The sequence below is a fragment of the Vipera berus genome, assembly GCF_964194415.1.
Source record: "Vipera berus genome assembly, chromosome: 4".
Taxonomy (NCBI): Eukaryota; Metazoa; Chordata; class Lepidosauria; order Squamata; family Viperidae; genus Vipera; species Vipera berus.
Genome location: NC_138206.1, coordinates 55811348 through 55955526, shown reverse-complemented (window position 1 = coordinate 55955526; position 144179 = coordinate 55811348). Strand labels below are relative to the sequence as shown.

The window sequence follows — 144179 nt, the reverse complement described above, 5'->3', positions numbered from 1 at the left end:
TACACATGAGCTCTTACAATTTATTAGTATGGTTTTGTTTGGAAATCAGAATAATTCAACTTGGTAACATTTTCTTGTTATCTCTTTCAGGATGGGACATAAAGCGGTTGTAAATATTTAATTCAATTTCAAGGCACATGATAGTCTAAGCCAGGGGTAGGCAACCTCGGCTTTTTTATGACTCATGGACTTCAACTCCCAGAATTCCTGAGTCAGCTATGATGACTCAGGAATTCTGGGAGTTGAAGTCCATGAGTCATAAAAGAGCCGAGGTTGCCTACCCCTGGTCTAAGCTAAAAATTAGTCAGTGTGTACATTTAATCCATTTTTTAAAAAAAAATACAAAACAAAGCAATTCTATAACACAATTCATGTTTTATACATGTTGCACTGGATCGTTTCCCAAGGCCCTAAATCTTCTGGATTTCATTTTGCACAGTGGCAATTTAGTGTCTTTTAAGGCTTCCCTAGAAAGCTGCAGGAGAAAAAAAGGTTCCTTCTCCCTTAGATATTTTTTTCCTATCCCCCCCTCCCAATAATGGGAGGAGGAATAAAAATAAATGGTATCTATATAAATAATTATGCATTTTTTTTTCTCAGAATCTTTCCATCCTGATTACTGAGAGAAGTTGATAGTCATGCACTTGGTAAGCTTTTTTTGGATTTCAATCCAGGAATCCAACATCTGGAAGTTGCAACAGACAGCAAGCAAGGCCTGTATCAGTGCCAGGATTTCAAATTCCTTTGGCATTTTGATAGCTTCTCTAGCTGTATGCTTTATGCTTGCAGTTCTAGATGCAGCAATTAAGGCTTCTGTAAGTTCTTGTGTTCTTAGTTCTTTGATAGGCTTTGTAATACAAGCATACGTCCACCACTTTTCATTCTTTTTGGCCGTTGGGTGTTTGTATGAAATGTTTCCTTTCTGTTTAATACCTTTGCCTGAAAGTTTTCAATCAGCACTTTCCCATTTGTTCTCTAAAACAGTAGTTCTCATCCTTTGCTCATGGTTTACCAATCATTCTGTCAAAAACACCTGCATCCCACATCATATGATAGAAACTAAGAATCTACTTTTCCTGGCAGGATATTTATATCCTCCTCAGGCATTTTGTTATCCTTGATAGCAAGTTTTAAAACCTTAAGCGTGCAATGACTTCATCTATGCATCATTTAGGTTATTTCCAATGCATATTTGAAAATTGAAAATTCTTGCTCCAAAATCTTGAAGAGAAGGGTTTTCTATTTAGAGTGGACTCCAAGAAGCAGTAAATAATAATAGATGGCCCCTTATACTTTTTCCATTCAGCTGAGTAGAACTTTATCTTTAAAATATTGATATCTATCTATCTATCTATCTATCTATCTTTCTTTCTTTCTTTCTTTCTTTCTTTCTTTCTTTCTTTCTTTCTTCATCATCATCATCATCATCATCATCATCATCATCATCATCATCATCATCTCTGTATGGTCTTATTACTTGAAAAAATATTTCAAAGATTTTTATTTAAAAGAAGCTTCACTTGATCTTCTGTTTCAGTTTATGCAGCAGAAGCCAATACAGCCAGATAGGAAGGAAGGTTCTGCAGCCAGGCCAACTTCTTAGCTTCTTTTTGGCTAAGACTGGGGATGGGTGAGGGCACATCCCAGAGGGAGCAGGCACACCTACCTTTGCTTGTGGACTTTAGTTGGCCTTGTGCTGCCTTCTTTCCCCATCCCACTCTTTTCTGCCACGTGACTAGGAAGGAGAGAAACTACTCCAGAAAGCAAACAGAAACTTTTGCCTAACCCCAAAAGAATTTATTTTCTAAAAGAAAATTGGCTCATTTTCTAAATAAGCTTGAAAGTGTCAAGTAAGCAAGCCCTGGCTATTACGGAGCTTTTAATGAATCAAAAGGCCTGAAAATAAAAGCCAATACTTTAGCATTCAACAAGATTTGCCCAGCACAGGCCATCTGTTAGAAAGAATTGGCAGGAGAGTGCTCAGCTAGCTTATGAGGAACAAATGGCTGGTTAAGAAAGATGCTTATTGGAGATATTGTAAAGAAAAAAAGCTACCAGTTTCTGAATTAGAAAAAAGTTTGAAAAAGGTTCCTGGTGGTTTAGACTTCTCCTTGAATTAAGTCTTATCTTTTGTGCATTCCTACAAGAGCGGCAACCTTGACCTGTTGTGGCACATTGTTTAATCATTGGAATAGATCAGTTCTTCATTACAACTGCTGAAAAGGGAGGAAGGGGAGTTTTGGTACATACTGGAGAATGGACCCGGTGGCTCAGTGGGTTAGGATGCTGAGCTTGTTGATCAGAAGGTCAGCAGTTTGGCGGGTCAAATCCCGAGTGCCGCGTAACAGAGTGAGCGCCTGTTACTCGTCCCAGCTTCTGCCAACCTAGCAGATCGAAAACACATAAAAATGCACGTAGAAAAATAGGCACCACTACGGTGGGAAGGTAACAGCGTTCCGTGCACCTTTGGCGTCTAGTCATGCCGGCCACATGACCATGGAGACGTCATCGGACAAGCGCTGGCTCTTTGGCTTTGAAACGGAGATGAGCACCGGCCCCTAGAGTTGGAAACGACTAGCACGCATGTGCGGGGGAACCTTTACCTTTACCTTTTACCTAGAGATCATTTGTTGTCTAAAATTAATGTATCTTTATTTACAACAGATAATTCCCATACAAAGACATTAAACCTCTTCCTAGGGCACACTCCAACAGTTGCTGCCTGCTTCTTTGCTCTCTCTCCCCACCATACTTTCTTTTGCCCTATTCTTTTGTCAGCATGAGTATATCTAAAATAATATATTATAGTAACTAAAATAAATAGATATATTTTATATATTCAAAGAACAGAGTTAACTATTTTGTTATAACATTGACATACTGACATTACTGTCAATACTACGGACAATATAGGGTTTAAGTGTGATCTTATCCTGCTCATCTAATAAAAAGGGAGACAAGAGTGAGAAAAGAAAATTCCACCATTAAAACTCTGATATTTTTAATTTCTCTACTCTTATGGTAACCCTATTCTTAACATTTTTTTTCATTCTTTACTTGAAATTATGCTTCTCAGGTATGCTGGCATTTCCATCTGTTTTCCATTATTTCTTGCTTCTTTTCTCTTGAACTGGTAGTTTAAATTAACATTTATTCTGAGGTTAATTCCTTTGCTCTTTTCCTCAGTCATGATATTGGAAAACCTCACATCTTATGTTTCCAAAATAGATTTTATCTAAAGGTTTTGATAATCTAGTCTGCCACATTTTTCTTCCAGGGTATTCTACATTGTTAAAGAAAATACAATGGGAACCACTTCCTGTAATATAATTTGCTCAAGACCTTTACTTGAAAACATACTGCTTTTTTATTGTCCCTTGCTTGATGAAGATTCAGTGGGTAAAAACAAGGAAACACTCTTCTAAAAGGTCATTAAAATCTTCTTTTCCCCCTTCTGTCGGCATTTGAAACATGGTTTTCTTCCTATTTTTTTATGCTCTCCTTTATGCATTTTTTGGTTACATTTCTTGAATGTTATTCCACCGTCTTCTCTGTATTTACGATATTTAAGATATCGTAAATAAATTTTAATGAAAAGGGGGAATGAAACATTTATCATAGATGTATATCATTTGGGGGGAATCATATATGAATGTATGTACATTACCTAAGCATTTCCATTCTTTCTTTTTTTTAGAAAGAATGTTTGTTAAGTTTCAAAATAAAAAGTTAAAATACAAAATTGCAATGAAAAGGGAAAAGTGGGGAAGGGGACAATGCCCCCCCCAAGTAATATAGAAAGAAAAAAATGTTATTCCCCACTCTCTTCAATACTGATACAATGATAAGATAAAATACATTCTTTAGTTTAACAAAAAAAAGATACAAAGCTAAAAAATCAAAGCGATACATACCAAACAATCTAATCACCACAACCAAGCTTTTCCATTCTAGACTGGAATGGCTGATTCAACTTGTGATCTAAACTAAATTCACGGAGGCCAATGGGGCCACAATAATCTCCTATTTTTGCTCTTAGGTTAGGATTGTAAAATGTGGGAGAAGAATGATTAACTGTGGAAATGCAAACATAAGATTCAATGATCACAGTATTTTGAATATTTATATATTATTCATATTTAAATTCTACATGGTGATTGAAAAATCCTATACGTGAATAACAAAGAAAATGATCACCATCAACACATGGAGGCATAATTTAGTAAAAAAAAGAAGAAGAATACCATACATCAGCAAAGGAACTGAACTATAGTAAAAGCAGAAGGTGTTTGTGTGGGGGAAGTCTAGTCTCTTTTTCATACATGACAGAACCCTTGTAAAATGATGAAGGAAAGGCCTTGGTCAAGGATCCCAAAAGCATAGCCTGGAGGCAGTATGTAGACCATCAGTCTCTCTTTTTGGATCCCAGAAACAGTTTTCTGAAGCGATGCGGCTTAAAATGCTCTTCTTCTTACATTGTGGGATTTGGGGGATGGGATTTTGATTTTCTACAGGTGTCTTAAGCCTTGCAGCTAAATAAGGCAACTATTTCTCCCCCTAAAAATCCTGTAAATGTCTTCCAGTGTGACACTGTTTCATCATCTTTTGCCAGGCCTCAAAATCCTGTTGCAGCATCAAGTCAATCCTAAGGAGATGCAAGTGGTCCAGTGCTGAAAAGACTACTGTACTCTGATATGTCTCCTTCTATTTTCCCAAATAAAAGTTCTTTATCAGAAATCTATTGTTCAGATATAAACAAGATTGATGACTAAAGAATTTATTTCTAGTAGCTTTCCAATACATTCAGTTTGCAAAGGTATGACGAGTGGTACATTTTCCAATACTTAATATGACTGACTGTCCTCTACACCAGTGGTTCCCAAATGTTTTTCCTGCCCCCTTCTTGCCTCCCAGACCACATCCATAGTGCTGTCTGGTTTGGCTGCTTTGTGCAGTGTGTCCAGTCCAGACCAAGTTACCAAAACAAACTTTCCAACTTTAATTCCAACTTTTGACCACAAAATAAAATAACACTCTATTTTCATGGAGAAATTTTTCATTTTATTCTCTGGATCATTTATGTGTCATTTAAGTGTTTATTGTTCATGTTTTTTGTGCACAGATTCTTGTCATATACAGTAGATGTTGTGAAAAGTACTTTTTTTCACTCCCTTGGTTCTGATGCCCCCATGCTGCCCCTCCTGGATCTTCTACCACTTACAGGATGGCAGTACTAGCCACGCTGGCAAACCCTGCTCTACAGTGTCGTTGCTTATTCAGATTTGTGCAGGTATATCTTTCCCTACCCTACAGTTGTAACCTTAATTGGCTTCCAAAATTTAAGACAACAGTAGTTTTTAGAAAAAGCCAGAGTGCTTGTTTTTTAGGACATACTGTACTAAGTCAAAAATGAATGGAACTCTTGACAGTTTGTTAGTTTCAAACTTGTAGAGGGGTTAGTGGGTACAATTGTGATCATTTATGGCCTATGATTCCTTAAAATTACTATCTAAAAGTGTTATTTTGAAAAGGAAACAGCTAATTTTATGCTGGATAGAATAAAATTCCAAGTTAAAGCATGATAATAATTGTTTGAATTTATTTTGTCTATTATCTTTTTTAAAATTACTTTGCTCCTTGGAGTTTTAATGTTTGTGTAATAATAACACAGTTATAATATTGTTGTATAGCTTATATACAACACAACAAACAATATTTTGTAAAATAAGTGTTTTAAAAAGCCTTGTCTAATTGAATTGAATTATCTCAGAATGTTTAAAACATTAGAACTTGTCATCAATATTTTAGACCTGGTTGTACAATGTACCAGAAACCTAAAGAAAAAGGTAAGAATTGCATTAGGTAAAGGCAGCATTGTTAGGTCTAAGCAGAGGGCATCTATGGCATACACAATACCATACTCAGGCATGCATGTAAAACCCTCTCCCCAAAAAACCCAGGAACATTGAAGTTACACAAATCTTTATCCTATTTCTGTACATGTACAGAAATTCTGTACATATGCATATATACCAACCACTCCTCCACACATAAGGATACTCAGTTCCTCCCAGTGTCCTACATACCATCTTATGTTTCTTTTCCCCCTTAGCACTCCGTCTCCCCAAAAATTGATACTCTGTGAAAAGAAAAGAGCTGCCTCTTTCTCCTCTCAGGAAACCAGTTAAAAACAGAAAATACATTATGTGGAACTGCAATACTGAACTCAAGGTTGTACACCATCAAGAGATGCTAGTTCTGTGTTTGCAGGGAAGCTGATCTGTAGTACATACATGGTCAGCTCTTCCAACACATCAAAATTATGTGTAGATCCTGTTCTAGATACATTGGGCAAGGGGGAAAGATTGGCATAGGTCTTTGTCATTTGTAGATGTATTTAAAGGTAGTACACCAACAGGGACCTAAGACTTTAGAGGTAGATAAGCTATTATGCTGACCCATCTTGGAGACAATGGCTCCTGGAAAAGTTTCCTCTTGATCTCACCTTACATACTAAAGGACATATAGGGAATGTATTTGACCACTACCAGATGCCTTTTCTTCTCAAATAATCTGATTTTCTAAAATGATGTATTTGATAACACATGACTAGATGACAAATAGCAACAAATGACTTCTTAATAATAATAATAATAATAATAATAATAATAATAATAATAATAATAATAATAATAATAATAATAATAATAATAAATCTATACTTCAATTTAGGTCCTCTTGTAATTTGTACTACAAATCTGTAATGCTACTCAATCTGCCACAATGCTGAAATGTGGCTCAGTGGGTTAGGATGCTGAGCTTGTCGATCAGAAAGTCGGCAGTTTGGCGGGTCGAATCCCGAGTGCTGCGTAACAGAGTGAGCGCCTGTTACTCGTCCTAGCAGTTCAAAAGCATGTAAAAATGCAAGTAGAAAAATAGGGACCACTACGGTGGGAAGGTAACAGCGTTCTGTGCGCCTTTGGCGTCTAGTCATGCCGGCCACATGACCATGGAGACGTCCTCGGACAAGCGCTGGCTCTTCGGCTTTGAAACGGAAATGAGCACCAGCCCCTAGAGTCGGAAATGACTAGCACGCATGTGTGGGGGAACCTTTACCTTTACCTTTATTTAACACCAAGGAAGACACAGAACAGGAGGCAATAAATTGCCATACTCAGAGAGAAAATTCCTGGCTGAAGCATTCTCAAATTGAGGGTGCAATATTTCAGTTTCCTTATAGTCAGAAGACAAGTCTGTACTAACATTTTGGAGAATTGAGGTTTCTGATCTTTACGGAATATTAGCTAAGCTAACTCTCTGCAATAGAGATTGATTAGAGTATTTTACAGCTTATTTGACTAAACTGGCTCTTTCAATCAAATTAGAATCCTCTCTAATGGTTGATGAGGGGGAAAATGGATCCCCCAGTTGTGCCTCCTGGTTAGAAAGAGTAAAGGTCAAACTATTCAATCATATAAACATTCCTCCTTTGTGAACATGTCTCCGCTGGATTTTTTGAAATGTTACCTTTTTTAAATTAATTTTTTATTCTATCATGTAATGTTCATTTATAAATGACTAAACAATTGTAATAAAGGAAGTTAATTTTTTGTGTAGCATATTAATATTCTTAGATTTAGAAATGTTTTATTAAGTTCTCCAGCAAAGGATGATATTTGCTGCTTGTCAACTCTACAAATGAGCATGGCTGCAGCCATTTTTCCTACTCATTTTTGGTTGCCACATAGAGTGGAGGGAGGGAGGGAGGTTGCCCAGTCTAAATAATCTTTTGCCCTGTGGGAACCAAGGTCATCGGCTGCTCCCCACTGATTGTTTGTGAATATCATGTTGCTTTCTATATATTAATGTAATCAATGGATAACAAAGGTTTAAATTAGCAGTTCTGCCCTACTTTTTGTTGTCAAATTGTAAACCTTCTTGATGCTGGATTTATGAGTAGTGTAGACTAAAGTCTATTGGTATGGTAATCATTTTCCATTATGTATCTAAAATGGAATCTTTTACTTCCTCATTAGCGTATACTTACTATGCCAGCACTATTTATTTTGATATTGAACTAGTTTGGAAGCCATAAAATCAAGGCAAGAAATTTATGCTCTGAAAACTTGCAGAATAAGAAGCAGACGTTATCCTGCAGTGTCTTTCATAACTGAATCAATAGTGTTTAAGACAGTGGATTGCTTCAAATTTCAGTTCTTACATCCACAGTGAACAACCACTCCATCTTTAAAATATCCAAAATTATGAAATTTACAAGGCCTTCTTAAAAAAACTATAAATGAAGCAATGAAATCTCCAGATTGGAGGGTTTAAATCTTTAAAGATTGCTTTATAGAGTTTCAAAAGAAAGAGGGGATTATACTTAGCATGTGTGGCAGCCCATACAGGGTATTTCATTGAGAGACTGACTGACGTTATGCAGCAACAAATACTAAAATTAATATAAAACATCTTCTGAAGAGACTTTTTCTTCCTTCCTTTTATTTATTTTTTTATATGGATGCTTGATAATGATAACTGTTTAGGGGTAAAATCTTGATATAGAAATATTCTACAGAGCATTTGGGGTGCAAAGCACCTAGCATTGAGAATGTTATCATTTGAAGACTCTTTAAATATGATAGCTAAGCAAAATGGAGTGGAACTAAAAGTGCCTTCAGAAAGATATTTGGAAGATATTAACAAATAATATTTTTGTTTAGGCTTTATTTTTTCCATCTTTAAGTTATTATTGGGAGATGACACTAATAGGCAAAGTCATTCTACAGTCTTCTTTTATTAGATGAAAGGGGCATATCTTTCCTTACTATAGATATGGATGAGCCATGACTAAGAAGAATGGAAATAGAAACCCGATGATTTGGTGATAGCGTCTAAAGTCCTAAAAGTTATAGAGATAGTATTATTGCACATCTTTGTGGATACTTTAGGACCTCTTCCTTCATCATAGTCAGTTCCTGTTGTTTTTAACAAAATAATAGTTGTTAAACTGAACTTGAAAATATCCCATAATCCTCATAAAAATAAAAAAGAAACCCTCAAGTTGATTTTGATTCTTCTGTTTTACTTTAAATCAATGTCTGTTTGTCTGTTTGTCTCTGTCTGTCTATCTATCTATCTATCTATCTATCTATCTATCTATCTATCTATCTATCTATCTGTCATCATCTCTCATTTCTCATCTATCTGTCATTGGAAATAATCAGAGTTCCAGTTTTCTGCAGTATTTTGAAAGCCAGGCAGGCATATGAAAATGCATTTTATAATAATTTTCTTATCTCTTTACCACTTATCATTGTATCACTGAAAATGACAATTCAATTGCCCTATTTGTAACCCAATACCAAGAATATGTGCTCGACATTGATTCTGTTAGATGAATGAGATCCCTTAATGTCTCAAAATCTCATGGTTAAGGAAATATTTATCAAGGCACAAAACTTTCACAACTAATAATAATAATAAATAATAATAAACCTTTATTGTCAAAGTACAACATGTGTACATTGAGATTAGCTGAGCCTCTCCCCGTGCTCCCTCCCCCCAACACACAGTGACAACAAACTCTCCATCCTACCACACCATGTGAACCAACTACACCACACACCGGCCTCCCAAGTCAATTCTGCATAAGTTCACAGAAATTATATCCCGTTCAAAAGCCTAACAGCCCACGGATAAAAGCTGTTTTTCAGCCTGTTGGTACGGCTAGCTATACTCCTATATCTCCTACCCGATGGTAGGAGAGTAAAGAGATACCGTCCAGGGTGTGAGTCATCCCTGAGAATTTTCCTCACTCTTCCAAGGCAACGAGCCCTGGCAATGTCATCCAGTGGTGTCAGGGGACAGCCCACAATGGCTTGTGCTGTGCTCACTACCCTCTGTAATACTTTCCTGTCCACGGCTGTCAGACCCGCATACCAAACCACAATACCATACGAGAAGACGGTCTCTATAGTAGACCGGTAAAAGAGGGTCATTAGCCGTTGTTCTACCCTGTTCTTCCGCAAGACCCTGAGAAAGTGAAGCCTCTGTTGGGCCTTTCTAGCTACCTGGGTTGTGTTAACTTTTCAGGTCAGATCTTCACAGAGGTAGACTCCCAGAAATTTAAAGGAGGAAACTCTCTCCACACAGTCCTCCCTGATGTAAAGTGGGCCCGCTGTTGGCCTCGATGCGAGCCAGTGTCTCTCTGGAGATTATAGACACTGCCGCTCCCGAATCTACCTCCATTTTGCAGGGGGTGTCCTGTAACTGGACCTCAACTTGTAGTTTGGGCCTAAGCACTTGGTTGATGGCCCCTGGCCCCCCCGGACCTGTGTGTGTGTGCGTGGCCTAAGGGGCCCTTTGCCACCCTTTCGGGGGGTTACCTTACCTGCGGCCCAGGTGTCGATGTCGTTCAGGTTCTCCCGCGGCTTGCTCCTGCAGATGCTCTGCAGTCATCCAGGGTTTACAGTTCCCGTAAACTCTAATGCATTGGATATAAAACATGTGAAATGAATAACCAGTTTTGTGTCAAAGGGATTAGTTATCTGTAGAGACAGTAGAAAAGTGAATCTCTTGGTTCTGATGTAAGATAATGGAAATTGATGCTTTTGCCTGCACATCTGATATGTTTAATAGTTTGCCTTAATTTTTGCCTTCATTCTTATATCCACTCTGGCTGCAACAATTTAATGTTGATGGAATCCTTCCTGTCCTGCTCTCTATTTACTTTATATGTGGAAATGACCACCTAGACTGACATTAGTGACCTGGACTGACAGGCATTTTAATTATATTTACAATTTTTAATTTATTTTTAGTTTTTAATTTTAATTTATTGCACAGATGATTTTAATTTTATTTTTATCTTAATTTCTGTACTTATTATATGTTTTGTTGTTAGCCGCCCTGAGTCCTTAGGGAGATAGGGCGGGATATAAATCCCATTAATAAATAATAAATAAATAAATAAATCTTTATGCCAATTTGGTGTGGAAAATATTGAGAAAGCAATAAAGAAATACAATGCATAAAATCTGAATGTAAAATTTGCAAAATCCAGGTTTTATGCAAGTAGATCTGAACTGCTTGAAAGAGTGTGTAAATTAAAACCCAAAGTAAAATCAAATACCGCATTTTCTGGCGTATAAAACGACTTTTAAACCCATGAAAATCACCTCAAAAGTTGGGGGGTCGTCTTATACGCCCAGTCATCTTATATGCCGGAAAATCAGTGGGTGGCGTCTGGCGGGAGCCGGCAGGGCAGTCCTGCGCACGCGCGCACTCCCCGGCTGCTCCTTAGCAGCTGGGGAGTGCGCGCGTGTGCAGGACTGCCCTGCTGGCTCCCGCCCGACGCTCTTCCCTCTTGAGGCAGCATCGCTCCCCGGCTCCTAAGGAGTCCTCGGGGATGCTGCCTCAAGAGGGAAGAGCGTCGGACGGGAGGCGGCAGGGAAGTCCTGCACACACGCGCGCACACAGGACTTCCCTGCCGCCTCCCGTCCGACGCTCTTCCCTCTTGCGGCAGCTGCTGTCTCAAGAGGGAAGAGCCGCCTCCCGTCCGACGCTCTTCCCTCTTGTGACTTCCCTGCCGGCTCCCGTCCGACGCTCTTCCCTCTTGAGGCAGCTGCTGCCTCAAGAGGGAAGAGCCGGCTCCCGTCCGACGCTCTTCCCTCTTGTGGCAGCAGCTGCCTCAAGAGGGAAGAGCGTCGGACGGGAGCCGGCAGGGAAGTCCTGCTCCTGTCCGATGCTGCGCTTCCGCCGGGCGGTGCTGGCCGAGATGAGCCAGCAGGCAGCCGCCGTGAGCGTGGCGCTGAGGGGCAGCGGCAGGACAGCCCAGCACCTGCAGGACGGCCAGCAGCCCCACGCGCAGCAGCAGCCGCCGGCTCAGCAACAGGTCCGAGCGCAGGAGCCGCACCGCCAGGCTGCCCAGGAAAAGCAGCCACACCGAGAGGCTGCACGCCCAGTCCAGCTCCATGAGGGGCAGGGCGGGAAGCCAGCCGGGAAGAGGGACCGGGAGCCCGGGCCGAGCGCGCCTCGGCCGACGGTGAGAGGGAAGCGGCACATGAAAAAGAGGCTGCGGGTGGAACTGCCCTGCCCTGTGCCAAATGGGAGAAGTTCAAGGACTGGGGGGGAAGCAGGAAGGGCGCCGGACGTGGCGGGGTGGTGGCTGCCCTCTGGCGCTGCCTGCCGCCCGGGAAACGCTGCGCCTCGGGGGCCGGCAGAAGCGCGGGAGAAGCGGGAGGGCCGGCGGGGCCAGTCGGGCCTTCGCCTCCTCTGCGACGGACTGGGGGGGCAGGGCATGTAAGTATTTTCCGGCGTATAAGACAAAAAACCTTGAAAAACCTCTTAAAAGTAGGGGGTCATCTTATACGCCGGGTCGTCTTATACGCCGGAAAATACAGTAATTGAAGAAAGTAAAAAAAAAACCTTAACATTCTCCAGATTGTAGTGAATATTTAGCCCACTTAAAAGAGAAAGAAATTTAATAAATTTCAAGTAGAAAGTAGGATCGTGTAGCTAGGATTTATTCTATCTCCTTACATGTCAGTCCTTCAACACAGGTCAGGTCAGAAAACAGATAATTGGAATTCCAAGATTCTGTTATTATATTCCATTTCAATATAATAGATGTAGGATATAATAACAGAATCTTAAATGCCTGTCCAATTTCTCTTTGCCTCCTCTTATACCACATGGAATCAAGATAAGATTATCTTGACTTTCTTTCTCACCCGCTTTTCTTAACAGGGCTGACGTTTACTTAATGATTCATGTATTCCATATTTATTGATTAAGTAAATAAATATTTGTTTAATTTATTTAATCTAATTAAATAAATATTTAATTTATACAAGCACCCATGACCTGGTGACTAACAATAAATAAAAGTAAGATAAAAACATCAGAACAAAATAATAAATAACATACAGCAGCCAAGATTAAAGAACCCAATCTATACAATTTATATAACACTGATAAATGCTCAACCACACACCCAAGGTCCTAGGCTCAGCAGCCAAAAGTTCAAGGCTTCTCCTCTACATCATGTCTCATTGCTCCATCAACTAATGTAGTGGTCAGAGTACAGCAGGAGATGAAGAACCAACAGCTCTTTGATGGAAGATTCATTCGTATTTAAAAAAAGTTATTTAAGGATTGCTGTTACTGGATGCAAAGCATTTTAACTTATAGAACCCATCAAGAAATGAGAGGTTCTTTCAGCTAATAGCTGTGATAACACAAGGTACATTAGATTTCCATCCAGGTTTTGGTAACATGGTAAGTTGAAAATAGAGAAACTCTACAAATTTTGCGCCACAGCAGTACTTAAGAAGGACTTTTCTCAATATTGCCAATGCAAAAACATAGTTCAGGAGCCTGTTACAGGTGTCTCAGATCCATTCTTCAGCACAATAAAAAGCTCATGCCCCCTCCCCCAAATTAAAAAGGAGTATATTTATGGTTTCTTTCTTTATAGAACATGTTATTGTCCAGTACTGTCAACTGCTGTCCTTAGCATTAGATCTGGTTCACAGAGTGTCTAAAATCCATATTAATAGACCTGCTGTATTCCCTATCCACCCACCCCTTAGAAACAGGAAATGAAGCCCCGAAGGTTTTTGAACTGAATAAAGAGAAAAGGGGCATATAGTTATCCCCCTGACCTAGACTTGGGGGTCTCTGTGTGTGCATAGTTTTTTTTTTAATCTCATTTTTCCCCCTGTTATTTTGGCAGACTTTTGGAATGTCTGGGAGCTAAGAGCTTTGCTTCATGGAGCAGAATTCTGAAGCAAGAAAAAGAGAAAGTTATAGACTAAACCACAGAAATGTAAACACGTCTGCAGCTAAAATAACTCTACTTTCATTGAAAACACTCCTTGCTCACAATCAGACTTCTGTGCGCTATGCTCAAGAAAAGTGCATTAATAGCAACCAATTAATACGTTATATAAATGTGTTGCTTTCACCCCCAGAAAAAGTGCTGGCGCTTTTAGTCATCATCATCATCATCATCATCATCATTTTCTTTTTTTAAATAAAGTAGTCAAGTTTCTCCTTGGCAGGGCCTCTATCTCAGTAGGAAATTTGGGATCTCAGAGCTGAAAAGTGGGGGGGGGGGAGTGGTTTTCAGCCCAGGACTGAGAGCAGCAGCAAACCAATAGGACTTATTGAACAAGAAAGTGTTCTGCCAAGAAAGTTCAATGGAAACCAACGTGGGACAAGACGGAGCACGGTAACCCACCCACCCCACCCGGGCTTTCTAAATACTATCTTTTTTATTTTATTTTATTTTATTTTTGGATCGGTGGCTGTTCAAAATTGTCCGATTCCGGGTTTTCACACCGCCGAAATCCGTACTTTACAAACCGAGCTTCTTCTACACGCTGCCTATTTCGTTCGGTGTTTTAAAATTCTGATCGGGGAGAGCAAACGGGATCTCTTTTCTGCGCCTCAGCTCGTTCACGAACATTATCCGGATTTGACCCGTGTACCGTCAGCGGGCTCCGAAGCCGTCAGCCCTAAGACTGGGCGTCCGCTAGGGGTTAGTTTTTTTCCCCCGTCACTGCGAATTAGCACCCAACGCTGATGCGCGGTCCAGCCTCATCCTCCGCAGTCTCGCTCGCAGTCCTTCCTTTTTTTCGACCGGTCCTGCTCCGCGATCGAAAGCGGAGGGGGCTCGACGCCTGGGTGTGCGGCGTCGTCTGAAACTTCTCGAGACTCCTCCTTTCATCGCTCCAGACTTGGTTAGCCGTCGAAGAGCCGGAGAACTCACTTGCTCTTCTGATAAAAAGGGATTTTTCGAAGGCAATCCGCTCCACCGGTTTTCTTTTGTTTTTGTTTGTTGTTTGTTCGTTTGAACGGGGGCGTTCGTTTTCACGTTCCCGGAACTCATTAATTAGGAGCCGTACCTTAAAAAAAGAAAAAGACGATTTCTTGCCTGCCAGCGCTGCGCGCTCGAGCCCCCTTCCCCTTTCCAGCCACAGGAATGGTGGTGACTGTGAGGCCGTCAGCTTCTGGGTGCACCAGGCGCCTCCCACTGAAGCCAATGGCCAAACTTTCGTGGATTTGAATGGAGCCGGCTCGCACCCACCCGCAGCCTCCGCTGGGTAAACACACGCGTGGGGCGTGCCGGCACCTTCTTCGCCTCTGGATGCCTGACCGGGCGCCCCTGTTGGAGAGCTGGACTTCGGCGTTAAGGGGGGGCGCGGAGTTGCGCTGGTCAGCCATGCTTAGAGGCGGGAAGAGGCCCTTGGGGACCGGAGCCCCCGCCGTCCGCAGCTAAACCTTGATGTAAGGGAGTCGTCGTAGTCGGCGAGAGACGGCCACGGACCCACCGGCAGCCCTCTTTCGTCCCCGGGCTGACACCAGATCTTGGCCGGGGCAGCGCGCTCCCTCCGCTGGAGGAGGTAAGTTCCCAGAGGCAGCTGTCTGGGGGAAGGGGAGGTAACTGGGGCAGGTCGGCCGGCAGGTGGGTGTGGGTCTCCTCGGGGCTCGAGGGCTCGCAGCCTCCCGAGTGGGTCGCGCTTCTCCGGCCGTGAGGACGGACGGTCCTGCGAAGTGGTTCTCCCGCCCTCACGGGAGCGGGGCTTTTGGGGTCACAGGACACTGAGGCTCGCCTGATCTGAGTGCCTGGGCATCCGTCGAGTTATGGCACACTTCAGCCGTTCGTGGGTGTGTGAGGATGTGTGTGTGTGGGGGGGGGCGCCTGCCTGGACTTCCAGCAATCAGCTTTTTTTCGACAGAAGAGCTCCGCGGCCGTGTGAATTATTCCTATTCCGCCAAACTGGATTCTCAGAATACAGGCCGGCGAGCTACAGCTCTGAAAAGCGCTGCTCTGAAAACCGAGCAGTTGGAATAAGACGAGCCACTTTTCTGCGCAAGTGGTGGAGAACAGCCATTTTTTTTCCAATGGTGTTGACTGAAAGAAAAAAAGTGAATATTTAGAAAGAAATAGGAAAAAAAAACAACCCATAGGTAGACTACGGTGAAATAGCTGGTGGTCCATTGATTATGAAAGCTGAGCAAAGGAAGGCTTTATGTTATTTGCACCAGAGTATTCCACCACAGTCAGCTTGTCTGGTATTCTTCTGTAATACAAAGGCTATACTCTTCACTAACCTAGACGTCTTTTAATCAGATTGCCTGTTCCTTGTTTTTCTTGGCAATATGACTTGCTCAAATGCTTTCTGGAAGCTACCTGCAAAATGTTTTTTTTTTGGGGGGGTTTTCTAAATTCATCTGTTGTGAAAACAAGAAATGTCTATGGTTGTATCATACTGAAAGAAGGAAAATACACATATTTTTATACATTTAATTTGCTACCCAGCAGTTCTGAAGTTTTTACCAGGACTCTCTCGTTAATTTCCATGCTGCCCCACCCCCTTCTTTTCTTCAGCCACGCATCTTTATTGACTTGTAGTTAACCTTTTGAAAACTCACTCTTAAGTTATCCAGTAATCCAGTATGGATATTTACATTCACTTGTCACAGTTTCATTTGACTTTTTCCTTTGATTTTCACACTTTTTGGTCATTTGTTTTTATAATGCATTTTACTTCAACTATTAAACTGTTTTCATTTGCCACTTAAATTTCATCTATTCAGTCCTATCAAATACATTTATTTAGCACCTGTGCAGACATATATCTTATATGTACAGACATATATTCAAAGCACACATTTCAATAATTTGGTACAGATTTTGTTCACTATCCAGGGTTTTAGTTTAGTCTTTTAGCCAAAGTATTTGAAATAATACAATGGATAAGACACAGCTTTAGATTGATAGATGTACAAATGTCATTTTCTGAGTCAGAAAATTAATTTATGAGAGCAGCAAATTATCTAGCGTAAAGCATCCATTTATTAGATAACTTTCAGAATATAAGTATGTAACTAACACCAGCAAAAGCCTATTTCTAACTGTGTTCACTACAGGTCTACAACACACTTGCAGTAATTGCTATTTTTAAAATAATAATAAAAATATCTTGGTATAAATAGCACTCCATGAAATTAACACAACTTTTGAGAGCCAGGAGAGTAGTTTGTGGGCTGCTTTGTTTTCATGTAGGTTAGAGTCCCAGTAGGGAAAGAAGAAAAGTTAGGAATATAGACTGCACATGGAGAACTGTCACATTCCTTAGTTTTAACCCTATAAGTACGTAGTTCTGGCTTGTTTGAAGCAAAGGGAACAAAGAGTGCTTTGAGTTCAAATAAAGAGCCAACCAAACGTTCCATTAAAATGTTTTTATCTGGTATGAGAATATACTGTTATTGGTTTAAGATGGATACTGCAGAAATATATTTGTTTTATCCCTAGAAAGAAAATCTATCTTTTCTCAGTGTTAGAGCATTAAAATGGGAAATTCTAAGAAAGCAAAACAGCTGTTCTGAACTAATTCAGTGTATATTAACTAAGCTCTATTGACTTCAGTAGAATATGTATCCATGTGTGTAACCTAAAACCTTGTTAAATAAGTAATGGCCAGCAAACTAGATGTTTGGGGGTACTTCAGACTTTCAGTGTAGGGAAAAAAATCTTTTCATGGAGCAAAAGTTCAACAAGCTTTTAAGAAATTATACTTGCATAACTTCCATTCCAAAGTGAAACAGATTTTTGTAGTACTACATATGATTAGATATGGAAATGATTAATGATCTGTTATTGTTAAGTCTTTCTGTAATTTTTTATCTGATAGTTTGATTATTTTTTGCGATTTTAATTTTTTTTGTCTTGATGTATTGAATCAAACTTATAGGATACATCAACTGAGGTGGCAACTCTGGGAGATTTAATCACTTAGAATTTCAGAGCTTCACAACTGGACTACTTTGAAAAGAGATTGTGTTTACTTTTTTGATGGTTAACTAAAGTGCACTACAAAGAGGGATATAAAACAAAACCCAATTTGTAAAAAAGTCATTTATTTATATTACGATTGAAAACTTTATGTTTTCTTGTTTTATGTTAAAGGCTGAAAAGATTAATAAATGCAGCAGGCTAATGTGCCGAATTATTATTATTATTATTATTATTATTATTGTTGTTGTTGTTGTTGTTGTTGTTGTTGTTTAAACTTGTATAGCGCCCTATTCCTGTAGGACTCAGGGCGGTTTACAGGGAAAAATTAAAAATACATACATACAAAGTTAAAATCGATTAAAACTAAAATTAAATTAAGTCCCTGAATTTAAACTAAAACCCCATTAATAAATAATTAAAACCCCTCAGTCTGGGCCAGACAGCTCAAAAAGCCAAGTTTTCAAATCCCTGCGAAATGAGCGAAGGTCAGGGGCAGTCCTAAGCTCCGTGGGAAGATGGTTCCAAAGGGCCGGCGCGCCCACAGAGAACGCCCTTCCCCTGGGGATAACCCGCCGGCATTCCTTGACCGGCGGTACCCTAAGAAGGCCCTCCCTGTGGGAGCGCACGGGACGATGGGAAGTTGATGCCGGCAGCAGGTGTTCCCTTAGATAATCCGGACCCAAGCAATTGAGAGCTTTATAGGTCATTAACAGCACCTTGAATTTCACCCGGTTCATAATTTGATTTGTGAACTAAATTAATAAATTTATTTAATTTATTTTTAATGATGATATTGGCTTTAAGTAAGCCACCTGTATTTAATTTATAGAACACACCTCAGATTATTTTCTAAATAATTACCTTTCTTGCTTAGTTTCACCAAAAATGTCACCTTGTTAAAAGATTTTGTTTATTTTTCAAAAGTCTTAATTTGTGGTGATATGAACACTAAGGCAGAAATGCAATATAGCCATTCTAAAATGAGATTGCTATGAACGTTTCTCTTTCTATAGAAATAGTTGATATTACCTGATTTTGAAAACCTTATATATAGTGATACTTAAAGTTTGTGAACCCCTTTGAATTTTCATTATGTCCACAGAAATACGGTCTAAAACCTGAGCTGTTCTTCACTAAGCCCTAAAATTAGATAAAGAAAAGCCAATTGAGGAAATGAGTCAAAGACATTTTACTTGTTCATTTATTTATTGAGGAAAATGGTCCAAAGCCACATGTGTGGCAAAAGTATGTGAACCTTTGCTTTTAGTATCTGGTGTGCCTTCCTTGGGCAGCATAAAACTGCAACTAAACATTTCTAATAGCAGTTGATCAGTCCTGCACATTGCCTTTGAGGAGTTTTAATCTACTCCTTCCTACAGAACAGCTTTAACTCAGGGATGTGGTGGGCTTCCTCATTGGAGCTGTCTGCTACAGGTCCATTCATAGCCCTTCTATAGGATTAAGGTTAGGACTTTGACATGGCCATTCCAAAACATTAAGTTTGTTCTATTTTCTTTGGTCATTGTGACTTGTGTGTTTTGGGTCATTGTCTTGCTGCATGACCCATGTTCAGCTTCAGTCCATTCCTGAACAGACACCCTGACATTTTTTCAATAGAATTTGTTGGTACAATTCAAAATTCATAGATGCATCAAGAATGGCAAGTTGTCCTGGCAGCAACCATCATGTTTCACACAAGGGGTAAAGTTTGTATGGTGGAATGCAGTGTTTTCGCCAAATATAATACTTTTCATTCAAGTAAAAAAGTTCTATTTTGGTCTCCTCCATCCAAAGAACATTCTTCCAATAGCATTCTGGCTTATCCAGATGTCTTTCACAAATTGTAGATAGGCAGCAACATTCTTTCTGGGGAGTAGTAGCTTTCTCTTTACAACCCCGCCATGCATATCATTGTTGCTCAGTCTTCTCCTGCTGATGGTCTCATGAACAATGACATTCACCAATGTAAGAGTGGTCTTAAACATGAGTTTAAAATTCTTTGAGACTTCCCAGAATATTATACACCTTGTCCTTGATATATCTTGGTCGGTTCACCACTCATAGGGAAAGTAATAATGGTGTTTGTTTTGCCTTGTTTTGCACAGAAGACTGGTGGAAGACCAGCTTGGCAAGCATCATCCACTGTTTTTCAAAGGTCCTCAGAAATCTCCTTTGTTGAAGCCATAACACACTTCCACATACCTCTATTGTGAAAATCAAACTTTAATAGCGAACACACATAATTCTGTTCTTTAAATAAGGTAGACCTGCCACACAAATATCTGATTATCACCTCATTGATTGAAGCACTTGATTCTAATTTCTCTTTTAAATGAACCAATAATTTTAGAGTTTCACATATTCTTGCCACACAGAAATATGTAGCTTTGGATCATTTCCCTCAATAAATAAATTAACAAGTACAGAGGTACCTTGATACTCAACTGCTCCAAAACTCATTGAACTCTGTACTCGACACATTTTGATGCAAAAATTTTGTCCCAATACTTAGCGTTTGTTTGGTATTGAATGCACAAGCTAGAATTTGTCGGTGTCAGCTGCCTTGTGACTCACTATATTATTCCTTATGGGAAAAATTTGTTTGGTACTCATCAGTTTTGGTACTCATTGAACCTCCCCACCCCAGAATCAATTAACAATGAGTACTAAGGTACCACTGTATAATATTTTTGACTTATTTGTTGAATTGTGTTCTCTTTATTGGGAGGTATGGAAAAGATGTCATTTTAGGCCATATTTATGCAGAAATACTGAAAATTCAAAAATATTCACATCTTTGTGCTTGCAATCAACATAAATGAACTAAAATTATATAAGTAGCTTCTTTCTATATATTTTAAAATAAATTTGAGCATTTGATAGTTATTACTCAAAATACATCAACTGACCAGTTATTTAAACAAATCTTCCAATCTTAAATTTTCACCAAATTCAATACCAAAAAAAAAGCACTTGAAAATCCCTCATTTTGTTGCCAAGATGTGGTGAAGTATTTCAGGGATTTTTTCTCCCAATACAAATTAAATGGAAAGAGCCTTAATTGAAGCTAAAGAGAGAGTTGTTCTTGTCAGAAGCTGTTGGTTACTGCCTACTATCTAGGGAAAAATTGTATACTAGTCATCAACTAATTTGAAGAATTCATGCTGTCAAAAATTTGGCAGCATCATAGGAAAGTAAGATGAGATTTGCTCTCATCTTCTTGGTTTTTAGCCTACAGATTTAAAATCAAGGTAATATGTCCTATTTGAGAATTTTGAGTCAGCGCTATTTTTAAAAAAATATTATAATATTTGAACACCTTTTGTTATTTACATGTTAAAGTAACACATACTAGTTATTTTAAATTCTATAATATGAACTGTTTGAATTGGTTAATTTAAAGAACTACAGTTTTTAGTTAAAAATTCTTTACTAAAACATGTTTCAGAAACATTTCAATATAAATTCAATATATATAGTAACAATATTATCATACACACAAAAATCACATTCTATATTATGAAACAACTCAATCAATGACTCCAGGATGGGTACAGCAAAAGTAAACAATTGCAAAACTGTATGACATTAAAAAAGAAAACCTAGTCTATAAAACATAAAATGTAATATGGCAAGCAGGCAGGGTAATTGCACAACCGAAAAGGGACCACTCAACTGATCCCAATGACAAGGGCAGTGTGTGTGTGTGTGTGGGGAGCCAGATCTTAATGGCTTTTCTAAAGGCAAGCAGTGTTCAGGGCCTGTCATATATTAAGATGTAGGGAGGGGGGGAGGAGATTCTTCCAGAACAGCCACTAAAAAGGCATACTTTCTAGACCCTATAACAGTGATGGAGAACCTTTTAGAGACCGAGTGCCCAAACTGCAACCCAAAATGAGGACCCAGATTGTTGGGGGCAATAAGCTGACTTTGTAATGATGCCGCTTGGGGGGGGCGCGCGAAAGCCCTAATAAGCAGGCATATACATAGAATGAAGGCTATTGCTAAGCACATTGGTTTGTGCTTAAAATTGTAAGCCGCCCTGAGTCTTCGAAGAAGGGCGGGATATAAATGGGATTAAAATAAATAAAAAATAAATAAAAAAACCCCACTTATGTATGGTCGGGTGCTGGGTGGGCGTGGCCCATTGGGTGTGTGTGGCCCATTGGGTGGGCATGGCTGCGGTGGTAACGGCAGACTGGATGGGACTAAAAAGTTCCATCAATCAGTTCCAACTTTGCAAGATCTTTTTTTTCCGGCGAGGTTGAAATTGATTGATTGAACCTTTTTTTTTTTTGCACATGGCAGTGGAGGCCTAAAGCGAAAAGGTTTTACAAAACCCAGCTGAAGGCTTAGGACTGGGGTGACAGCACGTGTGCCCACAGAGAGGGCTCTGCGTGCCACCTGTGGCACATGTGCCATAGGTTCGCCACCACGGCTCTATAAGATGGCAGTGTTTTTCTGACAGTGAGTAGAGTAGACAGATGTTCGCACTGATAACCCAGTCCTATGTCATATAGATCTGTAAAAATGATAACTAACATCTTGAATTGTACCTGGAAGCCTATTGGGAGCCAGTGCAGCATGTGGAGTAGGAATGCCCCATGGGCATAACAAGCTGCATGCATAATTATCCAAACTGCTACATTCTGCACCAACTGAAAGTTCTAAATGGTATTCAGGATCAGTCCATGCAGAGTGCACTGTAATAGTCCAGTTGAAAGTTGTCTGAGGTAAGAGTAACCATGAGCAAGCCCCCTCAGTCCATGAATGGGTACAGCTGATACACAAGATGCAGTTGTGTGAAGGCCCCACTCCTTCCCACAGCTGCAACCTACTTTTTAAGCAAGAGTTTTGAGTCCAAGAAGACGTCCAGATTGTGCATCACATCTGAACAAGGTAGTGTCACCTGATCTGGAACCAAAGATCCTGCTTCCTGGATCTGGAGGAATTTAAATCCATAGCCACTGTCTCTTGATGGAATTGAGCTGCAGTCTATTCTCTCTCATACAGTCTCTCAACTTTTGTTTATTCAGTAAGGCTGGTTCTATACCTTTATGTGAGGGAATTAAATAGTATCAGCACTGCGGAGCCATATTGCAGAGTCCAGAGTCTTGCAACTCTAATTACGTACTCCTAACAGAGTCAGAACACTTAGTAATATAGAATAGAGTTAATTGGACATTTCATTGGACATTTGATTTGGCATTCTGTTAATATACAAATTTGGATAGCAAAGAAATGTTAATGTGCTTATTCGTAGCATAGTAAATCTGTTGTAAAAAGCGCCAGCAGCTTAACGTTATTTGGCTGTATATAAACGTAAATTAAGAATTAGGTTAGCTATTTTTGAAATAGTATACAGCTAAACAGAATGCTTGGATGGTTTATTGTAAGCCTTATTTTCTTCTGTTTATAAATTTATAATGATTTGTGTATATTCTGAAAAATCGGAATACATAAAACAGTAATATAATACTGAAAGTCAAATGTTTTTATTTCAGTACACAAGTACATTCAAGAATTTAATTTTCATGTATACATACATATAATGAAAAATAAAGTATCTCTGTATTTTTCACATTGACCAAAGAATTTTTTAAAAATGACCTAAAATAAATGCTATGTGACTTTGCCAAATTTTTAGAACCCACATTTGAATGAAAGCAAAAATTCTCATTAATATTAGAGGAATTTTCAATGTTTGGTATTGTACCCTAAAGGCCTTCCCCCCCAATGGGACACAAATTTCTTTGCTAGTTGTGTTTTTTTTACTGGAGTCTTTTTTCTGGAAATATATTTGCTTATAAATTCTGCTTGCCTCAGAGGAAAGTTTTCCATGTAATTTGATTTTAAAACGAGAACTATGCTTCAAGACTATGGCACTAATCCAGAGGGCCACATGGTAAATTCTGCAAGCACATAGAAATTTTAAGTTTGCTCTTCCTAAACAGGTATATATCCCTCCATGCTACCTAATAAGTTGCTCCTGAAATTAGTTGTACTTCAAGAATGACCTCCAAAAGAAAGCAAGAACTGCTGTCAATGGGAAAATAGTGACAAACTCCATTGTACTCCTTTAAACTCTCTTCCAAATGTGTTCATTATATTAAACAGAAGAGAAGAATAGAATAGAACATGGGTGTTAAACTCAACATGTCACGTGATGTGTTGCGACGTATTGCGACTTTTTTTGCATTGCTGGGGTGGGCTCAGCCTCCATATGATGCAACTGGCCCGCAGGCTGGCAGTTTGACACCCCTGGAATAGAATAATAACTTTATTGCACTTTAAATGTACACTAATCAGCATACATTAACATGAGATTTTGTTGCATACAGCTCTCAAAGGGTAATCACCTCCAATATACACTGCATAAACATGACAAAATACATAAATAATATGATAATACATATTTCTGTAATTATTAGATATTAGAGAGTAACATATTCTTTGATGGTAAGAATATTATTTCAAATACTCCAGTAAGTAACAAATACGTTGCTGAGGTTCTGTAAGTAAGGCTTGAATTCTAAAGGTCTTCAGAAAGGACAAATCTTGGTAGTTAGAAATTAGTAGACCTCTTTCCAAGTAAACATGAACTGAATTGCACTTTTAAATTTAACATTGGGGATTGATGTGCAGAACAAATCTGAAGTTTCTACCAGTTCCAAAACTTGGATTCATATCTTTTTGATGATGTCATATCATAAATCATAATTTGCTCAATGAGTTTACAAATCCAGTTCTGTTATTATAAATCTGAAGAAAGGTTGCTTGTTTCAAATTTTAAAATTGTTTTTGAATATTTGCTTATGAATTTTGATGAAGTAATATGGGGATTGCAACACATCATATTCTGATTGGCTTTTATCCCATGCATGTTGTTTACCATAGCTGCTTGACAGGGAGAAAGAAGTGGGTCCAAGTGCCCCTTCTTTTTTCTTTAAGATCACGGGGAAGGTCTTGGCAATTTTTTGCTTCTATTATAAAAGATGTCAAGCTAACAGCATTGCTAAAAATATTCTGTATATTTGTGCATTTTGAGTGGGATTTTTACCATTTTGTTTGGAAAATTAGATACAGAAATAAATAAAATCTGAATAGCTGTAAAAATAGTAGAACAAGACAATACAGAGTTTTCAAGGGGCTTTTTGCCTCTCTTCAAGGGCAAAATGTGATTCAGAGCACAAAGTGTGAATCAGGTAAGCTTAGAGCAAATGTTGAGAACCTTTTAAAGTGGCTGCATCTTTTCATGGCTTTCCATCACTGTCCCTCAAAGATATCATGCACACTCCCCCAAACACTTCAAATTACATTGTGTGCTTCAAATTTGAATCTTTATGTAATTCTTAAGCAAAATAAATAACAAATGGTTAGCTCAACCCTGATCTGCATCACGAATGCATTAAAACTTTGCTGGAATTAAATCTGAATTTTGTAGGCATTGAAACATTATAAACTTTGCTGTATTTGACTTGAAAGCAGAATAATTTTGAGATTTGGTGGAGTTACTAATATTGTCTTAACCTATCAAAAAAAAATCTGCATTTCTACTTAGTAGGCTGTTAGTATAAATACTCAAATCTGGATTTATATAAATGCTTAAATCTGGATTTAATAAATTTTTTTGCCCAATAGAACATAATCTTCTCTGCCCCCATTCTTCAGCTGGGTGCTCTGTTCGTGAATGCTATTATCAGAATTTCCTTCAAAAATACAAGTGGCTAGTTTGTTGGCTTTTTCAGATGTTGTCTATTTTAGCAATTGTCTCATTTGTCAGTAGGAATAACAGCTGTTTATCACTTTGTCTTTGTATATTTGTGTGCACTCATAATATAATACAAAGTTTCTTCTTGCGGTTTCAATATATGACAGGCCAGTATTATGTCCATCTTTATATCCTTTTTGTTATGTTCAATATGTGGAGAGAAAAAATCATGAATTTAATTTTTATAAGTGGAGAAAGGAGTCTCTTAAAGTTAAAGTAACTCCCTCTAATCAGCTGGGTTACCCAACCCGTTTCTCCTTTGAAGGCAAAGATAAAATCATAGAGAGACTCCTCCTCCTCCTCCCCCCCCTAGTGGATTATGGTTGAGAGCAGATAGAATTTTGAGTCAGGTTTTCAGCCAGGAAATTGACATAGGAAAAAGGATTAAGTCCAGATCCATTGATGTTGCATTCCTTTTCTGAACGATTATCTTCCAATTTGAAGACAGTCCTGATTCTCATGATGTTTTATCTAATTTTACAATGACTTCAAGAGACCGATTTTTTCAAAAGTCTAAAACACTTAATTTAATATGTGCTAAGTCTATATATGTGTGTTATTTTGTCATTTTTCAATGGCACTTAAGGAATATGATTTTTGCTTCAGTTGCTTATTGCAATCTTTTTTAAATGGTTAGCTTATAAACTAATTTTGTCAAATTCCCAAACAGATGGTATATTTTTTTTTCAGCATTTTAGGTATTAACAGTAAATGGTAAAATAAAATAACAAATATCAGAGATTTCAGTATGCTGTATAACATATAAAACAATTAATATAAATACATGAGAAAATATAATAAAAATACAACTCAAGATGCCTGTGGTAAATCTTGCTGGATTCACAAGGGATCTGTGGTCCAGCTATAGTAACTACTGTTACTTTGGGAGATCTATTTATCTCTATACACAGAACCTCTTACTTCAGTCACTATTGGGCTGGGGATGTATTGGTGAAAAATGCCTGTCGTGAGAACCTTGTATGAGGGGCTTGTAGAATGGTTTCTCTAAAGCATGGGTGTCAAACTCAATTTCATTGAGGGCTGCATCAGCATTGCGGTTGCCCTCAGGGGGCCGGGTGGGTATGGCCAGGGTGGGCGTAGCCTACTGGGTGGGTGTGGCTAGAGTGCGTATGGCCTACTGGGTGGGCATGGCCAGCTCTACATTGTTCGCATCAAGGGTGCCTATGGGGGCCTGGGCAGGAGTGTGACAGATCTGAGGGTCTCTGGCAGAAGGAGGGTCTCTGGGCCAGGGCCAAGGCAGTGGGGGGCGTTCCCTCACTGTTTCCAGGATGGCTTCGTGGGCCACATGAAACCACTTCGTGGGCCGGATCCGGCCCCTGGGACTTGTGTTTGACATGTCTGCTCTAAAGTCTAGAAAAAGACAAAGTTTAGGAAAATTGCATTGTAATAGCTGCCTGGTAACCAATTCCATAGATAAAGAATGAGAAGATTTATCACATTAGTAATTCAGTTCACTACTGAAGCCTTTACAAAATACCCTGTTTTAATAAATATCAAAAAATACGCACAAGTTATGAAACACTTTTTCTTAAGACCTAACTAAAACCAATAAAACTAATTAGTTAAAGTAGAATCTTAGAATATTTTTATTTTTTATTTATTTTAATCCCATTTATATCCCACCCTTCTCCGAAGACTCAGGGTGGCTTACAATCTAAGCACAAATCAAATGTGCTTAGCAATAGCCTTCATTCTATGTATATTTATTTATTTATTTATTTAATTTTTATACCGCCCTTCTCCCGAAGGACTCAGGGCGGTGTACAGGGCAATAAATATAAAAACGAAGTACAAAAGTTAAAAAACAATTAAATATTATTGCTTAGACTAGAAATCCTGTGCAAGGAAAAGAGTAATTGTTTTGTGAAACATTTCTGTTCTAGGATTATTTCCACATCTATTTTCTAGCTAATTATCCAAGACTATCAAATTTTGCTTTGTGCCTCACCAATTAGGGCTTTCGCCCCCCCCAAGCGGCATTATTACAAAGTCAGCTTATTGCCCCCAACAATATTTAATATAATGTCAAGTGCTAGGAAAATCAAGAGCTCCAGACAGTTCAAATGGATATAAAGATTTATTGTAAGCTGGAGCTCTCTACAAGAATCTGAACTACTATCAGCCAAAGGAAATTAGTAAGAGATAAGAGAAGAAGAAATTCAAGGTGGGCTGGATTTAGATCTCTTGTGGGCATGAAGGGACTCATGACTGATGACGTTCAACGCCTCCCTCAGGTTCAGCCTGGTCATCTACAGATATATGAAGTATGTTTTGAGTTCAGATAAATAGTGAGCTCTGAACCTCTTAAAATCTTAAAAAGGATCTGTAGGTAGGACTGCATTGTCATTCTATTAACATTTGTGTTAATAGTCTTCTCTTCTCAAAATCCTTCTACATGATTAGATCTTTCAAGAATCCAGTGTCTCATCAGGATGCCAACCTATTTTTTACAAGGTTTTTTTTAATCTTCCATAAGAGTCTTTGGAACATTTCCTTATATAAAGTGAATTCCTGTTTTGAAGTCACCTGGATTATTTGAATGCTCATTAGCAGAAAGCTCACTTCTTATAAACAACATACTCTAGGCAACCAAAGCTGAAAGAGCTGAGGGACTCCACTACATGATACACTACACATCAGACTAGATGAAAAGTAAATTTTGATCATTTATCTTTTACTCGCTTAGAAAAATCTAAACAGAAAATAAGGAATTTATAATCCTAATATGCATTTTATATTGGAATTTCATAATGGATTATGAACTATGCATGCAAGAATTCAGCCAATCCACGATTCTGTGTTTTAAGCATAATAAATTGGTCGTGCATACTTTATACAGATTGCATGCAATTACTGGTTTAGCTAATTTAAAAATGGACTTTGTTTTAATCCTTTTATTTTTATTGTCTTTTAGGATTGGAGGTTTTATAGTTATTTTTTTTAAAAAAATATATTTTAATTCATTTGTACCCTGCTTTAAGCTCTAGAGCACGGGTGTCAAACATGTCATGTGACATGTCGTGATGTACCGTGACTCTTTTTGCATTGCTGGCAATGGGGTGGGCACGGCTTCGGTATGATGAAACCGGCCCACGAGCCGGCAGTTTGGCACCCCTGCTCTAGAGCGTTGTTATGTGTATGTGTCTCAGTAGTGCTTAGACTAGGCCAGGGTAGGCAACCTTGGCTGTTTTATGACTCGTGGACTTCAATTCCCAGAATTCCTGAGCCAGCCATGCTGAGGAGAAATGGAGAGTTTCCATACTGAGCCATGCTGGCTCAGGAATTCTGGGAGTTGCATGAGTCATAAAAGAGCCAAGGTTGCCTACCCCTGGACTAGGCTGACGTGGTCTAAACCTGGACACTAAGCAGATCTGGGCCTGAATAATAATTGGGGAGGATCTTATGTAGAAAGGATCATACCAAAATGAAGGACTTAGATTGTGTAACTTTATTTTATCTAAGTTTGTTGTACTCCCCAGGTCTTACTCTTGTGCAAAAGTACCATTTTTGTACAATTTGTACTTACTATCAGGCAATGTTTCCAAATTAAGCTATAACTATATGGTTTGATTAATGATTAGACATAGCCCACATATATACTTTAAAAAAAAATAACTACAGTCATTATTACCAGATATATTATTGCACTTGATGCTATAGTTGTATTGCTTTGTACATGTTCGGTTTTTATGTAATTAATGCTGAGCCACTATGCATTCTTTTGAAAGAGGAAAATACCTAAAATGCAAAGTGCAAATAAATGTGAATACATGTAAATACAGAATGGACATTTAAAATAAGGTGAAAGAGACCACATAAACCTAAAGTATACACCCATTTTGCTGTGATGTGATATATTGAGAAAACCTTAATTTCTCTGTAATAAAATAATTGCCTAGATCTTTTTCATAAAAGGGTTGTTTATTCATTGAACAATCCTTTGGGAAACTGAATGCTGATTGCTGTGGGTTTTTGTAGCTGTTATAGCCTCATCAGGAGGAAAGATTCTGAAGCAGCCACTTGGCTAAGAAGTCTCTCGATGATGCATGAAACTGAGTAGATTCCACCTGGCTCTTTCATTCCTGTTTTGATGCTGAAGAACCAGAACGGAATGAAGAGTAATAAAGGCTTATTTTGAGCACTGAAATAAGCAGACATGACTCAAAATACTTGTAGTGAATCAAGTGGTGAAATAGAAAGATGCTATTTTGATGTCATTTTTTTACCACAATGGATTTTTAAACATTTACTAAAATGGCACATGTCTAAGATACTTTTCTTGGAAGACTGAAAAAAGGAGAAAAAAAACCCTTGCACAATTTGAGCACCTTATTTCTGGAAAAAGCCATATGATATCATTTTTGAAGGATCTCCAATTTATGTGAAGTGAGTCATTTAGACTTAGTCAGAATTAGTATTTTCTTTACATCTGTTTTGAGCAAACTGCAGTTGTAAATCAAATGTAGATTGACTTCAAATTAGTCATTGAACTCCAGCCACCAAACACTAAAGAGGGAGGGCACAACTGCCATGATGTGAAATTGAAAATATGCAAAATGACTTGTCTAAACTCAATGTTAATTAGAAACTCCTGCAACAAAAGCCACACGCTTACAGATTTTAACAAAATGCCACCTTCAGTGGATTTAAACATTTCACAGGTCCATAGGGATTTAAATGAGATATTATGCCTATTCTGAAGTAGGTTTTTCAGAGACAGTTACTTTAGAGCAGATAGTTGTAGGATTTCTTGTACATAACAGTCTTCTATCAATTAAATCAGGAGCATGCAACTGAGGAACAAACTAGATCTTATTTTAAAGTTATACGGTAGCCAGCAACTTCTTCTTGCCCCTTTTTATCTAAACATAAAGTAGAAGGATTTCATCTAATTTAGGAATCTCCTTTCCACCTCTTCCCATCATAATAGGGATCAGTTCCTATAAAGAAGCCAATTATTACTAAAAGGGGCCTAAGCAGCATGTTCTTCCATCAACACCTGGGCATTTGCAATTTCTAGACCATTTTCAAAGAAAGTACTGTACTAAGAGGAAACTGAATGCAAACTATCTTTTGCAAGGGAGACAGAGATGAAATAAATCATTGAAGAATCAGCAATTGAAGCAGTGGATATGAGTATAATAATGTGTGAGTAGTATGATAAAGGATATATAAATGAAAGTTTAACCATTTTCCCACAAATATGTAACATAAACTTTGAAAAAGTATGCATTGAATATAATTATATTACAGGTGGTCTTTGTCTTAGAACAGTTGAGACTAGATTTTTAATTGTTAAGCAAGATGCTTGTTAAGTGAGTCACACATGATTTTTTTACCACAGTTGTTAAGTGAACCACTGCAGTTGTTAAGTGAATCATGCAGCCATTAAACAAATTCAGCTTCCCTCATTGACTTTGCTTGTGAGAAGCTGGCTGGGAGGTCACCAGTGGTGATCACATGACCCTGGGTGTTGCAACCATTGTAAATACACATCAGTTGGCAAGCATTTGCATTTTGGTCACATGACTGTGAGGCTGCTATGACGGTTGTAAGTGCAAGGACTGAGTGTAAGTCACTTTTTCAGTGCCACTGTAGCTTTGAACAGTCGCTTAATGAATGTTTGTGAGTTAAGGATTATCTGTAGTTCTAAACATACCATCATCATTTTATACTGTTGCATCTCATAGAAATATGTAACTCAAATACTACAAACAACTAAGTGTTTCTATTTCTTTTGTGGCAAAATAGTTATGAATTTGAGAATGGAGAGTACCGTAGAGGCATCTATTCATATAAATATTCCAATTAGGTCTTTTATTATTTAACTGAGTACAGTACAGTGCAGGTAGTCCTCGACTTACAATGGCCCTCAAAATTTCTGTTGCTAAGTGAGATTGCTGTTAAGTTGTTAAGTGTTTATGACCTTTCTTGTCACAATTGTTAAATGAATCAGTGCAGTTGTTAAGTTAGTAACAAGGTTGTTAAGTGAATCTGGCTTTCCCATTGACTTTGCTCGTTAGAAGGTCACAAAAGGTGATCACATGACCCAGGGACACTGCAACCGTCATAATATGAGCCAGCACAAGTGTTGAAATTTTGATCATGTGACTATGAGGATGCTGCAATGGTCACAAGTGTGAAAAACAGTCATGTCCCCTTTTTCACTGCCGCTGTAAGGTTGAACAGTTACTAAATGAATGATTGTAAGTCGAGGACTACCTGCATACTATTTCTCCTGTTATAAACACATGCACTATGGGCAAGCTAACCAGACTGTAGATCACTTGAATGCATGGCAAGTGAGTTCACATAATGCCTGCAACACTGCTGAGTGCCTGAACCTGGATAGCTCCTAATGTACATAGTCAGCTAAAAAGCAATGCTCCATGACAGGGGTTGCCAACCCCCAGACCGTGGACCAGTACCAGGCCGCACTATGCCAGCAACTGGTCCACACAAACAAGCAAAGCCCCATCCGCAGGATGCAGGCAGCACACAAAACCATGCATCCTCCAGTCCACAAAAAAACCTTTCTCCATCTAACCGGTTCCTGGTGCCCAAAAGTTTGGGGACCTCTGCTCCATGAGTTCAATTCTCAATAGATGATTTGAATGTCATTGAATATGATCCCTGTTACCTGGCATTCTTTTTTTTTCCTTTTTGTAAGCAACCCACCTGCCCAGCCATTTTTCTTCCCTTTCCAATTGTCACAGCCAAAAAAATGGTACTTTTTGCTGTTTTTAGCTTCCCTTCTCATGCTGAGTTCCTTTTGTGTATATATTTTTTTCTAATTCTTAGCAGTAGAATGCTACTTATATATCTGAAACATTTTTCAAAGCTGCTCCTCCATTTTTCTCCATTGTACAGTGTTGCACAATTGTACATATGGTATCTTATTTCTCAGAAGTTCTCAGTCCTCCTCTGGTTCCTTTGAGGATTGTCATCCATGAGGAACCACTTAATATTTCTGTAAGCTTGTTGAAATTTGTAATCTTGATATTTGATGTGTGTATCTGTCTGTATTCCCAATGTTTTTTTAAGTAGTAGCCTGAAGTCAACATGGTCACTTCTTGCCAAAATGCACACTGCTTTTACCTCTTTCTAAGCAGTTTTCTGTTAGGATTTTAATATATATGCATTCATATGCCCCCTTCTAAAAATGCTCTTCCATCCTTTTGTCTGGTTTGTTTCTTTTGAGTAAGTTATATCCTTCATTTTTGCATTCCATGCATGAATTTCAGTTTTAGTAATTCCATGTTTCCCCAAAAATAAGACCTAGCCCCAAAATACTATAAGCCCTAGCTTGATTTTTATGTGTGCGCCTAATATAAAGCCCTACCTCCAAAATAGGTCCTAGTTTTGGGGTGAGGCTCCATACCTGCTTACCTTAGGACCACTGGAACCAGGCCTCCCATGCCCCAACACCTGTCACGCCACTGTGTGAGTTCTGTGGCCGCTTGAGGCCAGATGCCACATAGCGTTTTACTCTGGTACTGCTGCCAACAACAGGATGCCTTGTGGTGCATCTCGTCGTTGCTGCTGCTTACGGAAGGGAGGTTGCATGGTGCATTGCACTGGTGCCACTGCTTGTGTGTGCCACAGCACAATGCAGCACATGGCTTCCTGCCATGAGCGGTGTCAGCAGCATGACAAGCCATACAAGCAGTATCCTGCCATGAGTGACAGCACTGGCACAATGCACCATGTGGCATCCGGCCGTGAGCAGCAACACTGGCACAACAAGCCACGCAGCCTTCTGCCATGAGCAGCGGCACTGGTGCAATGTGCCACATGGTGTCCAGCCACAAGTGGCCACAAGCAGCTGCAGAAGAACACAGGCAGTGGCATGACAGGTGTCGGGGCACAGGAGGCCTGGCTGCAGTGGTCCTAAGTTAAGCGGGTAAGACATCCTCTGAAAATAAGACCTGGTGCCTCTTTTGGAGGCAAAAAACTATAAGATTGGGTCTTATTTTGGGGAAAACATGGTATCTGTGTTAAGAATTCTATTTTAGATTGTTCTAGTGCAAAGAGAGAGTTTTTTCAAAGAGCCAGTCCACTATGAATAATATAATTCGGGGCTTGCTTTCCCAAAGTAGAAGTACCACTGCAGTTAAAAATGTTCATATGTGTCAGCAGTCAAGTACTATTGTGGAGATGAAAGCCCTACATGGCTTGGGGCCAGGCTGTTAGAAGGACCACTTCTCTACAGAATATTAACGAAACTAGAAGATCAGGCAAAAGGTTTAAAATTAATCTGGGAAACAGATTTAGGAGAAATAAGCGATAAAGATTGGAAAAATATTTGGAATAGAAGAATATATAAGAATACATCCATTAGAGTTAAGGAAAATGGATATAAAGTCATATGGAGGTGGTACCTAACACCACATAAATTAAATCAAATAGATGTTAAATATACAAATATTTGCTAGAGGTGCAAGAAAGAGATTGGAACATATAGACATATGTGGTGAGATTGTGATAGTGCACAAAAGATATGGGACATGATGTTTAGGGAAATTAGAGAACTTTTGAAGATAAATTTAGATATGTCACCGAGGACTGCATTACTTTTACTGGTGGAAAAACAAGATATAACAACAACAACAACTTTATTATCACTTTGAATGTACACCAGTCAGCATACATCAAAATGAAATTTTGTTGCATACAGCTCTCAAAGGTTCACCAACTCTGATATACACTCCTGGTTCATGGTCAGCTCAAGTTATAGATCTTCCATTTTAGTTTCTAGGGAGCGAATGATGGTAAACAGGACAGATGGAAACGGAGCTTCATGTGGATTAGCCCTCAAATTAGCTTGTATTCCTTCACGACAACCTTGCCTCCTTTTCTTTTTCTGATCCTGTCTCTTTCACCTTTTCCTTAAAGAGGCCTTGATTCTTTTTGCCCCTGGAGCACGTTGCCACCAATAACAACTCCTCCAAAAGCTTCTCTCCCATCCTCTGTGCCTGCCGACAGCCTCATCCAGTTCCTTCGCTCCATAAGCCTCGGGACCTCTCCTCCTCTGCCTCCTTCGGAAACAGCCCTGATTTGCAATAGAATCCGTCACTGGGCCAGCAGTCAGATCTTGCTGCCTTCGAGAGCCAATGCAGCCGCAGCCGATCCAGGCACCGCCATCTTAGAACTCTAAGAAGCAAAAAAGGAACTGATTGTAAATCTGATAATGCAGCTAGATTTGTGATGGTTAAATATTGGAGATGGAATTGGGTTTGTCAAAGAACTGAGTGATATAATGAAATATGGAATATGGCAACAAATGATAAATTAATAACTGAAATTAAATTTTAAAAAGGGATGATTAAAGTAAATAATTATAATGAAATATGGGAGGATTTTATAAAAACAGTCGGTGGAAGGCAAAGGGAATAAACCTACTCAAGAATATATGCTGTTTTGGAGGGGATAAAGGCACAATTGAAATATATTGTATATTGTTAGTTGTTATATGAGAAGAAATATAGGTAATAAAAATGGTCTCCAGGGGGGTGGGTGCACTGTAACATTTTTATTTTTATACTGTTTTTATTTAGACTTATCTGTTTTATTTTGTATTATTTGTATTTGAATATTTATTTATTTATTTAAGGACCATTTCTCCCCTAATTTACATGTACTTGGCCCATCAGGTCAGGAAGGCAGGATAAGTTACAGCTCCCATTGATTAGAGATTGTCATGTGGTGCAATCATGAAAAATAGCATCTTCAGTGGTGGCCCCTTCTTTACGGAACATCATCCTGCCCCAGGTTATGGTTGGCCTCCACCCTGCTGCTTTTCTGAAAGGTCTATGAAGGGAGACGGAGCCAAGCAAATGTTTAATTTGACAATGTTGTTGCTGCCACGTGTGGGTGGAGTTTTTTTATGGTTTTTATTATATCTTGGATTTTTTAAATTCATTTTTAGAGTCACCTCTGTGTGAATAATAGTTATTTTTTTTCATAACGGTTGAGAACTTAGATTGGTTTGTTTAAAGACTACAAGTTTCTTCTCTGAATGCAGTGCATTATATTAATGAAAAAATTCTTCATAATTTCTCAATGATTATCAACATTATGAAAACTTCTAGTAGCGGATAACTTCTTGCAAATAATACTTTAAAATATTTTAAAAGAGCTTAGCAGAAATAATAAAGTATACTACTTGTTATTTGCTGAATTCAATTTGTCATTTATAAAATGTTAAGTTTCATGGTTTATATCACGAAAGTATTGGATTAAATTGCAGCCTTTTTCTATTCACAAGCTATTTGTTAATCAGCATGTTCCAAATAGAGCCAATTAATTACAGTTAACAATCCTAACAAGAAAAATGGAAAAACAGTTTAGTTCCTTTTGCATTTTTAAATTGATTTTGAGAAGTATTTACATTTAGGTTTACAGACTGTATTGAGATATGCTATATGTATGTATGTATGTTTGTGTGTGTGTGTGTGTGTGTTCTGTTCTCCTGTTTTTTATCCGAAGACTGCCAATTAAATTATCCCATAAATCCTCCATTATAGGTAGTAAAACCTAATTTTAGATTTCCTGCCCTCTTCGTTGTCTTGCCTGATTGCTACCAGTTGGCTAAAAGTGCAACCTGTTAAGAGAGTAATTGTAGAGAATTGCCTGTTTCTTTCTTTGCCACATGTGGAAAAAAAACCCTTTAAAAAACCCTTTAATTTGCTCCTAACTTTCAATGGCTAAATTTCATTTTCCCTTCTAAAATATTTGTAGTTCATCGGCTTGGATATCTGTAGTAATTTTAGTAGAAAATATTTTATGGGAAAAATATTAAAATTTAGGCTGTAATGTATTTTTAAAAACGATACATACAGATACAATATATACACTAAGTCTGAAAGAAGTTAGTCTGGTACTATTTGTTTCTGAGAAATCCATGCTGAGCCTATTGATTGTAGCATACCCAACAAAATCCTCACAAACATGCTGTTTGGTAATCTGCTTTAAGACTTTGTCCACTAGAGACACCAAACTTCCAATTTTCTAGTTCTTTGGGTCCTCCTGCTTCCCCTTTTGAAAATGGGAATTAAATTTGTTCTCCAATTTCCTAGAATCTGTAAGTTCTCTAGGAGTTCTTCAAGGAGTACAGAGAGTTATTCTGCTATTAGTTCAGTATCATTACTTCAGTATGTCAGAATATAATCCATCTGACCTTGAAGATTTGAACATGTTTAAACTAGTTACATATTCTCTTACCCTCTCCTTATATTTCTGCTGTTCCCTCAGTTTGGGTTTCATTTCCTTTTTGAGAGAAGTCAGACACAAAATAAAAGTTAAGAAGAGTGCACTTTTGTCATCACCAGCACCTTGAATCTCACCCGGAGGGCAACCGGAAGCCAATGCAGCTCGCGGAGAAGAGGTGTTACATGGGAGTATCGGGAGACTCCCATTACAACTCGCGCGGCTGCATTCTGCACCACCTGAAGCCTCCGAGTGGTCCTCAGGGGCAGCCCCATGTAGAGAGCATTGCAGTAGTCTAGCCGGGTAGTAGTAGATATAGTAGTCTATATATCTATATCTATATCTATATCTATATCTATATCTATATCTATATCTATATCTATATCTATATCTATATCTATATCTATATCTATATCTATATCTATATCTATATCTATATCTCTCTATCTCTCTATCTCTATCTCTATCTCTATCTCTATCTCTATCTCTATCTCTATCTCTATCTCTATCTATCATCTATCTATCTATCTATCTATCTATCTATCTATCTATCTATCTATCTATCTATCTATCTATCACTAATAGGTGAAGACTTTTGGAAATTCTAGGGCACATTGCAAAATATGTTAAATATAACAGAGAAAAGATGTAGTGCCATTAACTTACAATTTAATGTACAAGGCGGAGAAAATGTTGGAAACTGGAAGCAGAGGAAGATTTTAGTTGAGAAAATGAATGAATGAATGAATGAATGAATAAATTGCCAACACCTGCTAAATGGTGACTTTACATATGGACATTATTGTATGGCAGGGGTTCCCAATCAGGGATGATATTCCAGGTGGTGCGAAAACTTTGGCTTTTCAAAATTATAGTGTATATGCATAATTTGTTGCTGTTATTTTGAACTTTTCTAAGGGGTGCGAGTTCTAGGAGTGCAGGATAATAGTTGGGAGCCACTGTTGTATGGGTAATATTAAAATCAAATTACATTCATAATAAGAAACAGATAATGGAGAAATGCAATCCAGGACACTTCAAGGTGCAGAATGGGAAGCAGATTATGAATTATGGATGTGAGTCAGATAGATAGAGCCTTGGTGGAGCAGTGGGCTAATGCCTCCTTAAGTAACAGCAGCTGCCTGCAATTAGTGCAGGTTCGCATCCCACCAGGCTCAAGGTTGACTCAGCCTTCCATCCTTCCGAGGTAGGTAAAATGAGGACCCAGATTGTTGGGGGCAATTAAGCTGACTTTGTAATAATGCCGCTTGGGGGTGTGTGTGAAAGCCCTAATAAGCAGGCATATACATAGAATGAAGGCTACTGCTAAGTTTGTAAGCCGCCCTGAGTCTTCGGAGAAGGGCGGGATATAAATGGAATTAAAATAAAATAATAAAATAAAAATATAGGTTAGCCATAGAAATTAACACGAGTGAGCATGTCAGCAAGATGTGATCTTAAGAACATGGAGTCATAATATCAGTATGTGGGTTTAATATACATAATTCATATGAAGAAGGCTCTGAGAATTTATGTAAAGGGAGAAAAGATACTGGAAAGTAGAAAAAAGAGTATTCCCAAAATTTAAAACACAAACTCTTAATATAGCAGAGCAACATGTTTTGGAACCTTGAGCAATAAGACTTTTACACAATAATTGAATACAGACTTCCAGTTTCAAACATGAAAGATCAAAGGTAGTTATCTTAATCAGGGATGTTAACAATTAGAGGAAAATATTAAGAGGAAAATGAGAAATATTTTAAAGAAGATCAGACAAATCACAGGAAAACGTAAGGAAATGCAAAAATACTCAGAAGTAATCACAACAATACTTCTGAGTAATAATAGCAATTTGTTTTTCATATAACAAACCTTGGAATTGTGACTTCAGAGGCCTTGACTGTTCAGCACATCACCACTACTGATTATATATAAAGTATGCTGATGTGTAGATAGAAATTAGGGATTTATTATGTGTCTTTTCTTTGCTTCTCATTGTGCTGCTCTGGTTTGGAGATTGCAATTCTGCTTTTTTTCTGCCTTTGTTCCCAAGAGACAGATACAGATGCATAGAGGTCCCCCATCCCACCCCTCCCCTGGTACACAAACACACACTTTGGTTTTTTTTGTCTTGCTTTCGCTGATAATCTGCTTGATAGGATGTAGCTATTTACAAACTGCATTTTGTATACACACTTTGTGTGTGTTTCTTAAATAAACCTTTCTGTTAAAATAATAATTCTGCTTCACTATAGGAACACTCATATATGTACATACATGCACGCGCACACACACAAGCACAGGTGCTCATTCCCTTTCTCCAACATTTACTATAACTATAGATTTTTGTGGCACCCTGAAATGTAATCCTTCCCAAACTGCTCCATATGCTTTCTACATTGTCAAGGCTTTGTTCTGGGTATAGTGTAATTTCCCAATCATATAAGTAAATTTATTACAGAAAATTAGGAAGCCATATCTATAAGGAGTTCTTCATCTAGCAACATCCAGGGATCTTTTCTTTTATATATGCTAATTTCAATATTTGAAAGCAGGGTACTTTTCTCCTACCTCTTTGAGTTAATGGCCTTGTTTCTTCTAACTTCCTGGCCTTGTAGATTTCTGGCCTCCATTTTCTGGCAATATAGCTTTCTCTTCTATGAGAATAAGAGATTTCTGCCTCCAGCATCAAGACTTGTGTACATCCTCTTTCCATACATTTGCTTTCCATTCATTCTGTCTTCTACTACTTTTTATACTTCTTCTCTCCAGTTACGCTTCTTTCACTTTTGATCTTTTCCTTATTTCCCATTTTTACTCCAATACCCATTGTTGGCATTACAAAACATCTTTCTCACGTTTAGTGTCCTTCATTCCCTTTATATATTTATTTATTAATTTAATTCTTAATTTTAAACAATTAAAACAGTTATACTTCTAGAGTTATTCCTTTGCAATGCATGTAGAGACTCATGCTTTAACCATGTATGTGAAATACAGATAATTTTCTAAATTGATACTCATTAATCATCGTTCTCATTCATTTTCGGATCCCCAAATGGCCCCCTCATTTTTTCTATGCATCTTTTTCTCATTTCCATTCATCCATTTGTTTTGTGTCATAGAATTATTTTCCCTTCCTGAATTTACATTTCATTTTGAATGCTGGGTTACTTATTTTTTTCAATTAATTTATATGGCCACCTTCTCTCAATAGTGACACAGGGTAGCTAACATAGGATTAAAATTCAAATACAGTCAGACAATAAATACTCACAATGGCAGTTGAAGACAACAGTCACCATGAAATTACATCTGTCTTGTGGGTCCAAATCACACTCACACGCATAAGAAAATGATTGTATTTTCAAGGATTTACAAAATGCCAGAAGCCCTCGGCCCAATGGGTTCCTTGGGGGAGGAGGGAGGGCCTTACAATGTTCCAGAGGACAGACAGTGCAATGGGGAAGGCAGAGTACAGACATTTTTTCCCCCCAAAATTCATCCTTTGTTCTCAATGTACCAGTCTTTGGAAAGCATTATCATTTTTAACCTATGGATTTTTATATACAACCAAATAACACTCATATTTTAGTCTTTTGATCTTAATTAATCCTATATCTTCACCTCTCCACCTGTAGCCCCACTATACAAAACTAGATTACTTTAATTCACAACCTAGCAACAGCATTTATGATGACAGTATATGCTTTTATTTATACAGTAAACATAAGAATGTTAGACTCAGAAGATATAAAAGATGAAATTAAAATTGGAGGTTGAAACAATGTATGATATGAAGATGATACTAACCTTTTAACTGAACATTTAAAACAAAACCTTAGAGACAGTCCTCAGTGAACAACCAGTTGAAGTTACGATGGATTCAAAACAAGTCATGATGGCGCATTCTTGAAATTATGATTGTAGCGTGCGCGCGCGCACTCACACACACACACACACACACACACAAACATGATTGCATTTTGGTTGCCTAGCAATCAGCTTGCAACATAATTACAACAGTTACAAAGTCCCATATGACTATCATTTCTGACTTATTTGCTTTTTCTGGAAGAAAATGGTAAATATTTCATAGGATACTTTACTTTATGACCATTGCTACAATAGTCGTAAAATTGAGTCAGGTCACATGGTGATCTGCTTAAATGACTGGAACAACTTATGACCAATATTGTAGACCTAATTGTGGTTGTTAAGCAAGGTTTACCTGTATTATGGAAAAAATTGGGTTATCATTATCATTATCATCTTCTTATCAGTATAAGAAGACATTGTCAACCTGCATGATAAATGAATTTGACTGACAAGAAGATAACAGAAAGTATTAATCATATGGAAGAAGGTAATAACAATTCAGACAAAATCATGAAAGATAAGCACAGTTCAGTGACAACAAATATCAGTTGTTGTGACTGAAGTAATGGTCTTCTGTGGAAGATGGACACTGAAAAAAACCTAGATTAAAAATGGATTCCTTCATTCCTTCAGATTATGAATTTGGGAATGATTATGGAAATATTTTGGACTTCAAAAAGAACCATGCAATCATTCCTAGATGAAGTAAAGACTGCTGCTGCTCCCTTGGAATAATCAACCTTGAAATTCATATAATTTGGGTATGTAATGTGAGTGGATGGTGGAATATCAAAAAACAATTGTGTATAGCAATGGTCAGGGAAATGGAAGAGGAAGCTAATGTTTAAGATGAATATGAACATAGAGACGACTGGAATGTCCTTGGAAAAGCTACAAGTAATTACAGTTGAAGATGATGGGCATTTTAGGACATCTGCTTGAGCCATTTAATTATTAGATTATAATTTAAAAACTACTGGCATGTGTTTTTGGTAATTCAATGCCAAAATATATAAAAATATGGCCAGATTTGTTTTTTGTACTTTTTTGTTAGATTTATATATCAGCAAACCAAACCAAGGAATTGTCTGACTGTTCACAATTTATTCTTAGCCCTGCAAACATTTTAACATACATTAAAAATTACATAAAGGGACTTCCGGTTTTGGTAGCTGTTGTGATTCAGTGTCAGCTTGTGCTCCCAGCAGCTGAGTCTGAGGAATCTGAGGAGGAGGAGGAGGGGTTTGGAGAGCCTTTGGTGTCGAAGGGACGCTCTGATGCACTGCAGGACTCTCAGCCTGGCCCCTCCAGTCGTGTTCCTTATGAGGCTCAGCTGTGTGAGGAGGAGGTGTCAGACTCAGAGGAGACACAGCTGAATCTGTTCAGAGATGCTAGAAGCAGAAGGCAATCCAGCAGAGTAGAGCAGAGAAAATCAATGAGGCAACTCAGTGAAAGGAGGAGAAGGCATTGAAAAGCTACGCCTTGGGACTGATAATAAAAGGGGAAGATGTGGGCAGTGCTGGTTGCTGAAGGCAACTGTTTTAATCCTAGTGGAAAAAAAATCACAAGAATTGGAAAAAACAACTTCGCCCTTAAGGCTACAAAATAAATTTGAGGACAAGAAAACAGATTGGATAAAATGGACTGTAGGATGTCAGGAACATCGCAGAGAAAGGAAATGATAAGAGAAGTGGAGAGAAAGAAAAAGAAAAAGATTTTCAACAAACATGAAAAGGCAGAAGCCCCGTACAAAGACACTTCACCTGATTTACTTTTTATATCTACTGCAACATTTACAAACATACGGAAAAACTTTTTGATTCAGCATCTATATGAAGCCGCTGGGTGAGGTCATTCGTGGTTTCGGGGTGGGGTATCATCAGTATGCTGATGATACCCAACTTTTTCTCTCCACCCCGAACCAACCCAGCGATGCCCTCGCCGTGATGTCCCGTTGCCTGGAGGCGGTCCAGGTCTGGATGGGGAGAAACAGGCTTCGTCTCAATCCTGCCAAGACTGAGTGGCTGTGCATATCGGCATCTCGGGCTAACCAAACTATTCCACCTTTAATGATGGGGGGTGAGGTGCTACCCCCCGTTGATAGGGCTCGCAACTTGGGCGTCCTCCTGGACTCACAGCTCAACTTTGAAGATCATATAGGAGCTGTGACCAGGGGAGCTTTTGCCCAGGTTCGCCTGGTGCGCCAGTTGCGACCCTACCTGGACCAGGATACCCTATGCACAGTCACTCATGCGCTCGTGACCTCCCGTTTAGACTACTGCAACGCTCTCTACATGGGGCTGCCCTTGAGGACCACTCAGAGGCTTCAACTGGTGCAGAATGCGGCTGCACGAGCTGTGATGGGGGTTTCCCGATACTCCCATGTAACACCTCTACTCCGTGAGCTGCATTGGCTTCCGGTTGCCCTCCGGGTGAGATTCAAGGTGCTGGTAATGACCTATAAAGCCCTAAATGGCTTGGGTCCGGAATATTTAAGGGAACACCTGCTACCAGCATCAAGCTCCCTTCGTCCAGTGCGCTCGCAGAGAGAGGGTCTTCTCAGGGTGCCGCTGGTAAAAGATTGCTGGCAGATAACACCCAGGGGGATGGCCTTTTCTGTGGGTGCGCCTACCATCTGGAACCAGCTGCCCGTGGAGCTCAGGATTGCCCCTGACCTACGCTCATTCCGCCGGGACCTGAAGAGTTGGCTCTTTGAGCTCTCTGACCCAGGCTGAGAATTTTAACTGGGTTTTATTTTCAGGGATAATTTAATCTTTTATTTGTCTTTTAACTTTGTATTTTGTATTGGTATGATTTTAAAATGCCCTGTAAACCGCCCTGAGTCCTTCGGGAAAGGGCGGTATATAAATCTAATAAAATCTAAATCTAAAATACATTGATTAAGAAAGATACTGGACAAAGGAAAAAGACTAAAGTGGAAACTAAGAAAATAGATGATGGGACTTACCAGAGAGAATACTTAAAAAAGAAACATTTGTTTGAATATGGTTAAAGAAATAGAAAGGTTTTGGAATGTATATGTCATTCTAAGAGGGATGAATTCCCTAAATAATATAATATGCTTTTTCCCCTTTTTTGTTCTCTTTCTTGATATGAGTAATATTAAAAAGTTGAAATGACTTAGATACTTAAATGTGATTGAATTTAAGGAAATTATAATGGATAAAAATGTTTTGAATAAGAGTTAAAGGACTAAATGACTAGATGTATTAAATGGAATGTTTAAAGATTAAACATATTTTTAATTATGGTTAAAAAGAATAAGAAATTTAGGAAATAAATATATATTAGCTTAGGAGGGATATATATTTTAAGTAGTATGTTATTTTCTTTTTTTCATTGTTCTATCTATTCCTTAAGAAATGTAAAAGTGTGAGATAGTTCATACAGAAAAATAGAGTTAAATTTTTAAATGTAATTAATTTTTGAGAAAATCTTAACCAATAAGAATACCTAGAATTAAAATAAGGACTGTAATAGGATCTATGAATGAATTAACCTTTATTATCAAAGTACAAAATGTGTACAGTGAGATTGCTTGAAACTCCCTTCGTGTCCTCCCACCACAACTCACAGTGACAACAAACCCACCATCTTGTTACACCATATGAGCTAATTGCACAATGCGCCAGCCCCACAAGTCAATCATACATAAAGTTATTTCCCAGTTCAGGAGCCTGATAGCCCATGGATAGAAGCTGTTCTTCAGCCTGTTGGTACGGCTGGCTATACTACTATATCTCCTACCCAATGGTAGGAGAGTAAAGAGATACCGACCAGGGGGTAAGTCATCCCTGAGAATTTTCCTCACTATTCCAAGGCAGCGAGCCCTGGCGATGTCATCCAATGGTGTCGGGGGACAGCCCACGATGTTTTGTGCTGTGCTCACCACCCTCTGTAGTATCTTCCTATCCACGGCTGTCAAGCCAGCATACTAAACCACAATACAGTGTGAGTGGATGCTTTCTATTGTAGACCGGTAAAAGAAGGTCATCAGTCGTTGTTCTACCCTGTTCTTCCACTAGACCCTGAGGAAGTGGAGTCTCTGTTGGGCCTTTCTGTCCACCTGGGATGTATTGACTTTCCAGGTAAGATCTTCACAGGGGTAGACTCCCAGGAATTTAAAGGAGGAAACTCTCTCCACACAGCCCCCCCTGATGTAAAGTGGGGCAGGTTCCTCTCTTTTCTTTCAGAAGTCTAGCACCATCTCATTTGTCTTGCCGATGTTCAGGTGTAAGTTGTTTTCTAGACGCTATAAGGATAGTTTTTGTACCTCCCCCCTGTACACTGTTTCGTCTCCACCTGTAATAAAATGCACTATGGTGGTATCATCTGCGAACTTAATGATCACAGTGGATGGGTCGCAATCATATGTTTACAGTGAATACAGGTAGGGACTGAGCACGCAGCCTTCTGGTGAGCCAGTGCAAAGCTTCAGGGAGGTGGATGAAATAGACCCGACCCTCACTGTTTGTAGCTGGCCCCTCAGAAAGTCTTTAATACAATCACAGATGGAGGGGGGGGGGAAATTCAAGTCAGTCAGCTTTTCAATAAGGATGCTCGGTAGAATAGTGTTGAAAGGCAACCAGAATGATTGGATAGAAAAGAAATCTTATACTGATGTGACTATTATTTTTAGGAATATTGGGGAAAATTATATATTTAATTATTATCTATCAAAACAATAAGAATTGTATTAACTCAATGTTTGCAAAAGAGGATCTTTTGGGAAAAGAGGAAATCAACTAAAACCATTATGTGGATTATGGATTATAAAAATCAATTGTTAATGATTGTTTTACAAATGTAACCCAAACAACACACTGTTCACCAATTATTGTGATTTAGGTTTTTTAAAAAAACAATAAAATATATTTTAAAAAAATAACAAATACATAAAGGAGCTACAGTATTTTATTTATTTACTACATTAATTTATATGCTACCTTTTCCATTACTTTAGGCCATGTTCAGTAAAATCCAACATATTCAAAACAGTCTAACAGCCAAGACAGCCAAAAGCCAATACCTGTAATTCATCTGCTTTCATTAAATCTCACTCTCTGCTCACTCTCTGCTCAAAAAGCCCACTGGAACAGCATGACCTTATGTGTCTTTCAAATGGATAACAGGGAGGAAGCTTTAGAGTATTTTCCGAGGATCAGTGGTGGGATTCAGCCAGTTCACACCAGTTTGGCAGAACTGGTAGCTAATTTTTTGTTGCCCAGGCCCAGAATGGACTTCCAGAATTGGCATCCACACAGAGAACAGGTTGTTCACATATTTGAATCCCACTACTGCTGAGGATGCTGTCAAGGGCTGCTTCTTCTACCCACTTCTTTGACTTTTCATGGGAGAGGGATCCTTTCTGCCAATGTCAAGGAGAAGTCTAGATGCTACTTAGGCTGGATTCTCCTGGAAGTAAAGAGAGCCTAAGCCGTGAGGGGATCAAAAGTAATAACAAGCCTCTTAATTTGGAGTAAGAAGCAAATTGGAGATCAAGTGCACTTCCCATAACATTGAGGTTATTTTAATGTACTGATATTGGCCAGGTAGTAAGTCCTGACCTGGCCAATTTAATCAGGCAAAAGGGTAAAATGTTGAGCAAATAAGAGAAAGCTGTATCCTTGAGATGTACAACCTCTAAAAATAATCCATAAGAATGCGACAACCATTTTCCAAGGTATTGCCCTGTAATCCTGTAATCCAAGCCAGGATTGTGTTAATTTTATGTAAAATAGTTTAAGGGATCTCCAATCAATTGCTATTTTAAAACTCAGGTTATCCCATAACATTAACTATTAATAGGTAGAATTTCCAGATAATTTAAACATAACTTATTGTGCAGTATTAAGGTAGAAAAAAGTTCATGATAAATCACAACAAGATGGAATTATTTGTCCAGAAACATTCTGGCTCTGACATAGTACTGGTGTTAATCTAGGTGGGATCAGTCTTTCCATGAAAGACCCCTTGGCAGTTATCTTGAATTCATGGCAGCCTGTTTGCATTTCCAATCTATTCAATAAAATTACTGACAAAAGAATTGACAGAACTGGACATGAACATTCCATTAAAGCTTGATCTTGCGAAATGGGAATATATTTGCAAATGATGGGGGACGAAGATGAATGTTTTGATCTTCAAAAAGCTGTGTTGTAAATTTACTGTAGCTTAAATATTTACAGAATTTCTTCCATAAAATCTATCTCTGTCATTTGTTATTTTTGACAGAACTTTGCGAAGGATAATTTTGTTGACTAGTGCTGTTTTGATTGCATCATTTTAAAGATGGTCAGTGAACTTGCCCAATTTCCCCTTTCTGGTCTTTGGGGGGGATGTAGCTTTTATTTTCCCTATATGCAAGTCAGTGGAATACATAATGCTATTTCATTTCACTGAGAAAAAGTCTATGTCCCCAAAAGAATTGGGACAGAGCTTACTTTGCCCCCCCCCAAAAGTCCTTACTGGTGGCTTTTTTCAAGGGGTACAGAACCATTTTCTTCTTTTGACAATAACCCCTATTGCAATTTTTTATAGGCTGAAGATGACTACATTGAGGACTATATCAAATCTGATTCTTGGCAAGCCATTTGTTTTAATTAGAATCGTTACTATAGAGCAGATATAATTAATAAAGGATGTGAATATCTTCTATCTACATAATTATCCTATATAGATTCATACTATCATATGCATTTGTTCACCAGATTTAAATGGGAATGAACATTACTTTTGGGATCTCTGAAGCCATGACTGGAGCCAATTTAGTAGCACTGAATATTTTTTTAACCTTGAATTATTAGGGTAACCATTAATCCCATTTACCATGACAGTTAGGCACTTGGAATTTGAACTTTGTATCATTTCAAAATAAAATCCTCACCTTCAATGCCACACAAGCAATTTGGAATCACACTCTAATCAAATTGAAAATTGGTGGTCTCATTAAAAAAATCTCCATATATTAAATCAACACTCAGTAACACTGGGTTCAGGAGACCTTAATTCATAATAAGCATGCTTAAGTTTGATCTGAGATACTTTTTGAAACTGGAATGTTAACTTAAAGACAAATTGAGAAACTCTTAGTACAAATCGCAAGGACGTTCTTGAAATTCTTTTGCATGACCAATGTGAATTTGAAAAAAAAGGAAAACACTTAATAATGTTGACTTATAATAAATTTGGCTGAATATATCCACAGAGGAAAACTTTCTGTGCTATAACTTATTTTTTTTAAAAAAATAGTATTTGTTGAAAATTAGAATATCAGCCTGAAGTTTTATGAAGAAGCATATACTAAATATATAGTCTCCCAACAGACAGTCTTCTGAAGCAGCCCCATTGCCGTTAAAGCTAAAAGCCAGTGATCTCCATGATTTTCATGAAATGTTCCAACTGTTTTTGGAAGCCAGATAGGCTAGTAGCCAGAATACATATTGTGGTAGTGAATTTCAAAGTTGAATTATGCATTGTGTAAAAAAATAAATCCTTTTATCTTCTTCTAAGATTCAATTTCACTGGATGACTTCTGTCTAGCTCTGGTATTTTGGAATTTGGAAAATAGCTTCTCCTTCTCCATTTTATTTACACCATGCATAATTCTGTACACCTCAAAGTTGGTGCATTCAAAAATATAGACATATATTATATAGTAGATTAAAACAATAGGCTTTTTTATCAAGTTAAGTTGGTTCGTCCAACTTTATGCAATCTTAACACTGCTAAATTGAATATCATTTTATTTAATGTGAAGGCTCCAACTGAATTTGGAGTAAGAAGTTAGATAGAAAGTTTGGGTCACACAAGTTGTCCATATATGCTGTGGATGAAAACTATCTGTGATGTTCAAGTTCTATACTATGACTTTAATGGCCAGCCTAATTATATCTCCTTTCTAGAGCTAGATCTAGATCTGGTATATCTTCTTTGAGATGTGATGACTAGAATTTCACTTAATATTTCAGATGTGGTCTCATTATAGATGGATAGATAGACACTGTAGATAGATAGATAGATAGATAGATAGATAGATAGATAGATAGATAGATATTGGAATGTGTATTTTCAATACTGTTTTTATTATCCCTAAATATAATTTATCCATGCCCCTTAATTGAATAGGAAACATATTTAAGAATTAAATCTAAACTGAAGTATTTTTCTATTATGAATTTAGGCTATATCAATCACATTACTTTAATTTAATAAAGAATATTTTTGAAAAGATTCTAGGAAATGGCAAGCAATGACTAAAAAAGCCATTTATCCCACATGACTTTCAAGGACGAAGGGTGACATGATAGCAGTGTTCCAATATCTAAGGAGTTGCCACAAAGAAGAGGGGTGAAACTATTTTCTAAACCACCTGAAGACATGACAAGAAACAATGAATGGAAAGTAATCAAGGAGAGAACCAACTTACAACTAAGGAGAAATTTCCTAATAATTAGAACAACTAATCAGTGGAACAACTTGCCTCCAGAAATTGTGGGTGCTCCAACACTGGAGGTTTTTAAGAAGAGATTGGACAACTATTTGTCTGAAATGGTATAGGGTTTCTTGCTTAAGCAGGGGTTGGACTAGAAGACCTCCAAAGTCCCTTCCAACTCTTTTAGACTGTAATTCTGAAATAGTACTCAAATCATTAGAGAAATGTGTGTTCAGACAATATATAAATGACCCATTTGTTTATTGTCCATCTACAGCACTAATTGGAAATTATCCTGGAAAATCAGACATATAGTAGGAAGACTTACAATCTGTGGTAACTTAGAGTATAACAAGTTATTAGTAATATGAATGTAAAACTTAAAAGAGTCATTAATTAAAATGTAGAAAAGAGGTTTAGGAAGCTTCCTTTAGAGAATTAGCATATTTATGCAGCACATGCAGTTACTGCATGCAGAAGTGAATATATTATTTGTTAATCTGATAGTAGAGTTCTAGAAAAAAAATTATGAGAGCTGGAGAGAAGTAATTATAACTTATTCCAATATTTTTCTCAAGTTACTTGATTGTATTAAGTTGTTTCACTTATATAAATTTTAAACTGTGTCAAATTTTGTATGTATAGAAATGTATAGTTGCCCAGTTACTTGCTAACACCTGCTCAAAGAGCAAACAAATTAAATCAGTATTTCATTTCATAGCTTTTATTTCATAAAAAAGAACCACTGTCCCAAAGGTACTATTAAAAAAACCAACTAGTTTTTTTCCTTGAAAATGTTTCACTTCTCATCCAAGAAGCTTCTTCAGTTCACAAATTTCACCTGAATGACTGAGAATCTCCATAGACAAAAAGTGCCATTATCATTTGTTTCAAATCATCACATCTATTCCTTTTCAGTTGAATGGAAATACATATTGCAAATGTTAGCATATCCTTCACTATAATTAAATTATTCATTTACACATATGAAAATCATAATCTTGAACTCGAGTTTGTATGTCAAAAAGAGATATTTCATTGTTTGGATATGAAACAAGCATAAGCTTTAGATTCTGGCAAATATAATTGGCTAGAGATCAAAATTATGCATCTCATTACTTGATGTATTTGAAATCAAATTAAAACAGAGGAAAAGTCAGAAATAATTAAGCAATGTTGGAGATGATACTTTTTTCCTAATAGATATAGTTTAAGGATGCATATATTTTTTATCTGGGGATTATTTCACTAATCTGAAACATCTTTATAAAAATAAGGAAATAAGCATTGATACTATTCCATAAATCTACTATAATCAGAGATAATCAGTGTAAATAGTTGTGTACAAAGGAGGAAAGTGTAATCTTTATAGGCAAATTTTACATTAATATATTTGGATATCTGTATGGGAACCTGTAACTAGGCTTGGAGAGTGATGTTCATGTTAGTTTCTTATGTGTACTGATTCAATATAAGAACTTCAATGCTATAAAAATTATACATGGTCTACAAGGAAAATGTATTCACACAAAAAAGGACTAGAAAAAATGGATGTGTATCTTAAATTACTCTAGACCTCTAATTGTTATATAAATATGCAATAAAAGTACATCAGATAAATTCAATGAAATGTATTTTCCAAGGAGCCACACACGCACGGACACACTCAAGACACTAGTTGCAAGATTGATTTTATATAGGAAGTCTATCTGTATATGCTCAGATCCATGGTCATGTATACATATTTTAGGCTTTGAGATTTCCAGGTAGAAAATTATTGATATACTTTCATTGGAATCGTATGCATGTATAGTATATATGTATCCTGTTATAGGAAAAGCATTGAATCATTATCAGATACTTTAGCATTCTATTAAATCAAAGAGAAATTCAGGAATACAGAAAAGTGGTTGTTAGATGTTACTTCAGCTCCTTTTTTCCTTTCTGCTTCCTTTAATATCATATTGATTGCAATTCTAAGTGACCAAGACTGAAGGAAAATATTTGGGAAATTCCAAATTACTTAAAGTAATTTGAATAGATCCAGGAATAGCTGCATTGCATTCCATGTGGATGCATAAACCCTGTCTTTTAATTCTGTTGTGGTATTTTGGGAAAAAAGATGAAAGGATCTAATAATAACTTTGGACAGGTTATTGCCTAAAGCTCCTACAGTAGAAGAACTGACTTTAGTATCATTTCCTCTCTTAAGATGTCAGGTTTAGAATTTAAATAAGGCAACAGTTTTATCTAAGTTGTAGTGTATAAATGTGACTTCTCTACATATATCCATATTCTAAACAGGCATTTACAGAGCAGCTGTTGCACAGATGTAGCTGGTCAATAAATCCTAGAAATAAGGCAAATCTGGTAAAAGTTCTTGCATAGCTGCATAAGAATTAATTCAACAAAAATATTATTTTGTGGCAATTGGAAACTTACGTGACTTTTCAGGAAGAAATTCTGGGTTAAGGTTATTGTGTGATGATCAGAATGTAATGTTGACTCATAAAATGGGGTTTTGAATTCTAGTAGCTTTCTTTTGGGCAGGAGTTATTTCTCACATTAATATATTTCCGAAAGTGTAGTGATTTCTATAAATAATGTAGATTATGTTATTTTTATCAAAAGTTCAAAAGGCAATAGGTGGACCAAAAAAGGATACTGTATGCTTATATAATGACCAAAAATAAATAATACTTCAATATTAGCTTGCCAATGCTACACACACACACACATCTCCTATTCAGTAAGTAAGACATGAATTTATATGTAAGAGTAGTTTTGATTAATATCTGAGATTTGTAAGTATTTTTCCTCTTGCCACAATTATTAAATGAATCACTGCAGTTGTTAAGATAGCAACACAGTTGTTAACTGAATCTGGCTTCCCCACTAACTTTATTTGACAGAAGGTTGCAAAAGTTGATCACATGACCTTAGGACACTGCAACTGTCATAAATACATGCCAGTTTCCCGGCATCCAAAGTTTGATCATGTGTTCATGGCGATGCTGCAATGGTTGTAAGTATGAAAAAGGTCCATTTTCCCAGTGCCATTGTAACTCCAAACACACACTAAATGAATGGTTGTAAGCCGAGGACTATGTACAGTATATAATAAAATATATTTTTAATGAAATAAAAACTAGTTATTTTTCGGAAGAAAGAACTGAAGTTGTCTGAAAGCAGAGCTCAGAGCATCATGGATACTCTAATAAGCAGTATTTATTCTATTGTATTATTGTGTGGAATTTTAGTTTATTAAAACAGTGGTGAAGTAGAAATTGTGACAATTCCCATACTAGAAATATGTGGCATATGTGACAATTGATAGCATAAGTAATACTGGAATAATTTCATTTATTTATGCCTCAGAACTTTATTACTACTGAGTACTGCTCAGATATTTCTTTGTTATGCAGTGAATAAAGTTATATTTATACACATGTAAGAACAAGTGGTGTGAGAATAACCTGAAGGAACAGGAGGAACGCCTTCAACCAAGCCAACAGTTGGATAAGAGAAATCTGAGCTGAAACAGGAATGTAATATGAGGAAATGTCTCAGAGCTGACTCTTCCTAGTTCTCTTGAATGTAAAGGAGGGAAGAGAGAGAGAGAGACATATTCAGATTTGCAAGATTCTGTTATCATAACAAATAAAAGTAGTATTAGCATTCCTAACTTTAAAAGGTTGTCAATTTATGTTTCCTTAATGCATTATAGATGGAACCATTGCAGATTAAATCCTATTGTGGACTATCTGGAAATAATGCATGGGATATTTAAATATATTTAAATACATTTGTTTAGTCATCTTCCTATGTGACCTTATTTTTTTCTGGTTTTGCATTGTGGGATTCCATCTAGTTTCGTTCGCTTATGAATCACTCTGGAGGAATAAAGAATATTAAATAAGATCACTTTTCTATTGAAACAAACAATTGCTTTTGTTTGCTAATTTATTTATTTTACTGTTTTTAGCTGTGCAATGTTATGTTGGGACCCAGGCATACTAAAAGAATGGAAGGCAAACCATGTAATTTTTGTTTCCATAATATAAATGAATTATAGGAAATTCATTACAGGAAAATAGATGTCCTCAGTATTGTGAACAGCTGCCTTAACTCTAAAATAATATAATAGTTGGTGTTATCTGTTTGTGAAAATTAAATCTAAGTTATTTCCTTTCTTTGGAGTTACTTTTTTCAAAATGTATTTGTGGCAGGCACAAATAAGGATCCACTATATTACATATGCTTTAATTTTGCCCTTCTTTTCAAAGGCTATTTCCTTCTCTTGTTCTCAACAAAATATAACTATATAGATTACAATCAGATACACATTTACCAAGCTTGATTTGATAAAGATGCACTTTATTTAAATAAATATCTGTAGGATTTTAGATTTACTTTTCCATTCCTAGATATAGATTGTTTATTTACCATATTATCTTCAAGTCCTTAACATAGTTGCAAGCGTTTAATTACTCTTAATATGCTTTTGTTTAAAAAGAAACTTTGAATTTTGAAATTCTGCTATAGCTAACTCTGAAAAAGTTATTTAGTTCCAGTATTCCCCACTAAGGAGAATTGTTGGTTTGCAACAATTGGTAATTGTAATTGGTGATTACAAGTTTCAGACAGATGGGTGCTTAAGCAAAAACAAGCCAGTGAACATAAACTGAGACTAATAAAGTGCAAATTTTATATCCCATCCTTGGCATGTATAACAACCATGGACGTGAGCCTCAATGTCCTTGTCAAGGCCAGGCCACCAAAGGTAGCTTCTTGCTAAAGCTTTCATTCTGACAATGCCTGGATGGCCCTCATGTAATGACTGTAAAACCCTGTATCTCAGTGAAGAGGGGATTATGACTCTGTTTCCCCATAGGATGCACCCCTTGTGAGCTGATAGCTCATGTCTTCTGACAAAATAACTCTGAAACTCAGAGCCTGGGCTTTTATCTAACCACCCCATGTGTACCCATGAAAGCACTCTACTAAGTGTTCTATCTGTAGCTGTTTCTGCAGCAATGTCCCCAGCATGGAGGGGAAATTCTGGCAGGTCCTGAATGGACAGAATTCTGGCCGCAGGGGCCAGGCCTGGTTCCATTAGTGGCAGTGGGAGTCTGCTGAGGCCATCAGCATGGCCTATTTCTTTACCAGGTTTGTGAACTAATTTAAAAGTGTATGCAGATAAGAAAATAGACCATCTCAACATTCTTGGAGAAAGTATGTGGGGGGTTTGTTTGTCTGTTGTGAAGAGTCCCAACAGTGGTTTGTGGTCTGTAAAGACTGTGAAGTCCCTGCCATATAAATAGTCATGGAATTTTTTTATTCCAGCAACAATGGCTAGGGCCTGTTTGTCAATTTGAGGGTAGTTATGCTCATCAGAGGACAGTGTCCTAGAATAAAATGCAATAGAGACTTGTGTTTCATTCTTTTCTAAATGACTCAAGACTGCTCCCACCCCATAAGGAGATGAATCACATGCTAAACAGACTGGTTTAGACTCCCTAAAATGAGTTACAGTGGATTAAACTGAAAACAGTGCCTTTAAGTCCTGGAAGCTTTTTTCATGAATGCTGGTCCATTTCCACGGAGCTTTCTTATCTAAGAGCCTGTGAAGAGGCTCTGCTAATGCGGCCTTGTTAGGTAGAAAGGCATGGTAGAAGTTGATGAGGCCCAAGAATGCTTAAAGCTCTCCTTTGGATTTAGGACTAGGAGCCATTTTAATGGCCTTCACTTTGGATTCAGCAGGGTGAATACCGTTAGCATCAATTCAAAATCCCAGAAATTCTGTTGAAGGGACCCCAATACTACATTTACTCTTTTTTAGTTTGAGGCCTGCTTCGCGAAGCCTCTGTAGGACAGCTTTGAGCCTGTTGGCTAACACTTCTGTAGATTCCCCAGCAATAAGAATATCATCAAAATAAGGGCAGATGCCCTGAATGCTTTAAGTGTGTGCTCCATGATTCCCTGGAAAATGCCTGGAGCTACACTGACTCCAAATTGTAAATGCTTAACCTTGAAAGCCCCCCTGTGAGTCACAATCATCTGAGCCTCAGCTGTGGCCTCATCAACCGGCAATTGCTGATAGGCCTGTGCTAAATCTAATTTAGCAAAAATAGTACCCCCTTGCAAGGAAGCTAAAATGTGGTTCACCACGGGGACAGGGTAAGCGTTTTTGCTTAAGGGCTTTATTAATTGTACATTTGTAGTCTGCACATATCCTAATTTCCCCATTGGCCTTAAGCGGGGTGACTGTAGGAGTTTCCCACTCCCCACCATCAACTGGTTGTAAAACGCTCTGTTCTACAAGCTTGTCTATTTCTGTGTCAATTTTATGTTTGAGGGCAAAAGGGACCCTTCGAGGCTTAACCCTAATAGGAACTACATTGGGATCTAGCTTGAATGAGATAGGCGGGCCTATGTATGTTCCTAGGGCTGAATCAAAAACATCTGCAAATTCCTTGCAAACTGATGGAAGGTTTGCAGCTTGTGACCAGTTGATACCAGTTATTTGAATGCCTAAAGCATCAAACCAATCAAGTCCTATGACGCCTTGTAGCTCTACCTGCAGTTTGAGTTTAGGTTTGAGGGGGTGACGGGCCCCTGTGCGGCATACATTTCTACGGCTTCTACAAAACCCCACACTGAATGGACCCTGGGCCCCGGTACCTTTCCTGGTTGGATTTTCCGACTGGTGTTTGGGCGGCCAGTCCCTCTGGCGAGCTCTGCAGACTGCTACAATGTGGCCTGTTTTGCCACAGGCCCTGCACGTGGCTGACTGGAATCTGCAATCAGCATGAAAATGGTTGCCGCTGCATCCTTTACATCTAGGTAAGAGAACTGCCTTGTAAGTGTTCTCTTGATGTTTGCTGCTGTGTTGCTGCGCATCAGTTTGCTTGTGAAGCTTGTTGACTTCAGGATCTTCTTCCTCCGAAGATTCCTCTAAGTGTTTGGCGTCCTTGTGGTGGACTGTTTCTTCATGTTTTGTCATTTTGGCGGGCTGGACTGTTTGGACTGCACCCCCGGAGGCCTTGTCTGCCATAACTTCATCTTGAGCTTCTGAAAATGTTAATTTTGGTCTGGCAAAAAGTCTTTGTTGGAGCATTTGGTTCCGCAGGCTGCAGACGAGCCGGTCTCGCAGTCGCTCTTCAAGGTTCTAAGGCCGCGATGAATTCTGATGCTGTTTCACCAGGTTGCTGCACTTGCTGATCAAACATGAAGTGCCAGGCAATCTCTGACATCTTTGGCTGAAAATGCTCTCCCAGCTTCTTCTTGACATCCGCGTAGGAAATCAATTCTAGCGGTGTCGGAGCAAAGAGGTTTTCGGCCAGATCGAAAGTGGCTGGGCCGCACATGCATAGCAGCATTGCGGCCTTCAGCCCATCTTCTGCGATGTGGTTTGCCCAGAGGTAGTTTTCTACCTGGGACAAGTAGGAAGGCCATCCCTCTGGATGCTTGACATAAAATTTGCGAAGTTTTCTGAACTTCGGCATTCAGTCTTCAGCTGGTTCCTGTGGTTTTCGATCCTGCTTCTCCAAGGCCCTGGGACTGAATCCGCTGAGCACATGGTCGCTAGCGTGGCTTGCTAGCTGACCGTAGGGAGGAGAAATGCCTTTTTCCTCCAGGCATGAGCTGCCTCTCCCCTAGTGAACTTCAGCTCTTTTGGAGAAGCAGGATGCCACCTTTGTCGCCAGTGTTGTGTAGTGAGTTCTTCGCGCAGGAAAGGAGATGAGGCAAGTGAGTTCAACAAAGCTCATGGTTTATTGCTTGCAGGATCTGAACTGAGAATTGGGCTGCAGCTTGCAGCTATTTATAGCCCTGACAGTAACTATGATCTATGATATATGACCTATCACTTTGTTGTTGTATGTATATCAACAGCTTATGCACCGGAGACAAATTTCTTGTGTGTCCAATCACACTTGGCCAATAAGGAATTCTCCTCTCTTCTCCTCTCCTCTCCTCTCCTCTCCTCTCCTCTCCTCTCCTCTCCTCTCCTCTCCTCTCCTCTCCTCTCCTCTCCTCTCCTCTCCTCTCCTCTCCTCTCCTCTCCTCTCCCCTATTCTAAACTTTACAATAATTATTAGAAACCAGCAGATATTCTAAATATACACAGAGTACAACAATTTCTCTACTTATTAATATGCTAGCTACAGAACCACCTATTTCTGTTTTCAGGAAGCTACTGTTACCATAATATAATACGATGTATAAATAAATGTTTAAGATTCTTCCACATGAGGTTTCATTGTACAATCACCATACCTCATTTACCAGTGTTTCTTCTATCATTTATCTTAATAATTTGTTAAGGAAGAAGAAATAGATAACAGCACATTTGTTTTAGGCTAAAATGCTCCTTGGGCTCACTGTTGAATATACTTGTTAATTCTGCAGAGTTTCTTGCAGATTTATTGAAACCAAGAGGAGAAAAGTTGTGTAATCCTTTCCTATCCCACCATATCAACTAGATGTCCTTTCCCTTTACTCTATATTGTGAGCTTAGAGTGGCAGGCTTGTTAAGTTACAGCAAGGACATCAGTGGTAGGTATTTAAAAAGTCAAGGTGACACCTGAAACCTCATGATCCCCACTCTTCTTTCATACAGTATACATTGTACTTTTTATACCATCTGTGGATACTTGTATGTTTGAATACTGTATTTCACAATAGAATTGTTTTTGTAATGAGTGAAATGAAAATGAATGAAAATTTTGTGAAAAAGAGAGGGAAGAGGCTGATAGTTTGGTTCACTGCCCCTGCTGTTGTTGTTGTTAGTTGCGTAGTCATGTCTGACCCATCGTGACCCCATGGACCACGTTCCTCCAGGCCTTCCTGTCCTCTACCATCTTCTGGAGTCCATTTAAGCTCACGCCTACTGCTTCAGTGACTCCATCCAGCCACCTCATTCTCTGTCGTCCCATTCTTCTATTGCCCTCAATCTTTCCCAGCATTAGGCTCTTCTCCAGTGAGTCTTTCCTTCTCATTAGGTGGCCAAAGTTTATGTTTAAGGGCCTGAAGAGATGCAGTGTTTATAAACTTTTGATTGATTTATCACTTGTTGTATCTTATGATTGATTGTAACTCTGATCTATGATATATGACCTATCACTTTGTTGTTGTATGTACATCAAGAGTTTATGCACCGGAGACAAATTCCTTGTGTGTCACTGCCCCAATTTGACCTAAATGTTGACTAACTAAACAATTATTTCTTCAACCTAGCCTAGGGATTTTCTCTCTTACCTCTGAATTTATGTCAATAAAACAGAAGGATTTTTTTTATCAGAGACCCATTTCCTTTTCACTTTTAAGAATTATTTTCACTTGTAAAGTTATTCTTGAATACATCAACACATCCTCTGGGTTTACTTCCCAAAACTCAGAGGTCTTGCCTTTTACAAGACACAACATAAATAATTTCATGACTTCAAAACTGGACACTAGAGAGGACTAAAGATTTTAGTTAGAGGAAATATATATAGGCCTGCAAGATGGTTATGACAATAAAAATATCAAAGGAAGTTTTTAAAGAATGGAACAATGTCACAGAAAGAATATATTCTTTCTTCATTTTTATGTATTAGTTCAGATATAAATGGCACAATTATATAGTAGTAGTATTATAATCCTTAAAATGCATTGCTTATTTATTATTAAATGTTTTAGGATTATTTTTATTACTGTCTGATATTCCTGGAACTATTAGAGACACTATGAAAGAAACAAAAATCTCAGTTACTATAAAGTGTTAAAGAAATAACTCCAAATTAAAAGGGATATATTTTTATTTTATTACTTTTTATGTCACTCTTCTCCCCACAAAGTGGCTATATATATTATATAGAATTTATTGAGCTGTGTCTCATTGAAATGCTTTCCTAATAAAAGAAATAATTCTATAGACCTAATTCAATTTTTGGGCATCTTTTACTAAGGCTAAGATAGTCAGAATTCAGTGTTATTATTTTGCACTGGGAGGTATATGAAAAAAATATGAAAAAAATACCTTAGTTTTTAATGCAATTTTCATAGTAACAATTAATGGCTTTTAAACATCTAAAATATAGGGATGCGGTGGCTCAGTGGGTTAGGACGCTGAGCTTGTCGATCAGAAGGTCGGCAGTTTGGCAGGTCGAATCCCGAGTGCTGCGTAACAGAGTGAGCGCTGTTACTCGTTCCAGCTTCTGCCAACCTAGCAGTTCGAAAGCACGTAAAAATGCAAGTAGAAAAATAGGGACCACTACGGTGGGAAGGTAACAGCGTTCCATGCGCCTTTGGCGTCTAGTCATGCCGGCCACATGACCACGGAGACGTCCTCGACAAGCGCTGGCTCTTCAGCTTTGAAATGGAGATGAGCACCGGCCCCTAGAGTTGGAAACGACTAGCACGCATGTGCGGGGGAAACTTTACCTTTACCTTAAACATCTAAAATAGCAATAGACTTAGACTTATATACCGCTTCACAGTGCTTTACAGCTCAGAGTCAGCATATTGCCTTCAACAATCTGGGTCCTCATTTTACCGACCTCAGAAGGATGGAAGGCTGAGTCAACCTTGAGCTAGTGAGACTCAAACTGCCAAACTGCTGGCAGCTGGCAATCAGCAGAAGTAGCCTGCAGTACTTCATTCTAACCACTGTGCCACCAGGGCTCTGTGGAAAAATCTCACTTTTTCCACTTTTATTGTTATTTTCTTTGAGTGTGAATAGAAATGTGGAATATAAATAATTATTTAAGATTGTTCTTTTTCCCCCTAATGATTAGGGTGATCATTATTGTTAGTATAGCACATAAGGTTGTGCATGAATATTGCTTGTGGAAGAAAATACATCTTTTAACTTGTATAAGGCCTAGATTATTTAGAAATCAATGGCATTGGTTGCAGTTGATAATTGTGTATGGATTCACAAAGAATTGTAGAAATACGTGAAAAGAGATTTTCAATGCTCTTTTCCTCCTAAATCTCTTTTTCATCTTATAGCAGACTAAAACATTATATGCTAAAACACGAATGTCACAATTACATGGTTATGTTTTCTGGGGTTAACAGTTGCCTATGGCTCTCAACTGTTGGTACATACAGTAACACTGGCTGTTAAAGGACATGATTCAAAGTGTCCCAGATCAAGCAGCACACATCAAGGTAAATCTTATACTTGATTTTGAGTTTCTTGATTATGGTTTATTTTCTTAAATACAAGCACATTCAAAAACAGCTGTTGTAAAAGGAGGCAAACACAGGAAGTGGGAAGATAAGATTAACTTCTCATTCTTCCACTATGGAGTTGCCTTTCTACTTAAGTTGTTCAGTTTTTCATCAAATGTATTTTGTGTTGGGGAAAGATCAAAGGAGGCTACAATTTCATGTTTTACCTGTGACAATACTTCTAGCACCATCAAACATCAATCCCACATTCTTGGGAAAGGCTCGACAGGTAGATAAAAATGCCAGTTCCAGTCTGGATATCTGGCTGACTATGTGACAAATTATAAAAACTTCCTGGGGTTGAGAAACACATGCCATAAACTCTAACATAATTAGATATGATTTCTGATATTCAAAAATACTAAATGCAAAATATATACTGTATATGGAAGTTGTCAAGTCAGTAGCATAAAATGAAGTTTATGAAAGATTAGATTAATGTTGCTAATATTTATGAAAATAATACATATGAGGAAAATCAGCCTTGTTTATAAATGTGGAGAGAAAAATAGTTACATGGTAACATATTCCAAATTTTTCAAACAAGGTGAAATATTTGTTTATTGTATATTTTTTCAATACCTTGTGGTTTATTTTAATATTATTGTTAGAATGGCAGTTTTCCTTTCTGATATTTTACTATCTTTCTCCTTAAACTAAGAAATAACAATACCAAACTCCTTTAAAAAAAGAAATTGGGAATAATGGTTTCTTTGTTTTAAAACTCAGAATTTTTGAGCAATCCAAAACTCATTGCCAACAGCCAGATGGGGAACAGTGCTAATGATATCTTCAAAGGGCAACATATTACTTTAATCTTCTCCCTGAATTTGATATGAGTCTGTTTATAGATTATAATGATTTCTATTATCTATCCAAGACTGCCGAGCATCCCATTGTCCCTTTTCTGACCTTCCACTACTATTGACTTGACACAGGAATAGAGGATTAGTTTTCTGATAAAAAGTTGCATTTTTATTATGGCTGCTGATATACAGTAGCAGTTGGAAAGAAAACCATGTTTTTTCTCATATGCGCATGAAAGGTTTCTTGTCTTTTAAAATGGCGTAACGTTTCCCCATATATAGGTAATCCTTGACTTACAACTACAGTCAGGACTGAAACTTCTGTTACTAAGAGATGCAGTTATTAAATGAGTGATGCCCAATTTTATGACTTTTTTTTACCATTGTTGTTGTTAGCTGCAAAGTCGTGTCCGGCCCATCGTGATCCCATGGACAATGTTCCTCCAGGCCTTCCTGTCCTCTACCATCTTCTGGAGTCCATTTAACCTCATACCTACTGCTTCAGTGACTCCATCCAGTCACCTCATTCCCTGTCGTCCCCTTCTTCTCTTGCCCTTAACCTTTCCCAGCATGAGGCTCTTCTCCAGTGAGTCCTTCCTTCTCATTAGGTGGCCAAAGTATTTGAGTTTCAACTTCAGGATCTGGCCTTCTAAAGAGCAGTCAGGGTTGTTCTCCTCTAGGACTGACCGGTTTGATTGCCTTGCAGTCCAAGGGACTCGCAGGAGTCTTCTCCAGCACCATAGTTCAAAGGCCTCAATTCTTTGGTGCTCAGCCTTCCTTATGGTACAACTTTCACAGCCATACATTGCAAATGGGAAGACCATAGACGTGACTATACACACTTTTGTTGACAGGGTGATGTCTCTGCTTTTTAGTGTGCTGTCTAGATTTGCCATTGCTTTCCTCCCCAGGAGCAAGCGTCTTTTAATTTCTTGGCTACAGTCCCCATCTGCAGTGATCTTGGAGCCCAGGAAAATAAAATCTGTCACTACCTCCATTTCTTCCCTATCTATTTGCCAGGAATTGAGAGGGCTGGATGCCATGATCTTGGTTTTCTTAATGTTAAGTTTCAACCCAACTTTTGCACTCTCCTTCTTCACCTGCAACAAGAGGCTCTTTAGTTCTTCTTCACTTTCTGCCATTAGAGTGGTATCATCTGCATATCTTAGGTTGTCAATATTTCTCCCGGCAATCTTAATTCCAACTTTTGATTCATCTAGCCCTGCCTTTCTCATGATGTGCTCTGCATATAAGTTAAATAGGCAGGGCAACAGTATACAGCCTTGCCTGACTCCTTTCCCAACAGTGTCCGGTTTTCACTGTTGCTTCTTAACCCATATATAGGTTTCTCAAGAGACAAATAAGATGGTCTGGCACTCCCATCTCTTTAAGAACTTGCCACAGTTTGTTGTGATCCACACAATCAAATGCTTTAGCATAGTCAATGAAGAAGAAGTAGATGTTTTTCTGGAACTCCCTAGATTTCTCCATGATCCAGCGTATGTTGGCAATTTAATCTCTAGTTCCTCTGCCTCTTCAGAATCCTGCCTGTACTTCTGGTAGTTCTCGATCCACATACTGCTGGAGTCTAGCTTGTAGGAGTTTAAGCATAACTTTACTAGCATGTGAAATGAGTGCAATGGTGCGATAGTTTGAACATTCTTTGGCACTGCCTTTCTTTGGAATTGGAATGTAAACTGATCTTTTCCAATCCTGCGGCCACTGTTGAGTTTTCCAAATTTGCTGGCAAATTGAGTGTAGCACTTTTACTGCATCGTCTTTTAAGATTTTGAATAGCTCAGCTGGAATACTGTCACTTCCACTAGCTTTGTTGTTGCTCAGCTTTTCTAAGGCCCACTTCACTTCACATTCTAGGATGTCTTGCTCAAGGTCAGTGACCACCTCATCGTGGTTATCAGGGACATTAAGCTCGTTCTTGCTCATTTTTTACCATAGCCATTAAATAAATTACATGATTGTTAACCAAGTCCCTCACTGATTCTCTTGTTGGAAAGTCCCCTGGGAAGGTCACAAATGGCAATCACATGACTACAGGATGTCACAATTGTCGTGAATATATGCTGGTTGTCAAGCACTGAAATTTTGATTCCATGATTGCAAGGACACTGTGATGGTCATAAATACAAGGACCAGTCATAAGTAACCTTTTTCAGTGCCATCATATGGTAATAATGATTGTATGTGAAAGACTACATGTAGCCTTTAGCATTTTTTACAGTTAAGATTCTATATTTGTCCTTCTGCATCAACTTGCTATGGCAGAATGGATTTCTTTGGCGATAGGAAAACTGCTTTTCAGCCTAACAGCTTGAAAAAACCTTTTTGTATCTGCTTTATATATCTCTACCCAGTGAGGCAATTAATACACTTGTCCAACACACAGCACCTAGCACTTACTCAATATAATCACCTTCAGAAGATACCTCTAACATAGACTAAACAAATTACAGATTAGGCACATACGTGCAAATAAAACAATGAATAGATACAGGAAAGAAATTACAGCTAACAATAATCCCAAATCTGGTGTGTTGTGTCAATAAAACTAATCCTGATAAAGATACATTTTAACATGTTATGTCATTTCTACAAAAGGGAAGAAATGGAGCATAAAAATACTTTATGGTTTTAAATTTGTATGAATTTTCAAAACATTACTACAGTTTTGTTGTTGTAGTGTGAGAGAATTTTGAAATAAAATGTACTTTAATGAGTACTGAAGGGTTCACAGACTGGGCAACCTACCCACAACTGTTTTCAGAACTGTTGGTTGAATTAATTTGTGACTCAAGGCATTTTTGGAGGATATAAAAGAAAAGCTGTAATTAATATTATAATATTTTTAATGACTACAATTAGTTTGGAATATTTTGTGTACTCAGTGGTATTAAATATTTATAGTAAACTTCTCTGTTACCATTTGAAATGTTAAAAATATATTACGAAATGGCTGACATAATATAGTATTTCCTATCAAGTAGAAATAATTAGATACAGTTATAATTGCTGGCACTTATATCATAGAAGTAGAATAAAGTCAGTAAAAGTATTAGCAAACAATTTATATAAGCAGCATAACACATCATAACAAAGAAGAAACACAGGTATAGTTTTATCAACAAAAAGGGGAGAAAATGGTGATAGAAAAAAAATGTTTATTCTTAGGACCAGTGAAGTATTAGGAACATTTTTTTTACATGGGTATTATTTTATGTAGAATTGTGCTAGGTTGCAGCTCTACATTATAGAAGTATATAAAAGGCCATAGAAATTGAATGAATGAATGAATGAATACTTAACTGTGCAGCAAATATCAAAATACTATGCTGAAATTAGATGGTAGAGGACAGGAAGGCCTGGAGGAACATTGTCCATAGGGTCGTGATGGGTCGGACACGACTTCGCAGCTAACAACAACATGCTGAAATTAAAGCTATTATTCTTAATTTTTTTCAAAAGTAGTTATCAATGTAATAAATTCTGGTATGAATAAAAAGATCATACTTTATAATGAATTGTGTACTTCTGTCTTTTGTTTTCTTTTCTTTAGCAATAGCTTCAGTACTTTTGCTTCTTCCTAGGAAGCAAAAGAAAAATATGTAAATTTTGGTCCTTGTTTTTATTTAAAATTGACTCCCTTAGATAAGCAATGAACCACACCTATAAGCTTATTTATCCAATTGATAGAGGTATGAGTGTTTAAGGAAAAGCAATAGATAAAGACTTGGAGACATAAAGCTTGCTTTAGATCTAGGTGGAAGGTAGCTTAGTATGAGTAGCAAATATGGCATTTATGTTGCTTAGAAATTGTGGTTGTTAGTGAAAAAAAATCTGAAATAATGATAAAAGTAAGTGAACATCTTTATGATTTGCTACAATATACAGATATCAAAGCTGATGATGTCAACTAATGGAAAAATGAGGGCTATAAACCTGTTACTTAAAAACAATCCTATATCACTAAATACATTTTGCAATGCATATATGTAGATATATGAGTACTAACAGGCAAATAATGTTACCAATGTGATTCCACCCTTTTTTCTTATTGCATTCCATTAATTTCTTTGGTAACTATTTCTTATTCCCATTCTTCACTTTGCATAAATTTTCTTACTCTTTCAGGGAACTGTATGCTAACTATTTAGAATACTCAGACAGATGTTCTGACTTAAATATCTATGAGCAGAAGCAACATGAACATAGACTAGAGCACATATTCTCATTCTTTTAAATAATGAAGTAGAATTTGAAGCCATCTAGTTCTAGAAATTTTGGCCGAGAAAATCTTCTGGATGTATGACTTTGGTCCTGTATCAATTATTCTTGGAGAAATAGCATATTTAATCCAGTCAATTCATATCATTGTGAACACAAAATGTCACTGATTTCACTAAATAAAATTAAACATGATGAATCTCTAAAATGGGTTGTGCAAGAAAAAGGACCCGTGTATGCATGCATTTTTAGTACTTAAAAAATTCCCATTTTTTCAAGTATGCTGAAAGAAGAAGTGAATTAAAAAGCTCACTTATTTAGGGTTATGTGCAGGTCCTGGGATACTTAATGGATTTGATATCTAATCTAATGATATTTAATATTTACATACAATGTATTATATAATTATATGTCCTTCACATTAGGATGTATTTAGTTTTTTTTAAGTTATCCATGAATATGTTCAGAAATTTTTTTTACAGGGATGTTATTCTCTGTAACATATTTTTAAAAACAGTGCTTAGTTGAAATATGGTATGTTTAGTGGCAACAGACTGTGTAGTACAATGGAAAAAACAATTTTGATTATTTTATATATTTATTTATTTGAAATAGTATTAATTCTCAAAGCCTTGTAGTATTCAATAATTTCAAAGACTTTGATTTTGGAGATGATTTCAGAAAAGCCTTTGGCAAAACTCTTTTCCCCCCAATCTTATCATCATATCTTTTTTTCTCATGCTCAAATACCAAATACAATTTTGTAGTGCATAATTAGTCCTGATTTCATCCAGAGAGTTTATAGTGAGAATTTAATTAGGCATATACAGAGTCTAGCTTATCGTATGTGTTTATCTCATCTTCACGATAATGTGAAATATAACAGCATGTCTGGTGTACCACACTGAGAATTGCAGACAAATCATTATATTTTTGGTAGTGGGGGAATTCATAATGCTTAGCAGCAGTTCTGTGTTATTAGAACATCTGTTTCTATTTTCAGCCCAGTCATTTGGCCAGAACATTGGAGCATCCCTCTGCAGAATAGTGATCGACACTTTCTAAAATTTTAATTTATTTCAACTGATCACTTAAAGCATGTGTGTGTTCTTTTTGCAGATAGATTAATTTACTCCATACACTAAATTGATCCAGATTGTTAGATTTCAACTGAGTTAGTAAAGAATACTACATACAATTTAATCTTTGTATAATGACTGATTGTATTGTGAATCAAGCAATTTAATAGTGCTAAGCACATTGATTTGTGCCTTAGATTGTAAGCCGCCCTGAGTCTTCGGAGAAGGGCGGAATATAAATGGGATTAAAAAAAAAGTAAGATTGTTAGTTTTAGTATTTTTGGCTTCAAATCCAAGGAAAATAGCTCTATAGCCAAATGTGTGGCTGAATTAGCTTGGGAAAAAGTTCCTTCTGTCTTTGATAATGTGGATATGGTTTAAGACTGTTGTCTAATTGAGGGACAAAACTTTGAAAAAAGGCATGCATGGCCAGCACAGCTAAATGTGACTCTAGATATTCTATTTAAGATTGTTATATGTGTGCTTTATGACACTTGAGCAAAACTCCACAAATCAGGAACAAAAATATTCTGAAATAACTTTTAGAAATGTTTAATGACATACATGAAAGGCATTCTTTATAAATGGATGTGATTTGATGATCTATTTTCACATTAGATTCTTTATATTATTTTTTATTCTGGAAAGAGAGCTATTCTGTCCCTCAGAAATAATCAGGAGGTAGAGATGAAATGGGAAGGGAGAGATGTCAAAATACACAGGGACACTTATTCTGCTTCTGACCCCTCCTTTTTCTTTTGTCCATCTTTCCTATCTTTCCTAAACTACAAAAAACCAACAAAGAGTGACCTTCTGCCAGCCAATTTGCTTCTCAGCCCAACCTACTTCTCAGGATTGTTGTTTTGGGGAAAATAGGAGGAGGAAGGAGTATTATGTATATTTGCCACCTTGAGTTGCTTATAAAGCCAATAAAGGCAGGGTAAAAATCCAAGCACATGGATTTAATCTATTCTTGACCATCATCACATATTGTCATACCTGTCTACAAAATAGTCATTCAAGCCAGAATGTATTACATATGTACTCATTGACTTTAGGTTTACATTTGATCTTGGTTATGATCAAGCACTGATTGCACTGAGTAATTGCTTTTAACATTTTTTTTGAAGGGGGTGGATTTTAAAAATTACTAGCCAGTCTCTAATATCTGAAAAGTTATTAAACATGCTGAGGACAGTATAGTTTGAGATTTTCTTAATGAAATGGATTATCTAAAACTATTTCATTTGATGTTCAGGATCAATTGTGGGATTGCATCAATTTTGGTTTCCATGATAGATTAACTTTTGGGGAGGAAGAGGGCTAAATAACTCTTATACTGGTATTTGTTGTCAGTCTTTTGTGTGCTTGGAAGGACCCATACAATTAAATACAAATAAATAAAAAATAGTTTAGGATATATTGTAGTATGGCAGAAAGGCTATCCAGAAGAATGCAGGAATCATGTATAACAAATAACTGGACTGAATGAAAAATAAAAGCCTCCAGTAGAATAAGTCATTATTAGAAGGTTGGACAGATGTATTATGCATTCCCCCCTTCATGGATTACTACCTTGTCATGGCGAAGGGGCTTGTGTAATTCAATGAAGCTATGAGCTATGCCGTGCAGGGCCACCCAAGTTGGACAGGTCATAGTAGAGAGTTCTGACAAAACATGATCCACTGGAGAAGGAAATGGCAACCAACTCCAGTATCTTTGCCATGAAAACCCTATGAACAGTACCAAAAGGCAAAAAGATATGACGCTGGAAGATGAGCCCCTCAGGTTGGAAGCTGTCCAATATGCTACTGGGGAAGGGCTAGTACTAGTAGTGCCAGAAAGAATGAAGCGACTGGGCCAAACCGAAAGGACGCTCAGCTGTGGATGTATCTGGTGGTCAAAGGAAAGTCCGATGCTGTAAAGATTTTTTCTCCATAGGAACCTGGAATGTAAGATCCATGAATCAAGGCAAGCTGGACATGGTCAAACAAGAGATGACAAGACTGAACATCGACATCTTAGGAATCAGTGACCTAAAATGGACAGGAATGGGTGAATTTAATTCAGATGACCATCAGGTATATTACTGCGGGCAAGAATCCCTCAGAAGAAATGGAGTAGCCTTCATAGTCAATAAAAGAGTAGGAAAAGCAATACTGGGATACAATCCCCAAAATGACAGAATGATCAAAGTTCGAATCCAAGGCAAACCATTCAATATCACAGTAGTCTAAGTCTATGCCCCAACCACCAGTGCTGAAGAGGATGAAATTGACCAGTTCTATGAAGCCCTACAGTACCTTATAGAACTAACAACAAAAAATGATGTCCTTATCATCATGGGGGATTGGAATGCTTAAGAAGGAAACCAAAAGATAACCAGAATAACAGGCAAGTTTGGCCTTGGAGTACAAAATGAAGCAGGGCACAGGCTGATAGAATTTTGTCAAGAGAATACGATCGTCATAGCAAACACTCTTTTCCAACAACCCAAGAGACGGCTCTACACAGGGACATCACCACACGGTCAACACAGAAATCAGATTGACTATGTGCTCTGCAGCCAAAGATGGAGAAGCTCTATACAGTCAGTAAAAACAAGACCAGGAGCTGACTGTGGCTCAGACCATGAGCTTCTCGTTGCAAAGTTTAGGCTTAAACTGAAGAAAGTAGGGAAAAGCAGTAGGTCACTCAGGTATGAATTAAATCATATCCCTGTTGAATATACAGTAGAGGTGACAAATAGATTTAAGGAATTAGATCTGATAGACAGAGTGCCTGAAGAACTATGGACGGAGGTTCACAACATTGTACAAGAGGTAGCAACTAAAACCATCCCAAAGAAAAAGAAATGCAAGAAAGCAAAATGGCTGTCTGAGGAAGCTTTGCAAATAGCTGAGGAAAGGAGGGTAGCAAAAGGCAAGGGAGAAAAAGATACACCCAATTGAATGCAGAATTCCAGAGAATAGCTAGAAGAGATAAGAATGCCTTCTTAAATGAACAGTGCAAAGAAATAGAAGAAAACAATAGAATAGGGAGGACCAGAGATCTCTTCAAGAAAATTGGAGAGATGAAGGGAAAGTTTCATGCAAAAATGGGCGTGATAAAGGACCAAAATGGCAGAGACCTAACAGAGGCAGAAGAGATTAAGAAGAGGTGGCAAAATTACACAGAAGAACTATACAAGAATGAGCTTAACATCCCTGATAACCATGGTGAGGTGGTCACTGACCTCAAGCCAGACATCCTAGAATGTGAAGTGGGCCTTAGAAAAACTGAGCAACAACAAAGGTAGTGGAGGTGAAAGTATTCCAGCTGAGCTATTCAAAATCTTAAAAGACGATGCAGTAAAAGTGCTACACTCAATTTGCCAGCAAATTTGGAAAACTCAACAGTGGCCACAGGATTGGAAAAGATCAGTTTACATTCCAATTCCAAAGAAAGGCAGTTCCAAAGAATGTTCAAACTATTGCACCATTGCACTCATTTCACATGTTAGTAAAGTTATGCTTAAAATCCTACAAGCTAGACTCCAGCAGTATGTGGATCAAGAACTACCAGAAGTACAGGCAGGATTTTGAAGAGGCAGAGGAACTAGAGATCAAATTACCAACGTATGCTGGATCATGGAGAAATCTAGGGAGTTCCAGAAAAACATCTACTTCTGCTTCATTGACTATGCTAAAGCCTTTGATTGTGTTTATCACAAAAAACTGTGGCAAGTTCTTAAAGAGATGGGAGTACCAGACCATCTTATTTGTCTCTTGAGAAAGCTATATGTGGGTCAAGAAACAATAGTGAGAACTGGGCACGGAACCACTGATTGGTTCAAAATTGGGAAAGGAGTCCGGCAAGGCTGTATACTGTCATCCTGCCTGTCTAACGTATATGCAGAGCACATCATGAGAAAGGCAGGGCTAGATGAATCAAAAGTTAGAATTAAAATTGCTGGGAGAAATATTGACAACCTAAGATATGCAGATGATACCACTCTAATGGCAGAAAGTGAAGAAGAACTAAAGAGCCTCTTGTAGCGGGTGAAGAAGAGTGCAAAAGTTGGGTTGAAACTTAACATTAAGAAAACCAAGATCATGGCATCCAGCCCTCTGAGTTCCTGGCAAATAGATAGGGAAGAAATGGAGGTAGTGACAGATTTTATTTTCCTGGGATCCAAGATCACTGCAGACAGGGACTGCAGCCAAGAAATTAAAAGACGCTTGCTCCTGGGGAGGAAAGCCATGGCAAATCTACACAGCACACTAAAAAGCAGAGACATCACCCTGTCAACAAAAGTGTGTATAGTCAAGTCTATGGTCTTCCCAGTTGAAATATATGGCAGTGAAATTTGGACCATAAGAAAGGCTGAGCGCCAATGAATTGAGGCCTTTGAATTATGGTGCTGGAGAAGACTCCTGCGAGTCCCTTGGATTGCAAGGCGATCAAACCGGTCAGTCCTAGAGGTGATTAACCCTGACTGCTCTTTAGAAGGCCAGATCCTGAAGATGAAACTCAAATACTTTGGCCACCTAATGAGAAGGAAGGACTCACTGGAGAAGAACCTAATGTTGGGAAAGATTGAGGGCAATAGAAGAAGGGGACGATAGAGAATGAGGTGTTTGGATGGAGTCACTGAAGCAGTAGGTGTGAGCTTAAATGGACTCCAGAAGATGGTAGAGGACAGAAAGGCCTGGAGGAACATTGTCCATGGGGTCGCGATGGGTTGGACACAACTTCGCAGCTAACAACAAAAATATGCATTCCAGTGAGTTTTTCAGTTTCTTTTGTTTCACTTTAGTTCAGTTACTATTGTATATGAAATGTAATTCTGCAATGAGTGTGCTTTAAAGCAACCTTCCATAATTGAATTTTTGACTTTCAAAGAAATTCTTCCAATCAAAATGCATTACTAAATGCCCATAGTTTATGGAATATCTATGTGTATGTGAATATTCTGCCTGTGTAGGCCAAAAATTGTAAACATGATAAACTAGGTGAAACTGATTTGGGAATCAAGAATTAAGTGGACGGTTAACAATAACAGGCTTTTATCCAGAATTGGACTGCCACATTTCAGATTTGCTGAATCATCATGCCAAAATAAAATAAAATGACAATTTTACCAGAGAAAAAAAGTCTTAATTCTGCATTTTCAAACTGTCAGCTGTAAATGAGAAAATAGAAAGAGAGAAATCATCTTCTTAAAATTCTCATAATGTGTAGTATCCCTAAAAGAATATGGTTAGCTTTTAGGTAAATGTAAAAGTTTTCTCTGTCCAGTTGTGTCTGGCTCTAATGGACGCTGCTCATCTTCGTTTCTTAGTTGAGGGAGCCAGCATTGTCCAAAGACACTTTTGTGATCATGTGGCCAGCATAACTATATGCTGAGGTGCATGGAATGCTATTACGTTCCCACCAAAGTGAAATCTATTTATCTACTTGCATTTGCATGCTTGGGCAAGTAACCGGAGCTCACCCCATTGTATGGTGCTTGGGTCTCAAATCCGGGCGATCAGCTTTCCAACTGATAAACTCAGCATCTTTTACTGCTGAACCATTGTGGCCTTATGGTCAGCATTTAGGAACCCTGAAATGGAAAGTTTATATACTGTAACATTTTGTTTCGAGTCCTACTGGTATGTATTTATCTGTAATTTACTGAACTGCAGAATTATAGTCAGTTTTAATGTTCATAAAGTCAACTGTTAACATTTTTTTCCTTTGGAAACAATGACATTTTCAAAGTTGGCAAATCATGAACCATATCCTCTTGCTTTGCAGAAGTGCTTCTTTTAATTAGGTAGTTCAATGCAGCTCACTGAAATAAAAACATATGATGTGCCGTAGGCCAAAAAAAGGGAAATACGAAAAAGTAATAAGAGTACAGATTGTACTGATCACCATAACACAAGCTACCATTATAATAGAAAAATAACAAGCATTCTAATACAGCTGTCTGCTGAAATATATTAATTTTAATTGAATGGATTTTATGATGTTATCACTGAGAGGCACAATAATCAACTGGCATCCATTTTCAAATCTCAGTTGTGGAAAGCTCCCTTCAAATTAGTATGTATAGCTGCCCTGGTACTCCTTTCTCTTGGGGAAGAACATTTAATATAAAGGACTCGATGGGAGGATTAAACCCAGAAATGTGTTAAACTAATCAGCTTCATTTTGATCTTTAATTTATGTCTGTCTTTTTTGTTTCATATAGTTTGTAACTCCTGGCAGGCACAATGAAATCCCCTATGACCTGTGCTGTCTCTAAATAAATTAAGTTCCAGCTATCAGAAACATGCTAGGTTGGCAGAAGCTGGGACAAGTACCGTATATACTTGAGTATAAGCCGAATTTTTCAGCCCACTTTTTGGGCTAAAAAATTCCACTTCGGCTTATACTCCAGTCAACAAAAAAACTTACCGAGGACTTGTGCGCGGCCGAGGCTTTGGTGCTTCCGGGATCGCGCGCACCTCTCCCAAGCCACCGCCGTCCGGAGACCTGCCGAAGTTTGGGGAGGTTTGGGGAGGTGCGCGCGCACCTCCCCAAACCTCCCCAAACGTCGGCAGGTCTCCGGACCTCCGCGCCCTGCCTGCCTGCTTCTTTCCGCAGCGGAAAGAAGCAGGCAGGCAGGGCGCGGAGGAACGGAGACCTGCCGACGTTTGGGGAGGTTTGGGCGCCTCCCAAACCTGCTGGCGGCAGAGGCTTGCAGAGCGCGGATCCAGCCTCCGCCGGCGGCGGAGGCTTGCAGAACGGCGGATCGGCTTATACTCGAGTCAATAACTTTTTCCAGTTTTTGGGGGTGAAATTGGGGGTCTCGGCTTATACTCGAGTCGGCTTATACTCAAGTATATACGGTAATAGGCACTCACTCTGTTACGCGGCACTCAGGATTCGACCCGCCAAACTGCTGACCTTCTGATCGACAAGCTCAGCGTCCTAACCCACTGAGCCACCGCGTCCCTGCCAACCTAGCAGTTCGAAAGCACATTAAAAAAAATGCAAGTAGAAAAATAGGGACCACTACGGTGGGAAGTTAACAGCATTCTGTGCGCCTTTGGCGTCTAGTCATGCAGGCCACATGACCATGGAGATGTCCTCGGACAAGCGTTGGCTCTTCGGCTTTGAAACGGAGATGAGCACCAGCCCCTAGAGTTGGAAATGACTAGCACACATGTGCGGGGGAACCTTTACCTTTACCTATCAGAAACATTCAGCAACTCTGAACAATTGATGAACAATTGCTTTAGATCATGAAAGGATTGCCAGTCACTTTTTAAAACATAAATTCAAGGACCTAAAAATTATTGTGTCTTCTATAATTTCAGGAAGATTAATGGAATCCAAAATTAGGGATAGAATTATTAAGCCCTATATCTGACATGTAATATATATTTTAACATTGAAATTTATATTGAATTTGAGGATCATTCACTATGCCAATCTTTAGAAGTGTCAACAAACTTGAGAAAAGGGTAACTCAGCAGATGTTGTGTAATTACAGAAACACTTTAAGAAGAAATTCTTTTTTTAAAAGAAAAGTGGATGAATCTTCTTAGGACTGCTCCCTAATTAAAATCAACAAATATTTTTTGAAGAAACTGAGTTTGTTTTTAATTGTGGAATAATTATATTATTATGTTTTAAATGTATAAATTTTTGATACACATTGTTTATTTGAAATTGAAATTTAAAAAGCCAAAATTATTAACAGAACCAGTTTTACAAGGCCTACAATGGCCATTGAGCTAATATAATTAAAGAACAAATTAGAATCAGGTTACTTCCAAACAGTTGACCAGAACTGCTGATTAAATCAAGCTGATAAAAATGAAAGTAGTTAATGGGCAACAAATGAAAAGTAAGATTCAATGAAAAAAATCCATATAATGATGCTTTTTGGGCAAAATGATGTAATCAGATATTCATCTGATTGATTTGATCCCTGAAGCAACACGGTCAGTGTTAACAGATATGAAAAGACAATTTTCCTTTTTAAATATGTAATATTGAAATTATTTTACCAAAATGCATGATATTAATACATCGATAATCCTATATACAATTCTATTTGCTGTAATGAATACTGTAATCTTGGGAAAAAGTATAGAAACATGTTGCCAAAATGTAGTCTCTAGAATTTGGAATGCTTTATCCACTGGGAAAGGCTGACATACAAGTAAATTTATCTCTGTCAATTATGCCTGTAAATAGCCATTTGTTTATCTCCTCAAGTTAATCAATAGACCTTGGACTTAAGGAGTGACATTTTGTTTCAGACAGGCCTAGAACAAGGGGAACAATTCCTAAAGTAAACTTTAGCCAAAATAATCCATTTTCAAACTATCAAAATAGGATTGGAATCTAGTCTTCTGTGCTTATTCCCAAATGTTGCAGTGGGCTTTTCTATCAACAATATTATTTTTATAATAAATTTTTATTAGTACTAATAAAAAATCCTCTTGTCAAATCCATAGATTAATATTATTTATATTTTTATACTGTATTATTGTCATTAGAACTGCTGTGTTCAAAGCCTGACAATTTACTCAAGTTATGTGAATCTGCTATTCTAAATACTGCTGGAAGACATTCAAGCTTGTGTTGGATCTGGGTGTTTTCCAACACAATGTTCTGGTTGATAAGGACTGCTTGGATTTCATAAAGAAGCCATTTCTTTTTCCTAGCATCCAAGGTTTGGTCTTTGAGCCACATTCCACGTAATCTTGAGTGATTCCAGCAGCCACTGATCTGAACAAGATCAGTAGGAAGTACATTTCTCCAGCACAGCAGTCTGTTAGCTATAAAAGAAGTTTACCCACATCATAGCCATTGTTGTATCTCTTAAAGTTCATGAACCACAAAACCTAACCTCTTGGCGATTGATTAAAACCATTTAACAAATTATAATGCAATTATGTGTGCTTAAGGCAAATGCTACATTCCATCTTTACCCTCCTGGAGAAGTTCGGGAAAAGGGCAAACTTTGCTTTGGCTAAGTGAGATTGCATTTCTAATATTTTTTAAAAAAATATTTGCTTAATAAAATGCCAATTTGAAAAATCACATTTAGCTTCTACAGTATAATAGAGTTCTTGCCTTGATAATTTATAGTAGAGAATGCAAAGATTTCAAAATTAAAATGTTTTAATCAAGGGTTATGCTGTTACTTTTCATGAGTAACTTGGGGTTCTTCTGCATATGCTTCTCTCCTGGTTATGAATTAGGAGGAGAAAAAGGTCTGTTATTTTTAATTGTTCTGACCCATAATTTCTGTGGTGGGATTCAAATATGTAAACAACTGGTTCTCTCTGTGGATGCCGCTTCTGGAAGTCCATTCCGGGCCCGGGCAACAAAAAATTAGCTTCTGGTTCTGCTGAACTGGTGTGAACTGGCTGAATCCCACCACTGCATAACCTCCTTTTAGCATTCCTTCTAGTGTTGTTTGGCAGTGTAATATGGGGTAGTTTCAGGGCAGCACTCTGATAGATTCCTAGTTGCCCTTTTTCTTCACATTCAGCATAAACTACTAGAGGGAAGACCAATCATCAATCATTGTCTTGGAAGTGTGGCAGGACAGGGTTGTCAGTTCAAAACTCTATTTTTATTGACTGCTTGTGATAACAGGAAATAAAAAAAGGATAGCTTATAATACAGTTTTTAATTGCTGCCATCTAGAGATCATATTAATTACTGCAGGTTGCCTGGGAAATTAATTGTCCTGTCCAAGAAAAAGAAGTTTGATATACCTGCTTCAAGCAACACTTCCAGCCTCCAAGCCAGCCTTACCAATCAGAAGAATAGGTTTGAATCTTCTTTCTCTTTCATTTTTAGTGCCACTCTGTCCATTTCTGCACAATCTAAAATTTTCTTAATTATCTCTTCCTCCGCTGGTAATTCTTCATCCTTCCAATGTTGAGCAAATACAATTCTCACTGCAGTTAACACATGTAAACATTAAATATACACATTCCTTCTCATAATTTCCTAACAAAAATAACTCTGGCTTAAAATCTATGTGTTTTTTAATCATTTTCTCTAACCATATATGTATTCTTAACCATGGGCATGGCCACCAAAGATGATAGTATGTGCCTGGTTGTTGTCTACATTTCCAACAATTGCTAGACATATTTTTAAACATTTTCGCTAACCTCACAGGTGTTAAGTGCCATCTGTAGAACATTTTGTATAGGTTTTCTTTGTAAGTCTTCGCCTTTGCTATTTTAGAATTTCTTTCCCAAAGACTTTGCCAGTTTTCTAATTCTATGTTATGCCCAAAGTTTTTTGCTCATATTATTGTTTCTTTAACTTGTTCCTCTTCCATCTTTAAACTTAACTTACTTATATTTATACAGTTTCTTAATTTTTCACCTGATGTTAATAATATCTGGTCAAATTCTATCTGTTCTTTATAAAATCCTTTTTTTTGGTATCTTTTTCATATCTCGTTTGAATTTGCAAGTGTGGCCCCCATGATAGATCAATGCCTTGTTCTTTCAGTTCTTGTCTGGGTTTTAGTTTCCCTTCAGTATTCAAAATGTTCAGATTACTTCAGAAGATGGGATACATTTTACCAATGACTAGAAAAACGAGGTAGAGAGAAAGGAGTTTAACATGTATTAGTAAACTAAACATTGGAACTCAGACAATATGCACATCAAGCAAGATATAAAGGTTATACCTTAGGATGAATGCTACTCCATCTTATACAGTGCAATAATAAAGTAGAAGTATAGCATTAAAAGAAAAGCCAATAACAAAACAATGTCAAACCACATAAATAGATGCAAGTTACCTGAAGTTGCTTTCAGCACTGGTTATGTATCTCTACCACTTCCAAAAGAAAACAAAAAAGTAAAAAGTGTTTCATATTAATGAGAAAAAGAAATAGAATGCTAAATAAGGAGTAGTTGGCAACCTAGTAGGGGTTTGTGTAATTGTGCTGACCATAAACAATATCACTACTGTAAGGTTGATCTGGGCAGCAGTAGGTTAAGCATCCAGCACTAGTGATGCACACCTATTAATGAGATATCTCTGAAATTTGCAATCAGTGTTATCCACAGATGCTATTCTCATTGAATATATTCCATCTCTAAATTGCAAAATTGCACTCATTTTAAAGGAGCACAGTTCAAATACACAATATGAAATATATCATGTTTCATTTTTTTCATTTTTGGAAGTTGAAGCATTCTGGCTGTATGTGTCTGCTTCTGTGTGAATATCTGTGGCTGTTCCTGATAGCAGGAACAACTGCAGATAAAATCAGTGAACCAGGTTTATAAATGTAACAGAACAAAGATTTATTTACAGAAAATACATTATTCCAGATCAAATATGTAATTTGATTGGGTGGTCTTTACAGCCTCATTTTACATTTTATAGAAAATGCTAATATAGCAAACCACTGGGTAGTGCATCAAAAACAAATGAAGAAAGATGAGCCAAGCACATTTACAAATCTGATTTTGAACAAACAGAGAGAAGTTTTATATTGGTAAGAAATCATCTTTTTTCTAATTTTAGTAATTAACCCAATGGGAGAACTGTATATTCTGTCACCTTCAAAATTGTGAATGGGAACTAACTTTTATTTTTGTCGAATAAAACAGTTCTATGCAAAAATCAGGATGCTTCCTGAATGTGGAATCCACAGTTCAACAATACTATGAAGTAATAATAATAATAATAAAGTTGGAAGGGACCTTGGAGGTCATCTAGTCCAACCCCCTGCTCAGGCAGGAAACCCTATACCATTTCGGACAAATGGCTGTCCAGTCTCTTCTTAAAAACTTCCAGTGTTGGAGCATTCACAGCTTCTGGAGGTAGGTTGTTCCACTGATTAATTGTTCTAACTGTCAGGTTGTTTCTCCTTAGTTGTAGGTTGCTTCTCTCCTTGATTAGTTTCCATCCATTGCTTCTTGTCCTGCCTTCAGGCGCTTTGGAGAATAGCTTGAGTCCCTCCTCTTTGTGACAGCCCCTGAGATATTGGAACACTGCTATCGTGTCCCCCCTCATCCTTCTCTTCATTAAACTAGACATACCCAGTTCCAGCAGCCGTTCCTTTTATGTTTTAGTCTCCAGTCCTCTAATCATCTTTGTTGCTCTTCTCTGTACTCTTTCTAGAGTCTCAACATCTTTTTTATATCGTGGTGACCAAAATGGATGCAGTATTCCAAGTGTGGCCTTACCAAGGCATTGTAAAGTGGTATTGATACTTCACGTGATCTTGATTCTATTCCTCTGTTAATGCAGGCTAGCACTGTGTTGGTTTTTTGGCAGCTGCAGCACACTGCTGGCTCATATTTAAGTGATTGTCCACTAGGACTTTGAGATCCCTCTCACAGTTACTACTATTAAGTAAGGTACCCCCTATACTATATCTGTGCATTTGGTTTTTCTTGCCTAAATGTAGAACCTTACTTTTTTCACCATTGAATTTCAATTTGTTAGATAGCGCCCAGTGTTCAAGTCTGTCCAGATCCTCCTGTATCTTAAGCCTGTCTTCTGGAGTGTTGGCTGTTCCTGCCAGCTTGGTGTCATCTGCAAATTTGATGAGTTTCCCATGTATCCCTTCGTCCAAATCGTTGATGAAGATGTTGAAGTGCACTGGGCCCAGAACAGAGCCCTGGGGCACCCCACTACACACTTCCTTCCATGTAGATGCGGTTCCATTGAGGACCACATGCTGAGTACGGCCGGTCAGCCAGCTACGAATCTATCTGGTGGTGATTCTGTCTAACCCGCATTTTTCTATCTTATCAAGTAGAAGGTTGTGATCTACTTTATCAAATGCCTTACTGAAGTCCAAGTAAATTATATCCACAGCATTCCTCTGATCCACTAATTTTGTCACTTGGTCAAAGAATGCAATAAGATTTGTCTGGCACGATCTGTTTTTGACAAACCCATGTTGGCTTTTAGTAATGACTTTGTTTGCCTCTAGGTGCTTGCTGATTCATTGTTTGATTATCTTTTCCAGAATCTTCCCAGGTATTGAGGTCAGGCTGATAGGTCTGTAATTTCCTGGATCCATTTTTTTCCCTTTTTTGAAGATGGGAACTACATCAGCTCTTTTCCAATCCTCTGGTAGTTCCCAAGAGCTCAAGGATCTTTGAAAAATATAGTTCAGTGGTTCTGAGATCACATCTGCCAGTTCCTTCAGAATCTTGGGGTGTAATCCATCTGGTCCTGGTGATTTGAACTCGTCTAGACTGGACAGGTGCTCACTTACCATTTTCTTGCCTATCTTAACTTTTGTTTCTATTCTGTTTTTAAGTAATTATTTTATACAGTTAGGCTCAGTTTATCAGTCTTTTCTGAGGAAGCAGGATAGTATGAAAATAAATTGAATTTAGAGCTATATAAAGTAGTACCAGTCTCACTGAATGCAATTTATTTAAGGTTCAAAATATGAAGGGGAAAAAACCAGAATGAAGGCTCCAGGCACACAGCTTTAGGTCAGTACATGTGGATATTAGAGTTGTTCTTCCATTAGTGATAAAATAGTTTGCTTCATTGTGATTATTAAATATTGATGTGTCAACACTGAGTGCACTCTGCCAAATGCAAAGTTTATTTTATAAATTCAACAATATCAAATAAGCTTTGTGCCAAAATAAATAATTATGCTCTATCATGATCATAAATAGTGTAAAGGTTAAGGTTAATTTGGGGATTCCTAGTATAAATTATTTCTATATTATTCTATTCATTCATATATATGTGAGAGAGATATTTTCATAATGAAAGTTATGGATCATACTTTATTGGTCCAATTCTTTTGGTAATTAGATGTTAAAGGGTGAGAATGACTAACTGTCCCAAAGTCTAGTTCAATATCTTAAACATTACACCACTCTGGCTCTCATAGATAGGTAAATAAGTAGATAATAGTCCTAATAGTCATTTTTGTTGGAAAAAATGAATTTGTATCATATGATATAGATACATAACATATGGTAACAAAGGAAAAAGTCTTGGTGGCCAAAGGGTGACAGCTTTGAATGATTAAAACAATCTGGATAAGTCTTAGTCTTCCTGGTTCACTAAGATTCAAATTCATACATTTCCCATCTGTTTCAAGTTTACAGTCACTAAGAATGTATACCAATCCAGTGTTAGACGTCTGTCTGCTCTTATAAGGAATTTAATTTGTGCCTCAATAAATGATTTCAGATTGATTAGATGAAATCTCAATCCCCTGCAAATAAAATGTATTAGTACATTAGTGAGCCAAATGCAGAAAACAGAAAAGATAATTAAAAATAACTGAATATTAATTCTTGCCTAGAAAGAGAAATATCACTTCCCTTTTTTTTTTGCAAGTTTCTCCTTTTTTATTGAACTGATCTGTCCAAGCAGTTTATTTCTTCTTTTCCACGTCCTGCTCGGCTGCTTCCTTGGCTCGCTTGGCCCGGATGCCGAAGAGCCGAGCGTTTGCCCGGGCCATGCGCAGAGTGGCGAAGGCCTTGAAGTTCTTCTCTTCTTCCGAGATAACCCGGGCCTTCTCCTTTTTGTAGACGGTTTTAATGGGCATAACTGGACCAGACAGTTGTGTGGCCATCTTGAGTTCCTCTGCTGTGCTGTCTCCCTTCTTGGGTGCAGAAGACTTCCGGGGAAAGAGGATGAGCTTAGAGCGATATTCCTTCAGCCTTTGGACGTTGGCTTGCAAGGCTTCAGTAGACTTGTTCCGGCGCCTGGGATCCACCGCGATACCAATTGTCTGGGCAAATTTCTTGTGGATACCAGCCATATTTCTGTAAAGTTTGAGCCTGAGAAATTTTAGTAGTAGTGAGAATAGCACGTGAAGTATTTCATTGCATTCTTTGTTGACAGAAATCTTGCATTGTTGTTAGCTGCGAAGTCGTGTCTGACCCATCGCAACCCCATTGACAACGTTCCTCCAGGCCTTCCTGTCCTCTACCAACTTCTGGAGTCCATTTAAGCTCACACCTACTGCTTCAGTGACTCCATCCAGCTACCTCATTCTCTGTCGTCCCCTTCTTTTCTTGCCCTCAACTTTTCCCAGCATTAGGCTCTTCTCCAGTGAATTCTTCCTTCTCATTAAGTGACCAAAGTATTTGAGTTTCAACTTCAGGATCTGGCCTTCTAAAGAGCAGTCAGGGTTGATCTCCTCTAGGACTGACCGGTTTGATCGCCTTGCAGTCCAAGTGACTCGCAGGAGTCTTCTCCAGCACCATAGTTCAAAGGCTTCAATTCTTTGGCGCTCAACCTTTCTTATGGTCCAACTTTCACAGCCATACATTGCAAATGGGAAGACCATAGCCTTGATTATACACACTTTTGTTGACAGGGTGATATCCCTGCTTTTTAGTGTGCTGTCTAGATTTGCCATGGCTTTCCTCCCTAGAAGCAAGCATCTTTTAATTTCTTGGCTGCAGTCCCCATCTGCAGTGATCTTGGAGCCCAGGAAAACAAAATCTGTCACTACCTCCATTTCTTCCCTATCTATTTGCCAGGAATTGAGAGGGCCGGATGCCATGATCTTGGGACAGAAACCTTAACACGTTTTAAATAATGGGCAATGTCTATTACTTTCAGCCTTTTAACCAGAGGATAATTTTGTTATTGATTTTAGTGGCACTTATTGATTTGGTGCAATGTCCATTGGAGATTACACCTGTTCAGGAATTTCTATGTTTTCTACATTTTCAGTTGTTAAGGTAGGCTTCATTCCCTTCATTCATTCTTCATTCAGTATCTGATGCTGAATATACTTGCAGATTATATTTACGGCTAAGAATGGAGTCAATTGCTCTTATAAGCTAAAGAAAAATAATACTTGATGCCTCATTAAAAAAAACAGGTTCATTTTCTCAATAAACCTTTTCTGTGGAAGAACAGTGAGCACCATCTAGTGACTAAAATAATATTCACATTTAATCTGCAGTGTTGAAACTATCTCACCCCAAGAAAATGTATCCATTTATATGGTAATAGATTTTGCTATTAATACTTGGTTGTAAGTAAAACATAAACATAACTGTTTCTAATCAAATGTATTTAAATTAAGCACCATTTTTTCAGATTTTGGATTTGAAGATGTCTTCTAATACACCTGTATAATTCTGCAATTAGTTGATGATTTAAAACCTAGCAGACCTTTTTCTTCAAAGATTCATCATATAGGTTAATTATGGTAATTTGTTCACCATTTAGACTCAATATTCTGACATGTCTTAGGCTGTGGAGTTTTTAACCCTTATAACAAGACCTTCTGTTTTCAGTCCAGCTCTGGGAAAATAGATGTGAAAGATAAAGCCGTCAATGAGTACTTTAAAGTCCTGTAACCGAAGGGCAGCATTGCCACACTATGCAGTGTTGCACATGAAAATGCAAATTTCTAAATAAAAATATGTTTACTGAGAAAAGGGACGCAGTGGCTCAGTGTGTTAGGACGCTGAGCTTGTCGATCAGATGGTCGGCAGTTTGGTGGGTCGAATCCCAAGTGCCACGTAACAGAGTGAGCGCCTGTTACTCGTCCCAGCTTCTGCCAACCTAGCAGTTCGAAAGCATGTAAAAATGCAAGTAGAAAAATAGGGACCACTATGGTGGGAAGATAACAGCATTCCGTGCGCCTTTGGCATCTAGTCATGCTGGCCACATGACCACAGAGACATCCTCGAACAAGCGCTGGCTCTTCGGCTTTGAAACAGAGATGAGCACCGGCCCCTAGAGTTGGAAACGACTAGCACGCATGTACAGGGGAACCTTTACCTTACTGAGAAAACAGGAATTCAAAGAAAAACAAGAGAAAGCAGCAACAGCAAACAAAGAATTCCAGATAAAAAGCAATAGTCAGGCTAGCAAAAAAAAAGTTACTTAACACCTTTTTGAGTAATACCTTGAGTTTTAGCACTTGTTCAGATTTATTGCAGAAGAGGATTGTTTTGGAGAGGTATCCGGTTTTCCTTTTATAAGATTGTTAAGCAGGTGCTGCTTGATGCTGATGCCACTGTTCTTTTTTCCTCAGTTTTATATACAGTATTTATGTAAAGGTTGGTGGATAAGCAAAAATTATTAGCTTTCATGCACTGTTCTTTTTTCCTCAGTTTTATATACAGTATTTATGTAAAGGTTGGTGGATAAGCAAAAATTATTAGCTTTCATGCAAAATACTCCCATGTTTGGGATTTAGCGAATGAATTATAACATTATCTATTGTTAAATAATTTGTTCAAGATACAAGAAAATCTGTTGCATGATATATAATTCTATTCTGTTGCTAATAGCATTTGTAGCCAAAGAATTACACATAATTTCTTCTTTCTCATTAGTTAATCATTTCTGTATAGATTTCCAGCTCTGTTAGGTTAATATGTTTTATTTTATTTTATTTATTTTAATCCCATTTATATCCCGCCCTTCTCTGAAGACTCAGGTCAGCTTACACTCTAAGCACAAATCAATGTGCTTAGCAATAGCCTTCATTCTATGTATATGCCTGCTTATTAGGGCTTTCGCCCCCCCAAGCGGCATCATTACAAAGTCAGCTTATTGCCCCCAACCATCTGGGTCCTCATTTTACCTACCTCAGAAGGATGGAAGGCTGAGTCAACCTTGAGCCTGGTGGGACTCGAACCTGCACTAATTGCAGGCAGCTGGTGTTACTTAAGGAGGCATTAGCCCACTGCTCCAAATATGAATGGCTGATATCATAGAATAATACTTAATATGAACATCAGGAAACAATGTTTTGATATGATGAGGTCTTTAATTTCAGTACAAATAGTTTAGATCTTTTATTGATCCACTTTGAGGTATTGAATATACTACAGAGAGCTGGTCACCCTCTGATGACTGATTTCTATATGGAGAGAGTGTTATTTTTGTTTCAGATGTTGTGCTTTCTTAAGTAGGGCAAAAATATATATAATAGGGATTGTATTAAAATATTCAGCCATGTCTTACTGCAACTTTCTTTCTTTCTTTCTTTCTTTCTTTCTTTCTTTCTTTCTTTCTTTCTTTCTTTCTTTCTTTCTTTCTCTTTCTTTCTTTCTTTCTTTCTTTCTTTCTTTCTTTCTTTCTTTCTTTCTTTCTTTCTTTCTATCTTCCTTCCTTCCTTCCTTCCTTCCTTCCTTCCTTCCTTCCTTCCTTCCTTCCTTCCTTTCTTTCTTTCTTTCTTTCTTTCTTTCTTTCTTTCTTTCTTTCTTTCTCAGGTAAGGAATTGAACGTAGTTTGGAAGGAAATCAAATGCAAATGAATATGGGAGCAACAGTTTAGCAAAATGAGTGTATCTGAGGTCAGGAAAATGCTAGCTCAGATATCGATTACCAACATATGGCAAACCTTGAAATAACTTAGGTAGCAGGGATTGTTTTATACCAGGGATGATAAAATTAATTGCTATTTGAAATGACCTTTCAGGAGTGATCTAAAACATGCCTGATAAAGGATACTGCTCCCTATTGTTAGATGTTCATTTATATAAGATTTGTTTATATCAGGAGTGCTTCTCAGTCAATAGAAATGAGGACGTTTTGAGGGAGTGTTGGAGAAAGCTTGATAAGAATATAATTGTTGACGAAACTAAGATATAGTGCATATATTTAGCTACAGGGATATACCTAAAGTGATTCATATGTTTGAATTTTGAAATGTTTTCAAAGCTAGCAACTAAATAGATAAACTAAATAAATATAAGAATGAAACTATAAAATTTAAACATGTTTTGTTGGTATAAGGTTAATACTATACAATTAAAAAATAAAAAACATGAAAGAGAAAGAAAGAAAGAAAGAAAGAAAGAAAGAAAGAGAAAGAAAGAAAGAAAGAAAGAAAGAAAGAAAGAAAGAAAGAAAGAAAGAAAGAAAGAAAGAAAGAAAGGTCTGAAGAAAGCCACCTGCAGAGGTATGCCTTTTGATGTAACAATTAGTCTTTATTTGCTGAAAGTTAGTTCTAAACAGAATGCTGTAGGTGGAAATTACATCTAAGCATTTCACTTTTAAAAATAAAGCATTTTTAATCTTATTCTTGTAATGTGAATGAACGAACCTTTATTGTCAAAGTACAACCATGTATACATTGAGATTGGCTGAGCCTCCCTTCGTGCCCCCCCCACAACTCACAGTGGCAACAAATCCACCATCTTATTACACCATGTGAGCTAATTGCACACAACACACCGGCCTCGCAAGTCAATCATACATAAAGTTATATCCCGTTCAAGAGCCTGACAGCCCATGGATAGAAGCTGTTCTTCAGCTTGTTGGTACGGCTGGCTATACTCCTGTATCTCCTACCCCATGGTAGGAGAGTGAAGAGGTACCAACCAGGGTGTGAGTCATCCCTGAGAATTTTCCTCACTCTTCCAAGGCAGCGAACCCTGGCGATGTCATCCAGTGGTGTCAGGGGACAGCCCACGATGTTTTGTGCTGTAATATCTTCCTATCCGCAGCTGTCAGGCCAGCATACCAAACCACAATACAGTACAAGAGGACGCTCTCTATAGTAGACCGGTAAAAGAAGGTCATTAGCCATTGTTCTACCCTGTTCTTCCACAAGACCCTGTGGAAGTGGAGTCTCTGTTGGGCCTTTCTGGCCACCTGGGTTGTATTGACTTTCCAGGTAAGATCTTCACAGAGGTAGACTCCCAGGAATTTAAAGGAGGAAACTCTCTCCACACAGCTCCCCCTGGTGTAAAGTGGGGCAGGTTCCTCTCTTTTCCTAGTCTAGCACCATCTCCTTCGTCTTGCCGATGTTCAGGTGCAAGTTGTTTTCTAGACGCCATAAGGATAGTTTTTGTACTTCCCCCCTGCATGCTGTTTCATCTCCACGTGTAATAAGACCCACTATGGTGGTATCATTTGCGAACTTAATGATCGCGTTAAGTATAATGTATAACGTAAATTTAATATAATTTAATTTAAATTTAATTATTTAATATAAATTTAATATAACGTAAATTTACATTTTATTACTATTTCTACTTTAAAAAAAATAAACACACATTTATAAACTTGATTAGAAACAGGAAAAAAACAAGGAAGATTATAATTGGTCCATAACTCTGCTAGATAGAAGATAGTTTGGGATTGTATCTAGTTTTTTAGTGATGTCTTTGCAAAACAATCCCCTTTTAAGGTAGTAATCAAATCACAATCTCTATTCCTCATCAGTAGCAGGATCAGGATCAGAAAACTAAAAGTAGTTGAATCAACTGTTTAATATAGTTTCTGTTGTGACTATTCACAGAGCTAAATATCTAAATAAAGCCAGCCTAGTAGTTAAGGCATGGGTGTCAAACTCGATTGTGTCACGTGACATATCGCGACATATCGTGACTTTTTTTGCCTTTGTGGAGCCGTGGTGGGTGTGGCCTGTGGCCTGGGTTAAGGCATCAGGCTAGAAAACAGGAAATCTTGCCTTAGGCATGAAAACTATTTTGAGTGATTTTGGGCCAGTTACTCTCTCTCTCAGTCCAGCTCACCTCATAGGATTGTTGTTGTGAGGAAAAAAGGAAGAAGGAGTATTATGGATGCTTTGTTATTTATAAAGTAATAAAGGCAAGATAAAAATAAAATAAAATAAAATAGAAATTAATATTTAATAATAGTTTAGAGTTATGTGTAGTTTGTTGTTCTGCTCTTCTTTTGATTCGTGTTGTCTGATGTAACACCTTGGTTCTGGAGAAACGTTGTTTTTCATTTCACTGTGTACTGTACTGTATATTGTTGAAATGACAAAGTCGTCTACTACTACTACTACTACTACTACTACTACTACTACTACTAATTTCTGTCCATTTAAATGAAATCAAAGGTGGGATGGGAATCAAAGCAAGTAATTAGATTGTGAAGTGAGCTCACCACATCAGACGCCTTTTAATAGCATTTCTTACTCAGAAAAAGGTGCTTGCTACCAGGCTCCTGGTTTTCTGGAAATCAGGAGCCTGGTAGCATCTTTTCTGAGTAAGAAGTTCTATGAAATGCTATTAATGCTTCTAAACTATCTGTGTTGGGTGAATCCGGAAGATTGGTTGACGGAGTAAATTCTAGTTAACCATGAGCAAATGTCCTTACGGAAAGCCTCAGCTGCCATTAACACACAAGCTACTTCATTCTTTGGAACTTAATAGGGCAAAATATTCTTAGAAAGTACTTAAAATATTAAGCTGAACTAGGTAGGCCATCTTAGAAGGGAAATTAGTGCTTTTTATTACACAGAAGCAAGAGTGTCAGGTGCATAGATTAGAAAGGAATGTAAGGACCAATGTTAAAGCTCATAGCAACAGAGATAAAATACGCCAATTAGAACATGGAAAATTTGGCTATTTATTTATTTATTTATTTATTTATTTATTTATTTATTTATTTATTTCCTATGCCACCCGTCTCATTCAGGTAACTATTAGGAAAATAAAACCTTATATTTTAGAAGTACGTATGTGCAGACTAGGGACGCAGTGGCTCAGTGGGTTAGGACGCTGAGCTTGTCGATCAGATGGTCGGCAGTTTGGTTGGTCGAATGCCAAGTGCCGCGTAACAGAGTGAGCGCCTGTTACTTGTCCCAGCTTCTGCCAACCTAGCAGTTCGAAAGCACGTAAAAATGCAAGTAGAAAAATAGGGACCACTACAGTGGGAAGGTAACAGCGTTCCGTGCGCCTTTGGCGTCTAGTCATGATGGCCACATGACCACGGAGACATCCTCGAACAAGCGCTGGCTCTTCGGCTTTGAAACAGAAATGAACACCGGCCCCTAGAGTTGGAAATGACTAGCAGGCATGTGCGGGGGAACCTTTACCTTTACCTTTATGTGCAGACTAGCTGTTTTGCACCTGACTATAAAATGTCTTTGCACCCTTTCTCCAGCTCGAGCAGGGGGTTGGACTAGAAGATCTCCAAGGTCCCTTCCAGCTCTATTCTATTCTATTCTATTCTATTCTATTCTATTCTATTCTATTCTATTCTATTCTATTCTATTCTATTCTATTCTATTCTATTCTATTCTATTCTATTCTATTCTTGTCACTACCAGGAGTACTTGCAGGTAGATCTCTATATGCCATAACAATAATGTAGAAGTATGTTCTCCCTTAGTGAATTCAGACTCAAGCTCTTTAGGGCTTTGAACAAAATTACCAATTTTTGATATTTTATCTGAGAAATCAAAATTCCTATAGGTATAATTTCCATCTTAAGAACTCAGGCAGAATGGTATTTTCTTCTCTTTTATGAATCCATCTAGCAATTGTGTATTATATGGTTTTCAACTACTATATGCTTCTAAGCGGTTTTCCCAGGGTATATATGAGACACCATTTTGCAAACATTTCTTAAAACTAATTTAGCTTATCTCATCAGTAGTATAGCATTATCACTTAGATTTGTATATCGCTTCACTGCTTTACAGCCCTCTTTAAGCGGTTTACAGAGTCAGCATATTGCCCCCCAAAATCTCTGTCCTCATTTTACTGACCTTGGAAGGATGGAAGGCTGAGTCAACCTTGAGCTGGTGCGAATTGAATTGCCAAACTGTTGGCAGCTGACAGTCAGCAGACGTAGCCTGCAGTATCACATTCCAACCACTGTGCCACCATGCCACCAGTATACATGGAAAGACTGACAAGTTCCAGGTGGCTCTCAGAATAACAGATTTGGAAGGGACCTTAAAGGTCTTCTAGTCCAATCCCCTGGTTCATACCATTTTAAACAAATGGTTAATTTAGTAGATGATGTTGGGGGATTGCACTTGTACAAGTTTCTGCATTGTTCCATCTTGTTCTCCAGTTCATGATTTTTAATATTTAGACAGTAGATTAGATCTCAGATAATGCTTATCTTCTCCTATTCCCACCATCTAAACCAGGATTGTGAATGTACAACAGTTATTTAAAATGCAAGAATAAACAAGGAATCCTGGGCCTGCTGATTCTAGATGTGTTCAGTGTGTTAAGGATGGTATTGTGAATGAACTTCATAGTTTAGGAATATTGTACAGCCATCCTTGCTTAGGAATATGCATCAAATAGTAATGCAACATTAACAATGTATTTTTGGTCACCTTAAGAGAGTCTGAATCCTTAATTTGTTCAAAATATGAAAGTCAATGTTGCTTGGATGGGATATATAATATGAAACACCTGTGATTATTTGTTTTCAGCTCAATGCAAAGTCCTGGAAGTCCTAAAGAGTTTGAGACAAGAGTCCTTCATGAATCAAATTCTCCCCTATGGGAACTTTGCTCACCTTATGGTCCCTTCTTACAGTCCCATCTCTGCCAGATATTCATCTGGAAGGAACAAGAGAAAGGTAATTTTATAGTTATGCTCAGTTTATGAAATAATATTTTGAAAATATGTCTTTGACCCTTGACCCTTGTGTCACTTCTTTTCAGGCACTTCTCTTTCATTTTTTCATTAAGGTTTTGTTGTTGTTAAATGTCTATTTTTTCTTTAGTGTAAAAAAAACCTTTAGTTTTTTTAAAAAATTCATGATATTTTGTTCCAAGCCACCTTATTTCTACATTGGAGAAAAAAGGAATGAACATTCTATTATACAAATATAAAATAGGTAAATCTATGTTTTTATCTGTTAAGTCATATACTCTTTTCTTTATATTTCACAAGGTTGCTTAATGTTTCCAGATTTAGTGTCTATGGAGATTCTCAGTCATCTAGGTCATAGTTATCCCAAACCTTTTCACGAAGCAACTGGACTTTCTTGTTTTTCTTTGAAGACATTTCGCTTTTCATCCAAGAAGCTTCTTCAGCTCTGCCTGGATGGTGAGGAACAGAAGGATTTATACTCCTTGCAGACAGCTGGTCATTTGCATTCTTTTAGACAGTTGTTGAGGCCACCTGGAGGTTTATCTGTGTCATCAGGTTCATCTGAATAGTGCAAATGGGTGTGACGCCTTCTTGGAACTGCTGAAAGGACTGTGTTGTAGACTGGAGATAAATGATGTTGTATCCCTCCTCCTCTGTTGAGAGAGGGCTGCTCAGTTTTGACATAGATGGCTTCTTTGACCCCTCTTTCAAATCAGTGGTCATCTCTGTCCAAAATGTGGACTCTGCTGGCTTCAGAAGAGTGGCCTTTGTCTTTTAAATGCAGATGGACTGCTGAATCTTGTCCTGATGGGTTTGTTGTCCTATGTTGTACCATGCACTTATGAAGTGGTTGTTTTGTTTCCCCATTGTACAGGTCTGCACATGGCTCACTGCATTGCACTGCATAAACCACATTGCTTAGTTTGTTTTTTATCCAAGTATAAAACACCCAGGATAACACCCAAGGATAAAACACCCAGACACAAACTGCAATACAATGCAGCTATGTGCAGATCTGTACATTGGGGAAACAAAACAGCCACTTCATAAATCCTTCCATTCCCCACCATCCAGGCAGAGCTGAAGAAGCTTCTTGGATGAAAAGCAAAATGTCTTCAAAGAAAAACAAGAAAGTCCAGTTGCCTCATGAAAAAGCACCTTTGGGATTTCTAGATTTAGAATAGAATATTTTATTTGGCCAAGTGTGCTTAGACACACAAGGAATTTAAATTAGTATATTGCACAGTATCAGTGAATTCTGACCAATCTGATTTTGTTGCATCTCTAATCATTCCTAGCACAACTGATTTTTCTAAGAAATATGAATATGTCATGACTAAATTAAGACAGACTTTAATTGGTAATTTTAGCTTCAACTGATATTTTTGGCTTGATGAAGTTTAAACATCCTGGTTCATTACATTGGGTATAAGCTTTCACAGCCAGTATCTGTTGGGCAGTGTTGGGCCTCAGGATTTAGTGATCATGCTCTAGATCAGGGATGGCGAACCTTTAGAGACCAAGTGCCTAAACTGCAACCCAAAACCCACTTATGTATTGTCAAGTGCTGGGTGGGTGTGCCCAATTGGCTGGGCATGGCTAATTGCGTAGGTGTGGCCAATTGGGTGGGCGTGGCTGCGGTGGTAATGGCAGACTAGGTGGGACTAAAAAGTTCAATCAATCAATTCCAACTTTGTGAGATCTTTTTTTCCCCTTGAGAAGTTGAAATTGATTAACTGAACCTTTTTTTTTGCACATGGTGGCAAAAAACCCAGCTGAAGGCCTAGGACTGGGGCAACAGAGCGCGTGCCCACAGAGAGGGCTCTGGGTGCCACCTGTGGGACGCGTGCCATAGGTTCACCACCACGGCTCTAGACCATGGGTGTCAAACTCGCGATGTCACGTGACATGTTACAATATATTGCAACTTTTTTCCCATTGCCGGCAATGGGGTGGGTGTGGTTTTGGCATGATGCATCTGGGCCATGGGCCAGCAGTTTGACACCCCTGCTCTAGACAATAGAGTTCCACATATTTTACAGGCAATGGTTTGGTCTTTAGCCAAGATGATTTCCAATTGGTTCTTTGTTTGTGTCCAATTCTGTTGGCTGTTTTGGTTGTTTTGGTTCCTGATTGATGTTGGCCTCTGATTGCTCATTTTTGAAGTGCTCATTCTTGAGTGGTTCATTGTTGGTGCTGGATTCTGGATGGTTAGTATGAGCAGCTGAGTATTAATAAGGCCCTTGTCCAGGCAAATTTATGATTATCCTATTTTGGGGAGCTGATTCCCGATTGGTTCTGTTTTTGGACAGAATCTTGATGTGGCATAGCAAATAACCAAGCTTTGTTAACCTTCAGACATTTTTCTATTGTGCTGCACCATAATGCTAATAAAATTGAGTTCAAGGACAGACAGATGCTGTCAACAAATATCAAACTATTTTGTACACCTGCACTGAGAGGCTACTGAGATCCACAAACATCCCAATAGCTTCAACAAAAAAGAAGCCTAAAAACCACACCAAGATCCTACCCAAAAGAGGATCAACCAGGAATGGTTCTACTATTATATAAGGGAACTATAAGAATTTTGGTTAATTACCAAACGCATCATTAAAGCACCTGAACAATCTCATCTATTCTAGAAGGTGGGGAGTCTTAGTGAGGAAGCTCCAGCAAATATCAGGACTGTAAGTTAGATTGGGAAGTTGAAATATATCCCAGAAGGAAACAAGAGCAAATGACGTCCATGTTTCTACCAAGAATGTTATGTGAACATATCCATGAAGTCACTAGGAACTGAGTTGATTTGAAGATTTCACCTGTATTATACATAAACCTTTGAAAGTCGGCATCATTTTTTTCTGCCTTCATGGAGCAAGTGATGGGAAAGGTCTTTCCCTTCTGGAGCTTCTGGAAAGTTGTTGCCAATTAAAATCAGCAGGTTGGTGTTCAATGGGAAAAGATCCTGATCTGGCATGCAAGGCAGTTGGTTTCATTCACAACTTAATTGTTGCAAGTTAGTTCAGGGATATTACTGCATCTACTGACATTTGTGGGTGACAGCAGCTTGTCCAATCTGAAGTTGGCCCCAAATATTTGATCCTTTTAGGAGGCTTATATCAAATTTGGCCCAGTTCATATGACATCTGCATCCTGTTTCAGTATGTTAGACCATATTTACTGCACATCACATCGCACCTGCCAACACTGTCATAGCCAATTGACATTTTTTATAAAAAAAAACCTTGTAGCTGCGTATCGTCAAGAAAAACAACATTGTTTTAGGACCTCTTATCTCTTAGCTCCCAAATATCCTGTTTCTTCAAACTGCAGTAGCCAGGACCAATAGAAACCTCTTCCTGCCACTGCCTGACTTCATTTCCCAGAGTTAGCACAATCTCATCCGTTCTAAATAACTTCATCAAAACTTCTTTCTGGTCAGAGTGAAGCAATAATTATTATTGACAATTATTAGCGATCAATAAGCTAAATACATTATGGCGAGCACTATTAAGGTAAGAAAGGGAATGCCTTGTGGTTAGCCTTTTTTATATTGTGCTTTTTCCCCCAAAATTTGCTTTTTAAACAGCAGTAAGGTAGAATTGGGCAACACCCCCACAGCCACAATAGAGGACAAGAAGATTTCCTTTGTACTGGTTAGTAAATTTCCTTTTTCCTACTCCCTGTCCACAAGGCTTAAAAACTTGAAACTGAGAAAAAGTTGGTTGTTTTTTTTAAATTCACTCTTCAGTGCTGTGGATTATGCTTGCAAAGCCTTTGGAGGAAAGTCCTGAATTTACTGGTTGCAATAATTTTTGAACAAATTTGGATATATATCTGAATTAAGCTTTGGAAAAAGTAATTATTGAGAATTTAAATAACACATTTTGGAATTCTTCTCAAGATTTGATTTGAAGCTGAAATTTTCTTATTATTATTTGGACATTATTTTGAAATAATATTTTATTCATATTATTTTGTACTACTAGAATTAGTAAGGTTGTTCTTTTAAGATATACTTCATTTTTTAAAAAAATGTGGGGGAGTGTTTTTAATAAAATCTGTGATAAGTTTGTGACTCCAGTTTCTTAGCGTTATTTTTAGCTTTTTAAAATAACTGCTCAACGTGATAATGTTCCTAAGGCTGGATTATAATGTTTTTGAGATAAATAATATATTAGTTGTGTCTGTGTAGAATTGGCTATGTAGTTACAGCTTGTAGCTATTAATCACAGATATGGCAGTAAGTGTTAATTATCTGCTGAAGAAATAAACTTTATGTAATTTTAATTTATTATGAAGAAATAGGATTTATGTTAATGAAAAGCTGTTCAGGGTACAATATTTTATTAATAGCATTAATATTTTTTATCTTTTTCCTAAACTAGAGGTTTATATTTTAGAAACAAAATTAGAATATTGATAGCAGAATCCTATGCATATAGATTAAGGCAATGTCTAACTAGATTTATTGCATATTATTCAGCTTTAAGTGATTTTAGATTTATAGTCCAGGTAATTTTCTTTAATAATAATAGTGACCATAACTTCATTTCATTTGATAAGGTCACTTAATATATTTCATTAATTGTTTAATATTCTCAAGTATGGTTGACTCGCTGAGACTACTGCAGTATTGCTTTGTTTAAAAATCTTTTTATTTTATAAACACGGATTCTGTGATAGTAGAATATTGAATGAGTGAAATATTATTTAGTAAAAGTAGGATAGCAAGGTGGACTTTATTCTGAAGGTAAAACTGTTCAACATCTTTCAAATTAAGTTTAAAATGAATATTTTAAGACAGTAATATCAGAATAAAAGGAAAACCTAGCGAAAAAATTGGGCTTTTCTGTTTATTTAATTTTATGGACACTAAGTAAATATAAAAACCAGAATGACAAACCTGACTATTCAGAGTCTTTTTAAAAAGCAATATGTATTAAAAGTAATAAAATTGATGACAACTTTATTTATTTTAATGTCATTTGAACCATACTTTGTAATATAGCAAAAGGTTAACAATTATTCTAAAAATGTTATATATCAGAATTTTATCAGTCAACTTTGCTACCAATGTATAGTTCTCTCCTGTATTTGAGAATACAGGAATGGTGATTGACTTATGACAGAGGGAGTTAGATACTGTTACTTTAACAGTTTATTTTAAAATGAACCTGCACTGTGAGATGTTCAGAAGATCTTGTTTTTATTTTATCTCATTTGAGGCTATTGTTTTTCAAGAAAATATTCTGATTACTATTCCAAGGAAACATGAAAATCTTGGCCAATCTGCATCAAAAGTGTAGGTTAAATATGTTGAAAAGTATAAATTTGGCTGCATGGTATTGCAGTAATTCTTTATTTGCGCTAACAATGCACTCTTACTTAAATTTGTCACAGTGAACATGAATATAACTAGGACAGCATAATCATACTGCCATATGACCACTTCGAGTTGGAGAAAATAAATAAAAATCTTTCTCCAACATAAATGGCTCTAATTTCTAATTAAGAATAGAACAATAAATAAATGGATAATATGCAATTATAATAAAATACAGCAGTAGAAAAAGATATGTTCTTATATTTTCACCTAGGTTTCTCTTACAATGGGCATAAAATTACCGGTAATCTTATTACCTGTTTGTAATAAGATTGCGGATATTTTTTCAACTCCTATTATTCAAAATTTGGAAGTTATAAAAAGGAAATTTTATTCCACAGCAGGTTCCATTTTCTTGGTTCTGTGGCCATTGATACAATTACAAGATTATAATAATATGCTTATTTTGTTAGTACTGGTTATCCTGAAACTGTGTACTGATTACATTTGTGGATAGCTAAACCACCTAATCTGTCTCAGAACATATACAGAGTTTCCTTTTTTGTGGTCGAGATGCTGTGCTATCTGAGATTAAATGTCTGCATATTTAGAATGGGAATATTTGAGGTTCAATAATCAGAGTGAAAACATGTATTTCTGCATAATACTCAGGCAATATATATTAACTACAATGGTTATTTAATATTTATCATGATCACTTCCTGAAGATATTGGCATATTTGTAAGAAAAGAACCTGTGCATTATATTTCAGTGTCCATGTTGAAAAAAACTCAACAGGTATAATTACAGAATAAGGCAGAGTGCAATTTTTGTTTATATTTCTTAGTTTTTGCTAGCATTAATATAGACCAGTTAAGTGAAACAACAACATATTGTTACTCTTTTTTTGTTAGCCAGTTAGATACTTTCCCTATAAAATGCATGAGCAAATATTAATATAAACAGATATAATAATAATAATAATAATAATAATAATAATAATAATAATGATAATAATAATAATAATTTTATTTATATACCGCCCTTCTCCCGAAGGACTCAGGGCGGTGAACAGGGCAAGCATAAAAAATACAGAGTTACAAAAGTTAAAAAGGATTAAATATATGCCCACTAAAAACAGTACATACAAATATTAAAATAACAATAAAAAACCCCGCCCATCCCCCATCAGGCCAGGCCGGCTTGTTCAAATAAGAATGTCTTTAGATCGCGATGGAAGGAGCGAAGATCGGGCGCCATCCGGAGCTCAACCGGTAACTGATTCCATAGCTCCGGGGCGCCCACAGAGAAGGACCTCCCCCTGGGGGCCACCAATCGACACTCTCTGATCGGTGGCACCCTGAGGAGGCCCTCTCTGTGGGAACGCACAGGGCGAAGGGAAGTTGATGCCGGCAGCAGGTGTTCCCTAAGGTACTCCGGACCCATGCCATGTAGGGCCTTAAATACCATTACTAGTATACTAGATATGATCAAGGTACAGATACAGGTAAATGACTCAAGGTTGCCCGCCATGGTAAAATGCTTTTTTATCTCTTCAGATCTTCAGTACAAAATGCTATTGCAAAGTTGTGTACATCCAAACAGATCTAGTTGCTCTATCTTCAGAGCTAAAAATGAAGGGTGAAATAACACAGTGGAACTCCAGGGGCTCCAAGAGAAGGGCTTGAAAAGTTATTTCATACAGAGACTGCTTATAAAATGTGCAAACCTCTCTTTATCAAAGAATTAAGGTTTGATGCTGCTGTAGATATCAGACTAAAGCTGTAGACATCAAACATGAAAGTATCAGAATTAGAACACATTTGGCTGTGTTATTAAAAATCCTATAGAAATAGACAAGGGCCTCATCATTTACAGACTTAGTTCTATTACACTTTCTTTTGTTTTTTACTTGGCTCCATAAATGGAATAAAAAGGAACATTTTTTTCACTATTAAATTAATTTCATAACTCACTTCTTGCTAATTGCAATGATGAGTGTAAAATTCTCTGACCAAGGATATTTGAATCTTTGGGATACTTGTATCTTTTCTTGAAAGTGAGTCCTTGAGAAAGAAATGCAGAAAATAAACCTATTCTGCTTTTGTCGCACTCATGTCATACAGTCTGTTTAACTATAAGAGTTGTATTATCAATGAATCACTATTGTAGTTGATGTATCTGGTTAGGATTTTCATACAGCTTCCTGAAAACAGAACATATCAATGTTCTAAAGAAATGTTATTCCTTTTACTTCCCAATTATTTTATTCCCTTGATTATTCATGCAAAATATTCTTAATCCAATGGTTTTCATTTATTTCCTTTATGTGGACCATTGTATAATCATCAGAAAATTTTTAGGATTATTAAATAAGTCTGGAGTTGACAATGTTGACACCCATCAGAATACCAATAATATTATCAGTGAGGACAATTAACCAGTGGAACAACTTGCCATCAGAAGTTGTGGGTGCTTCATCACTGGAAGTTTTTAAGAAACGACTGGACAATCACTTGTCTCAAATGGTAGAGAGTCTCCTGCTTGAGCAAGGGAATTACACTAGAAGACCTCTAAGGTTCATTCCTTGATTGAAATCTCTTTTAGATTGCATCAGCAGTTCTCCCAATTAAATAAACATGAATTTAATTTAAAATTTTAACTAGCTAAAATATTGCAATAATGTCAAATATCTTGAGATTTGAGGCAAGAATACTGACTTCTGTCAGCTTTGTTAGTCTAAAATATTAAGCATCAATATATAGAGACAGAGACAGAGACAGAGACAGGGAGATGGAGATGATGGAGATGGAGACGGAGATGTAGAGATAGAGATATAAGGCACCTACAGCAGGGGACAGCATTAGCCAACTTTGGCTATTCTTGAAAAAGCTTAGCAGAGTTTTGAATCTCCTTGTACTTGGCTGGGAGACTATTGGAAATTGCAGAACTATAGGCTAGACTTGGAAATTGAAAAAAAAAACATCCAGGATGAAGAAAGCGAAAAGCACTTCTTTACTGTTGTCAGGAAAAGTAGATAGACACCAGCAGTTAAGGTCAACCTAAGGGAACCTTTGTCTTATTTCAAGGAACCTTCTGAATTGCTTCACATGCCACAAGTAGTCTAAAGTCCACAGGTTGAAAGATATTGCCATACACTGTAACTAAGGTTTACTGATCTATAGTTTCTATAGATGTTAAGTTGAGAGATGTAAATTAGTTGTGTTGTGATGGATCATTTGGGGAGTTCTGCTATATGAACAATTTTAGACATTTCAGATTTCTTTACATCTAGTTTTTAGATTGGTACATATAGCAATGCAGCATGACGCCATTATTTATGTGCTGTAGCTTTGGAGTTGAAGAACAGATGCTTAAGCAATAAAAGCACTATCTTGTTACTTGAAGCCTGCTTAAAAAGAATCGATTTGTAACAATGACTAAATCTAGTGGCCTTTTAAATACTCTTCTCCAGCCTTTAATACTCATTTATATTCTATTCTATTAGCACATAATGGAATTGTACAATTTTTCAAACAGGGCTTTTAGCTAGAACAGTGGTTCCTAAACTAGGGGTAATTAGCCCCAAGGGATAATTTGGGCATACCCCTAGGATAATGGAGCTATTTATAATTGCTTTTTCTGCTAACTGAAGATCCAGTTTGGGATGCTGCTTCCAAGATGATTGAGTAAAACAACATGGTTTAGATGTTTTTGTGGGGGTAATGACATTCAAGACCAGGAAAGGGGGTAATTGAGTTAAAAAGATTAAAAACCACTAAGCTAGAGTATATTTTCATTTGGCAAGCTTATAAAATGCATATAATTCATCAATTCTGACACTGTTTTTTATTCTTTCTTGTTTCTTAATTTATACTAGATGTAACATGTTTATATTACATAGTAAGAATAAATCCATCCAAAGGAAGACTTTTTGTATTTTAATAGTTGGGAGAATTATGCAGATGTCTACACTTTTTTATAGGTTAATATAGAAATCCCTTTCTCTGGCCACAACTCTTTTTCCTTCTTAAGCTATTATAATATTAATATGTTCTGTCAGAGAAGTAAAATCAATGGTTAACAATTCATATTATCATGAACACTCTATTTTAGTATAGTTGCTGCCAACTGCATCCATTTTCATGAAGTTCAATGAGGTGTTTAATTATTAATATCAACAGCACTTTAATAACTGCATTCGTGTTCATTATTAGAAAAATAGTACTTCCAAAAATATATTATTTTTAAAAGAAATGGATTTGTCTGAAATGTTAAAAGAAAACTACACAATAAACCTAGTTTTATGAAAAATACATCTTCAAAAATAACTGTTTTTTTGTTTTATGGTTTTAATTATTGTGATATTGTTCATTGCCCAGAGTCAATTGGATTGAGATGGGTGATTATAGAAATTGAGTAAATAAATAAATAAAAATCTTCACTGAATTTTCAGATATAAATTTATGTAATAATCTGAAAATTATACCCTGAAGTGATAGTTCTTAATGGACAAACTCTTAAAAATTGTGTAGAAATGCTTTACTCTTTTAGCATAGACTGCTTAGAAATCTGAATTTAATTACGTAAGTACTATGATTATGTTATCTAATAGTAGGATGAGATAGAAACATAGCTCAATACATGAGCTTTAACAAGGAAGTAATTATAGCTATTAGCAAGTCCTGGACCTATTCACTTGATTTCGTTTATTACAAACTGGAATAATATTTTTATTTTATTTTATTTAATTTAATTCCATTTATATCCCGCCCTTCTCCGAAGACTCAGGGCGGCTTACAAGCTTAGCAGTAGCCTTCATTCTATGTATATGCCTGCTTATTAGGGCTTTCACACACACACCCAAGCGGCATTATTACAAAGTCAGCTTAATTGCCCCCAACAATCTGGGTCCTCATTTTACCTACCTCGGAAGGATGGAAGGCTGAGTCAACCTTGAGCCTGGTGGGATGCGAACCTGCACTAATTGCAGGCAGCTGGTGTTACTTAAGGAGGCATTAGCCCACTGCTCCACCAAGGCTCTTATATAGCTAACTTTTTCCTGAAGTTATACAAATAGTTTCTTTCTATATGACTGATATTTGCTATACGCTGCAGCAGGGCTTTTTTTCCTCATAGAACGCTCAGAACGGAGTTCTGGCACCTTTTTTGGATGGAACCTTGTAGGATAGGCAAGGCGGGTTGTATGACATGTGTGAGTTCTGGCACCTTTTTCTTTTACAAAAAAAGCATTGCGCTGCAGAATCCGCAATCATGCCTACCAAATCTATTCTGCATAACCTGAACACATGTAAACTATCGTCATGGGTTCAGACGAATGCAACAAGACTTCAGTGAGGTCAGCAGAATCTTGATGATTCATGAACTCATTTCTTTATGGATGAACTTATATAAAGAATTCTAAGAAAATAATATCAAGCAGTCCTGGCTTCCCTTTCTGCTGAGCTATGGTTTTCTCTTTTTGATTCTGCAGAAATATTTGCTCATTACATTTGTTTGTTAAATGGAGCACATAACGTAGCTATCTCAGATATGGTATGCTCCAAAAGTATGACTTATATGAAATAACAATTACAGCCTAACCTGTCTGGAAAGCAGTAGGCTGGAAATAGCTGCTGTAAAGTGTCAATACAACAATTAAAATCAATCTGCCATGTGGCTGAAGGGAGGAAGGAAGAAGAACAAGACAAAAATATTTCTCTTATGTTTCTAAATAATGCAGACACTTCAAAATTATGAATCAATCAATATTTTTGGTGGACATTTGTCCTTCTTGAGAGCTAAAAATATTTTGGAGAAAAATACACTTAACTACCTAGGTAAATAGTAAGTATATTGGCAAAACTCTTATGATAATGATAACAAACCTGTAGACAGATATTTCCTGTCTCCATTTCCTTTTTGATAGCTCATCAGTTCAGGGGCTGTCATTAAAGGAATTTTTTCAATGGGAACTTCCTGTCTATTCATATCTACTTCATTAGAAAGAATGAATTTCTATTCAACAGAAATGTTCAGCAACTAGCAATTTTTTAAAAATAGTAATAATGTTGAGGAACATGTTATTCTAATTTTCAAAAATGCTTCAGAAATATATACTTGTTTCATTACACTATATGGAATTAATTGAAATATATGATTGTCACCCTGACTCTACCCTGAATTAAGGGATTACAGGTTAAAAAGGGAGGTTTTTTTATATGATTCTACAAAACAAGTGGAATCTTTGTTGTGATGTGCATTACACAGCAAACAATTCAATTAGATGTTAGAATCCCTTTAGGAAGGACAAACCATTGCCTTGTTATCAATGTGGAATAAATTGTTTAATAAACTTTACTGTTTACTGTTTAATAAACTTTACTGTTGTTATTTTAAAAAAAGAAATAATGATACATAAAATATCACAACCATCACTATACTGGTTTAAATCTTGTAAAATTGTTCATAATTGGCAAAGTGGGTAAATCATGTAATAGATTCCAGATAAATGATATTGTAGATTTCAGTATTTTTAAGGAATCCAATCAATCTCCAACTAACTTTAAACTGGATTTTAATATGTATGAATGTATTAATTACCCAAATATACTAATTTATTATCCAATAATTAAACAAAGTTCAGAAATTATTCATCCCATTCCTACACCCCAGATCAACATTGGGAACCTGTTCTTATTATTCAGGCTTCAGATTTTGTAGGTTTTACAAAAGTGAAGTTGTCTTTAAAGTTGTTTATAACAGTTAGGCAAAACTTGTCAAATGAAGGTTAATTGCCCTTCAGTTAAAGCAGTTCTCTGCACAGATGGGTTATCAGGACCCAACACTCATTACAAGATTAATCTTGTTTCCGACAAGACTTCCCTTTCCTCCAACTGATTTTGCTCAGGCACTGGATCTTTCATCAGCCGTTAAAATAAGGGTGGATTACCCCTGGGATATTTAATGCTTGAGTGCCGTGAAACAATGCAGAATGTGTGACATATCTCCAAAGAACATCTTTAAGAGACAGCACATTTTCTTAGCATTATGAAGGCTGAGATTCATAAACAACTAAAACAATTGCAAGCCTTTGAGTTAGCCCTATGAACCAGATTCATCCTGAGCCTTCCTTCAAATGTTAGCATTGTTCTGAACAGACTTTAGATTCTTTTCAAGACTGCATTTTCTTGTTATTTTAGTGGATGCTTGTGAGGATTTTGATGAGATTTTCAAAATCACTACAAGGAAAACTCATGAGTTATACCATCCTTTAGAAGGACTTAACATTTGATTGCCACAATTTTTTTGTTTTCTTTTGATTTAAACAAGGTTTTGTTTCAAAATTCACTTAACATTCAAAATCATTTTTCCTGGGTAATTGTGGTGGTCTTATTTTAATAATTATTGACTCTGCATTCCATGCCAGGATTTGACTGTCATGTGATATCATATGCCTAACATAAGTATTTAAAGGAGTAACTAAAATATTTCAGTATGGCATTCTACATTGGTCAAAAGAGTTATTTTGTCAGCTAAATAATGGAAGCGGTACTGAAAAGAACTGTGCCCCATATTTTTATTGAATGGTTTCATATGTTGTCGATATGAAAAATGTTAATGGATCGACTACCTATATGAGAAAAAACAGGAAATGTAAGACAGAACTAGTTTAGAACTATAAAAGAGATATAGGTAGTACTTCTTTAAATACCGGAAAAAAAGTCTTTAGACTTAGTTTATTTTGGGATGTTTGATTATAACTTGGCAAAGATCTGGCTGTTCTGTTCCTTCCATGAAACCTCAGTAAATTCCAAAACAAATATTAACAAATATTAATAATCCCAATCAACAATCTACCTCATATTTCCACAGACTTTCCTGCTCTGTCCTCCAGTCAGCAACTCATTTGGCTTCTAAAAAGATTTCCAAAAACTTTAAAATGTTTTGCATCTCAGGAGGACAAAAGATAGAACGAAAAAGATAGAAAGAAAAAGTTGCCTCCAGTATGATATGGCTTTACTCATGTGTAGAGCTGAACAGTCTATTATTAGTCTATTTCAGTTTCCATGTTTTAAATTGTAATTCTATGATTGAAACATGCGTTAAAAATCATACCTTTGTATATAACATGTATTTGTTTTGAAATTTTCATTTACATATACAATTTCTGAACATAACATTTTACAGTACAATAATATATATACTGAACTACCACAAAAGACAATTAGGTTCCAGTCTCCAAAATGTTCTAGAAAATATATACTTAGTTGAACTTTCATTGCTTAAAAAACAGGTCCAAATGTTTGTATCTGTCAGAATAGTGTGGTGATCTCACAGCAGAATATTTTTTAAAATGCTGCCAAGGTAAGAACAATTGCTGTCAGGTCACTATATGAATATTGGCAGATATTCTATCATCATCATCATCATCATCATCATCATCATCATCATCATCATCATCTCTGCTACCCTGCTCCTAGTAGTATAATATTGCCTGATCAGCCCAGAGCATGCTGTAGGATACTTGATACATATATATATATATATATTTATTTATTTTAATCCCATTTATATCCCTTCTCCGAAGACTCAGGGCGGCTTGCAATTTAAGCACAAACCAATGTGCTTAGCAATAGCCTTCATTCTATGTATATGCCTGCTTATTAGGGCTTTCGCCCCCCCCCCAAGCGGCATTATTACAAAGTCAGCTTAATTGCCCCCAACAATCTGGGTCCTCATTTTACCTACCTCAGAAGGATGGAAGGCTGAGTCAACCTTGAGCCTGGTGGGATGCGAACCTGCACTAATTGCAGGCAGCTGGTGTTACTTAAGGAGGCAGTAGCCCACTGCTCCACCAAGGCTCTTAATTAATATAATAATATAATTAATATATAATTAATGACATTCTTGTCTTTTCCCTTACTCTCTGACTGGTCTCAGTCTTATGGCCCTAAAGGACTAATAATATTGAGAAGCAACCTCCTGCACCATGGAAGTACATATGATTTGCCTCTTCTGCTTTGTAAGAACTGCTAACTGTTTGCTAAGTAGGGTCAACACAATTCTTCATGTGTTTACAAGCCACTCTTTTGGAACAAGTCCTTAGACAAGCTATTATAGCTCCCTCAACTTCAGAATTCTTACCATTTCACAGAAGTTGGCTGGGGAGTCACACACCATTTTTCAAGAGTTTTTAAATTCCACATCTTCTGGGCCTCTCCTAATTTTCATCAGCACAAGTAATTCACTAAATAAAAGGAAGCCTCCCCTGTTCATCCCCAAGCTGGGCAAAAAGAAAAGGAATAACAATTCTGTGGCCTCTCTGAAATTGGCCTTCTTGAGCTCTACTGCTACCAGTTCCCCCATTGTTAGATTCAGCAATCTGGATTGTCCAGTTGTCATGGGTTCTATGTGATTCTTCTTGCTCCAGATAATTTTTTTTTATTTACCAAATGACTAGTAAGATATTTCCCTGCCTATACTGTATCATGAGATACCTGAGTATGTAGCTGGACACCTTGCTTTTGAATGCCATCTCTCTCCAGTCATTGGAACCATTATATCTTCTCAATAATGATTATTACCTTCATGGCATCACTCATATCATGTTCCTAATCAATAGATATATACTTCTTGGAACAGCCAAATGTAAGCTGATATATTTCATTACATATCCTGGTTTTCCATTTATATTTTTTCCATCTAAATATCTTAATTGATTTCCAGAAAAAATCCAAGATTAGGATTGTTTTTGCATCCTTATGACATCTTGGTCCTTCTAGTCAAATCTCATATCAAAGCTCTGGCTTTGCACAGCCTCTTGCCCAAAGTTCATCACTGTTTTGGTCAGAAGTGAGACCAGTACTTTCAGGGCCTCAAGAGATCTGCTACCTCTTACCTCAAGAGATCTGCTACTTCAGTTGAACTAGAGAATCCAACCCATCTCTCCATAAGCCAATCTTTCAGAATGTGATTACTAGGCCTCAAGCATTTCCTGGATCTATTCAGCTTCTATATCTGTATTGTCTTATGTTAGATTGGAGAACACATACTCAATTCTCCTACTGGAGGCTGCTATTTCTATAGTAAACATATTGCTAGAATGATGGAACAGCTATCTTAAATAGTGGAGGACCACATCTCCCAGTAGCTGCAAGTAGTTGCAATAAACCAGTGTTAGGATTCAGCTGGTTCACACCGGTTCAGCAGAACCAATACCTAATTTGTTCTTGAGTTCGGCGAACTGGTTATAATAAATCTGTGAGGTGCGTCACACTTGTGACACCACCACCATGAGGCATGTTTCACTGGTGATGCCACCTCCGTGGCGAGGCACATCATGCCAGTGATGACAATGATGCGAGGCACATCATCCCAGTGATGACAATGATGCAAGGTGTATAGTGCTGGTGATAATGACAAACAGATTTTACATTAGGGCACAGAACTGGTTGTTAAATGATTTGAATCCCACCACTGCAATAAACCATTTACCATGCCATCAACCTCTCACTGCACAGAGAATATTTATAGAATAAAAGAAGAGGAATATCAGTTTTCATTTCAGCATTCAATATATTATTATAGTGAAGTCTTATCAGTCTGGTTCCCAGGGAGCAACTTTCTGCTGTGCTGTATTCCACAGTGGATTTCTTTTTACATTACAAACTATCAGGCATGTGTGGTAAACTATTATTAATTGGACAAAATACCCAACTTCTATCCCATATTACAGAAAGCAAGTATCAGGTATAGCAAGTTTTCCTAAAGATAAATTCATTAGCCAAGATGAGTGTATTCTTCGATATCCTTCTTCAACAGGTTTGACTACAGGACTTAAGCTAAAGGCTTAGTGTTTTTTCAGAAAGAACATTCTCACTTTAAGGATCCTGTCTTCTGGTAGCCTATAATAAAAAGTCTAAACCAGGGGTGTCAAACTTGCAACGTCATGTGACATGTCACGATGTATCGTGACTTTTTTCCATTGCAGGCAATGGGGTGGGTGCAGTTTTGGCATGACGCATCCGGCCCACAGGTCGGCAGTTTGACACCCTGGTCTAAACAAATATCTATCTTTGTACCTTTCTCCCCAGTGTGCTTCCCCACTATTGTAGCATTTATGATCAGATGTGGTGCTTAATCCCCACTCTCCTGTATTGGTCCATATTAGATGGTATATTAATGAACTAATAGTTCCGCTTTGAGTCTTTCAGGATTGTCTCCAAGGGGAAATGTATTTAAATAATAATAATAATAATAATAATAATAATAATAATAATAATAATAATAATAATAATAATAATAATAATAATAATAATAATAATTTATTTATTTATTATTATTACATTTATATACCGCCCTTTCCCAAAGGACTCAGGGCGGTTTACAGGGTAATTAAAAACCAAAATACAAAAGTTAAAAACAAGTTTAAAAAAAAATTAAATTTATCCCTGTTTAAGTAAAACCCCAGTTAAAAAGATTAATCCTCAGCCTGGGCCAGAGAGCTCGAAGAGCCAGGTCTTCAGGTCCCGGCGGAATGAACGGAGGTCGGGGGCAGTCCTCAGCTCCACTGGCAGCTGGTTCCAAAGGGCAGGCGCCCCCACTGAGAAGGCCCTATCCCTGGGTGTCATCCGCCGGCAATCTCTTACCGGTGGCACCTTGAGAAGACCCTCCCTGTGGGAGCGCACTGGACGAAGGGAACTTGATGCCGGCAGCAGGTGTTCCCTCAGATATCCCTCAGATATCCCGGACCCAAGCCATAATAATGTTGGAAGGGACCTTGGAGGTCGTCTAGTCCAACCCTCTGCTCAGGCAGGAAACCTTATACCATTTCAGGCAAATGGCTGTCCAGTCTCTTCTTAAAAACCTCCAGTGTTGGAGCATTCACTGCTTCTGGAGGCAGGTTGTTCCACTGGTTAATTGTTCTAACTGTCAGGAAGTTTCTCCTTAGTTCTAGGTTGCTTCTCTCTTTGGTTAGTTTCCGTCTGTTGCTTCTTGTCCTGCCTTCAGGCGCTTTGGAGAATAGCTTGACTCCCTCTTCTTTGTGGCAACCCCTGAGATATTGGAACACTGCTATCATGTCCCCCCTCATCTTTCTCTTCATTAGACTTACCCAATTCCAGCAATTGTTCCTTATATGTTTTAGCTTCCAGTCCCCTAATCATCTTTGTTGCTCTTCTCTGTACTGTTTCTAGAGTCTCAACATCTTTTTTACATCGTGCTGACCAAAACTGGATGCAATATTCCAAGTGCGGCCTTACCAAGGCGTTGTAAAGTTGTATTGATACTTCACGTGATCTTGATTCTATTCCTCTGTTAATTCAGCCTAGCACTGTGTTGGATTTTTTGGCAGCTGAAGCACACTGCTGTTTATGGTTATGTGGGTTGCCCAATACCAAACAAGCTGACAATATCTACCCCACTTTCAATCTATATGCATACAACAGTGTGGTCATCTATCAGTTCATCCATAGTTAGCTGAGTATTCAAGACTAGTTCTGACTCTCATCAAAAGATTTTTTTGTAACTTTCAATACTTAACCTTCTGCAAAAAGGATGGGATTTTCAGAAAATAAGAATAAACTTTTTTTCTGATGGAATGCACCTCTGCTACATCGTTTTCCACCTGTTCCCCTAAACACCAAACTCTTTGTAAGGATTAACAGAATTCATCCTTCTGCATCTTTCTCATAATTTTAGATGACCTCTATAGCAAATGGTTGCTTCTTTTTTGCATCAGCTGTATCTTCTCACGAAGCCTATCTCTGCCAATGATCCATCCTGATTTATTCTCCTTCCATCAAACCTCAGTCTTAATACCCTGTATTTTACAGCTTGGTTCAGAATATTATCCTGGCTTCTTGAAAGTCAGCCATATGAGAGTCAGTGAAAATCCTTTGTACAAGAATACTTTGATCTCCAGAAACCCATGTGAAGGGTATGGTCTTACTTCCCAGTTCTTCTCTAAATATATAATTATAATACTTTCCTTGACCTGACTAAGCAGCCATGTCTTCTTTAATTCCATACTAAGTCTAGGAGAGAGTCAGATAGAGCTGCAGCTTTCCTTCAAGTAATCATGTTATCATAATTATGCCAAGCAGCAGTCCATTCTTTGTTCAATTGATGTTAATAAAATTCCACATAGTAAACTAGCTATCTGTGTATGGGAACCATAGAAACTGTAACAAAATTGAAGAATTAGTACCAAAAGTGATGGCTTGTACCTTTATTTCCTAGTAAATGCATACAACCTGCCCTTTGGCTCCATTCTGTATAAGCTGACCTCACAGTTTCTTCCTGGATCCAAAATATCAGACTTGGCATGAATCATCTCAAATCATGATTGGTATGCATGAGGGTGAATCTTCCATCTAACACTCCAGTTACCCCTAGAAATTTCCAGTGGCTCTCTACAGAAGCTCTTAGCCTATACATGTGACTTCATTAATGATGATTTATTTGACAACTCCAATGATATATACACACATAAACACACAAGGAATTGAAAAATGATTCTTAAAATATACTTTGAAAATTAGGTTTTGATTGGAGTTATATCTTTAAACATATTGGTTTAGCCAAATTCCCTGAAAATAACACTTCTAAGAACTATTTATATTTAGTGAATGTATTATTTTATTTAGCTGCTCTGAATCTTTATTCAGGTATTTAAACTGTGACAAATACTCACCTCTGCTACCACAATTTACTTGTTTATGTACCTTTGGGCTTTTCATGAATTTGCTGCTGGAAAAAGAAAATAATGCACTAGGTATAACTGCCTTAATCTATTCAAACAAAATAGTTCTTTTAATAGACAAATGTGTAAAACAAATACTAGTGCAAACCAGTTTTACTGAAAGGATTTTGATTCCTGAGCAAAATGACCTTAAATCCTGCAAAAACTACATGACTATTAATGGAGTCTAATATGTGGAAATACTTGATACATTATTTCATATATTTTCAGTCATAAACTTAGATGCATATGGGTGAATGATGCCAAGATTTTGAAAACCCATATCATATCAAAATGGAAGAAGTCTACTAAAAATGACATGCATGGAACATCTTCCTATAAAGAGGGATATAGGCATATAAGAAGGTTTTGTTTAATAACAATGAAGTGAGCTGAGTGAGAAGGGCAGGATACTGATAAACGAAATTATAAGTAGTGATTTCTTAGTTCATAGCTTTAAGGTTTAGTAGACCAAATCTCTTCGTACTTTTTATTTATTACAGCTAAAATCAAATTTCTATGTATATCTCTGGATATTAATCAGCAGAGCATGGTTAGACAACTCAAGCAAGCAGAACTATGCTTAATGTGCTTTGGGAACCCAAGTATATAAATTGATTATGCAAAATAGTGTTGGTGAGGAGATTGTTATTTTTACTAACACCATTTATTTGACAAAACATGTAACATGCTCCAGAACTCAATTACAATAAAAGCATCATCAAAGTGCAAAAGAGAAACTGAAGATAGGTCCCCACAGAGCCAGACATCACTATACTGAGGACCATGTATTCTTCTTGGAAGAAGGTATTCAATAGAATGAGAACCACCACATGGATTCAACCAATTTTTTTTTAATTAAAGATATTGTGATTTTGTATTTGTCTTGCAGACAATTTAATCTGTCGTGCAGATTGCTCAACTCCTGTTTGTTTTAAATCATTCCTGTCTCAAAATTCTAGAAAATCATGAGTCAGAGAGAGTTGAGCAGACTCACTAAGGAGCTCAGAGGGAATTTGAGAATGAATCCAATTGGATTCTTAGAATCAGGATGCTGAAGTACGTAGACCCTTGCTGTGATCAAGCAGACCCATTTTTGCACTCTTAATTTACAGTCCTGATTTAGCAAGCATCTAAGTCTGGTGTACAAGGCTTAATTTTATTTTTCAAAAACATCTAAAAGGAAGCATAGCTGGCATCTGCCCAATGTATTGTGTAAAACTCATGTTCAGTGTAGCAAGGGGATGGATACTTCAGATGTTTTCTTTGGCTCAGTCTATGGTTTTAGGTTTTTCAAGGCACTAATTAAAATATATTCTGAAGTTTTTGTTTGTGACGTTTATTTCACGGAGAACAAATATGATCATTTTTTTAAAAAAATCTAATAATTAAAAAGTAATTAGATAACATTTTTAATAAACTACTTTTTCAAATTTTCCAATACAACTTTAATGCTGTTTTTTTTAAAAAACAACAACAACCCTCAAACACTTGCATACTTATAGCTTGGTTTATTCTGTGGCAACTATTTATTTATCATAGTTATGTCCACTACTTGGAAAGCTTTACTATAGGATTTTCTTCTACATAACTTAGGCTTTCAATAAGTATTACATTTCTTATTATCATAGGATCCAACTTTCCCATTACATCTATCTGCTTATTTAGATCACTATTTCTGTGTACATGGAAGTCCCATTTGCATCCTACCTTTAGCATGGATATGTGGATATATGCCTGTGACCACAGAATAGACTTTATTTCCTGTGTTGTATTGATTTCAGCACTATGTCTTTTTTCTTAAAAGTCCTAGAGGCAGTGATTTCTCTAATTGATGGCAAAAAAGCCTACATGATCGGCAATATGCCTTGATACATGATCTCTTTTTCCTGGTTTACTTGGGAAACATCAAAATGAAATCTTTTTCCCTGTGCTATAATATAACTAGCTTTTAACCTCCTGTTTATTTTAAAAACATTTAATTCAAAGGACAATTAAGCAGTTGGCATGGTCCATATGGATAAAATATGTAGAACACCAAAATAAAATGATTTATTTAAAAGTAAATAAATGATATTCTAACATGAGAGGTCATCAGGTCTTATGAAGGAGTAGTGCTCTTACAGAAATTCTGGTGATAATATAAAAATACATATGATATCAGAAAAAAAAATCACCAAAATCAATCCATGTAAATTTACGTAGATAAAAGATTTGATGATTTAATAACAGTCATAAATCAATCTAAGGATGATACTCAGATACAGGTACTAGTAGCTAAATCAGACTTACAATTGGGTGGATTGGAAGTCAATTTGTTGCTGACAGAATTGAAGGAAAAAGAATTGCAAGCTCATTAAAGAAAGCAGAAAGAAGCATAAATTCAAAAGGCTTAAAGATGTCAGTATGGATCAGTAATAAACGAGTTTCTTAAGAAAACTGATGGAGAGTGTGGAATAGAACTTTATATGCAATCAGAAGGCAACTGCTAAGAGCAGGGCTTTTTTTGTCATAGAACGCTCAGAACGGAGTTCCGGCACCTTTTTTGGATGGAATCTTGTAGGGTAGGCAAAGTGGGTTGTATGACATGTGTGAGTTTCTTTTACAAAAAAAGCACTGGTTAAGAGATATTGCGATTCAGTGAAAACTTGAACAAGAGCTGCAGAGATATTCACAATAGAGTTCTATGATTTTGGGGGAATGAGATGCAATTGTTTGGAAAGAACCCAGTTATAATTTTAAGGAAAAGTTTTATTATTAAGAATCAGTTGAAGATATTTGATCCTGGACAGATGAGAGATAAAGACTTCAATGTTTATATCAATGTTAAGTATGATTTCTAAAATGTTAATAAACATTAGTTTATTATTTAAGTTGTATTTGATTTAGACCCCTGGAAATTAGTAGAACTTAAGTTAGTTCTGATAGGTTTGCTCTACATATGTCCTTCTAGTTAATATATTACATATAGTTTAAATCTTTGTCCAATTTTTACTTAAACTGATGAAGTAGTATGCTTTACCTGACATGAGCTGATGCTCATGTCAGTTGTTCCTTTAATGGATTGGTGTCCATATTTCATTTGTAATATTAAGCATATGCCGCTTATTATCTTGAAAATGTTGTTGGTTTTTAATACTGAAACATTACAAGTATTCCTGGAAATAATAATAAAAACCCCTTCAGTTACCTGTTTGGGTGACTTGGAAACCTCAATCTTTTGAAATGGCTGGCAATGTGCCTGTTCTGTCTTTACAGTTGTACAGCTTTTCCAATTTCAGCTGAAGTTCCTTCTACCTGTTTCCCCCCCCCCCTTCTCAGAGCTTTTTACAAAACCAATCAAAGCTGCAGCTTCATTCTTCTTGCAGAGGCACATTGTTTTATGGACATGGGTTGCTTGGAGTTCATGCTTTGTTTTCCTGGGAAGTTGGCAGTACTGCAAAAGATAACGGAAGGATTTGTAGGAAACACACTTGTTATATTGCTAAAGTTAGTAACCTGCAGAAAATATCGAGCTCCTAGTTCACAAAAAAATTATCAAAAACTTTTCTTACTTTTTAAAAATGTTGTGACTTTTCCTATTGATTTTCAAAAAATAGAAAATAGTGGAATATATTTATATACATATGTGACGTCTGAAAGACATGTTATTTGTATGGAATGCTAGTTTTAGCCACACATTCTTGGTCCATTCCGTCTCTGTTCTTAGCTATGAGGAATAACTGGCATATTAGTAAAGACACCAGTTACTTGGTAGCTTTCTTTCTTTCTTTCTTTCTTTCTTTCTTTCTTTCTTTCTTTCTTTCTTTCTTTCTTTCTTTCTTTCTTTCTTTCTTTCTTTCTTTCCTTCCTTCCTTCCTTCCTTCCTTCCTTCCTTCCTTCCTTCCTTCCTTTCTTTCTTTCTTTCTTTCTTTCTTTCTTTCTTTCTTTCTTTCTTTCTTTCTTTCTTTCTTTCTTTCTTTCTTTCTCATGCTCTCATGCTCACTTGCACCTTATAGCTGTATTCAAAATATGTTATGTAGGTAAATATAAATTATCAATGCATCATTAAGGATACAGGCTAAAACAAACAAAGAAAAAAATAAGGAAATAAGCACTAATGGGGAACTTTCGTAACAACACAGAGGCAAGTATCACTCCATGGACGATAAAATTCAACTTTGTAACCTCATAATTCCAGATACTAATGAATTGAATGTAGAAGTGCCTTATTTTTAAAACTGAACCTGCCTATGTGCTAAATTTTACTTCTTCCTTTAGATGGGTTCTTTATTTCTTTTAGTTTTTATTAGTTGCCCTGGAAGCACAATTATTTAATAATAAATTAATTATTAATTTAATCAATTTGGGTTGTTTTTCCTTTTTTTTAATTTCAGGAAGCATTATCAGTTGTAAGTGAAGATCAGTCTTTGTTTGAGTGTGCCTACGGGACTTCCCATCTTGCTAAGTCAGAGATGACAGCTTCTTCTTCCAGTGAATATGGGCAAACATCAAAGATGAGTCCACGTATCCCCCAACAGGACTGGCTATCCCAGCCTCCAGCCAGAGTCACCATAAAAATGGAATGCCCCTCAAATCAAGTTAATGGCTCAAGGTAATAAATAAATAAATATGTGAAATAGAGCTTTATTTTAATTTGTTTCTACATGCATTTACCTGGGAATTTTCCAGAGTATGAAATTAGGAGCAAGCCTTTGAATTACTTGTCTGTCTCCTATTTCTCTTTCCAAGGGAAAAAATAAGGGAGATGCCATGTTTATTTAAGTATGAAATTACACACATGCAAACACAGAGATAAATTAGACAAAAGCTATGCACCATCCAGCTTTGATATGTTGCCATTATGAATTCACTTGCCTTCTCTGCATGCCTTTGGTTAGCCTTGACCTTGAGTCCAATACTGTAAGTTTCTATAAACCATCTTTCCATATTTAAAGTGGATGCATGTCCTATTTAACTGAAGGTGAGGCCATATTTAGTAGGAAAGCCAGTCCACAATAAGATAAGAAGTATATCTATGTGGTTGCTAAGAGCTGACAATGACTCGAAGGCACATAATGATCATAATCACATGAAGATAAAATACTAGGATTAGAATTGCTAAACAACAGCAACCATTAGCCACAGATTACATACAGTTTCCCTTTTCATTGTCTTGTTTCTTATGGTAGGATGCCTTGTGTATTTTAAATTTATAAAATTTATAAATTAATACATGCACATTTTAGGCAAGGGTATATGCTTTTTGATTTTTGATTTTACCTTTTTCTAATATGTTAAAAAAAGGCAGAATTGGTAAACCTCAGATAGTCCATACAGAGATTAGTAAGGATAGCCGAGAACCGTGGTGGTGAACCTATGGCATGCGTGCCACAGGTAGCACGCATACCCACTCTGTGGGTATGCGCACCATCGCCCCAGTCCTAGGCCTTCAGCTGGATTTTATAAAACATTTTTGCTTTAGGCCTCTGCCGGAATGTGCAAAAAAAAAAAGGTTCAATCAATCAATTTCAACTTCTTGCAGGAAATTTTTTTGCAAAGTTGGAATTGATTGATTGAACTTTTTAGTCCCACCCAGTCTGCCGTTACCACCGCAGCCACACCCACCCAATGGGCCACACCCACCCAATGGGCCACGCCCACCCGGCACCCAATGATACATAGGTGGGTTTTGGGTTGCAGTTTGGGCACTCGGTCTCTAAAAGGTTTGCCATCACTGGCCGAGAAGATCATAGGAATTTCACTTCCCGGTATTCAGGATGCTGCTTATAAGCTCTACGTGCTTAGAGCTCAAAGCATTGTTAGAGACCCCACACACCCACTTCATGGTCTGTTTCTGTTGCTCCCCTCTGGGAGGAGGTTTCAAAGTATTTTTAGCAGGACTACCAATTGTGTAATAGCTTTGTTCCCTATGCCATCCATCTGTTAAACTTGCAAGGTTCATTTTTCTCACCATGCACATGTATAAACACAATCTGAACTAGACTGTGTTGTTTCTCTGTGTCATATAATATATGTGGGCAGGGCTTTTTTTGTCATAGAACACCCAGAATGTAGTTCCGGCACCTTTTTTGGATGAAACCTTGTCGAGTAGGCAAGGCGGGTTGTATGACGTGTGTGAGTTCCGGCAGTTGTTTTTTTTTACAAAAAAAGCACTGTATGTGGGTATATGCATAATTCTGTATTTATTTTTGTCATATTTATGTAGTGTATATTGGAAGTGGTGACCCTCTGAGAGCTGTATGCAACAAAATTTCATTTTAATATATGCCGATCAGTGTACATTCAAAGTGACAATAAAGTTATTATTCTGTTTTGTACTGTTCTGTTCTGCTCTGTTCTAGGACACCATAATGTTGTTATATTCTTAGATTAGAATAGTCAGAGTGAGTGTTTCGAGTGTGGAATATTTCATGTTTAGAAAATTTTACATACCCTTGGTATTAATGAATATATTGTTAGTTCTCTTGAGGAAGAATAGCATGTATTTATAACAGAATGCGACTACAGTATTAACAGTATTAAAAGAATGCTTTGTTCTTTCCTTTACACTTAAAATTGCACTAACTGAATATGCCAGGCATAAATAATAATGGAGCCTTGAGACCACAGAGCTTCCTGATAGCTTCTAAATGCATTTACCTATTATTATTTATGATTTACCTTTATTCACTTTATTTTTAGTTAGATAGACATGAATGGACTGTTAATGACTCAAAATAAAGTCATGCTGCCAATTGTCTTTATTTCTCAAAATGTATTTGGTTCCTATAGAGAAAATCTAAAGGAAGCACAGAACATAAGCAAATGGAAGTTGGAGTTTGACTTTGAAGTATTTCGAGCATTCAGAAACAACAGATGCAATTCTCATTTTCTTATAAGAGGAAACATGGTTATGGCAGTGGCTGGAAAGCTAAGAGCAAGTATTTTAAAGGTGCTTTTTCAAAAGGTATCTGGACTTTGTTTTTCTTTAAAGACTTTTTGCTTCTCCAAGAACCTTCTCAGTTCTAACTGAATGGTGGAAGATGGAAGAATGTATATTGTTTGCAGTCATCTGGTTGTTAGTACTCTTTCTGAGTCATTGAGGCCATGTGGAGATTTATCTGTGCCCTTAGGGGCACTGAGGTGGTGTCATATCCCTCCCCCTATGTTGAGAAAGGTCTGTTCAGTCTTAATGTAGATGGCCTCTTTAACCCCTCTTTCAAATCAAAGGGATCAAAAAGGCCATCTACATTAAGATTGAACAGCCCTCTCTCAACAGAGGGGGAGTGATACGACACCACCTATCTCCTGTTTACAACACAATCTTTTCAGCAGTTCCAAGAAGGTTCCACATCCATTTGCACTATTCAGGTGACCCTGAGGGCACAGGTAAACTTCCAAGAGTCCTCAACAACTCTCAGAAGGAGTGCTAATGACCAGATGACTGCAAGGAATATAAATCCTTCCATTTTCCACCATTAGGTCAGAATTGAAGAAGCTTTTTGGATGAGAAGTGAAATGTCTTCAGGGAAAAACAAAATCCAATTGCCTTTTGAAAAAGCACTTTAGGGACAGCCATGACCTGGATGACTAAGAATCACCATAGATACCAAGAGCAAGTATGAACAAAAGATACTGACTCAGAGAAGGTGAAGTTTGGACGAATGAGTTTGGAGGAATGCAGTAGCAAGACGGCAGGAGGTAATGGGGAGGCAGGTAGGCAGGCAGGCAGGCAGGCAGGCAGGCAGGCAGGCAGGAAGGAAGGAAGGAAGGAAGGAAGGAAGGAAGGAAGGAAGGAAGGAAGGAAGGAAGGAAGGAAGGAAGATGAATTCAAGTTCAAATTGTGTTTTGTGGTTCCTGCTCTGCCTTTTACTGGGGTTCTTATTGGAAGAGCCATGGTGGCACAGCGGTTAGAATGCAGTATTGCAGGCTAACTCTGCTGACTGCCAGGGTTTGCTCCTCACCAGCCCAAGGTTGACTCAGCCTTCCATCCTTCTGAGGTCAGTAAAATGAGGAGCCAGCTTTTGAGGTCAATATGGTGACTCTGTAAACCGCTTAGAGAGGGCTATAAAGCACTGTGAAGTGGTATATAAGTCTAAATGCTATTGCTATTCTTGGTAAATTATTAACATTAGTATGACCAATTAATCTTTTTATTAAATAAGTCAAAGAAGGTTTATTTCTTTGCCCATCATCTGCCTAGTTAGTGGGAATTTGTGGCTGGCTGGGCAGAAGCCCATTTCTTCGAGTGAAGTGAAGTGAGGCAACTACACTCCTCTGGTGTTTAGAAGCAGAGACCTTTGTGGTTTTTGGAAGCTATTTTAAAAGAGTGATGATCATAAACCTTTGTCAGAATGAAGCACTTTCCTGAAACTGTATAGCTGTAAGGTAAACTACTTCAGTGGCTGTCTTGCGCTTAATTTGAAATAATGGACTTAATCTTGCACAATGTAAGAGTTGACTATATGACTCAATTATTTCCAAATTATAAGATAAGGACAACCAAGTGCTTGTCAGAAGCCAGCTGGGAAGGTTGCAAATGGTAATCACATGACCAAGAGATGCTGTGCAGGTTGCCAATGCCCAAATCTTGATCATGTGGCTACAGAGAGGACTAGTTGGAAATCTACCTTTTCAAGTTGCAAATAAATTTAAAATAACAAATATTCTGGGACAAACTAGTGTAAATGTAATCTGAGCTCAATATTGGGCAAATAGGCTTTTATTTACTGTGTAGTATAGATTTATCTATTGATATTATGGATATTTTAATCATATTGTTTTATGTTGAGTTATAATATTTTGCATTTCAGTGACTTGTGCAATATTATGGAAGCAAAGTAAGGATATTTAAATATTTTTTAAAACAATAGGACACTCTTAAAGTTGAATCTCCTAATTTATTTTTTTAAAAAATATTCTATATTATCTGGGAATTTTTAAATTGTTTCCTTAGGAGTTCCCCTGATAATTGCAGTGTGACAAAAAGTGGAAAGATGACTAACACTGACAATGTTGGCATGAACTATGGAAACTATATGGAAGAAAAGCACATCCCTCCACCAAATATGACCACCAATGAACGAAGAGTTATTGTTCCAGCAGGTGAGCAAATATTTTTAAATAACTGTTTAAGGACAATGTACCTTATCACTAAATACAGTAGAGACCATCCATTCACATTAGGAATGTCCAAGTCCCATACTGATTTCAGAACACAACTAGAGCATACACTTAATTCTTGTCCATTGAAATTAACAGCATAGTGTTTAATGTTGGTAAAATTATGTTGTTTTCAACATCTCCAAAATAAGGAGGAGGAGGAGGAGGAGGAGGAGGAGGAGGAGGAGGAGGAGGAGGAGGAGGAGGAGGAGGAGGAGAAGAAGAAGAAGAAGGAGAAGAAGAAGAAGAAGAAGAAGAAGAAGAAGAAGAAGAAGAAGAAGAAGAAGAAGAAGAAGAAGAAGAAGAAGAAGAAGACAATGTACAGACTAATATATTGGCAAACACCTAGGGTTAAAAAAACAAGGAAAACTTGTTTACCTTATTTTTTTTCAAAGGACAAAGGTTGGAAGAAACAAAACACTGAGAAAATGAGATCCTTGGAAGCGAGACAGGAATTTTTGACTTGTTTTACCCTTATTCTTATAGGGTTTTTGTAATTATATTTATATAATTTTTCTCTTAAGTTTCTGCCAAAAATCAGTATGTTTGGTATTGTTGATTTTGATCATTGCATTCGAATTATGATTATCCTGGGGAAACAGGAGACTATAGGCAAGTTATGCTTTGCCTGTTTTTGTCTGAAAATGCTATGTAGGATTTTATTAGAACAGTTAAATTCAAGGACACATGATTACAAAAGGAAGAAAAAAACAGAAGGACTGCCAAATGAAGTGAAAGGCTTATTATTATGTGTTTCATTTTATGCCTTTATGCCTCATTCAACATTGTTGACAATTGTTAACAGTCTTAACAATTGGTAACAATAATGAATTAATAAAAATACTTAATAAATCAAAGTATAAAAAAGAATCTAAACAAAAAAACAATAAACACATAAAATACCAAGAAAAACTCATTCAGTTTGTCATACTATTATTCTTCTACCAGCACCTACCATTCCCTGATCTTCTGTATTCAGACATGTTGAAGAAAAATATTTATTTCAGTTGCTGTCAAAACTTTCAGAGAACATCATGCTGGTTGTCATGGCACATAAATATATGCCTGCTTCTCAGAATCTGAAAATAAGAAAAACCTATTTTACATTTAAGTAATAAAATACTATGTAATGAGTTTGTTTAATTCAGTTGATTTTGCTGTGGAGGTTTTTAAGAAGAGACTGGACAGTCATTTGCCTGAAATGGTATAAGGTTTCCTGCCTGAGTAGGGGGTTGGACTAGATGACCTCCAAGGTCCCTTCCAACTTTATTATTATTATTATTATTATTATTATTATTATTATTATTATTATTATTATTATTATTATTATTATTATTATTATTATTATTATTATTATTATTAACCACAAATATGCATAGTATATTTCAGATAGTCCACACTGCAATAGGGAAAATACTACAGAAAATTGCTAAAGATCTCTTCTAGTGCAAATATTTACTAATGGTTAATGTCAGGAATATTTATCTTTGATGATTTTAATGTTTTTACGCTGTAAGCGTAAAAAGTCACTTCTAAATGAAATGGGTGGCAAATAAATTTAGGAAGGAGGAACAAAATCTACAAAAGTGCCCATATACAAAAGAGAATAATGTATCAATTAGCTGGTGGAGATAGGTTAATTATATTATATACCTTTAGTTGATATTCCAATTATTTAACATCAAAGGCTTTTCCCTTTATACACACACACACACACACACAATTTCCCCCCTTTTTTGCAAATCTATTTTAAGGTTCCTTCCCCACCCATTTCTCTCTGTCTGTCTGTCTCTCTCTCTCTCTCTGAAATTCAAGAACAAATCTGTCTCCAGAGTCTTCTAGTACGCATAGTTTTTTAAGTCAATAAAAGAAAGAATTCTAGAATTATTTCAGTAAAATTAATCAGTATCAGAACATGTTTGCCCTGGGGAAAGATCTTTTTTCACAACTTTAATAAAATGCATTTTCTGTTTTCTGTTTTCAAAATAGATCCTACATTATGGAGCACAGATCATGTGCGCCAGTGGCTAGAATGGGCTGTCAAGGAATATGGCCTCCCAGATGTGGACATCATGCTATTTCAAGATATTGATGGAAAGGAGTTGTGTAAGATGACCAAAGATGACTTCCAGAGGCTCACACCAAGCTACAATGCAGACATTCTTCTTTCACACCTACACTACCTCAGAGAAAGTAAGAAATAAATATGTCTAACTCTCCTTTAAAGATGTATGCTAAATTCTTCCGGTTAGGAAACTATTGATTATTTTTAAGACAATGAAAACTAAAGCATTATACATTTTATATAATTAGAATGGGTAATAATGTCTTTTTCTGGTCACATAACATTGCTTTCTTTCCATTTCTGAAATGTTAACTCTAAGTGAAACCATAGACATACTGATTTTGAGTATATTCAGCCATGTGTTCTGTGCAACAAAATGAGCCCTTTAGAAGTTCCCATTAAAATTGATCTTTTCAGGTTTAAGGAAAGCCCCTCAAATATAAATAATATAAAGTAATATATAGCATTTAAAAGTAGGAGAAGAAGGACGTAAATTGGTTATTTAAGGCATATAGAAAAATGGTTCTAAATTTTAAAAAATGTAAGTGACCATTATTTTAATATCAGGCAGTGCAACACCAATATGACATATTTTTCACAGATTTCATAATGACTATTGTCATTAAGACACTCCTTAATATTATTCTGACTTAAAACTCCCTGCTTCCAATAGAAAAATCATAAACTCATTCCCACAAAGATATGAATGAACTCATGGCCACAAACAGTCCTATTATATTAAAAAAAATGGTTAGTAAGATAATTTTGACTATTCTTTTTTTTTAAATTCTTGGTGTTGCTTTTTGTTTTGTAGCTCCTCTTCCACATTTGACTTCAGATGATGTTGATAAGGCTTTACAAAACTCTCCACGGTTAATGCATGCTAGAAATACAGGTAATGCTGTCACTGCTCCCCTTTTTACAGGCCATTTTTAAAGTTCAGGATTTCTGTCTAAGAGATGCATGCTGACTGCAATTTTTTTTAAAAAAAAACCACACAGAGTGCTTAAGACTGCCATATATGTTTTAATACTGATGGGAATTTCATACACCCAATGCTGTTCATAAACATGTAAAACATTTAGCACTCTTGAGGCAATATTGTACAATGGGAAGAGAAGGGTTACTCACCTATGTCTTTCCCATATCTATTTGAGCACAATTATGAGACTCACATGGAATATACCCATCATTAGTTCTCCTGGTAGTTTTTCCTACCATGTAAATAAAAAAAACCAGCAGGGCAGCTTTTGCCGAGTTTTCTTATATTAATGAAGGAACTAAATTTTTGATTGGTCTTCCATGGGGAAAAAAAGTTATTGTATATGTGCAAATGGAAGGGGGGAAAAATAACATTCTATCCCAGCTTGCTTCCTAACATTACGATGTTCTATGTACAGTGAGATCAGATACTTATTAAGCAATTCATGTGTGAAAAAAAGGATTGTGGATTTAAGAGGCTGAAACATATCAGTTGTCCTAATCTTTTTGCAAGCTTAATCTTTATTCTTTCTATACCTTTAAAACCAGTGGAACTACCTTGAATATTTTAAAATGGTGCAATCTAATGGTATGCAGTAAATAATGTAGTTTCTCGAGCGTTTATCATACCAGAGGGAGGCATTTCTTGATTTGTCCCTTCACTCACTTGAGACCCACTGTTGTGTATGCCAAGCAAATATTCTTGTAGTTTCCTGGGATTCTAGATATTTTCAGAGCTTTTATACCACTGTAACTAATGTAGCTTCTGTCATAGCCCCTTTTTTAGTTACAATACATTGGACTGCTACTGTGAATCATTAGATAACTTCCCAGACAAACTCAACTGGTCTATTCTTGTGAGCTATTTGCCCATCAGATCAGATCATTGATTTTAAAAGAGAGAAAGATAGTAGGGGAAAGAGAGAAATTGTATAGGTTTAATTTTAGTTCAATTGCCTGTAATTAAAACAAGCCCTTTTTTGAACTGTGCATCCAGTAATGTAATATCTCTAATTTGATCAAATAAAAGTTCAGGGTACCTCATTTTTGTTATCATGCCTGACAGTTTTAATGATTTCTAGTGACCAGAAATAATAGCTTGTATAATAATTCTTAGCTCTGGGGACTTTTTAAGAAAGTAGGATATACAGTACTTTTCACATGATATTTTTTTCTATTTCTTTACATAATTATTATTACCAGCAGTAGCAATGATAATTATATTTATGTGTCTTTTGATTTGCCCAGTATAAATCAAGACAGTATATAGACTTGCTCACTGAGGACTTAAAAATGCAATTAATAAAATGTTAAACAACTTGACATCAATTCATGTTTTGCTTTGTGCAATTGTCCTTTAAAAAGAGATGTGATGTATCATTCTTAAAACACTTCATGCATTTCATAACTTAGCTGGAACTAATTTGATAAACTGTTTTAAATAGAATCCAAATTTCATGACTTAATTCGTTGTTAACTTTATTCCATTATTTTATTTTTACCTTATTTTCTTTGTAATTCAGTATGCCTGGTGCCTTCCCCCATTTTATCATTACAACAGTTTTACCAACTAGGTTAACTGAGAGGCAGTAAGAGGCAATGCCTAGACTATTGTCACCCAATGGGTTTAATGTCTAATGAGATTTTAAACCCAAATTCCTCTGTTGTAGCCCATATTATGTTAAATTTCTTCATGTATAAAGATTAGCACAGAGATATATGTCTTTTCTACTCTACATCAATGTGTTGTATTCCCATATGTGTATTTATTCATTTCTCACACTGCTTGTAATTAAAAGTTCTTCTGATCTCTTACAAAGTTCAGCTTTATCACAACAATAAAAGATGTAGTTATTGAGTGATTACATGAGATTTGAGCCCATATATATCTCAGTGAACTTACACCCCTCCCCTAGAACAACCTATGAAGAATCACCACAAAACCACAGAAAGAGTTACACACTCTAAGGAAAATAATTGTACAGTATATAGTATGTCTGGCAGACCTGTTGTTACCTATGTTTGTATTAAACAAGTAACTTCTAATACATCAATTGGGTAATTCAGTAAAATATGCAGTCTGCTGACATATTGGTATAAAATGCTCTAATTGGAATTATTTATATCATTTGAACTTGATAGGTGAAATTAAGCCATCTGTTGCAGTCAAACTTCACAAATGTCATGCCAAATATTCATGATATTGACAAATTTATTTCAATAAATATAGCAAAGCAATATTATCATGAGCCTTTTTTTTCTTGCTTCCAGGAGGTGCAGCATTTATTTTTCCAAATACTTCAGTTTATCCTGAAGCAACACAAAGAATTACCACCAGGCCAGGTATGCAGAGATGTGTACATGTTTTACAATACAATCTATGATATTTTTTATCTTTTTTTTTCTTTTAACACATAATTCTAGTTTTGTCCACTTAGAATTCAGCACACATTGCCAAGGCACACCAGATTCCCTACCAGTATCTGTGACATTATTTAGGAAAGGATGTCTTAGGAAATCTTTGATGATACTCTGCTTCCTGTGATAGCCTTCCTCTTGTCGAACAATTTTTCTCCTTCCTCAGAATTCTTTCCCCCTTCACCTTGAATAGGCATCATGTTTTCGTTTTTCCTTTGTTTATCCAGAATCTGCTCAGTGCCTATGGAATTCAGCAAGAAAACCAAGGCAGCTCCACTTGTGCTCTGCAGAACGCTGAAAAACTATTAAAATTTTATGGAAAGAAGGAAAACCTTTTCTTTACTGAAAAATAGAATAATTGCCAGCGCCACTGTTGTAGACGTAGGTGCTGAACAGGAGAAAGGGGAGAGTAGGAGGAAATATTTGGTACAGGATTTTTTTTTTAAAAAAAAAGAATTTGTAGCACTGAATTTAGGGCATGCTGAAAGATTAGCTGACCATGAGGAGATGGCATGACTTTAAGGCCTGGATAGGCCACACAGCTCTGCTGCCTCTTCTTTTGAGGAATCAGTTTCAAAGAGACTAGGCATAAAGAAGATTTTATTAATTGAATGCACCCACTTTTGGGGGTTTTGGTTCTCTGCCTTCTGTTTATTTACAAATGAGTTTTCTTAGCATATTTAACAAAAAAATTAAAACAAACAGAATATACTTTGGTATTCTGTTCCCAAGGGCTTGCACAGTATATAATAAGATAGGGAAAGCATTCGTAATATGGTTTCTAGAGGTCTTTCCAATCCTTTAAAAATAGCTGCATACTGGCCAGGTGGCTGTGAAGGGAGGGGACTAAGAGGCTGCCAACATTCTGAGCTGCTGCCTTCCAATTGTGACATGAAAACTTTTTGGCCTATTGTTGAACCTGAGGCGTGGGTGGGGGGCTGGTTGCCATCTTCTTTCACACCAATGTTAACCCTGTTTGATTTTGGAGAATTATACAGATAAACAAATTGAGTTTTCATCCCCTATACATAATTTCTTTCCAACATTTTCTTTTGTTTGGAAAGAATTGGAGGATAGGAAAGGATACAAAGCATTCTTTCCAGCCTTGTTGTCATTAGTCACCATGAAAAGATTTTTCCATCTTTTTCCCCCTGTGTAATGAAGTAACAGTTATGTCTCTCTGTGTGTTTCTGCTTTGCCCTCCCTTTTCATCTGTGTATATCTGTGCATATATACACCAAGAAGCACATCATAGACTGCATGTATTCTGTTTGGAGTCATGAACTAGGAAGAGGAGATGGTCAGCAATATTCCTTAACTGCTGTCCAACTGCCTTTCCTGTAGACATTCGCTGAGGAAGTTCTCCCCAGACCCCAGTTTGATCTAGCCGTTGTTATTTTTTTCTTTCATCAGCTGCTGTTTTGCCTATACACAATGAATTTGGCCCCTCCTGTTCAATTGTCAAAAATTATTCTGATAACATACAGGCAAAATCCCAAACCTTTGTATATCATTTCTTTCCACTAATCTGTTTGGTTGAAAGGAATAGAAAAGTTCTAAATTAAATAATAAAAGGGTCAAATAATCCTATAATAAGAAAGGAATAGAGCAGAAACAAAGCCATTTAGCGTACAGCCAAATGTAAGATTGTGTGGAGGAAGACAGATTATTTTGGAATTGTTTGCTTTTTAAAATGAATTTCCACCCATAGCAAAACTTGTTATGGGCCTTAATGCAGACATATCTCTTATGCGTATTACAGTTTTTAAAAAATCTGAAACAGATCTCCAAAAGATATTATAGAAATTCTTCTCCAATAAGGATGGAAAAATAAAGGACGTAGCTTTCATTTGGAAAAAAGAATAAACCATGACCAGGACAATTTCATGTTTTAATACATTTTTTCTTCTGCAGGAATCTGTTAGATTGCAATTTTATTGCTTTTCCATGAACATATAGATTGTGTCTATTCCACAACAATATATATGTTGAAGATACTGCTATGCACTATACCTAGCTTAACATAAATGTCTTGAAATGTAAACTTTAAAAAAGGATAAGATATTTTGAATGTAGTCATGCAAACTAGTCAGTGAGGATATTTTTAATACTGTTATAATGTTTATTATGAATATCCTCAAATAATTAATTTTACAATGTCAAGTCCTCATTAAAAAAATTTAAACCTCTTTCTATGAAAACTCATAGAATAGCCATAGTATGGCAAATAACACTGTCACATAACTTTCTCATAAGTGCAATTTTGAGAAGGAAGGTTCATAATTATCTATTTGATGGCAGTGTCATGTCTCCATTCATTAATCTAATACATTTATGCATATAACAAATTGGAGCTTTCTAAAAATGAGACAAAACATGCAGAATCCTAAAGAATACTTTTTCCATGATTTTAATATTAATAATAATTCATCTTTAATTTGTTAATTACCTTGGCACTTTACTATGCAAAATGGAATAGAATCATAGGGATATAAATCAAAACAATATAATTCAATGCAATGCAATGCAATGCAATAATAGATGGATAAATGTCAAACATTGTATATGTTTATAACTCCAGGAAGAGATTTTTTTATACAGTGGCAAGTACCGGTAAGTGGACTGCTGTAAGAATAATGTTGAATTTTATATTGTGGTGAATATCAGGAAAGCTACTAATTTCAAGAGCTACCAGATGACAGGCATTTGGCCTAAAGCAGCATTCCTATTTTCTATCAGATCCACTTACAATGATTTCTTCTGCACACAGATATGCCTTATGAACCAGCCAGAAGATCAGCATGGACAAGTCATGGTCATCCTGCTCCTCAATCAAAAGGTAAAAGATATAGTGACTGAAAACTGAGTGGAAGTACCATAATGATTTCTAAAGCATTTTACCCTCACAAATTTCAAACTTAAATCAACCAATGTGGAATTTATATTTTTTTAAAAAACCCTGACCTTCATTATCTGTTTTGAGAACTGAGTGCACATATTAATAAATTAGATTTTCATGGTGAAATCAACAGTATATTATGTAGCTATAATCAATAAGTTTCATCTTCAAAGTTGTTGGAAGTCAGGTGGCATACACATTTCATGAATAATAATAATAATTCAACCAGATGTGATAGACTATGAAGGGAGTCCCAATTCTAGTCGTCCCTTAGGTATGAAAGCCAAATGGATGGTTTTGAACCAGTCACTCCCTCTTAGGCTCTGTGACAACCCCAGCTAATGAGCAAACACCTTCATTGTACCCCAATATCAGTAGTTTTGCTATAAAAACTAAATAGGCACAGTGCAAGAACATGCAGATCCTCTAATTCAGGTCTGTCAAACTCCCCGGCCCATGGGCCGGACGCCACACCCACCCCATTGCCGGCAATGGAAAAACTGTCCCGATATGTTGCACGATGTCATGTGATGTCATGAGTTTGATATATCTGCTCTAATCACATTGTACAAATACCAAGAAAGAACATAACAAACAAAACTATATCCATTCCTTCACAGTGTCTGCTGTTCTGAAACCAATAGATTTCATATTATTTCTGTGAAACAATTCTTCTTCTTCTTCTTCTTCTTCTTCTTCTTCTTCTTCTTCTTCTTCTTCTTCTTCTTCTTCTTCTTCTTATTATTATTATTATTATTATTATTATTATTATTATTATTATTATTATACCAAGTACTTCCATTCTAAATAATATTGATTGTATCTCTCTTTGACATAGATGGTAATAAAGGATTTTGTTTGTTTTTGTGTTTTTAGCTGCCCAAGCATCATCTTCAGCTGTGACCAAAACAGAAGACCAGCGGCCTCAGTTGGGTATGGCTTTGGCTATGCAATTATGTTTTGTATGCTAAAGATGATGGGAACTGTTCAGTAGTTTAAGCTTCATGTGAGCACTATGGGCAGACAGTAGCCATCTTATATCTAGTTACAAACTAAGGATTTGTTGAACAGTGATATTGATATTTAATGTAGTGTATCGTCTCTTGTTTTTCAAATTATTTTAAAATAATGAATATAATGAAGATAGCTGCCATGCAGATTGTAAGGTAAATACTGTAAATGTAATGTGCAAAACCAGTCTACTAAACTGAAAATGATATAAGTTCCCTGAGAGCATCTTTTGCCTGGGATCATGAAGACTAAATTATATGTTTCACTGGTTTAATGCAAAATTCATGGTTTCAGTATAAGGACAGGAAAAATAATAATATTTATCCATAATGGATTGTCATGGAGAAATAAAAAACTTGGTCCTTTCTGTATTATTTTGGAATTTGAACCTTTCCCTGGTTAACTTCCTAGAAAATTAGATATGTGGAAAGGTTCAAATATATCTCCATTTAAGAGAGAAATCTTGAATAATGTATTATAGGTGTTGGTACCTCTTGCTAACTTCCTATTGGAAAAACATTGAAATTTCATAGCAAAAACAGATTTTATTATTTATTTATTTATTTATTTATTTATTTATTTATTTATTTATTTACCTATTGTAAATAGTTTTGCTGTGTATAGTAAAAAAGAAGCATAAAAACCTCCACTGTTTTGGCTTTTCTACTTCAGTTGCTACTCTTGAAAACACACCTCCAGATCTACTGCTAAGCTTGTAAGCCGCCCTGAGTCTTCGGAGAAGGGCGGGATATAAATGGAATTAAAATAAAAATAAAATAAAAATAAAAGAACTCAGTCACAGGTGGACATTCTTTTATAACTTTCCTGTCAGTGGAATAGCAATAATGCTGGGAGATGGATTAAGCCACTTAACTCAGTCCATTACTCTTCATGCCTCAAAGCCCTCCTATATCTGTCATGGTGGCAATAAAATTGATTAAATAGACGTTGATTGACAAACCATCATAACTTAACTAAGGAGTACAAGTAAGCACAAAGAATTTTGTTGTAGTCCTGTCTACAGTTACTAGAATAAGCTCCATTTTTATGATCCTGTAATCCCTTAATTTGGGGTAGAGTCTGGGCAAGTAGATGGAGCTGAACATTTATGGGCTGGATGCCCTTCCTGACACCGTCCAGGGTTCATTGCAGATATTTTTTTTCTTTGTGCCCTAGGACAGAAACATTTGCTGCTATCTAGGATTGAACTTTCAATCTTCTGGGAGAGAGGCAAGCATCTTCACCACTAGGCCACATTGCTGCTATATTCTGTATATAGAGAATATAGAGCTATACTCTATAATTAATTGAATATGAGTATCTAAATGTATTTGTTTTAATCATGGAAGATTTACTTTGCAGATAAATACAGACTACCTAAGCTAGCAATATTATGATCATGAATATTAATCCCCTGAATTTAGCTTGGAAACATTTTTAAAGTTCTTACATAATTTTGGCTTATGTGTATTTCTTTCTTGATTTAGATCCTTATCAAATTCTTGGTCCAACAAGCAGTCGTCTTGCAAATCCAGGTATGATAAAATATTAGCATTTTTACCTGAAAATAAGAAATGTATTACCCAAAAGATATCAGAGCGATGATAGCTGGTATTACTGTATTCCGTGAGTCTGTCATTGTCACCAAAATCATGTTTAATTTTAATTACATGAGAAAAAAGTGAAATAAGAGAAGTCTTTAAAAGCTCTACCAATGTGTCACGGAGTGTTTTTGAAAACCTGCTCCTTTTTCAGACCATGTTAGTATATTAGATGGGGTCTGCAGCATTAGAAAAACAAATATAGTTCCTAAACATTTTTAGTATGGCTGCTTGGATCCTACCAATCTGATATGGGTTACTTAAAAGAACAGTTAACAATGAGAAAGTGTTTGAGTTTTTATTCATAGATTTATATAAATTTACTCATAAAGTTTACTTCTCAATGATTATCCTAATACAAACCTGTGACAAAGATTGTCTACTACCAATTTAAAAGTAAATGACTATCAGGCAAAGGTCCCAATAAATCAGTAGCCATGCTGAAGAATAAACTTATAGTGTTAATCAATATATCGTGCAAATTGTTAAAACCTTTCTTTTAAAAGTAAGTAATTTGACCTTCCTAAGTAATAAATAGTAAACATTGTCTTCAGTGGAACCTGACTAGCTACAGTACCTTACTTTAGTGGGGCTAAACTTCAGAGTTCATAGGCTGTGGATGATGAGTCAAGGATTGTATACAAGGGATAGGAGTTGCCATGGTTTGAAGACCTTTTCTGCCTTTCTCATGAAAACACAGAAGATAGCTTTGTGTGTGGGGGGGGGAGTTGTACTGTATAGATAATTGTGATATCATTGGATATCTTTGATCTCCTCATATATTCTTTATCTTGTCCAGGCAGGTGAAATAACTAACAGGAAAAGGGTAGCCTAGAGCTATGTATACATTATGGACCACTGTCTTTCTGTTAATTTCTAATACAATATCCCTAATGATTCTTCTTTTTTTCCCCTGCCTATAGGGAGTGGGCAGATACAGCTGTGGCAGTTTTTGTTGGAGCTTCTGTCAGATAGCTCCAATTCTAATTGCATCACCTGGGAAGGTACCAATGGAGAGTTCAAGATGACTGACCCTGATGAAGTTGCACGGCGCTGGGGAGAAAGGAAGAGCAAACCCAATATGAACTATGACAAGCTCAGTCGTGCTCTTCGTTATTATTATGACAAAAATATAATGACTAAAGTCCATGGTAAACGTTATGCCTACAAATTTGACTTCCATGGAATTGCTCAAGCCCTTCAGCCACATCCTCCAGAATCATCCATCTATAAATATCCATCAGACCTGCCCTACATGAGTTCCTATCATGCACACCCCCAGAAAATGAACTTTGTTGCTCCTCATGCTCCTGCTTTGCCTGTTACTTCCTCCAACTTTTTTGCTGGACCCAGTCCATACTGGAATTCACCAACTGGAAGCATCTATCCCAACACTAGGCTCCCAACCACTCATATGCCTTCTCATCTTGGCACTTACTACTAAAGAGGGAAGAATATTTTAAAGGATATCTTTTTCCTGGAATACAAGAAGTTACAACCAGCAAATCTGAACAAAATGTGCCTGAAAGACTGATAATACTGATCAGGATATAAAACAAACTTTTTATATAGAGAGATTAAAAAGTGTAAAGATGCTACTAAATATGTTGACATCAAATCTAAACATGAAATAAGGAAATACACATCTAGTTAGAAGTTTGTAATAATAACTAGAACATGGGGCCAGAAGAAATTTATGTCTTTTTTCATATCACAGTAAAGTAATACAAAGATATTCTATTATGAACTTGGATACAATACATGAATATATAAATGCATAAAAAACTAACTGTATTTTTTTTACAAAAAAAAAACAAATATGTAAAAAGTGGGATAAATCTATCTCTAGAGCAGACCATGTTGTGGTTGGGATAAAATGCCTGTATTTCATCAAGAGGGAGGGATCAGATATTTCAAAACTGTGAATACAATGGAAGTTAAAGTTTCTTGATGATATTACAGAGCTCTGAGCCAAACATTGGGTTTGAGGATGTGCTAAGGGCAAGTGTACGATTGTAGACTAAGGGTTCAAATATCAGGAAGTTTTCCTGTGCAGACCCTGTTGCAATAAATAGGAGCTCACACGAGCATGATTAAAACCCTGTGTCTGATAAATGTAGAGGAAAGGAGTAGAAGAACATGGGGTGATAAAGATGAAGGAAAGTGTATTTCTTTTAAAGAGGGAAAAACTGACCGTTTTTGAAGAATTATTTGCTTGGACATGACAAATACCATAGTATGTATTAAGCCATTTTCAGTATTATCAAAGAAAAAAAAACAAAGCCTTTATTTTTAAGTCAAAAGAGGGAGAAATAGTGGTAATTGAATTATGCATCTCTCTATAAAGATATTAAACTGGAATTGTGTGCTATTTAAAATAACACTTCAAACCTCATTCTTCTTAAGGGAAGTTGTTGTCTATTAGTTGAAAAGGACAAAACCCAATTGCCAATAGACATATTTGTTAGGCAGCGCCAGTTTTTCTTTCCGAGTCGCGAACGCTGTGCGTTTGTCAGAATGAATTATACAAGTCAGTGTTATTTTTTCTTTTGATATAATAATTTTATAACTTATGCATTTATACACTACGAGTTGATCTCGGCCAACCAAAGACATAAAAAATGACAATCAGAAATACTGTGGCCTTGAATTTTAACTCTGTATGCTTTATGTTTACATTATGAATTTAACTAGTTCTTAGAAAGCAGAATGTATGTAATAAAATAAGCTTGGCCTAGCATGGCAAATCAGATTCTCACTGTTGTCTGCATTTTCATCTTTTTTGAAAACAACAACAACTTGGTTTTCTTTTAGCTGTGTAAAAATAAATATTTTTTTAAAAAAAGTGTTTATAAATGTGAAAGGTTTTCCAAAAAATTGAAATTAAAGAAATAAGTGCTTTTATGTCAACCCACTAAAATTTCAGCTCTAGCAGTGATTATTACAATTTGGCAAACCAACTGAGAATGCTCTCCAAACTAGATGGTGGAATTGACACGCGCTCTGAAAGGGCATTTGATTATTGCAGAATTTCTGATGTGCTTCTGTTGTTAATTTTGATCTGGAAATATGAAAATATTCATAATCCTAAAATGTTCTTTATAGAAAAATCTGAAGCAGAGTTTCCCATTCCATTGTTGGGTTGCTGCCTATTACATCACATTCATTTTCAGTGTGTTGATATTGTATTGTACAAATGCCAATGATGGTAAGAAAGATTAAATGATAATTAGCAGGGAGAACAAGAAAAAGCAACAGCAATATATTCGGCATATCTCTTATTTTTACCTTAAAGAACTGCAATCAAAGCACTTCTACCTTCCATATTTTTTTAGCTTCCTGTTTCCTTGTTCAACAAGGCAAATTTATCTGCCTCTCACCAGTATTATACTATATAACAGCTCTGTTCTATTCTCTGTTTTTAAAAATGTATTTATCTATATTTTTCATTGGCACAATGAACCCAAATAAAATTATGGCCAATTTAAAAATATACACAAAAAAGAGTTCAAAGAATATTATTATGAATTTCATTCATACTTAAAATATAAAAATCCTTGCTAACGCAGGTTTTATGATATGAGGGACTTGCATTCATCTGTGATAGATGTATATGTGGATGTGATCTTCGTACATACATATTTATTGAGACCATTTTGAGTTTTGTCCTTTTTCTTCATGTATCCACTTCATATATTCTTCCTATATATCAACTTTTGTAGATTCATCTGGAATATTTTTTACAGAATTAATTGTTAGCATGATTATTTGCTCAAAGAAAAAACAATTCAGGTACTTCCAAGGCTTGACTGTTCACTTGATTGACTCATTTACTCTTTGCACTTTTTCAACAAAACAGGTAGTTTAGCCAAGCCTAATAGTTAAAATGTAATAAAATCTATCTTAAATTTTGCCATGCAAAAGAAGTGCAGAACTAACATAGCTTTCAATAAAGTAGATTTGCCTAAACTCAGCCCAATGCATCTGGTTCTCTGCCAGAGAACAAACAGCCTCCAGATCCACCTGGCAGCACATTTTTTCATCTTGCTAGATGGCAGGGCCAGAATTGAGCTGAATTTAATCTAGAGCTGAGCCATCAGCTGAGGAAAAAAGGAGACACTAAAAAAAATGACAATAAAATGATATTTTAAAAATGCACCCATCAGGAAGCAGAGGAAATAGATATCCTCTTTGTAGTCAGGTGTTTCCTGTACAAAGGGGTACTCTCAGGTTATTAGATATGATGGAATGTGAATTAAATCCAAGTATTCTGGATCACAGGTTAGGCCGTCTGTACTATTAGGCCTGCCAGAAGTTGAGACTGGATAGTATTGGATACAATAAACTCTCTCCTATGAAATTTGATTAAAGACCTAATTCAAAATGTAAGAGTTCTAACATTACATCATACATATAAAAGTTATTTCAAATTTTCACTTCTACATTGCACGCATGTCTACAATGTATTAATTGGCTCTGGATTCTCCAGTCCAGATAATGAACTATTAATATTTGAGCTTTGATCTTTTCAGGTTTTTGTTCTGGGAACTTTTCCCCTTCAATTTCATATCTGTATTTTTAAGACACTCATTTAAGCCATTCTATCTCTCCATAGTTGGGTGGTTACTAACAAGTTTTTACTAAGATACATGATCTTTAAAATTGTACTTTTCATTCAGAATAAAAGTGTTACTGTTTCAAAGTGTTTGGTGTAACTACTTCCTTGATGTGAGATCCAAAATATAATTAAATGGTGGCTAGACCTAAACCAATCAATTTTGGCGTTTAATTACACTTCTTGTGTTCTTAGCATGCATTTAAGAGGGGATTTTTCTTGTTTGGACACAGTGTTACTGGCAATGAATTGGTAGAACATAGCTGGGGAAAGTACAATATATACTTATCACTATCATTGATCTTGTAGTTATTATTAAATCAACTTACATAGATACAGTTCCACCTTAACTGCAAGAACTATAATCTTGTTATAGCATGGATGCCAAGTTCCCTTTCCAGGGCCCCTTGCGCCTGGTTTTATTGTTCCTCTGCTTCAGAATCTAGCCTTTTTTGTATTATTCCTGACCTCTTAAAATAAATGGAAAACTTGTTCCTGTTGACATATTGTGCTATTCACTCTCTCAGGCAGCTAATTGTCTACCATTCCATGGAAATTTCATGTTTTACTACACATCTGTACTGTATCAAAATGGTGATTGTTTTCAGAAACAAAGTTCCTGATTATTGATGCTCTTAATCTTTTGTTACATTTCAAACTCTCGAAGTCAAAATTTCATTTATCATCTTCAAAGTAATTTCAGGTTTGTTGGTATCTTTTTAAAACATAGTTAAAGTTATATACAGAAGGACATTTTCTTAGGTTAATTTTAATGCAATGCAAATCAGTTCAAAAGGCAAAATTGCTTTCTCTTTTGGGGGGATAAAAGAATATTAGGGACATTTTTCCCTGCTGAACTGGTATTTCAAAAGTTTCAGTGAAAGTTATAGTTGCATTCCTCAATCCCAACCTTTAATACACAAGCAGGAAGAGTTTTATTTGTTATCTATTTATTTATTTCTCATCTCACCAAAAGATGCTCTGAGGATGCATTTCACTTCAGAGGACTAGCAAGAATTTCACCCTTGTTGCATTTCTATGCATGAGGATTGTAACCTTGAAGGAATTCCTGCCACTGTCAAGGATGCAGCACAGCACAAACTTCCTCCTGGAGAAATATTATGGCAAGTAGTCATATTCTATTTTATATTTGGTTTTGAAATGTTCTGCATGGTTGGCTTTAGCTTGGCAAACTCCCTTCAAATAATTCCATAAAGCTTTCAAATTCTCCTATGGGCAACTTCTCTAAGCCATTGTATTGCAACATCTCCAGGGTCTTGTGATTTACATTCAGATGCTTGGCAACTGATTCGTATTTATGACGGTCACAGTGTCCCAGGGTCATGTGAAGTGACCGAAACCTGCTGCAACCACCCAGCAGATGGGGGAAATAAAAACCAAACACCCCCTACCCCACCCCCAATCCTTAACAGAAATGCTCACAACAATGAAAACCTCGGACAGGAGGAAGAGCGCCACCGGGTGGGCAGGCAGATGTCTTGCTTGGCTGTGGCTTGGGGGCCACTTTTTTCAGTGCCATTGTAACTTCAAACAGTCACTAAGCGAACTGTTGTAAGTCGAGGACTACCTGTACTTCATCACTTTTTTCCTTTTTTTTTTTTTGGTCATCAAGTTTTTGACACCTTGCTAGGTGACTGGTGGTACTCAGATGTTACCATATCCTAAAAGTGGTACAATTGGTGAAAAGGTTGAAAAGCCCTGATATATATGTTACTGCAATCATACTGCAATCACAACATTTTCTATATGACTTTGGGGTGGTGGTAGTTGCAAGCAACTGTTTTTATTTTCAACATCTTCATCCTCATTCCTGCTTGACTGTCTTTGCGATTAGTTACTCTTCTTTCCTATTTCATACTTTCTTTTCTTTTCTTTTCTTCCACAGCATGTTCCAAAGATTTATTTTTGCTTAAAGTCAATAAATTTTAGATTATACTAGTTCTGCAGTAAATCATCACTTACACATTTCTCTTTCCCACAAATCATTTCTTATTTATTATTAGCTTAGTTTTGTAAAGTTAAGAATTGTAAATGGCAAATCATTGTGCATCTTTTCTCCTACCATTTTCCCCTTGAAGGTATAGTCCCTTCCCTTCTCACTAGGAAGTATTACCAGAAAGACTGAGAATGTACAAGATATCTGAATCAAATTGGGCTGGAAAAATATCACTGGGAACAACTGTTGCATACAGAAAACCATGTAACTTAAATCCCAGCATTATAGCCTATGAATATGTAGAATTCAACATCCCATCAAATATTTCCCCTTCATGGATTACTGCCTTGTTGTGACGAAGGGGCTTGCATAATTCAATGAAGCTATGAGCTATGCCATGCAGGGCCACCCAAGATGGACAGGTCATAGCAGAGAGTCCTGACAAAATGTGATCCACTGGAGAAGGAAATGGCAACCCACTCCAGTATCTTTGCCATGAAAACCCCATGGACAGTACCAAAAGGCAAAACGATATGATGCTGGAAAATGAGCCCCTCAGGTTGGAAGGTGTCCAATATGCTACTGGGGAAGAGCAGAGGGCTAGTACTAGTAGCGCCAGAAAGAATGAAGCGACTGGGCCAAAGCCGAAAGGACGCTCAGCTGTGGATGTATCTGGTGGTGAAAGGAAAGTCCGATGCTGTAAAGTTTTATTCTCCATAGGAACCTGGAATGTAAGATCCATGAATCAAGGAAAGCTGGACGTGGTCAAACAAGAGTTGACAAGACTGAACATTGACATCTTAGGAATCAGCAAACTAAAAGGGACAGGAATGGGTGAATTTAATTCAGATGACCATCAGGTATACTACTGTGGGCAAGAATCCCTCAGAAGAAATGGAGTAGCCTTCATAGTCAATAAAAGAGTAGGAAAAGCAATACTGGGATACAATCTCCAAAATGACAGAATGATCTCAGTTCGAATCCAAGGCAAACCATTCAATATCACAGTAGTCCAAGTCTATGCCCCAGCCACCAGTGCTGAAGAGGATGAAATTGACCGGTTCTATGAAGCCCTACAGCACCTTATAGAACTAACACCAAAAATGATGTCCTTATCATCATGGGGGATTGGAATGCTAAAGTAGGAAGCCAAAAGATAACCGGAATAACAGGCAGGTTTGGCCTTGAAGTACAAAATGAAGCAGGACACAGGCTGATAGAATTTTGTCAAGGGAATATGATGGTCATAGCAAACACTCTTTCCCAACAACCCAAGAGACGGCTCTACACAGGGACATCACCACACGGTCAACACAGAAATCAGATTGACTATGTGCTCTGCAGCCAAAGATGGAGAACTCAGTGAAAACAAGACCAGGAGCTGACTGTGGCTCAGACCATGAGCTTCTCATTGCAAAATTTAGGCTTAAAGCGAAGAAAGTAGGAAAAAGCAGTTGGCCACTCAGGTATGAACTAAATCATATCCTTGATGAATATACAGTAGAGGTGACAAATAGATTTAAGGAATTAGATCTGATAGACAGTGCCTGAAGAACTATGGACGGAGGTTCACAACATTGTACAAGAGGTAGCAACTAAAACCATCCCAAAGAAAAAGAAATGCAAGAAATAAAAGTGGCTGTCTGAGGAATCTTTGGAAATAGCTGAGGAAAGGAGGCAAGGGAGAAAAAGAAAGATACACCCAATTGAATGTAGAATACCAGAGAATAACTAGAAGAGATAAGAATGCCTTCTTAAATAAGCAGTGCAAAGAAATAGAAGAAAACAATAGAATAGGGAGGACCAGAGATCTCTTCAAGAAAATTGGAGAGATGAAGGGTACATTTCATGCAAAAATGGGCATGATAAAGGACCAAAATGGCAGAGACCTAACAGAGGCAGAAGAGACTAAGAAAAGGTGGAAAAATTACACAGAAGAACTATACAAGAATGAGCTTAATGTCCCTGATAACCATGATGAGGTGGTCACTGACCTTGAGCCAGACATCCTAGAATGTGAAGTGGGCCTTAGGAAAGCTGAGCAACAACAAAGCTAGTGGAGGTGACAATATTCCAGCTGAGCTATTTAAAATCTTAAAAGACGATGCAGTAAAAGTGCTACACTCAATTTGCCAGCAAATTTGGAAAACTCAACAGTGGCCACAGGATTAGAAAAGATCAGTTTACATTCCAATTCCAAAGAAAGGCAGTGCCAAAGAATGTTCAAATTATCATACCATTGCACTCATTTCACATGCTAGTAAAGTTATGCTTAAAATCCTACAAGCTAGACTCCAGCAGTATGTGGATCAATAACTACCAGAAGTACAGGCAGGATTCCGAAGAGGCAGAGGAACTAGAGATTAAATTGCCAACATATGCTGGATCATGGAGAAATCTAGGGAGTTCTAGAAAAAAATCTACTTCTGCTTCATTGACTATGCTAAAGCATTTGATTGTGTGCATCACAACAAACTGTGGCAAGTTCTTAAAGAGATGGGAGTGCCAGACCATCTTAATTGTCTCTTGAGAAACCTATATGCGGGTCAAGAAGCAACAGTGAGAACTGGACACGGAACCACTGATTGGTTCAAAATTGGGAAAGGAGTCCATCAAGGCTGTATACTGACGCCCAGCCTATTTAACTTATATGCAGAGCACATCATGAGAAAGGCAGGCTAGATGAATCAAAAGTTGGAATTAAGATTGCCAGGAGAAATATCAACAACCTAAGATATGCAGATGATACCACTCTAATGGCAGAAAGTGAAGAAGAACTAAACAGCCTCTTGTTGCAGGTGAAGAAGGAGAGTGCAAAAGTTGGGTTGAAACTTAACATTAAGAAAACCAAGATCATGGCATCCGGCCCTCTCAATTCCTGGCAAATAGATGGGGAAGAAATGGAGGTAGTGACAGATTTTATTTTCCTGGGCTCTAAGATCACCACAGATGGGGACTGCAGCCAAGAAATTAAAAGACACTTGCTTCTGGGGAGCAAAGCCATGGCAAATCTAGACAGCACATTAAAAAGCAGAGACACCACCCTGCCAACAAAAGTGTGTATAGTCAAGGCTATGGTCTTCCCAGTTGCAATGTATGGCTATGAAAGTTGTACCATAAGAAAGGTTGAGCGCCAAAGAATTGAGGCCTTTGAACTATGGTGCTGGAGAAGACTCCTGCGAGTCCCTTGGACTGCAAGGTGTTCAAACCAGTCAGTCCTAGAGGAGATCAACCCTGACTGCTCTTTAGAAGGCCAGATCCTGAAGTTGAAACTCAAATACTTTGGCCACCTAATGAGAAGGAAGGACTCACTGGAGAAGAGCCTAATGCTGGGAAAGGTTGAGGGCAAGAGAAGAAGGGGATGACAGAGAATGATGTGGCTGGATGGAGTCACTGAAGCAGTAGGCGTGAGCCTAAATGGACTACAGAAGATGGTAGAGGACAGGAAGGCTTGGAGGAACGTTGTCCATGGGGTCATGATGGGTCGGACACAACTTCACAACTAACAACAACAACAATCATTTTTAGGAGACTATAACATAATTCCATAGAATAAAAGTATCGAATTGCCACATTATATCATGGACAGTGACAATAAAGTTAAGAGGATCAAACATCAGCTAGAAGCAGGAAGAAGAAACAGTAATGGAGTAGAAGATAAAGATGCAGAGCTCTTCAAGCTATTTCAGAGCCACCAATCCAACAATAATGATGGACTTCCACCTTGGAATACATAATTCTATCAAGATTGCTTCTTATTTAGTTTCAGCTAGTTGAGGGATAGATAGGGCAGTAAAAGGGAACCTGCAACCCAGATTGAAAAGTATGAGGACTAAGCAGTCTTCAAACTGTTATGGGGAATTTCCCAGTTTTTTCAAAGATTCACAAGCACGTTGGAAAATAGATGGGGCTGGGATTTGTCACATTTACAAGAACAATACAGCATCCTCCATATAACATAATTTCACCCATCAAACAATACCTTCTGACAAATAATCCCTTAGGTTTACATGTAGCTTTCCCCCATTCCTCTCAGTTGGAAATGGTAATCTAAGCACCTGAAGCCAGAACAAGAAGCAATGGAAACTAATAAAGGAGAGAACAAAACTAGAACTAAGGAGACATTTCCTGACAGTTAGACCACTTAATGAGTGGAACGGGTTGCCTCCAGAAGTTGTGGGTGCTCCAACACTGGAGGTTTTTAAGAAGAGATTGGACAGCCATTTGTCTGAAATGGTATAGGGTTTCCTTCTTCAGCAGGAGATTGGACTAGAAGACCTCCAAGGTCCCTTCCAACTCTGTTAGTCTGTTATTCTGACTTGCTGCAAGTAACAAAAATCTGTTGCTTTTTTCCCCAGTGTGAAGGCACTGTAATCCTTCATGGACCCAGAAAATGCTGCTTTTATCTTTTGAATTTTGGCTGGGTGTCATCTGGTATACATACATGCTTCTCCTTCCAGAGATTGTTTCAGACATGAAGGTTGACTGAAGTGGCTGCTTTTCCACAAACATTTCCATTAACTGTGATTTTAGGAAGAGGTGCAACATGGCGTCCATCGCATCAGGAGGTCTCTGTATTTGATGTCAGGCACAATGGAATTGCTAGGAGTTATCACGCTATTTTTATATCAAGGTGTCATCTGGGAGTGATATCATTTGGCAAAAAGGTAGAAATTCCACATGACTGGCTAGAACAATCATATTGCAATACTTCCTTGATTCTGAAAGCAAAGCAGTACTGAAGGCTCAAATGATGTAGAAAAATGACCTGTTAAGAGCTGACAAGTGGATGGAAGGAAATTTCCTGATGCAGAAGAAACCTCTTCCTACTCCCTCACTCAGTTCACTAGTTGTCAGCTGTTTGAGCAATTTTTACACGATAGTCAAGTGCTCTTCCAGAAGGGCACTAAATCTCTGTATAAAACTAGTCCTACCATAACTGACAAAGGACATATGATGTAGTAAAATGGAAAGTTCCCTCTCGGTCTACCTACCACACACTAATTTGGTGTCCAATGTGCTATTTTTATATATTCTGGGGGTAAGTTTTGACAAATGGCTACCCATACTGGTTTAATCATCCCTTAAAAGTCAGTGAGCCCTGTTGCCATCCTTCATAATGTGTAGCCATCAGTGGATATTGGTGAACTTTTATAGGTTGAGGGGAGTAAAATATAGTTCCCACAGATTCCCTTCATTGCCATGCCCTGTGTAAAGTAAATAAGGATGTTAACATTTAGAAGCAGTAGGGCTGAGAGATGCTAGGGGCTGGCATTGGGGACAGCAATTGTTATGCTATTCTAGTGTTCTGCTGACTCAAGAATAGGTAAATACACTTTAATTGACATGGAGGAGATGTTTCACGAAAGATAAAAACAGTATGGATACATTATTTTTGCCAATAGATGGCGATAGAATTCATTGGAAAAATGTTAATTCCATTATATGACAATGTTTTGCAAGAAATAATTCATTCAAGACTTTTTCTCCAGCTTCCTTTTCCCTTCCTTCCTTTAGCTCCTGCAGGTAAGATAGCCGAATTGTTCTCTTCAATTCAAGTTATTTACTTAAACCATAGCTAAATGAAAAAATATATATACTCTTCAGCCTTTAAAATGTTACTGTAGTTGAACATTTTAAGAATGTCTCAAAAACGAAATTCTCATGAGAGCTAGCAGAAATGAAGGGTGCAGCATATGTGACATAAATAAAGTATATTGTGAAAAAAAATTATTTCTAGAAGCCTATGTTAAAAGTAGATAAATATTTTAGGGCCAATGCCCTATTTGGAATTTTTATTATGTACCATGGCTTTTAACACAACACGGCTGTCATGGTAATATTGCAGACTGGAAAAACTGTCCTCTAAACCCTCTTAGTTTACTTCCCTTCGTCTCCTTGCTAGCAGATGGGCATACGAAGCCCCATTTTTATTTCATAAGAATAGCTCTGGACACCTAAGGTACCAAGGAGCATGGCTAGAAATAAAAATCCTGCTAGAATCCTGCTAAAATCCTGCTAAAATCCTGCCTAACTGCAGCATTCTGGCAACCCAGTTTATTTAAAGAGAAGAAGTTAAAATAAAACAGAATATGACAAACACAAAGCAAAGTGGTAAAACTAAGAATAATGAGTAAAGAGACTTCACCCATTATCCAACTCACATCCCCCCCCGCCAGATGTGGAAGTTATCCGCTGTTGGAAATATGTATCAATTTTTATAATATAATATAATATAAAAATTGGGAATTTTTAATTAAATGTCTATATTTTAATGTTACAAGATCAAAAGCACAATCCTATGTATGTCCTCCCAGACAAAAATGTCTACTCAGTTTAATGGAGCTGATTCCCAAATGTAGATAGACTACAGCTGCATCAGAGAGAGAGAGACTTCAAAAGTTTTCATGACACTGGATTTTATTCTTAAAACCTTATATGTTTTGCTCTTCAGTCATGGACTTTTTCATTAAGGTATATAAAATATGCTAGAAAAGCTGGCTGAATATCTAAATAGTGGTGAGCAAAGGCAGCGGCATGCTGTTATTAATCAGAAAGACATCACTGCCCTCTGTGGAAAAAAACAACAGAGAAATATAAATCCTGGATCAGTAGCTTCTGAGTTGGTAAAAAGTTACAGGTCATGATGATATCATTCAACAATTACAGATAGCTGACACAAACCTTTTGATGATCATAGCTTATTATCCCCTATTATTATAAGGACCCGTTTTATAAAAAAAATTGCTTACATTTTTCTTAGACCCCCTGGACAGATTGGACTTTGTTTCAGCTTCGAATTGTGCATCTATTGTGGATATTGGACTTAGCACTTAACTTTACTTGGCTGAACATCAAGTTTTTAATTATATAAAATGTTGAATGATAGTAGAACGGAAGAGAAAGAACTGGAGAAAATCACAAAATATAAAGACCTGCAAATAGAAATAGAATGACTGGCAAAAGAAAAAAAGAAAAAAAGGCAAAGATGGTATCAATAGTATTGCCTTGGGTATAATCACAAAACACCTGGAGCACCACTTGAATACCATGGCATTGACAAAATCACCATCACTCAATTGCCAGAGGCAGTTTTACTTGGAGCAGCTTACATATTGTGATGATACATTTAACATCATCAAACAACAACACTAAACTGACATCAGGAGGGTTGGACTTGGAGCGCTTGTAGGAATGCAAGGACTGTCAACTGATTATACTCTTTTTTTGTAATATATTTTGTTGATGTTTTAAAACATAAATCACTTAATAATTGGTGAACAGTGTGTTGTCTGGGTTTACATTGTAAAATATAAGAGCCTTGGTGGAGCAGTGGGCTAATGCCTCCTTAAGTAACACCAGCTGCCTGCAATTAGTGCAGGTTCGCATCCCACCAGGCTCAAGGTTGACTCAGCCTTCCATCCTTCCGAGGTAGGTAAAATGAGGACCCAGATTGTTGGGGGCAATTAAGCTGACTTTGTAATAATGCCGCTTGGGGTGTGTGTGAAAGCCCTAATAAGCAGGCATATACATAGAATGAAGGCTACTGCTAAGCTTGTAAGCTGCCCTGAGTCTTCGGAGAAGGGCGGGATATAAATGGAATTTAAAAAAACACCAATCATTAACAATTGATTTCTATAATCCATAATCCACATAATGGTTTTAGTTGATTTCCTCTTTTTCCCAAAATGTCCTCTTTTGCAAACATTGAGTTAATACAATTCTTAGTTTTGTTAGATAACAATTAAATATATAATTTTTCCCAATATTCCTAAAAATAATAATCACATCAATATAATATTTGTTTTCTATCCAGTAATTCTGGTTGCCTTATCATAGGTCCTGTTACAGTCCTTATTTAAATTTGTTTCTCCCACAAAATTCAAAGTATTCTTACTGGCTAAGATTTTCTCAAAAATTAATTACATTTAAACATTTAAGTCTATTTTTTCCATATGGACCATCTCAGCACTTTTACATTTCTTAAGGAATAGAGAAAACAGTTAAAAAAAGAAAGGAGAGCAAGAGTAAAGAAACATAAAAAATAACATACTTCTTAAAATATATATCTCTCCCAAGCGAATATATATTTGTTTCCAAGATTTCTTATTCTTTTTAAACATAATTAAAAATATGTTTAATCTTTAAATATTCCATTTAATACATCTAGTCATCTAGTCCTTTAACTCTTATTCAAAACATTTTTGAATAGAATAAAAAAGGGGGAGAGGCATTCTGTATTATTTAAGGGCTTCATCCCTCTTAAAACGATATATATATATTCCAAATCTTTTCCACTCCACTTCCTAGTGCTCCCTGCTCTTCTCCTACATACTTACTAATTACATTTTTTGAAAAAAAAATCCCAAACATCTTCCATGGGATCAGTTGCATACATTGTTCTCATCTATTCCCACTTGTTCTTGCAACAGCTTAACAAGATAGGTTAAAGATGTGAGGATTCAAGTGAGATTTATTTATTTATGTATTTAGCCATTCACTCATTCAGAATGAACATCTGGCATCTCCATTTACCTACAAGGCTCTAATCCAGGGAGGTCAAACTGCCGGCCCGCAGGCTGCATGCGTCATGCCAAAACCACGCCCACCCCATTGCCGGCA

General features: G+C 37.0%; 1 protein-coding gene across 1 annotated transcript; it reads left to right on the top strand.

The window, feature by feature from the left end:
- Positions 1 to 60267: 60267 nt before the first annotated feature.
- Positions 60268 to 132016, top strand: ERG (ETS transcription factor ERG; the record flags this gene model as incomplete). The annotated part of the gene is made up of 10 exons (XM_081327125.1): positions 60268 to 60306; positions 113243 to 113460; positions 117805 to 117953; positions 120000 to 120203; positions 120890 to 120970; positions 123328 to 123399; positions 126245 to 126313; positions 127250 to 127306; positions 128872 to 128919; positions 129909 to 132016. 10 exons carry the CDS (start codon positions 60268 to 60270, stop codon positions 130427 to 130429), a joined length of 1458 nt encoding a protein of 485 aa, XP_081183251.1. The 3' UTR covers positions 130430 to 132016.
- Positions 132017 to 144179: the final 12163 nt, after the last annotated feature.